At 41.3% G+C, this 144179-nt stretch overlaps 4 protein-coding genes across 11 annotated transcripts in view; all 4 read left to right on the top strand.

Moving 5' to 3' along the window:
* The window catches only part of psmd10 (proteasome 26S subunit, non-ATPase 10), a 2871-nt gene extending 2836 nt beyond the window's left edge, over nt 1-35 (top strand). The window contains exon 5 of the mRNA XM_088293183.1: nt 1-35. This exon is cut by the window's left edge and continues 335 nt beyond it. The gene's annotated coding sequence lies outside the window, so the exon portion shown is untranslated.
* A 566-nt stretch (nt 36-601) lies between these two features.
* xiap (X-linked inhibitor of apoptosis) lies at nt 602-15667 on the top strand. Of its 8 annotated transcripts, XM_088294890.1 has the most exons (10): nt 602-881; nt 1278-1406; nt 9633-9702; nt 9782-9876; nt 10076-10328; nt 10412-10970; nt 12930-13029; nt 13115-13193; nt 14152-14191; nt 14991-15667. In XM_088294890.1, exons 5-10 carry the CDS (start codon nt 10089-10091, stop codon nt 15182-15184), a joined length of 1212 nt encoding a protein of 403 aa, XP_088151016.1. In that variant the 5' UTR covers nt 602-881; nt 1278-1406; nt 9633-9702; nt 9782-9876; nt 10076-10088; the 3' UTR covers nt 15185-15667. The 8 variants fall into 8 exon arrangements, with proteins under 8 accessions (XP_088151016.1, XP_088151019.1, XP_088151017.1 ...); XM_088294893.1 differs by lacking the exon at nt 1278-1406; XM_088294891.1 differs by lacking the exon at nt 9782-9876.
* Nucleotides 15668-15924: 257 nt separating this feature from the next.
* On the top strand, nt 15925-40098 carry LOC148337913 (cohesin subunit SA-2-like). Its single transcript, XM_088293332.1, has 34 exons — nt 15925-16118; nt 17798-17926; nt 18017-18098; nt 19043-19186; nt 19280-19376; nt 21846-21922; nt 22064-22268; nt 23126-23277; nt 24373-24446; nt 24545-24668; nt 25578-25676; nt 25810-25889; nt 26283-26390; nt 26824-26935; nt 27017-27134; nt 27228-27331; nt 27645-27737; nt 27803-27892; nt 28596-28799; nt 29703-29773; nt 29923-30010; nt 30136-30216; nt 30295-30387; nt 30535-30709; nt 32005-32144; nt 32563-32664; nt 32768-32916; nt 33155-33283; nt 33445-33671; nt 34154-34376; nt 35029-35136; nt 35240-35366; nt 36763-36840; nt 38310-40098. Exons 2-34 carry the CDS (start codon nt 17883-17885, stop codon nt 38331-38333), a joined length of 3822 nt encoding a protein of 1273 aa, XP_088149458.1. The 5' UTR covers nt 15925-16118; nt 17798-17882; the 3' UTR covers nt 38334-40098.
* A 16722-nt stretch (nt 40099-56820) lies between these two features.
* Nucleotides 56821-128460, top strand: efnb1 (ephrin-B1). Its single transcript, XM_088294446.1, has 5 exons — nt 56821-57715; nt 88192-88469; nt 114276-114368; nt 120353-120472; nt 124986-128460. Exons 1-5 carry the CDS (start codon nt 57600-57602, stop codon nt 125378-125380), a joined length of 1002 nt encoding a protein of 333 aa, XP_088150572.1. The 5' UTR covers nt 56821-57599; the 3' UTR covers nt 125381-128460.
* The last annotated feature ends 15719 nt before the right edge of the window (nt 128461-144179 follow it).

The following is a 144179-nucleotide window of genomic DNA, read 5'->3' as shown; positions in this document are numbered from 1 at the left end:
TTGTTGAAATTTGCTTATTAAATCACTATAAAGTGTGGGATTTCTTTTGTATAAACTGTTGCACTTAATTGTACTCTTATTGGATCGAGCAATTATTAAGCTAGCAAGCTATAAAGCGATATGCATTGAGTCCTAATGACCATTTGAAATTTTGGGAAAAAAAGAGGCACCACTCCAAATATAAATCACAAACCTCACCCAGTTTTGTACGGAGCCGCAAAGATAACAAGGAAAATGAGAATAATAATATTTTGCGTTTCCTTGCAAAGAATTCGAGATAATGCAGCTTTTTTTCTTTTTAGAAAAGAACCTTTTTATTTTTAAATGCGTGAGTTTGTACTTCCGGGTCATCTTTGAACGCGCAAAAACGGGGCTCTTTCATCCGTAGGTGAGTTTAATTACTTTGAAATTCGGTTGAAATACTAAGAGAGAAAATCGAGAGCTGAACAATAGAGGACATATCTCGATCCTAAGAAGCGTTCCAAGTTCTCCACCATGATTCTTGCCGTCTATAACATACTCTCGTCTCGTAAAGGTTCTGTCATTAGAGGTTAGATAGCCGAACTGACCCGGAAGTACATAAACGCACATTAAAAATATTATCCGTTGTGTCACAACCTTCGCAAATGAACGGAATGTTGTTCTTTTTTAAATCCCATGTCACTTTAGGGGTTCCGTAGCTTGCTTTTAATAGTTTATTTTCATGACAATTAATTCATTGAGGTGTCACGTGGGGTGCGCTTGAACGTTGCGCACGAATCAACCTTCTGAACTTCACTTCCTGAATTTGTCACGTCATACGAAATACTTTTATGCCACTCCTGGGAAAAATTCAGTGAAGTTGTAGGTGGATTAAAGCGTGTGGAACTGGACAAATAAAGGTAAAACTTACATGTTTAACTCTGACAAACAAAACTGAAACTAAACATTTGTAGAATAGGTCAGATAGTGAGGCTAGCTACATGTTTACATTTAGCACAAATGCAAATTGACATTTGTCTGTTCCATGAGTACTCTGGTCATAGTCCAAATAGCAATACAGTACGCTTGCGTTCAAAGTAATTCATTAATTTATAAAAAAAAATAATTAATGTTACGCACAGCCACCGTGCGAATGTTGTGTTTGGATCGTTAGAGAGGAGCCGCAGTTAGTTCCTCAACGCGCTGCACATGGAGAGCGTGACTGCTCGCTCACTAAAATCCGCGTGAGTCCTTTCGGAGGTTGTGGTTTGACATTTTTTGTTGTCGTTTTTTTTTCCCTTATTTTTTTTTTTGAGGGGGTGGGTCTCTCGACGGCCACTGCAGCTAAAGACTGAAATGACGCGATAACACTCGTCGATGGATGGAAATAAAGCAAGCGAATGTCAACGTTTACTCACGTTTGTGTTTTCGCACAGTTGCAGTTGGTAAGTTAGACGTTTAGAATGCTGAGTTCAAAGAGCATGATCTGCCAATGAGTTGTTGACTTTTACAGCTAGATAGACTATTGATCAATCAATCAAATATGCTTACAAGCACTTAAACGTCAAAAGGTTAAATTTTGAGTTGAGTCTAATGTTTGTCACACAGCAACGACGTTGTTTACCTCTTTTGTTTTTGCCATATGATAACATACTATACTGTGCAGGTGTACATCACTCCAAACTGTAGCAACAATCATCCACCGTAGTCAATGCTGTTGTTCATCATGCATATTAACCTGTTTGAAAGTTAAGTTGAAAGTTATTGGTTGTGTTGACACGAGTTGTGTTGCTGGGTGGAACACCCTGTTCTGTTGTGTGTACTGAGCCTGTTGAGTAGACAAACTTGCCTCACCCACCATGCCCATCCCATACACATTGTCATGTCCTAACACCTCTAGGCATAGGCCGGTCAGTGTCAGATTGTGACAATAACCCCAAGCAGGTCTAAAATATATCCATTTGAAATGTTTGGATAAAATAACTTTCTTCTCCCTTTCAGCACAATCTCTCTTTATCCTTTATCTATCTATATCCAAAAGGTAATTTGATACATTAGTTAATTATACAATTAATTAAAATAAATAATAAAACAATAATATATTATTGATATTTTGAGACCAAAATGAACTGTCAAACTGTTAGTATGACCTGCCAGCAGGGCTGCCACAAACAATTATTTTGCTCGTCGACTAATCATGACTACTGTTGGTGAGTAGTCGACCCGAATCGGGTCACATATAAATTATGGCATTTTGCACCAGCTAGCAGTTGCTCTCTTACAATAACCACCATTATGTAAAAGCTTGAATTCTTTCAGGTGTGTACGAATGAGTAATAAAGACAATTAATATAATAGTCTATTCAACTTTGATGAAACTATCTGTGACCATGCGTCATGTTTGGTATTTGTATTGTCTGCCAAATGATTCCTTAATTGCAAGCTGTCCGGGAATTGACTGGGGTTAGTTGTGTTACAACTCTCTTCAAACCAATGCAACAGCTCATTGATGTTTGCAGGTGAACTGCATCCATCTGGCTAGAATTCAATGTAAATTTTGTGCCCCACACGACTATTGTGTCAGGCTTTGGAACTAATTCCATTTATGATTTACTCTTAATTGTACGACTACAGCCGTCGGAAAATAGCTTTGAGTACGCTGTCAGTCTCTGCTTCAACGCTGTTCACACTGACTGACAGGAGAGGGAGCGAAGCAGCGCAACTCAATGAGACAATGTATATAAAAGGCTCGTAAATGACAATTTATCGAGTCTGTCAAAAAATTAGTTTGATTTACTTTTCGAATGATAAGTTGATAGTAATTATCGTGATGTCAATCATTTCTCTCACACCCCCGTGGCACTCTTGTAAATGTGATGTCATATTGGAAGTATTTCCTCTTCTACCCATTCTTCACAACCAAATTTTGATCATGTTCTCCTTTCAAGCCGTGGCCTTCTTGTGTTTTTTTTTCATGCATCCATTCATTATCTGAGCCACTTCTCATCCCGAGGGTCACAGGCGTGCTGGAGCCAATCCCAGCTGTCTTTGGGCTGTACTCCACACAGGAAGACCAGACCTTTAATCAAACCCTGCACCTCTGTACCGTGAGGCCGCCGTGCTAAACAGTCTTCCACCGTGTTGCCTGTTTTTTTTTAATTATTATTTTCAATACCAAAAAAAATCCCCATAAAGCAGATTTTTTTCGTATTTCATATCAGCTGATATAGATGAATATCGTTTTTTTTTTTTTTAATTAATTTAAATGAGAACAATATTGAATGGATTAAAGATAAAATACATTAACTTAAAACCTCGCAGAAGAAAAATACTATTCATATTACAAAATACAGGTGCATACAGTGACCTCTATAATTCTCGGCAACCCTGGTGAAAATGTGTTAAGAGGAGAGGTGTGCAAAAAAACTCATACACTTTGTTCTAGTGAGTCAGTCAGTGAGCTGAAGCATTCAGCAGAGTCACACTACATCATCTGAATGAGCAAGTGCCTGAGCCACGCAGCCGGAGCAAAACAGGCACATGACTGACTGTTGTTGCAGTTTTATTCCTGGCAGGTGATGAATGTGTGACTGTTAGCATTTTGTCTTCTGTATTTTCTGGCATCGGCTTGACCACTGATGGCACTGACCAGGAACATGTTGTAATGTTATACCACTCACATTTGCAAAGTAAATGCCAGAAAGAGCGACTGATTTTCATTTGGCTGCATTAATTGAAGTACATGATTCAACTTACCGTCTTTTCATGACCATATGGCGCACCTTTAAGTCCCAAATTCTCTCCAAATTGGACGGGGCATCTTTTAATAGGGAGCGCTTTATGTGTGGACCGACTTCCAAAAATCTGTCCATGTGTGACTTCCATGAACTCTCCACCTGATTGACTTAACACAGTGTATGTGGGGGTTAGCACCCTCTGTAGGTCTGGTTCGAGACCACAGAGCGTTGTTTGGACTGGGAGCAATGCAAAGTGTGTGAGCACTGAGCACCCTCTGTTGGTGACAGTTTGAGACCACAGTCAGTTGACAACAGACCAGCATGATCCCACTGGAGAAAGCTGGATAAAAGGCCCGCTGTTCACTGTTGTCATAGTTTGTCTTACCATTAATGTTATTGCAAGCAAGAAATAAAATAGACCCTGCCCAAAAGAAAAAAATGAAGGAAAAAAGAATATCACACGCTGCCCAAAGCGCACCACTCACGCCATCTTGCTGACCAGCCAGCTATTTGATTGGCTGAGACTGAAGCGCTCCCAGAATTCCGACCCAACTCAGTTTTGCTGCCTGAGTTCTGCTACGCTGAATTTTTCAAAACATACACTAGCTAACGTATGTTTTAACGTGTATGCTAAGCTATGTTCGACATGCATGCACCCAATAATACGGTGCACCGTATGTATGTGCTAAATACAGAAATGGCATCCGCAACTCAGTCTGCGCTCTTTAAAACATTGCGCTCTATGGTCATGAAAAACATTGTAGAAGATTAGTTGCTCGTTTGTTGGCAAAATGTGGTTGTACAAAGTATCAGCATCGGGGTGCTAATCAATGTGGCAGACATCATCTGATGGAAAGAGGGGATTATGTTGGATTCTACTTTTTTTCTTTTTTAAGTGTTGGTCCTTTATAATTTAGGGGAATTTTGATTTATTAGAAGCCGAAGAACACAACACGTGGTGCCAATAATTATGGAGGGCAGTTGCCTGTACTGCACTCAGCAGGAAAAATAGACCTTATTAATGCACTGAATATCCATCTATCCATTGTTTACGCTGCTTATCCTCATGAGACTCACGGGGGTGCCCGCACGGAGAGAACATGGAAACTCCACACAGGAAGGCCGGACCCGGAATCGATTCCATGACCTCTGCATTCTGAGGCCATCGTGCTAACCAGTCGGCCACCGATAATATTATTCTTTTTTATTCTCCTCAGTTCATGAAAGCAGGCAAATGTGTAGAATAAGTATATGAATTAAATACCATAATGGAGAAAGTCATACAACTCAAATTGAGTGAACAAATAGGACGTAAAATGTTGGGAGCAGCACACTAATAATGCACTCTAAGCATTCTAAGCATAATTATAAACCTTATAATCATATATGATGTGTACTTATACAAATTGAATCTTAAAGGGGCACTTGATCGGGATGAACTTATACATTAGGTATGCATGTAAAAATTCAAAACAATCTAAAAATATTTCTGAGTCATAATTACTACTTACTAATTAACTACTTAATTTTGTGCACGTTGCACTTGGACAGCGTAGCCGGGTTTCCATAGCGACCAGTCTTTGCATTAAGAAGTGCTGCTGGTCATCTTGGTTTATAAAAGAAACCTCATAGATTAGAGTCAGCATTACATCTACCTAACGAGTCTTGAGGATGAATTGCTTGGCTGAGACACAGCAAGTCAGAGTATTAAAGTGCCCCTGTGATGCCTAAGAGGAGATGTATCGCATGTGGTAAAATAGGCTGTTAGATGTGGTGGTCATGAAATTTTAGGCAGTACATGTAAATAATAATATTATTTGGTGCTTGTTGACAATTCCCCCATGGCAATAAAAAGTGTTCCAGCCAAAATTGTTTTGTGTAACATACTTCCAATTTACTTCCTTTTTTTTATAGTGAAGTATAGCTGCTGCCGACAGCCACGCATGGATTAACATTTTCACATAATGATATTCTTGAATAATGAAGTACAAGTTGGAAATCTATCAACATTTTCATGAGAGCATTTTTTGAGGAATTGTCAAAATTGAATGAATGTTGGCCTCACATTCACTGAAAGGCATTGATTCACTTTCACCATCGTCGCTACAGTTTCTTCCATTTTAAATAGAATTGTCCTAAAAGAGAAAAGGCACATGCTATACATCTGATGGCTTTGACGTAACCAGTCAGAGTTGGCTGATCATTGAACCCATTGCATCCACTTGTTATGTAAAGCCAAAGGGTTTGAGAAGTTGAGTTGATGATACCCACTTAAATCCATGGCATAATGCCAAAATGCATTCACATATTCAAATCTGGAAGGAAACTAATAGAAATACCGGCTAAAAATACAGCTGAACATGAGCTAAAATTGAACCACAAACTTACCGAGCTCTCTTGAAACCCATTCATTTTGACATATTTACCCCTTTGTTCGTTGATGACGCTGCAGTAATTTCCATGCCCACTTTTTGTTTGTTTAGTTTTGCTTTGTTTGGATGATCCTTTATTAATTTCGTGTTTGTCAAAATTAATTGCAATGTGGCAATTAACATGAACCTGGAAGTGAATCTTCTCTCAACAAAATAAAATGGCTATCAAGGTAATTGCCGAGGTTACCTGAAGGCCCCTATTGACGCTTCATCTCTCTTCCTTATTCTGTGGGCCGCACTGGATGTGTCACATCCATTATAATAGTAAGAAAATCAATTAGAATGAGCAAAAATGGACCTAATCGGTTGAATGAATAAAAAGAGATATAATAACCAAAACAATTACAATTAGATTTTCAACAAATTGAAATTATTTACAGTCTAATTGTAAAAGGTTACAATTCTGGCAAATCAAAATAAAAAAAGAAAGCTAAAAATGAGAAAAAGATAAATGAATTCAAAGTGTTGGAAAATTTTTAGATTATAGTCTATCCGTCCATCCATTATCTGTTCTGCTTCTCCTCACAACATTCGCGGGGGTGCTGCAGCCTATCCCAGCTATCTTCGGGCAGTAGGCAAGGTATACCCTGAACTGGTCGCAGGGCACACAAAGACAAACAACCATCTGCTCTCATAGTCACACCTAGGGGCAATTTGGAGTGTCCAATCAATCTACCATGCATGTTTTTGGAACGTGGGAGGAAACCGGAGTACCCGGAGGAAACCCTCGCAGGCACGGGGAGAACATGCAAACTCCACACAGGAAGGCCAGAGCCGAAATCGATTCCACGATGTCTGCACTGTGAGGCCATCGTGCGAACTAGTTAGCCACCGTCTATTTTTTAGGTGAAATCAAGAGTGATCAGTTCTTAAATTGAAGCCTAATTATTGCCAAGATAATTTGGAAAGCGAAGATTTACGATGCTTCAATGAGCTCTCTCTTTTATGCCAACACAAGTGTCTCGTCTGAATTTACCTTATTGTCGCCATAATTTGCTTAAGACGAAATGAAGTTTAAATTAATTCCTTTGAGCTGAACGGCTTGTACAAAAATCAAAAAGAAAAATCTACCTGTGGCAAAAGCATCATCACACCTTGTACATTTCCATCAAAACGGGAACTAGAAAGATCCTCAAAGCTTTAAGACGAAGTCTTTTATAATCTTCCAACCCTCTCAAACATCTAATATGAGCTCATGGACTTTCCCGCATGAGGTGCCCATTTGGTGCTCACGTGTCTTTCACATGCTATGATAGATCACGTAATGGAAAATTACAGAGCTTTATGGTTGCTATGCCAATATGTATGTGTGTGCGTGCGTGTGTGTGGGGGTGTGCGTGTGTCTGTGTGTGCGTGCGGGGGTGTGGGGGTGTGTGTGTGGGGGGGGGGGGGGGTGCGTGTGTGTGTGTGTGTGTGTGCGTGCGTGTTTGTGTGTGTCACTCCAATCGCCCAGCTGCAGGCCGCCACGTCCCCATTTTATGCTATAATAACTGTCACTTGTTGCACCTGTTAAACGATTTATATATCTTTAAAGCTTCCACCGTAACCTTTCCTCACAATAAACATCATTTCAAATGCATACATATTGCTACAATTGTCTTCACTTGTTGCAATAGACCGAACACTTTATATCATATTGTAGCTAACCACTACAAATCATAACCTGTCAATCTAAATGCTAGTAAGCCTTAGCAATCCTTATAAAATAAATATAATTCAAACTATACGAGAAAAACAAGTCAAATCATATGAATAGAGTGCAAGCAGTATTACAACAAATTCATATGAATGTGCTTGAGTCGAGAGCCGCCTGACTGGCCATGCAATATCATGTGACGAATAGAACGTCATTCCAATCTGCTTCTGCAGGCAGAGCCGCAAGCACAGCGCTGCATCGAGCAAAAATAAACCAGCTTTTAATTTATCGGTCTTGAAAGTTAAATAAGGCAGATGCCGATAATCGGCAAAATGCCAAATATTGACCCCGATAATTGGTCTATCACTACCAACATTACCTGTTTTGTGAACATTGACCCAGTAGTTGCTGAGATATAAGCATTTAAAGGAAAACGGGCATGCCTCTATTTGCTAAAAATGTCCAAATTCAGCAGGCTGTACTTCCCAAAACTCCGCTCTGGTTGGTCTAAAATTTGAAATTTAGTGTTGTGCCATCACTTTCAACCAGTGGATTTGGCATTGATTGGATGACGCATAGATGAATTGCAGCCACATTTGCATAAAAGCAGCATCACACAATGTATATGGAATGGAGGAATAGAGGCACAATTCATTCATTCCACAGAATAGCTTTGTGGGTGTATGCTTCCAATTTTTGGTGAAGGGATACTAAATTCTTTCACTCAATGGAGTCAATGTAAAAATAATCAGAACAAAATCTGTTAAAATGTTGCAAAATCGCTGGCACCTGGGTTGACCACTGCTAATGGCTGCCTTTTAATTAGTTCAGTGGTGAACCGTCAAGGCCTTCCCTGCTGGCCCAACATAATCAAAAAATCATTATCATATCCTTCACATTGATGGCATTGTATCCTAGTGTTGAATTTTTAGGTTAGAGTTTTTATTAGGGCTGGGCGATAAACCGAAAATTTACCGTTACCGAAATTTATTACAATCACCGAAATCATTTTGCCCATGTCGGTAAATTCGGTGTTTAAAAAAAAAAAGAAAAGCCTTTTCTGTCTGCGGCAATGTTCATGCCCCTTTAAGACCGCTACAGCGCCTCTAGTCACGTGACTCCACCGGTCTGAGAAAGAAAACAGACGTCGCTGTCGTAGCTGGCGATTCAAATCCAGAAGCTTTTTCACCACCCACAACACAACCATGCTGTGCTGAAAGTTCAAAGTGAGAAGCAAGGTTCAACAAGTGACAACAGCCCATAACGGAGGCGACACCACACGAGAGAACGTCTCAGAGGTGGACGCAATAGCCTAGCACATGGCTAAAAATTTAGCTCCTCTAGTAACAGTGGCGTGCACAGGATTTATTTATTAAAAATTTTTTTTTAATATATTTATTTCTCGTGCATTTATCGTTATCGAGGTAAAATTCCTCAATTTCTCGCGATATTGATTTGAGGTCATATCGCCCAGCCCTAGTTTTTATCCAATCAGAATTGAGCTAGCTCATGTTGCCAGGCAGATTTAATGTACTAATATATATCATAATATCAGTGGCACACACTATTCCTCCAAGGCCTTCAGATACAATCGTGCGGGCGTCTGTTCTGTGTCTCAAGGGGACTTTTGCAGTTGATAGACAGATGCGATAGCCAATCAGATCACGAGTTGATGACAGCAAGGCCTTCTCGCTGGCATTACGTTGAAGGCGATGAACGCGTCTTGTGATTGGATACTCACTTGTGAGGAGGCAACGCTATGCTGAATCAACACACCAGAAAGTCGTAACTGGCAACCGTTAGAAAATCTCAAATATAGTCATGCTTCTTAAACCACAATGGCTGAAGGAGGGAATTTAATTGCAGATGCACTTGCGAGGCCATTTTCAAGTCGGACCTTTCAAGAGAAGCTAGGTCATCCAACACTCAGTAGTGTGTAAGTGTCTTTCTGCGTATTATTTCTCCAGCTGTAGTGTCATAAATGTGTTAACTAACCTATGAAAATGTAAATGCAGCCTGGCATGCTGTCTCCGTTCCAAGTAGCATCTGCTTTTGGACTGACTCTTCACACATTTGAACACACATTTGAAAACAGCGGTAGAGGGGAAAGGTAAAAATCATCATTTAAAGCATTTTTCGATCACTCTGCCATGGTCTAATTACAGAAAGATCTCTTTACTTGTGGTACAGTCAGAGCTCTTGCCACTGGAAGTACGGTGGACGTCTTAGTGAGAAGGACTTGAGGTGGCTTTGAGTCATACAGCAGATGTCTGACTGTTTTCTAATCTTTTTTCCCCATCTGCTCTTAGATAGCTTGCTATCATGTCAGACCTCAGAGAAGATGGTGGACTCGACAGTGATTGCATGGTTGACTTCTCCCTAATGAACAGCCGTCTCCACTCGTTCAACGGCTCCAGTCTGGCTGAGCAGGTGCCCGCGGAGCGACTGGCCCGGGCTGGATTCTACTTCACTGGGCACGCCGATCGCGTCCGCTGTTTCAGCTGTAAAGTGACGGTGGAAAACTGGTGCAGGGGAGACACACCTGTTGAGAGACATATGGAGGTACGTCTAGATGGCATGGAAATGGTACACACGCACATCTCTCTTCTTCTTCTCTACCTCAACATATTTGATCTGAATTTTAGGTTTCTCCATTGTGCAAGTTTCTCAGCTGCACCCATCGCACCACTTTGCCGCACAGTTTGCAGTTGACACGCTCCAGATACAATGAAGAAGCTGAAGACATGGAATATCGTTTGAGAACAGGGGAGGTGGTTGACGAGTCCACTTACCCAATGGTCCCTCACATGAGGCGGGAGGAGGCCAGACGTCAGACCTTCTCCTCTTGGCCATCCACTGTTCCTGTGACATCCAAAGATCTGGCACAAGCTGGCCTGTACTGCCTGGGCCAGGGTGACCGGGTTCAGTGTTTTTGTTGTGGTGGCATGCTAAGTGGCTGGGAAGCCGGCGACACGCCCTGGGGTGAACATGCTAAACATTTTCCCTACTGCTTCTTCATCCTTGGCCATGATGTGGGCAACGTCCCATGTGAGGGCGATACGGGAGTGGAGAATTGTAGCAGTCCACCTCAACCAAACACTCACGTCCCTATGGGGAGTTTTGAAGAGAGGCTGCGCAGCTTTGCAGGGATTAAGCACCCAATAGATCACACTCAACTTGCAAGGGCTGGCTTCTACAGCACAGGTATGTATCTGACTTCGATTAGTGATTAAGGATTTTTTAAACACATAAAGACTATTGGGCTGTTCAGGTCTAGATTTTGCCCCTTCCCAACAATCTTATGTCTTCTAAGATTACGCTTAGGTGTGAGGTGTGGTAAGATTGGATTTGTCCTGATGAAAGGGTCAAAAAACTGTTCAGGCCGACAATTTCAATGAACGTTTTCAATATTTACAAGCAAATGCCTTCGTGTAGAAGCTGAGTTCTCCTGAGCTAGTTGACTCTGCAAACTGATGAATGATGGAATGTAGCCAATCACAGAAGCTCCCTGACGAATGAATGAGGATGCGCCGGTGTATAGAAAACCAGTCATTTCCTACTAGATGTTCATCTATCCGTTTTTTTTTAACCACATATCCTCCCTCACTCGGTTTGCAGGAGTGCTATTGGCTATTGAAGCCGTCTGATGGGAGGTACAGAGCCCCCAAGGTGACGTGGAAGGGAAGAAAACAAAAACATTGATTGTGATTATAATGAAGTAAACAAAACCAACAAAGATGGAGTGTTCTCTATTCATGCACATAATGCCCACGTGGGAGTCTGACGTTTCTCAAAAAAGCTGCGCATTAGAGGATGCAGTGGCCAAACTGACCCAGAAGTACATAAACGCTCATTTAAAAAAAAAAAAAAAAGCATTCTTGCGAAAGAAGGCGGCCTACCAGATGTCGCATATCCGTACATATACACATCAAGATCTGCAGTCGGTAACTTTGTGCATGCTAAAATACAGGAAAATTAACATTTTACCTGTTTGTATGATATAACATCTTCAGATGTCAAAAATGAGTAAGTCGTGAATTAAATGAGGAGTAGTTTCATGGCTGCCAGCCAACACATATGACCGGTTAGTTTCAATCTTGAATTAGCTTAAAATACACATTTTGAAATGTGGTAGGAAGCTGGAATGAAAGTGCTAACTGCTGGTCCACCGTGCCGCCCTCCAAGTTGTTCTAATTCCCCCACAAATTCATTTTTCGACAATCCGAAAGCGTTGTGTACTGTAAAGTACAGTGAATCGAATCAATCCAGGCTGCTTCAATTCAATTTTTAGGCAATATTTTAACATTTCCCATTCCTGTTATAGAAGTTTAAAGAACAGTTCGTCACTGTGTATTAAACTAAAATATAAGGGAAAATTCATCACCCTTCTAAGACACCTGACAGACAAGTAATCAAGAGGGAACAGCTGGAAAGAAGAATTGTATAATTAGTGTACTCTACTGTATATTTACACTCGCTGTTTATAGAATTAACTTAAATGTGTTTTATGATTTTATCCAGAGGTGGGCATTCGTCAAGTGCTTTATTCCGCTTGTGAGTTCTCGTCAGTATTTCTGGTCCGCCCAGTCGGTCCACATCAGCCAAACGGCGTCGAGAACGGACCTAGCAGTACTATGTGACACGCAGGTGCAGCACACCTACACAGCCAAATAACGAAAATGTAAAATGGTGTAAACTTTTTGGTTCCGCAGACTGTAATGACATATGTCCCATAGTTTTATTTGACCGATTCCTACCTTGTGTGTGTGTGTGTGTTATGTTTATGTTGTATTTTTATTTTCTTTATTTGGCTGCGTGTTTGCTTGTTGTGATTTCTGTGTGTCGTTGAAATTATGTTCTCGACGCTGATCGGCAGACTGGCCCCACGTGCCCACGTGAAATATTGACGGGAACTTAGTGACAGACTGACCATGCCCACGTCTGGGTATTACGCCCTTCCTCTTTGCTAGCACCGATACCCTTCTGTAGTAGCAAAGTTGGACGACACACTTATTTTTTTTCAATCGAACATTTTGGTTGCGCTCCAAATTGTCCCACTTGGGGGTAATTGTTGCTTTTGGAAGTTACACTGGATTAGCGATGTATGATATTCTGAATTTATTCTTTCTGAATATAATGTGTTCTTGTATTGTGTGTGCGTAGGGACAGGAGACAAGGTGATGTGTTTTCGTTGTGGGGGAGGACTAAAAGACTGGCAGCCTGAAGAAGACCCATGGGAAGAGCACGCCAAAAATTATCCGGGGTAACAACAATAATTTCAACATGCATACATTTCACTTAACGTTGGTGTTCAAACTTGGCTTCTGACATTTGCAATTCTCACCTAGATGCAGCTTCTTGTTAGCGGAAAAAGGACAAGAATATATCAACAGCATCCAGCTACAAGATGCTCAACAAAACAAAGCTGTAAGCCTACAATACATTTTTTGCCACTCAAGTTTTGAAAATCTTGTGTCGATGATGCCAGTGTGGAAACGAATCAAACTTTTTCTTAAAAAATATGCCTCATAGATGACAGAAAATATTCTTTCAACTGATTTTTCCACTTGTATGACTTTAGAATTTTTTTTTTTTATCGAGGGGAAAAAAAAGTACATGTATATTTCAAATACATCATACACAGTATTTGTTTTTCCAAGATCATTAGAATTTTGCTATGAACTTATGATAATTTTTCAATTTTATTTCAACCAAAATTGTGAATCAATATGAGGTCAATCCGGGTCCCTGAATGTAGTTGGTTGTTATTTTATTTTTAATTTTGCTTTTTAAATTCAGTTTGTTGCAATTAGTACTTTTAGTGCAGGTTTGTCAGTTTTTATTTTTTTTCAAAAATACTTGGTTTTAGCTTACTGTTCGGTTTTTGTATTTTTTTTAAATAGATATGTGAGAGTATTTATCGAGTGCATGATTAAAAAAAAAAAGAAAGGTTTCCATTGTGTAATGAAGTACAGTAATACAGAAATATATTTATATCTATCTATCTGTCCATCTATCTATATATATATTGATGCATGATATGAACATAGTTTCGGTTATTTTTTTAATGGAAGTTTGTTTTCATTTTGTTAAAATGTTTTTTTCTTATTTTAGTTTGAGTTTTGGAGTTACTTTACATTAAAAACAATAACCTTGCTCTGAATATATTATATTCTTTCAGCTTCCACCATAAATCATTGTTTCTGAACCATACATTGTACAGGTGCATTATATAATTATATTGAACCTGAAATAGACAGCAATAGTTTTTGTCAAGTAAATCTAGTGGTTGAGTTTTGAAAAATTGTTTCCTGAAGCTATAAAATATCTGTACAGTATATTAGCAGGAGTCCTCGCCTTTCTAACTATACACGTTTATTTTCAGACCTCAAGTCATCAAAATGGATTTACAGCATACAGAAATGGTAAATATATTTGTGGACTTGGATTAATTCATCCATCTATCCATCCATTTCCTATACCACTTATTCACGTCAAGGTCATGAGGAACCGGATTTTATTCCAGCTGATTTTGGGCGAAATGCAGACTACACCCTGGTTGGAGTGATCGCTATTTAATCATGGGTACATATAAAGACAGATAATCATACACAATCACATTTACAATGTCACTGAGTTGGAAATGAACCGTCGCTGCCTGAACAAAAGTCAGGCAGGTGTACCATCTGTGACTTGGAATAGATTTCATTCTTTCCCTTGCATGTTTTATACTGACAGAAAAGGGCAGGGTATATCCTTGATATTGTATCACAATATTATGCCAACATTAACGATGGTGTTGCTGTACTGCACAGTGAACGTGTAATATTCAACATAATGATATATGATACAAAACAGTCTGTGAACTTTTGATACATTTCTATTCGAGTAAGACTAAGTGCAAGTAAACCAAAGATTTTTTTTACCTATTAAAATCAATGTAACCTTAACAAAATGAATCACAATACAAAATGCTTTAAAGAGGGTTGTAAAATGATGTAAAGTTTGCTAAAATTCGTGATCAAATGATGTCAGATTTGTGTTGACACCTGAGAATATTTTTTATTGAAAGACAAACAAATCTCTCCTTTAAACCATTAAGAGAAAATATCATTGTGAAGATATAAGCATATACCAATAACAAATGAAATGTCAGAAGATGGTCAAATATGTATGTTGTTGTTCTGTTGAGTAAATATAGTGTTCTTTTCTTTCGCCTTTCAGATGAGGACCCTTTGGAAACACTACGGAAACTGCAGAGGGAAAAACAGTGCAAAGTGTGTATGGACAGAGATACTTGCGTCGTCTTCATCCCGTGCGGTCATCTGGCCACCTGTGAGGAATGTTCACAGACGCTTATTAAGTGTCCAATTTGTTGTGGCACTATTACGCAGAAGGTCAAGACGTACATTGCATAAGAAAAATCAGCTTTTGCCAATCAAACTTTCTGTGCTGCTATCTCATAATCCCTGACTTTGTATTTTAATATTAAGTGTAGATAGCCTGTAATATTCCAAAAGACTGAATGACAACAGAGTGGCTATTGAAAAGCTGATCAAAAATATATTCTAAAACCGTTTTAATAGGTGAATAGCAAATGCATAAACACAAAAATGTTTCATCCCATTTTTTCACTCCAGAGGTGCCTTAACTGAATTTGCTTTGTATTTAATGTGCTGAATGGGGATATGGGATTTACTCTATTTGATTTCATGCTTGTTTGCGTTTGCTTTTATTTTTGTTAATAAATACCTTGACGTTTTGATGAGTTTACCTATTACCCCATGATGGCGATTCGTGTTTAAGTAGAATTTGAATAATGTAAGTAATCAATCCCTCAAAACTGTACCCAATTATATGTTATGTCAAAACAGTTTCAGCAATAAAATGCTCAAATTGGAAATAAACCATGTTGCAATGCCTATTTATGCACAAACACAGCAAATTGCTACCAAGTTTAAAACGTGCAAACGTTCTAATTACAGAATTTAAAATGATTATTTTGTCTTGGATTAATAAAGGGAGTGGAAAAAACGGTGTCGATCTCGTACAGTACAGTACAGTAAAAACACGATTGTCTGACGTGCAATACTGAGCAATGGCCACTAGGTGTCGAATCCTCGAGTGCCAATGTTGTGGCCGCTAGGTGGTAGCTCTGTACTAGGATTTCCTCCTCCCAGGTCGTCGAAACAACAAATTGAACTACGGAGCAAGCGGGTGAGAGAACGTCCGAAACCGCCTCTGACCGCGACTTTTAAACTCTTTTTGACTGAATTTAGAGTGAGATTCGACCTGAGGCTTGTCGAAGTAGTTCACATTAGGAATCAGCTGGGACTAATATTTCTCGGCAAGGTAAGTTAGCTGTAAAATGGCGGAAAGCTATGTGGAACTTAGTTGATTTGTATTTTGCTAGCCGCTTGCTAGCCAGGCTAGTTGAGCCTAGAGCGCGGATGTCTGCCTCCTCAACCAAGTCGCCTCGTTAGCTCCGCTGCGAGAGGCTAGCTTTTCTGTGGTTGGTGGCGAGCTATCGCACTAGATTCTTACCGCAACGACGCTAAATAGATCGGTCGAAACACAGCGAAAGGTTTTGTTGTTTCGATGGACTTGGTTGTACTTCACAACAATTGTAAACAGTGTTTGTTGCTTATGCAATACGGTACTGAAACTCCCGAGGCAAGATGGAGGACGCAAGGACGTGATGTTTTTTTAGGGAACGTTAGCACGTTCTGTTAGCATAGTTGGCCAATCGGAGTTTGTTACACTCGTGAAGCATTATTTTAATTATTGGTGTTTGTGGTATTAAAGATGATCCTGGGAAAAGTGTAGTTTATTGGTGAAAAAAGGGTCATTGGATGCGCTTGCTTCTCACGCCAGTCTCTCCTCGCTAATATTAGCATGTGATCGCACCGCCGAGCATGCGTTGTTGTGTTTTTATGGTCGTCCTACCATAGACCCAACGCTGAAACAGTTTGCGTGGAAATTCAAATCAGACTTTTACTCATAGATATAGTGCACTCGCTTTAGCATTTCCACTCACGAGATCTCCGAAATTCACGGTTGCTAGCGCCGCTAGCACCACCCGCGCACCGGTGTCAATTTTGACAGGAACCGACGAAGAGCTTGGTCACGTCGGCTCCGTTGGTGGGAACGCGGGCATTTGTGTGCAGCTGCGTTGTCTTTCCAACTCCTCATAATGGAGCTTTTCGCCCCGTTGCTATCCAAGATCCTCGCCCCTGGCTTCACGGTGGCAAGTTTATGAGATTCACTGAGCGATTTGGCGCCACTTTTTCAGTTAACACCCATTGAATCCCGTCATCGTCTAATATTTACACAGTAACTGGCGAAATGGGCACATTCAATGTTTTCAAATCACAAATGCAAAGATTTGAACAAGCAATGCCACGTTACGTTACAAACAAAGCACATGTTTACAGGTGTGATTCATATCGTCGTAGTTTCCGGTAGCTAGTGTACCTGCGTTATCATGGCAAATACTGTCTCTTTGTAAGCAGCCACCGGCCTCCTACTGTATTATGCCTTACTTATTTATTAATTTACTTATGAATTGGCTCTAGTACTGTAATGACGGATCATTACATGTTGTAGGGTGCACAATGCGGTTCATCACCGGTGAATTTGCGTAATTATATCGTTTTAGTGCAATAGGCAAGTAGCTGATTGCCTTTCAAAAGTTATCTATATCCTTGCATGTATGTGACACTTTTCCATACAGTACAGTAAAGCAATAGTTGTGGCCTGCAGTATCTTGTTGATGTTGGTAACGTGTTTTGATTGGTCGAAATATGTGTGGGGCGGACAGAGCACGTCCATATATGGCCAGTGAGGAAGATACTCCAATGATTGTAAAGCAAGGGGGACGAGGAAGAGGGAACCAATGCTTTGAGTGCTGAGTGCCACAAGAGCATCTGTACCGCCCACTGTTACCATGTGAAGCAAGAAAATTTTGTTTTCATCTGTTTTTTTATTTGTTTTTTTTTAACTGTTACTTCTCTAATTTGATCTCAATTTAGGTTTCATGCAAGCTTCAGTGTCTTGTGTTTTCTGAGTGTTACAAGCCAGTCATAAATTGGAAGTTATCCAGAAGATGTTAGAGAAATGATAGCAGCACCAGAAATACCAGCCGACTTCCCTTATGCTCAGTAAGTGGTTCTTGTCATTTTGGTCCTGTTAGTTTGCTCTATTTGGACCCAAATGTTCATTTTGTTCCACATTTATTTTCCCATCACTAGGGATACAGACACACAATTTTCTTCAGACACAGACTTTTCAGAAGATCCAGATGGGAGGAGTTCAAATTCAGCTAAAGGAAAGGTATGTAAAGGCTTCCATCTCTATGGGAAGTAACTCACTATTTTTAATCAGGTATTTAGGCAAAACAGACAATTGATATAATCGTGAATACCAAAATTGTCCCACCATCTTTCTGGAATTTTGTTTAAAGTCTTTTTGTTGTATGCCTCCATATGGGCAGATCAGAAGAGTCAATCAGTCTTTGCTGATAGGACATTCACTAATAAGCCATTAATTGTCATGTGTTTACGCGATAAATTTCGAGTTGCACAATTGAAACTTTTTCCTTCCAACTAGCAGAATTTGGCTCTTGGGTGCTGGAATAGAAGAATGTTTCTTCAGATCGGAATTCAGCCCCTCTCAAATGCCTAGACCTACGTTAAATAAAACAGTATTTGATTATTTCTTTATTGTAGTTATTTACTTCCGTGTCGTCACTTTATAGTTGTTAATGTGCTTTTTAGGTATCTCTGGGTTCCTTCTTGTGTTGCGTAAATGTAAATGCAGTGATATACGTGTCGTGTGTATATACAGTTCATGTGTTACTTGAAGTTTAAATGCAAAAAAAAAAATCCATATTGCCACTAAATTAACATTAGGCAATTGGTAAATTCAGCCATTTGACACAGATACTAGAGGAACAGTATTTGTAAGTGTTTTTTTTGTATCTGTTCAAGGTGACCTTGGCTTTGTCCAATACAAAACAGCAAATTTGTAGCATTAATTTTGATAATACTAAATGTCATTTGATGTGCATGGCCTGAATAGCAAGCAGTCCCAAGGCAGCTGGGGTAAGCTTCGAGCGCTAAAGAAAATGGATAGATGGATAGATGTCAAACATGAACAAAGCTGCAAAACTACATAGCCACGATATCCTTAACTTTTGTAAATACGGTACTGTCTCTGCGCTTGACATAAGGACCACGTTGAAGATTATTTCCCCTAATGTTATTGGTTTTCTTCAGGGTGGAAAGAAGGGGAAGAAACCAGCAGGAGACAAAAGCAAGGGGACAAAGGGGGCAGGTCGGATAAATGGCCACCACCAGGAGAATGGCATGGAAAACATGATGCTGTTTGAGGTGGTGAAGATGGGGCGGAGTGCAATGCAGGTGGGATATGTTCTATCACAAACACTTGTATTGTCCTTTTCAAGAAAATCATGTTTCTCATGTATCTTCAAACATCTTTATTGCCCTCTATAGTCTGTTGTTGATGAGTGGATTGAGTCTTACAAACATGACAGAGACGTTGCACTGCTTGATCTCATCAACTTCTTCATCCAGTGCTCAGGGTGCAAAGGTATGTAATTAGATGTTATTTTAGCACATTGTGGTTCTTAATGAAGCAAATACCAGCAACTGGTTCAAGCGTTATTATTAATTAGTGCCACTTCTCATATCCTACTTGGATTGAAAAGCGTTACAGATTTTGTGTGCAGAATGCAGGTCATAGTTTTTTTCTGCCGAACCAGCAAAAAAGTGTGTAAGTGGCATTCGTATGCTGAATGAAAGTGTGGCTTAACCTTAACTTCATTAAAATGAATGAGCAGTCGCCTCAGTGCAACTCTTGCAATGAGATTATATTGTCAATATGAACATGATCAAAGTGATACCTGATGTTGAAGTAGTTTTGCTAGCTCCGACCCTCTCAGCGTTGCACTGCACAGGCAAGTCAAAAATATCCTATGACATAATGAACCAGCTAAAAAGACGGATGGTCAAACTGTAATACATGCACTTTAAGCGTGTATTAATTTGCTATTCTTACTTTGTGTGAACAACGAACGAACGAATAAAGGTTAATGTAACTGCTTTAACCATACTGCTTTGGAGTAGCATCTTCCACAAATAAGCATAGGTGAGCCTTTTACTACATTTTGCCAGTCCATCATTCGGCATCCGACAGTGGCCTGGGTACCTGTCTGTCATTAGTCAGTGCGTCATTTTTTAAAGCCGAACCGAATTGTAATCATCAGATGGTCAGTCAATTCAACAGGTAGTTAGTCAATTATAAGTCCCTCGGTCCGTCAGTCTGTGTTTCCATATATTGTCAATGGAAACAGGCTGCTTGTATTCAGACACGCACACACACACACGAGACAGTCTTAAATATAAATAATTTCACCAAGCTTTAACTGGTAACCACAATCATAAAGGTTTATATGCAAATAAATACACGTGCGGTATTTTCACAGCCAGACGGCGCACTGTATTAAAAGCTGCTGTCTTAGTTACGGGTGCTATCTCACATACATAAGGCTCACCGCGTTATTGGTCGCAGGCATGGTAAAACGTACGCCATCTTTAAAACATAAGCTACCATTCATGTTAGCTTATATTTTTAAAAAGGCAACAGGACCAAAACTGAGTTCGATTGTACTTTTTTGATCTATTTAAGTTGACAGGTTCCCTCTTGACAGTGTCAGTCAGTCTTGTTGCAGTGCGGTCCCTCGGAAATGATACAGATGTTTGCGAAAGCGCAAACAATGCAAGCAGGCTCATTAGTGGCTAATGTGGCTACCAGTTAGATCAAGCATCCACAATCCATTCACAAATTGTCGCGTAACTCACCAACTGTGCCTCCCAGTCTTAGTATTGCTATGTTCGCCACCTGTCATCTATTGCTTGCTTTCCGCTCGCAACTTAATTTTGCACGCCCTGTTTACACCGATGTCCAACTGTAATGATGGCGAGCTCCGCATTCATTTGCTGCACTACAGTACCTACTGGGCGGTGTCTTTAGCGTCCTCTTTCACATCTGCATGGTGTGCTCAATCGCGTCCGCTTTTCCTTTATATAAGCAGTGTGTCGGCAGATAATGCTCCCAGCAAAGTCACAACTACATTTATAGATTTTGGAACTGGGCGCCGCATTATTAGGGGCCCCGTCCGTCCACTTTAGAGGAAATTTAAGAATTTTAAGTGTGGGCCGTGAAAGTATGGTACAGAAAACAAAGTTGAGCCTCAAACAAATGTAGATTTGTGTTGTCATAGCAGAGTGAAGTGATGTCTTTTGGTTCCGCCCCTTTTAAAAGTTCACGCTGAGATCCTATCAAAAACAGTTGTCAGCCAAACGAACGTCCGTCAGTACTTGTGACGATGAAAATCTACTTCTTATGAGTTTTGTGTAAAAAAAATAAATAAAATAATAATAATTTTTTTTTACGTTTCCTGTGAATCGTCAGCAAAATCAGCATCCCTCAGTGATGGACTGACATATCAGTCAATCAGTCTGACTGAATGCCCACCTCTAAATAAGAATTTATGGTGCATTGTTGGAGGAGCATGCATGTTAACAACATTGTACATTACACTGCATTACTATGTATACAACAACAGCATAAATTCCTTGAAAATTAATTTTGCTACCAGGTATTTTAAATAGTACTTTTATTTTCTCGACAATTGATGTCATCCTTTTTATAGTACAACTTTTTTATTTTCAATAGACTGATATGATTCATGATTCGCCCCGTCCTGCTAAGCACGTTCTGTTCAAAAATACGTTTATTTAATATTTAATTTAATTTGAGTTAATTTGACTTGTATAATATATTTTAAAATAAAATTACTTTACCTAAATTCAGCTTTTTCTTTTGAACATTTAAGTCCTCATTTTGAGGAGTAAAAAAATATTATCTGCAATATATATCAATATCAACTGACGTGAAATACTAATGTCATGATTCACTTTTCAACCATATTGGCCTGTCTTAAACTCATGTGTGAATTTCGCTCTGGATAACACATTTTCTTCCTGATTTGATCAGGTGTTGTTAGTGGAGAAATGTTCCGCAACATGCAGAACTCCGAAATTATCAGACGAATGACAGAGGAATTTGATGAGGTAATAATTTAATTTGTGCATTTGCTGTATATTGTAGATTTTTGTATTTTCTTAGAATCACTGCTTTTTGCACATACAATTTCATGGCTCCTGACACATGGAGGAGCACCTTGGTAATAACTCTTCTCTTTTCCTCTGTAGGACAGTGGAGATTACCCTCTTACTATAGCAGGGCCCCTGTGGAAGAAGTTCAAATCAAGTTTTTGTGAATTCATTTCAGTCCTAGTGCGGCAGTGTCAATACAGTATCATCTATGATGAATATATGATGGACACAGTGATCTCCCTTCTCACCGGACTATCAGACTCTCAAGTCAGAGCCTTCAGACACACATCTACACTGGCAGGTAAGATTGTTACTCTAAAATAGAATAGAAGGGCTGGAGATATCACCATAATAACATTGACTTGAAGGACAACTAAATTTGAAATGTACTGAGCCGGCCTTTGTGGAGTGTTACCATATTTTCCGGACTGTAAACCGCTACTTTTTTCCCACGCTTTGACCCATGCTGTTTAATGTGATGCGGTTTATTTATTAATTTTTTATTTATGACCTTCAAGCCGTCAATAGATTTACCCAAAGTCTCCTACATTGAAATTGATGAAATCGTCACAGTGGTCTAATGAAACTGTCCCCAGTCTGCCCTCTTACTGAATATTCATCTGCCATTTATGGTTGGAGAAAGGTGAAAGTCTGTGTGCGTAGTGGTACGCAGCTGTGTTGGAGCAAATATAGAAGATATAGTAGACAGTCAACAGGCGCTAACAGTTATCCATGGAATATAGCATTTCTGACCATGGAGCGACATCTCGCAAACACCTAACGGCTTTCCAAAGGCTGCACTGCCACAGACATTTGTGGACAGCTGACAAATTGGCCTTGTGTGACAGCAAGAGTGACTGAGAAAGGTTCTGGAAGGCCTGTAACTAGCTGTGTTCAGCATTTTTTGTGAGGGGGGGGGGGGGTAACGTGTCTACATGGTTTAACTTAAATCAAAGTTTTAAAAGAATCCATCTCTGTGACTTCTTTCTTTGCAACTATCCCCTGTTTTAATGTGGAGACCCGCAGCTATTAATACCAAATGCCCAATGTACGGACAAATGTGATTTTATGTTTAAATTCCGCTGCATATTGTAGTCCGTAAATTGCGGTAATTGATTTGTGAAACTCACCCTTCTTGGCACTGTGTCTTTTTAACAGCAATGAAGCTGATGACAGCCCTGGTGAATGTAGCTCTAAACTTGAGCATTAACATGGACAACACCCAGCGACAATACGAGGCAGAGAGGAATAAAATTGTGGCCAAAAGGGCCAATGACAGACTGGAACTCCTCTTGCAGAAACGTAAAGAGGTATGGTTGCTTTTAATTATAGGAATACAATTTTGGAAATCTGGAGTTAAATTTAAATTAAATTTGGGTTCATAGAAAAGGGTAAGACCCTCCACATGTCATATTTTCACCGTGGACCAGGGTTATTATGGTCTTTGAATTTTTTTGTTAGTTTTAATGGGATTTTGAGATTCGTTGCACATTTTCTCTACAATGATAGGTAGTTTTAGTTAGTTTTGTAAATGTAAAATGCCGTTTCACTTTTATTTTATTTAGTTAACGACAACGTTTTTACTATTTTAGTATTTTTTTTGTTTTTGTTTACTGAAATAACCTTGCAGTAGACTCCTGAGCAGTAGTCATGTCATGCGACGCATGCCAACATTTGGACAAATTATTGTTCAGCCTTCTGTTATTGTCATTTGTCTGCAGTGCCCTCATGTGTTGTTTATGGAAACTGCAGCGATCAATGTGTCTTCTGAGTTTAGTCTTTAGGGTGAATAAAGAATTCTGCTGCTACTTTTTTTTTTGCCACATCGTGATATTCTAACAACTTTCACCACGTCCCAAACTCCAGCTGGGTTAGCATTGTATTATTTTCCTTTTTAAATTAATGACAAAGATTTAAATAGGAACCAAGGTTTTGGTAACGATGCGTAATAGGCATTTGTGCTTTGGTAACTATGCATCAGTTAATCAATGTGAATCACTTTCTTTTGCTAAAGAATACATGCCTTCCTCTTTTGGAGTTATGATAATAGCGCTGGTGGTCAAAATGTCTGTATGTTCATACATAGTGTTATTCAACTAGCTTCTGTTAACTGGGGTATATCCCAGCAGGTCCCACCTGCCTTCCATCTGCCTTGACAGTACACTGTTAGACTGCCTCGCCACAGCCTGGTGGCATATTTGGCTGCTACTTGCTCCCATGGGCAATCTTGATAGTACCATTGTGATAAAGGAAGGGAAAATCTGTAATGGTCAATGAAATGACAGACAAGACTCAATCGTCATTCCACAATGTTTCTGAGAGAATGTCCTTGTGCCGCAGAACTCTTCCATGTTGATGTTTTTTTTCACGGCAATGTTGAGTAATTGAGTTTGTTTCCATTTCAGCTCCAAGAAAACCAGGATGAGATTGAAAACATGATGAATGCAATATTTAAAGGAGTCTTTGTACATCGTTATCGGTATGGAACCATCAAATGACTTTTTTTGTTCTTGTTGCTGTGCAAGATATATTTGTTGCATTTTCTGTTAACTAATAATTATGATGTTTCAACAACAGCGATTCAATAGCAGAAATCAGAGCCATCTGTATAGAAGAAATTGGAGTTTGGATGAAGCTCTACAGTGATGCCTTCCTTAACGACAGCTATCTAAAGTATGTGGGATGGACCATGCACGATAAGGTGGGTTAGTTTAGTCAGATTTTTCTTCATCATATTCTTCCTTTTTTTGCATGAAGACAATGTTCCCTTGACATTTTAGTCAAATCAAATATCTCCCTGTTTTGGACAACTTGTCAGGGATACATGAATAAAAATTTATTTTAGCCACCAGAAATAATTTTTTTTCCCCAATGTCCGTTATTCTACCCGATGCAAAAAATCAATACCACATTTAAATTTGAGCTAGAACGATACAGTTAATCCACGGTACATTCCGTACCTTGGAGTTTTGGTCATAGTTTGGTACAATTTTGATACATGTTTGCTTGTTGTGATCTACTGAATAATGACCATTAAACACAACTCTTATGAATTGTAAACTGCCACTTATTCCTTGATGAGTTTTATGTATGTGACAATACATTGGTATAAATCAGAATCATAATGCCCTTTATTGTCAACATGTAAACAAAAATTAAAGCATAAAAATAAAAAACAAGCCATTCTCTGGAGACATAACTCGACACACATTTGTTCTCCTCTTAAATCCTCTGTTTTACTTACAGTACTTTGTTAAAACTGCGAGTGGTGGAACGTGCACGGATTCACTCACTTGCACATTCAACACAAAGTGAATTGCAAAACCGAAAAACGGATCCGTAAAGGACGCATTGTCCCATATGAGTCCATGCCAACCCTAAATCAAACCCGTGGTTGAAAGCTTTATCATTCATTTATGAACCCAAAAATATCAACAGCTGAAATATATTTACAGTTTTTTTTTTAAAACTGTTTAATTTTCATCTAGCTTCCTGCGTTTTCACTTGTTTGATGCAAATGTGTGTGTGTGTGTGTGTGTGTGTTCATGTGTGTATGTGGTGACTGAATACTTGAATTTTAAAACGTTCTTATGTTTTCAAATTCTTTTAGCAAGGTGAAGTGCGGCTTAAGTGTTTGACAGCTCTACAGGGTCTGTACTACAACCGAGAGCTTAATGCAAGGCTGGAACTCTTCACCAGTCGCTTCAAGGTAAGCGCCACCTGCTGGCCATTTTAAGCACAACATTCACTCTACTTGCTACATATTTAACAAAAACTCAATTGTCATTGACATGGCTGACAAAACCTGTTAAAAATTACTTCCCTTTCTTTTTTTCCTCTAGGACCGCATTGTCTCCATGACCCTTGATAAGGAGTATGACGTTGCCGTACAAGCAATTAAGTTGCTCACTTTAGTTTTGAAGTAAGTTCTAAATCATTGACACTCCGGTCCTGGAGTTGCAACACACCTGATTCAAATGATCAGCTCATCACCAAGCTCCGAAGAAGTCTGACACAGCAAGCTCTGAAGGAGTCTGATAAGTATCCTGATCATTTGAATCAGGTGTGTTGCGGTGGGGAGAGATGGAAAACATGCAGAAAAGCGGCCCTCCAGGACCAGAGTTTGACACTTTTGTTCTAAATGGTTGTCTCAGACTTGAAACACTGTTTAGCACTTATCAGTGGAAAAATCATCTTCTCTTCATCGGAAACCCTTTGTACACTCACTGATATTCTCAAAGTATTACATCCTGCACACAGGAGTAACTTGTAACAATTTAGTTTGTGCCTTTTTAACTTGAATTTGTTTCTGCAGTAGTACAGATGAGGTGTTGACCCCTGAGGATTGTGAGAGCGTCTATCATCTGGTCTACTCAGCACACAGGCCTGTTGCTGTTGCAGCAGGAGAATTTCTCTACAAAAAGTATGTCTGATCGGACTTGAACAGAATTGAGCTTTTCACTGACGAGCTGATGTTCTACATTTGGCGTCTGTCCTTACTCCATGCTCAAGTTTTATTGTGTCTTACCTACCAGGATACAAGGAATTTATATTAGTTTGTACGTCGTGTTTACATTAATATTTAGTTTATAACTCTCTATTTATGACCACATTTGGATTATAGTGATGTTTAAAGGGTTTAGTGTTCTCTGAGAATTCCAGTACACGTTACAACTTTGGAAATAAATACAACCAAAAAGTGGAATTTGCACTTGTGGTATATTGATCATTAATTTAATTTGCGTATAAGAAGCTGTGACATTACTGTTAAAAAAAACAAACATAATACACAAATACATCTAATGGATTTTGTGGGAGTAGGTTATTTAAGTTGCCAAATTACTCTGTTTTCAAAGATTGTTTAGCCAGAGAGAACCTGAGGAGGAAGGTGCCCCTAAAAGGAGGGGCAGACAAAGTCCCAACGCCAACCTCATCAAGACCACTGTCTTCTTCTTCCTGGAGAGTGAGGTACACACGTTTTATTAGTCTGTCTCAGTCGGTTGCCTGCAAACTTCCAAGTTCACCTATCCTGTGTGAAAATTGTTTTAGCTCCATGAACATGCAGCCTACTTAGTGGATTCTCTCTGGGATTGTGGTCCAGAGTTACTAAAGGACTGGGACTGTATGAGCAGTTTACTCTTGGATGACCCATTGCCAGGCGAGGAAGGTATGACGAAATCCACATCACGTGGTACTGACAAATAGTTTGAAACAAATATGTTTATTTATTAACCAGGACTTTTGTCTTTGTGACTTGTAGCTCTTACAGACAGACAAGAGACAGCTTTGATTGAAATCATGCTGTGCACTGTACGTCAGGCTGCTGAATGTCACCCCCCTGTGGGAAGAGGCACGGGCAAGCGGGTAAGTTGCTCGGGGGATAAAAATGTATTTAAAGGTTTTGCTACTTATTACATTGTCGTCCTTTTCTGTTTTTGTCTGGAACGTTATCACTTTAGAGCTTAGATTATCAGTCTGAATCTAAGGGTTCAGCCTATGCATAAATTGAATCAACCAACGGCTTTTAAAAGCACCCTTTCATGAGTTATCCTTGTCAGAGTTTACATCATGACAAAACAAATATTAGTTTGTGAATAACTTTTGACTTTAATTTAACTGCTGTTAATCACTTGAGTATTGAATTGCTACAGCACAAAGGTATTTGACTTGTATTCAGGTGATGACAGCGAAAGAAAAGAAGACTCAGCTTGATGACAGAACCAGAATGACAGAACTCTTTGCGGTGGCTTTGCCTCCTCTACTGGCAAAGGTATGTCATTACTTAAATGCTTTCACTTTCAGTAAGCAGCATTTAGTTAAATGTTTGCCCAACAGTATGCTGTGGATGCAGAGAAGGTGACCAACTTATTGCAGCTTCCTCAGTTCTTTGACCTGGAAATTTACACCACAGGACGTCTGGAAAAGGTCAGCCAATTTTTCTTCTTTGTTGGTATACAGTACTATAACATGGTTACTACACCACCCATGCAGTCAATATATGCCAAGCTCATCCGAACACATGGATGGCTGTTTGCCTAAATATATTATATTATATTACACTATACTATACTATACTATACTATATGACTTTGATGGTTTAGTGGTTGAGGACTGATTTAAAAAAAATTACTCGAGTACAACCGAACACTGTCTTTTGCCAAACTGATGCATGCATACTAGCATATGTTTTGGTGTCCATGCATGCTAAGGTAAGGTATGTTTTGGCATGCCTGCACTTAGTAATACGGTGTGTCCTATGTATGTGGTAAATACTGAAATAGCGCCCGCAACTGAGACTGCGCCCTTTATTACTGTGTACCCATTGATTGTAAAAAATACGGCGTATTATAATATTATTATGCAATACAATACATGATTGTAGCTGGTCCAGAGCTTTCGCGCTCTCACTTCCATAGTCACTATGATGACTGTCTCTACCAGTCACTTAAAAATATACATCTTATTTGATCAACATACTCCATTTTTTGTAGTTAATTATTTTTATGGGATTGCTACATAAATAAATTGTGTTGTTGTTGCACTGTATGAATATTGCCAATTAATCAGTACAGATGTCAATCCCACCTGTTGGACTTTGTTGACAATGAAATTTGTTTGTTGACTGCAGCACCTTGAAGCCCTGCTCCGCCAGATCAAGGAAATCGTGGAGAAGCACACAGACACTGAAGTTTTGGAGACATGCTCCAAGACCTACCATGCTCTCTGCAATGAAGAGTTCACAATATTTAACAGGGTCGACATTGCCCGGTCCCAGCTGCTGGATGAGCTGGTGGACAAGTTCAACAGGCTACTGGAGGATTTTCTACAAGAGGTATGAGTCAGTTGCCTTTTTCTAACCCCTCTGCCTGTCAATTATACTTGGTTATATTCTCTCTCTCTTTCTCTTTCTCCTTCTCTCTTTTGTTCTCTCTTTCTTTCTCTTCCTTTTTTTGAAAGAAAGATTATTTCTTGTAGTCTTATCCCTGTGCATGCTTACCTTAAGTAATAATTGAATGGTGATTAATGGTTTAATTGAATCATGTCACCAAAAACAGCTGCAGTTGATGTAGACTTGCTCTCTCATTGTGTGTCTGGTGATTACTTTTTGGGCGTGCAATGTATCTATAGCACTTTTTTCAGACTGAATATGAATAGAAGTTCTCTATTGGCATACTAACCAATACCAAGTATTAATAATGGGTACTGAGCCCCAGTACTAAATGAACTCCAGGGCTGACTTTTTTTTTTCAAATCTACAGTATCGATAAGCTCCACCCTGTTCTGTTTGCGGTCTCGGACATATTACTCAAATTAATATTAGGTTGATTTAGGTAAGGCTACGTGAACGCTATTTTGCACTTCTTCCTCTCTAATGTCTTTTCTAGCGAACAATAAAATTAATGTGTTCGTTTAAGATGCATGTTGACAATCGGAGGCATGGTGTCTCGCCACACTGGCTGCCCTTTGCGGAAGAGCCATTTGTGACTCCTTCCTGTGCCAATGTAGTGCTGTGAGAATATTACGACATGAATATGTATCATTATTTATCCATTCCAGATCCATTCCTATAATTTTTCAAATGTTATTTTGATTTGTGCGATCTGTATTTATTTAACGATGGTAGGGACGCCGCCGTCCCAGCCCCACGTTTTCGAGATTCACCACGTCACCAGCTTTACAGCCACCAAGTCGGTCATCACAAGCATTGTTAATTGAACCACATTTCTCTTTCAAGGGTGAAGATACTGACGAAGATGATGCTTATCAGGTTTTGTCAACTCTAAAGAGGATCACAGCTTTTCACAAGTATGAATTTCATCTTCTATTCCATCATCTGCTTTTTCTGCTGTCTATTAATGATGATGATGATGTGTGTGTGTGTGCGCGTGTGTGTTTGTGTGTCTTTGAGTGAGAAGTGTCATCTTTTGACTTTGTTTTGCTTGTGTGTCCTGCAGTGCACATGATCTCTCTGGATGGGACCTGTTCACCAGCAACTTTAAGTTGCTCAACACAGGCATAGAGAATGGAGATATGCCCGAGCAGGTTATTTAAAAACACTATCAAATAAATTGATTGAAAGCATCGACAAGCATGTCCTCACAATTATATTCACTCTATGAGCATTTACAAGTTATAATGTTAATTTTTTTTTTTAATTTTTTGAGCAGATAGTCATCCATTCGCTGCAATGTACCCACTATGTGATCCTGTGGCAGCTGGCCAAGTTATCTGAAGGCAGCTCCCGAAAGGTGAGGACTGACTCACCCCACTTCAGTGTACTTCTGTGACGCATGGCTGTAACGCTAAACACCTGTCTGACCTTTCAGGAGGACATGGTTACTTTGAGGAAACAGATGAGGGCCTTCAGTATGATGTGTCAACGGTACCTCACAAATGTCAATACAGCTGTTAAAGAACAGGTGACATTTTTACCTAATAAAAAGTACATTTTATTTAAGCCGTGAAAAATCCTTTACAAATTTACTGACGTAGAGTATTTCATTGTTATATTTAACCAGGACTCCTCCTGTATGAGAGGGGTAACTACTTTTCTCTTTTCTTTCCAGGCATTCACCATCCTTTGTGACCTCCTGCTCATCTTCAGCCACCAGATGGTGGCTGGAGGCAGGGAACACCTTGAGCCCTTGGTTTATTCCCCAGAGGACTCGCTTCAGTCCGAACTGCTCTCCTTCATCTTAAATCATGTCTTCATAGACCAGGATGACGACACCAATAGCACAGGTACAAGTGAATGTTCACCCATTGCTCTGATCGGTGTTAAGACTTCTCAGGTTGTATGACTCACAATACCCACAGAAGTGTTCTTTTCAATGCTTAGCTGTCAGTCTACTCCCGGGTGTACAAACCCAATCACAATGGAGTTGGTACGTTGTGTTAGAAATAAAAACGTAATACAATGATTTGCAAGGCATGTACAACCTCTACGCACAATTGAATAAACCACAAAGTCAAGATATTTAATGTTCAAACCGATAAACCTTATTGTTTTTAGCAAGAAAATCATGAACATAGAATTTTATGGCTGTAACGCATTCCAAAAAGGCTGGGACAGGTGGCAAAAAAAGTTTAGGAATGTTCGTCGAGCAACTTTTTGTAGGATCCTTCAGATGAATAGGCTAACTGAGAACAGTGGCGAGCCATTATTGGGTATAGAATAGGGCAACATTAAGAATTCCTCCAAAACGCGCCTCACTTTGTTGATTGCAGCAGTTGTTCAATTGTTCATGTCATCGATTTTTATTAGCAGTGGTTGGACATTAACTTTGTCCTTAACATACTCCTACAAAAAAAAAAGTCACACACAGTGCGGTCCGGGGGTCTGGCAGTTGTTGTTGTTTTTGTCTGTGTCTCTGAATCGTCTGGGTACTCTTGTTCTGGACGCAAGTGACATGGTGTTTTAGATATACAATCCACTCCTGCTTTTAAAATGTTTACAAACCTTTTGTGCTGTTTTTAGGTCAAACCTGTCAACCGGTCATACAGGCCTTAGCAAAAGTTTCAGCCAAGTGACCTGTACTTTTTCCATGCCTTTTCATTAGCTGGCCGGAGGCATTTTGCTTTAACTTCTGTTTACATCCTATTCTTGTGAATACGATATGTACGACTGCCTTCAAGGAATTTCTCAAACGAATCAAGGGAGACTTGATTTGATTCTGAAAAGGCTAAGGTCACGCTGACCTCTCTCGGTTTCATCTCTTTGCCATTAATTTCTGGAACGCCTGAAGCAAAGGTCATGCCATCTGGAACAAGTGTAAACTCAAAGGCAAAATAAATAATTTGGCTATAAAAGAAGAACGAACTGTCCTAACACAAAATAAATCCTCTTATAATTTCCAATTATTTTTTTATTGGTGATTGGCAACATTTTTCATGATTTTACTTGACCTTTTGGCCCATATAGATCATATCTGAAGGGAAAAGGAGATTACTTTACGGTGTGTTAGCTAGTAATTGAGCTTTGCAGAAAAAAAGAGTGTATCATGAAGACGAATGTTTGTGTTGATTTCTATCTTTAGATGGCCAGCAGGATGACGAGGCAGTGAAAATTGAAGCATTACACAAGAGGAGAAATCTCCTTGCCGGCTATTGTAAACTGATCATCTACTGTGTGGTAGAAATGAAAACCGGAGCTGACATTTTCAAGCAGTACATGAGGGTTAGTATTTATTTATTTATTTATTTATTTATTTTTTTTTTTCAAATGATCATTTTTTTCACTATGACTTCATAGTGATGCAGAAGCCGAAAAACAATCTCTTCAACTATTTGGCCTTTTATGCTCCGATCCCATTGAATGGCAAACATTTTCGAGTGTTTGTGAAGGTAGCAAATGTTCTCATCAGGGTTTGTGAAAGGTCTCAAACTTTCACCTGTACTTTTCTCGTTGCAAGGAATTTTGAACTTTGAATTTTGTTCAAAATTTCATCGTGACAAGAAAAAAAAACCCACAAAACTGTTGGCGAACGTTTGCAACCTTGAACTCGCATGAACATGAACACGCCAACAGTTGCAAATATTTGCTCCTCATATTCGCAAGTAAAGTTGCTGTTTTTTCCCCTGATTTGTTTTTACAGTATTACAATGATTATGGCGACATCATCAAGGAAACAATGAGTAAGACCCGGCAAATTGACAAGATTCAGTGTGCCAAAACCCTCATCCTCAGCCTTCAGCAGGTCAGTGTTCAGTTTTGCTCGGTCTCTGGCATTCAAGAGTTTTTTTTTTTTTGAGTCACATTGCAATTGTTAATGCAAATGTTTCCTCTCTGTCTCTAAATAGCTTTTCAATGAAATGCTGTCAGAACTGGGCCATGGGTTTGATCGCTCCTCCTCTGCTTTCTGTGGAATCAAAGAGTTAGCCCGTCGATTTTCTCTAACCTTTGGCCTTGACCAAGTGAAAACCAGAGATGCCATTGCCATGCTACACAAGTATGACTTTTTTCATGTTTGTTCACCTTACACTTTTCAAGTTACAAACACCACATCTATGGAGTGGCAACAGTTTAATTTATGATTTAATGCAATAATATGCTGGTGGTTGTAGTCACGTTCAAACATCCAATTCCTCAATTTGTAGCAACAATCTCGTATTTTAAAGCCAATTTAACAGAATCCGCCCCTCCTCAAATTTTCCTTTTCTTCTTGTCTATCTTTACTTGTTTCCCAGGGATGGAATCGAGTTTTCTTTTAAGGATCCAAGTCCCCAGGGAGAAGGAGGCCCTCCCCTCAACCTGGCTTTCTTAGACATCCTCAGCGAATTCTCCTCTAAGCTAATGAGACAGGACAAGAGGACTGTGTAAGTTTGATTTTTGTTGGGCTGGTCAGGGCAACAGGTGTTTGAGATATCTAAAATAAATAAAATCACCATTCAAAATGTGTTGTCTTTTGACTTGCATTTTTTCTGTGGCAGCATGTATTTGTTTGTCTAATCCCCATCACTTTTCCATTTCTCCACAGCCACATGTACTTAGAGCGTTTCATGACGTTCCAGATGGCACTGCAAAGAGAGGACTGCTGGCTCCCCCTCATTTCATACAGGAATTCCCTACAGGCTGGTGGTGATGACGACACTATGTCAGTGATGAGTGGCTACTCCAGCAGAGGCTCCTCCATTCGTTCGAAAAAGACCAAGGCTCCTGCTGCTGCAACTGGAACCTCTGCAGCAAAGCGGAAGCTGCCAGAAGGTAGCAAGCATTTGGGAATCTGATTTCTCTGCATTGTTCAACACTCAGAACTAGTGTCACTTTTCTGTTACTTTACCATTGATGAGCAATCCAGAACCCAGTCACGAAACATGGCTGCAATAATACAGTAGAAGCCCAGAAAAGCAAAAATGTCTTCCAACTTTTTCAATGTGTTCCAAGCATCTTGGCTGCGGCAGTGGGGTTGATGGGCAAAGAGATAACACAGCAGATGGCGGAAGCATTGTAATTATCACAATTTCCACATAATTTCATCAACAGCAAAAATATGAAATTCATTGCTGGTACAGATTCACCAAAGGTGGTGACTGGCTGTATTGGAGTTCGGATCAAGTTTCTGTCATCACAGGAATTGTGATTGAATTGTTCACAATTACCAAAAGCCATCTGTGCAAAATGAAGTCTGTGTAATTCAGATGGAACGAGTGTTCATGTTTCATGTGCGTATTTTTCTTCCCTTCCAGAGGAAAGCAGTAGCAGTGAGGTTTGGCAGCAGGGCATTCAAACACCAGTCATGTTGCCATCCCCCCACCTCACCTCCACTGCCATGCGAGATCCCAAAAGGGGTCGTGATGACAGCTACATGGGTGTCTACGCCCTCCCTCACGACCAGCCGCAGCCCCATCATCACCCACAACAACATCACCAACAAGCACCTCAGCACCACCAGACCCCCATGGATTACAAGTATGGATATCTTTAGAAAGACTTCAGCATCTTCTTCAAAATTACTCTGTTGTCATTGAAATTGAAATTTGAAAATTCCAAAAAGCATTGACTGATAATGTAGAAAATCAATGACCATTACATTTTGCTTAGATGCAAGTCAATCTGTATTTCTTTTTATTACTTTTTAGTTGTTTATCAGTCTAATGTAAAAGAACAGTCTTCTTTTGACTTGGGGTAGTTAAGCTCTTGTGATGACGTTACAATGGAATTTAAGCTTTGCAACATGCTGAATCTTAGTTTCATGCTGTAATTTACACTTGTCATTTATAACATTTCATTACTACTTAGCAGTTTCAACACTTACATGGTTTCCTTGAATTCTAAAGTTTACGATCTTATTACTCGAACACGTCATCTTGGATCTTCAATTGTATGGAATGTTTGTTGTGAGAGAGTGGGATTACAATTTGTTTGTGTTATTATAAGAATAATAAGAAGAAAAAGAATATATAATTAATAGGAAGGAGTGCAAGGAAGAACTAAAAAAAGCATGTGGGGAAAATGTGAGACCTTGACAAGGGGCTGCAGATGTTGTTATCGCCCTTCCAAGATGACCAGTATTTCTAGCTAGTTGGTGAACAGTAACAGCTAATTATTGTCATTTGTCTAGTTCCCAGGTGACGTGGATGCTGGCCCAGAGACAGCAAGAAGAGGCTCGCCAGCAGCAGGAAAGAGCCATGAACTACGCCAAGCTCAGGACCAATCTGCAGCATGCTATGTAAGATATCCACCCAGTGGGACGTGACGCTGAGGTGATATCACGTCTCGAAAGCAAAACAAACAATTTTTTTTTAATAATGTGTATTGATGTATTTGTGCAGCCGTCGCGGCACCGGCCTCATGGAGGAAGATGAAGAGCCGATTGTGGAAGATGTGATGATGTCGTCTGAGGGCCGTATGGATGACCTCAATGAAGGCATGGACTTTGATACAATGGACATTGACCTGGTAAGAACCATTAATAATTGATTCCAAACCCAAAGACTATACAAGATGATGTAACAAATATATGTAAATTAATGCAAAAGGTGGCAAACCCTAACCTAACCATTTAGAAGTGCCCTTCATTCTTTTATATATTCGCCTTCAGTCTCATGCAGGGCTCTACTAATGGTGTATCTACTGCGGTACATAACATTGCATTATATTCTCTACCATTACCACAACTATCCCCACTACAGGTGTACTGTATCACTTTGTGCATTGATGACTGATGAGCTATGTCCTAATAGGGATGTAACGATAACACAATATCAAAATTGCTACGATATCATTGTCATGTTATAATATTAAAAGCACCACACCTCTGTCAAGAAACATTGTTTTTTGCCCACTTTAGCCAAACACGGCATTGCAAACTGTATGTTATGTACAAAGAAACAGTTTTCCCACAGCATCGCGAAAATTATGGTATTGCGGGGTTCATATCGTGATATCGTATCGTAAAGTTGGATATCGTCACCTCCCTATTTTCTAATGCTAATTTTGAAAGAAGCCATCACTCAAGATACTTATTGTCTTAATTGTTCTTAGATTTATAGTCTGGGTTGATGTGCAGCGCCGTCACAAAGCGGCTGCAAAGGGCCTTCGAGGTAAATGCGGTGGTGGTGATTGGGCAATATAAATACCATTTTTTTCCCCCATCATCTGGTTAAATTTATCGCCATGTGCTCTTAAATTTTAATGTCGCATTTTAACACTCATAAATCTGAGCATCCCAAACAACTTCCTATGGTTGCCCATTTTCCTTTGGCAGCTCTTTCCCCAAACATAACCGTTCAATTTATTTCATCATCACTTGTTCCAACAGACATCTTTCTTTGACCCAGACGACATGAGAGGTTTGCTAAAATCCTCTGAGCTCTTGTTGACTTTGAGGATTCAGTCTGTCAGAGAAGACTCATTTGTTGGGCCTGCAACAATTATTATAGAGCATCTTGTGTTCATTTTTCAATGTCGTTTCCAAATAGAAAAAGAAAAGAACTGTAATCATCAAAAGTTTGGTTTTGGCTGTATGTACAAGGGCCTCTTTGTTTTGTTTAATGAAACATTGTGTTGACAGTGCGTTGCAACATCATGACCAATTTATTTGACAATTTACACCCGCTCCAAAAAAACATGCATGATGAGTGGTAAACCAGAACTAAATGTAATCTGAAACATATGTCTTGACTGCATACCAAACGCCAAGTTGATTTCACAAGTACTTACAGTAAGTTTCAGTCATTCCCCATATTTCTCATGTTAAGATACATTAACCGACCTGAGCGACCTTGCTATGAAATCTTTGTTTTTTGTTTGTTTTTACTGTAAATTTTCAACACACACTCTTCCTCTCTTCTAGCCCCCATCTAAAAATCGCCGTGAGCGGTCTGAGCTCAAGCCAGACTACTTTGACCCTGCCTCTATCATGGATGAGTCGGTAAGACTGAGTTGCTGCTTATGTGTGTGACAATTTGCATGTTGACAAACAAGTCTCCGCCTGCTCCAACACAAAACTTGGCAGTGTCAGCCATGGTTCATTGGAGTTGCTGACACAAAGCTTATGAAACAAACGTCTTTGTACGAGTTCAGCTATCTGAGCTGTGCGCACTGTAGCCAAATTCCTTTCACCTTGGCCTTGAAATCCAGGTCAGACACCAGACGCTGAGCCCTGATCAATGTTCATGAGTGCCTTGTCAACACCAAACAATTCATCACTCACATTTATCATAAATGTTTAATTTGATATTTACTGATCTAAGAAACAGTGTGCCACCACCTTTACCATTTTAGCTATCTTCTCTTGAAATTTTGAAACATTTTACAAAAGGTAAAGTTATAAGATAGGTACTACTGAGTGTATGTATTTATTGCGTATGTGTAAATGTATATGTGTGTATGCTTAGCATGCATACATGCTCGTGTATGTTTTTAAAAAAGGTGGATCAAAGCTGAGTTTGGTTGTACTTAATTGAAGTATTTAACAATGTAGTCATGTTATTTTTGGATCAGCACTCATTCACAAATGCACCAGTCTTCGTCTTCTGTATCCGACGTGAACAGCTGGGCAAGTTATCCATCGAGCATGGCAGGTTCTCTCATCATAGTCGGTCATTCTCCTGCTGCGCGACAGCCTCGAATACAGTACTGGCTTTTGTGAAAACTCGGAACAACAGTACAAGCGGACACATTAAGTTCACATTTGCTTGATCACACAATGCGGATGTAGGCAAGTCACAAATCACCACGCTATGTACAGTCACAGTGTTACATCAAAACCAAAACTATTGCCCAACATCAACTAAATAGCATACTAGCACACAATGCAGCAACCAAAAGAAGCAAGAAAGAAATCCAATTGACAAAAAAGAAGCAACTGCCATTCATGTCACAAGTGATGCAAAGCATTCTGGGAGTGCTTCAGGCTCAGCCAATCAGATGGCTGCTTTCAGAGATGTCGTGAGTGGTGTGTTTTGGGCAGCGTCTGTTTAAAGGTTAATCGAACCTGAGATGTTTCTCGCTTGTAATAACGTCGATGATAATCGTGGACAGCTGCCCCTTTATCTTGCTTTCTACCGCATGTACGCATCCGTCTGTTGTCAATTGACTGTGGTCTGAAACTTTACCGACAGAGGGTGCTAACACCCTGTGCAATGCTCCCAGTCAGTCCAGCTGAGTGGTCATGAAAGTCACACATGTACAGATTTTTGGAACTCGGTCCACTCATAAGACGCCCCATTCATTTAGGAGAGAATTGTTGTATGGTTATCCAAATACTGTATATGTGTCTGCGCGTGTGTCTGTGTTTGTTTATAGATATGTTTTAGTGATGTTTTTTCCTTAATTCTGTCTTTGAACGGTGTCCATTTTGGATATTATCTCAGTGAAGATTTTTTTTTTCTCTTCTAGGTCCTGGGAGTGTCGATGTTTTAAACTAATATCCAAATTATGTTGAAGCTGGGATACGAGAAGAGGAGCTTTGTATTTAAAGAGAATTTTAGATGCGAAAACAAGTGTGTTTTCTGTAAGAAAAAGCAAAAATGAAAAAAAAAAAAAGATTTTGGCTTGTACTCCATGTGGACCAATGACGACCCACACTCAGTGTTGCTTGCTCAGAGAGGACTTCAAATATATACTTTTATAATCTTGGTTAAGATCTTCCTGTTCCAAAATAGTGAAACAGGCCACTTCCAAACCTATTAAAGACGATACGTGTCTGAAGAAAAATCCATAATAGCGTTTTCCCTCTTTTCTCTTTGTCCTTTCCTTTTTGTTTCTTTTCTTTTCATTTCTTTCCCAGCGGGAATGGATTGCTGTGTTTTAACTTAAGAAACATTCAGTTTTTTTTTGTCTAACCCTTTTTACATTTGTAGTAAGTTACCAGGTGTGATGTAGTAATTTATAAACAGACTGTAGTAGCTTGCCTGTACCGTGTTAGCCAAGTGGATGGAGGTCTTTCTGTTCTTGTACTTTCTTTGCCCTCCTCTCTCTTAAGTTCATCTTCCCGCTTTGAGGTCCTGATAACCACTGGTGGTTACGATTGTGAGATGTCATGTAGAATTAGTCTCGATCCTTGTTTATGCTGTGAAGAGTCCCACAGTCCAGTAGTACGTAAGTCTTGGAGCTTACCCCGACCTTTGGACCACTCCTTAAACGCCATCTGTTAAGAGAATTGTTCCCTTGAACAACAAGTAGCTCGGTCCAATGAAATCTTTTCTTGGTTAGGTTGTTTTTTTTTTTTTCTCCCCCGTCTCTCTTTCTCAACCTAGCAGCATCATGTCAAAATGGGTATCTCTACATTTTAAATAAAAATTATATATGAATTGGTGCTGATTTTTATATATGTTCTTTAGTTTTCTTGTTTTCATCCTTCAGTCACAAATGAAAGAAATGTGCAAGAAACTGAAAAATTGAAAGCATGTAAATTCATGCAGTGAGAGAGATTTTTAGATTTGTATTTTTTACGTTTTGATTTTGTTTTCTTCCTTTTGTCTTGATAATGTCTCCGGGTTTTTACCTTCTTTCCTAATGTGTAAATTAGTTTGGATAAAACGAATGAAATTCAGCTTTAAGAGTTTCTCAGCTCGAGTCCTGTCACGAAAATACTAAGACTTCAATTGTTAATAAACACGAGGTCATATTTCAGAAATTATTGAACACAAGTTATTCAGCAGCGATGTGGCAGCTAGACAAAGCTTAGATTTTGACATATATTTGTCACACATGACTTTTAATGAACTGTTTTGTCTACTGAGTTTTTTTTGTAGTCATTCCATGCTAAAGCCTTAAACATGCTTCTTCTCTCACGCTAATCTTCCATGTCAGCAGATTGGTCATGTTTAAAGGATGGATAATTGGCTTCTTAGAACATGAAACATGAGGTGGTCAAATGTAATGTGATCAAGTAGATGAGCAGTCTGTGTCTTTTGCCTAATTATTTTATGTAAGTAAAAAGAAAATTCTTTTAAGGAAAAAGTACTGTTTATTATTTGTTGCTTACCACTACATTGGTATAAATCCTTATTAGATATCGTGTATATATTCAAATTTTAATTTCTTTTTTGGCTATTTTGTGTTCTGCACTCTTGCCTACACCCTGAGTTGTCTATTCTCCCACCCTCTTTCAGTCACTCTGTTTTCTGATTTGTACTTGTCTGCAGACAGTAACTTTTGAATAAAAATCAACACACAATTTCAACTGTGCTAAATATTTACTATCCCGTGCCTTCAGCTCCATACTATTCATAACAGGTTGTACCAATTTTGAGTTCAACTGGATTTGTTTTGGTGGGCATCTTCTAGCTGGGAATGAAAGTAAAAATTGACAATGTATGTATTTTTTGTTATACACAATCATTTAAATTCCCGCCTGGCCATCCTAATCTTGACTATGAGTTTAGAACATTGAATTTATCTCCATTGAGAAATGGCACTCATTCGGCCATGTAACTGGAAAAATTAAAAACATATTGACTGAATCTCTTAGAATACTATCTTGTAGGCCTTTCCAGTTATCTCGTTTAATTTGCAACATAACCATTTGCCAAATTAAAAAAAAAAAAAAAGTAAAGGGGAAAAAAACTGAAAAATGTGACCACATATTTTGGGTTTGGCCAGTTTGCCTTCCTCACCCTGACTCTTGGGTGATGTTCACTTTACAAACACAAGGGGGCAATGTGGACTTAATTGTAGTCTATAATGTTACTGCCGTGCTATTTTTGCAAACGATGTCATTCTATCTTGAATCGTTCTCACTGTTCCATCCCAGAAACAATATTGCTCTGTTATGATAGATTGTGTGGTATTTGTTTGACTCACGTTGTGGTTGTCTTTTGTTGGGTTGTCTACCATACTGAGAAGGGTTATTGTTTGGTTGTCTTTTTTAGCTGAGAATGGGAAAAAACACATGATGCGTTGCCATTATAAACCATGACAAGCTGCAACCACTCACACGCACACAAAGTCAATACTACTAACAAAGTTTGAAGAATATTGTGAATGTACAGTACTACGTACATATTTAGATAACAAAAAAACAGATTTAGAGTAGATAGACCATTGTTGTGCACAATGTGTTGAAGGATCAACTAAATTCACCTAAATAACCTTGACAGAATAAATCTTGCACTGCAACTGCTCCCCTGTTGACAATGAGGATTGCCTGAATATTACAGCATCACTCCTCACATTCTGCATGCAAAGTGTCTCTAGTCGCTATCTGCAATCAGAATCAAGTGTAGAAAAGTCATTTTCTTATCACGCCTTTGTGAAAGGCTTTTTTGTAAAAGTGAAACCAGTTCGGCATGTAGTTGAAACTGTCGAGCCAGTTTTCTGACAGCCAAAGGACTACCTTGGGCCACATTGCTGTTGCGGCAAATCAAGTTTCGCTTTCTCTTATTTGACCCTACGACAGTTTATTTGCATGTGTTGGGTTGAGTTGTAACCTGGCTGCAGACCTAAATCTGAGTCTGTTGAGTGGCTTCTATTTACTCCTGATAACCTCCAACCTTCCACCGGCCTATCAGCACACACCATGTTAAGACCTCAAGAGGGTCAAGGAGGACTGGGATCCATGCTTCACACATATGAAATCACAGCGGAAAGCCATCTTATTGAAACAGTACTTTTATGACAAAATGGAAAATGCGCATGGTGTATGTAAAATTCAACTTCTCCTTTCATGTACTGGAGGGCAAATCTCAAGGGCTTCTGAACACACACGTTCAGACTTCCAAGAGTGTGGAAGAGGATAAACTCAGAAAATGTTGAATTCAGTGAATAAATCATTAATGAGAGCACCGGTTGTAATCTGCTTGTAAAGGCAGAGCAGCTGATCCTGGAAAATCATTCACTAGGAGATTAAGAACAAAAACGAAACTCATTGTACTTTAGAAGTGTGTCACGGTGCAATGAACAGATTTTCATTTTTACGCGTTTACTTGTTGTTTTTAGCATTATTACAACATGTATATTTGCACAGGCAGTTTAGTGCTACAGGCAGACGACGCTAAATTCACGCCCCTGCCCGATTTGAACATGGTTCAAAAATGGGTTGGTTGCATAATTTGTTAAAAAAAAAAGACAACAAAATGTGACAAATCCCTGCTTCAGAACATCAAGTGTAAAAACATGCAAGTGACTCTTTGCAACCTGCGGACAGTCAATTTCTTTATAACATGTTTTTGGGAAGGCTGATAGTAATTTAATCAGATGAAATCTTGATTTGCATAGAAACTAAATATGGAGGTTGATAACACACAGTTCATGGGCGTCACACAGCTCTGTGCAGTTGGCAGATATGCTAACCTCCACTCAACCATGCTACCCAAATATAAAGGTGTTAAAGATTATCCTGAGCAATCGCCCTGTGAAGTGGGATAGTGCTAAGATTTTTTTTTTTTTTAAATTTGTTTTTTTTGCTACCTGATCTGCTCAGAAAACATATGGCAAAATCGTAAATGTGTAAGTTGTTGATTATTTACTAAAGCAAAACCTTGCGTCTGTTCAGTTTGGCCGAGCTGTGAACTCCAAGACTGTGACGTGAAACAGAGCAATAGTCAATGAAGCCGTGTCTTGAAGCTCGACACAAATAAAGGAGCAACCAGTTGAATTGAGTGTTTGTTTAGTGTGTCTCCCACGACAATCACCACAATAAAAATGACAAGGAGAAGAGGATAGTTGCAATGTAGTTACCAATACGCTAACAGTTAGCCTTTCCTCTTGTATTCCCTCTGCTGTAGTTTTCTTCTTCTTTTGGTTTTCTGACTGTTCGGATGTCCTGTGGCAGTCTTGGAATTACAACAGACTTCTGGTTTGGAGGAGGAGGTACCCAATGTTCTGTGGAGAGATCTTTGTCTGTGGTGTGCTGTCTTTGTTGGTTCTCGAGCACACCACAGACTATCAGAGCAGTAAGAACACAACGAGCGATATTGTTCTCGATGTCCCATATTGGGGAAAAACCCCCCGAATAATTCAAACTCAGTATGTGTTTTCCCTGCTTTTAAGGGCACCTCAACAGTGCAATTTCGACAACTTCTGGTACAGCTTCGGCGGGCCCTTGACTGCAACAATGCCGTAAAATATGTGTTGAGCAAATAAAGTGAAGGAATGTGTTTTGGATCAGGGGGAGGAAGCACTGTTAATGTGACTGTAAAGTGAGTAAAGGTTCAATGCCCTTCAATGACGAGGAGCAGCTTTCATGAAACACGCCAGAACAGGTTCGAGATAATGAATAAGAGCGCCGTGGGAACTTCCAAACTGTGTCATTGGTTTGCTGTGCACTAACACACAGGCGTCAACACAGCTAAAGGTGTGCACGAGTGATAGAACTATTGACCTTAGAGGACACAAGCAGTAGGATTAGTGCTGAGGCCCAAGATGGTCCAAGTGTGTGGAGGGAATCTGTCATCAGCAGAGCTGCAGGTGGTCCAAAGGTCCAAGCAGGCCATTCAGCCCCGCCAGGCGAGAAAACACCAGCACTTTTTCAGCAGGGACTAGATGGATATTTACCCTGGAATCGGATTCTCTTCAGCTTCTCGCCTCGCGTCACATTATTGTTGTCGGGCCTCTTTCCCTCGTCCCACTGGGTCTGAGTTTGAGCGCCGTGGATTATAATCGTGTAGAGAGAAGAACCACTATAGTCATTTTACAGTTGAAATCATGCATGCATGGGGTGTGGGGGTGTGTGTGTGCCGTGTGGGGGTGCGTGGGTGTGGGGGTGTGTGTGTGTGTGTGTGTGTATATACACGCGCACCGCATGAGACCTACACTTCTACGCTTTCCTCTTCCCTAATCCCACAAAGCTTATTCAAAGGTGACCCACAGATGACTGAATGCATTGGTGGGCCAAGCAGCTCTGCTAAATCATGAGTCTCACTAAAGTTTGGATGAGTGTCTTATAAGGAGTGATGAGACAGGTCCCATAAAGATGACGAAGAGCTCGCAGTGTCACTAAGCCCCTGCCAGGAAACCCCGGTGATTAACGAGAGCCGGTACACCTCCACTAATAAGACTCGTCTCTTTAATTGGCTCTATGGTGTGTGTGTGTGCGTGCGTGTGTGTGTAATGGCCCAGGGTGCAGATGTGTGTTAATGCAACGTCTGTCTTTGCTGGCCATGCACGTGCCAGTGATTAGCTTTTCGCTTGTGTGTGCCTATGAGCCAGCGATGAGGTAGGCTTGCCTCTTTAGAATGAGAGCACTTCAATGGCTGGCGGAGATTTAACAGCCCTCCCAATACGGATTCATTCAATCTATTCTCAACTATTGCCTGCACTCGTAGACCGAATTGGATGATGCAAGAGTCCTACTGTATCTACTTTGACTGTGATATGATGATGATTATAAATCCAAGGGAGGGGATAGATGGTGAGGGACTTTATAGGTTCAAGCAGGTATAACTACTCTGCAGAGGAGGAGTAAGGGGCGGGGTCATATTAGCCTGAGCCAAAGACAAGACGAGAGAGTGCAGGCACAGTGAAGGGTGAGCTGGTCCTTGTTAGCACGCAATTCATCAGTCTTGTGAGGTCAGGGTTCATGCAGGCCTGAAGGGGCAGTGTGTGACCCCTCCCCTTTCACCCGTGACCCCGATCCCAGCACCTGGAGCTGAGGTATTTCCTCATAACATTTACTTGTAACATTTTGTCTCAAAAAACCCATTTGTGACCCGAGGGAATTTTTGGGTCTCATGTTCGCTTTGAACTGGCAAGTAACATTCTACAGTCTCCTACTACGCCATAATAGTGGGTACTGGTTTTCACTCCGAGACTGGGTGGCATGGAGAGGAGGGAGGTAATGGGAAAGCGGCAGTCAGCGGAGGTCGTGATGAAAAATGTTGCTCAAGAGTGAGTGTGAGCAAAATAAACATCCCCCTAAAATAGTTTGGAGACTCGTTCATCTGTCACCTGTGTCGCTTCTGTCACGTGTGAGCAATGTGGCGTTTGATCACAGAGCAGGAAACAGCAAACGTCGACCATCTCATAAACTGGGTTAACAATATGGAAAATGTGTCCAGGGGCTCAGATGGCAGTTAACTGACAACATCATAAGTATTTTCCGTTTGGGTTATTTGTATAACACAGCATGGGGGAAGAGTGCTTCGCATATCTGCCTTTGAGCTTTTAAGTTTCGGGTTTGAATCTCAACTCCGGCCTTCTCGTGTGGAGTTTGCGTGTTTCTCCTGTTGTCAAAATAATCGCTGTTCACATAAACCTCTGAAAAGTAGTAGAAAATGCTTTAAACATGACATATTATGCTTTATCATTTTGCAAGTTAAAACAGATCCCGGGTGTCTTAACATATCTGTGTCAAAATACCCTGAGGATCAAGAATTATAGAAGTTAACAGAAGTTGTCGGTCTTAAATTAGCTTCTTTTATAGGATGATGTGTCACATGCAGTGAGCCACGCCTCATTCCGCCCCACAAAACTGCTGGGCCGGTGGTGGCTCTTGATTTCATTTCATTAGATCTGCATCTCGCTGGTGCTGGTGTTACATTGGCCGCCTGCTTTCTTCTACTGCATTTGCAGAGGTAGTCACTCTCTGCTTGAAACATTCAATGCGATTTAACTGATGGAGGCTGAAGTTCAAGGACACGTTGCCGAACACAACTTCCGCCTCACTGCACCTCAAATTTCCCCATTGTGGGACTATTAAAGGACATCTTTATCTTTATCGGCCAAAATAGGTGCCGTTTATCAGAAGATAACGCCGTTATCTAATGCTAATCTGATTAGAATTTACAGCTCTGCTTACCTTGCATGCAACTTCCACTCACTAATCATTAATCATATTACTCCGCCCTCATAAAAATATTTCACTGCATTATCACTCATGGCATTTAATCACCATGCTGTTTAATCACACCAACTTGTCGATTAATGTCAAGGGGCGGCACTTCATGACACTGCCAACTACGGCTATGGAGACAACTTAGCTGAACATTATTGGAACATTATAATTAGAGGCTAATACTGGTAACACCATCGAATACCTGAAATCTCTGCCAAACTGCAACCCTGCTTACCTTTTGGAATGACCATGATTACTATTTCCTTGTACTCAATTGGCCGTGATGTCGTTGTGTTTCAATTACAGCTGTTGCTTTAGCACATGCCAGTCATTATTACAGGTGTGTTGTGGTAGTGGCTACGCAGGAATAAAAACAAACCTATAAAGCAGGGGTCCTCAATCCTGTTCCTTGAGGGAGATGTTCTGCCTGTTTTCCATCTCTCCCTGCTGCAACACACCTGATTCGAATGATTAGATAATCAGCAAGGTTTGTAGACGCTAGATAACGATCCTGATCATTTGAGTCAGGAATGTTGCAGCGGGCAGAAAACCCCTGTTGTAAAGAATCCCCGTGCAAATGAGAGGACAGTCAGGCGGGCAACCATAATGATTGTTTAAAAAAAATATATATTTACAATCTTAAGAGATGTGTAAAGCAATTGGAGCGTGACACCACAACAAATGACAAAATTTCATAGCTGTGCGTCTAGGGAGACATGATAGTAAATCAACACCACCACGCATGCACATTAGTAATCAGGCACAGATGCAAAGAGGATGAGCTGACTCAACTGAGCTGTCGGCCATCACACAAGGACCCGGCCGAGAGGACTGGGAAAGAACCGCTCCCGCTCCGGTATACGATGGGTCTACCTCTAAAAACAAAAGAAGGTCCGAATCATGGGAAGTAAGGTCGGGTGAATAAGCGAAAAGAGAGATAAAAGTGGCTCAAGCTTGCGTTCTAAACAAACAGAATTTAGGTTCTGTCATAACACTGTTAACTGCGGACTCTAAGAATTGCAGAAACCTCCAAATCCTCTGCAAGTGTGTCCATGATCAAAAGTTGGCCAATCAACCACCGGCTGGAATTGGATCAAAGTTGTCTCATCCTCCTCGTTTAATAAAAAGACGTTCTTGTTCAGCCCTCGGAACTTGATACAATTTGGCATGAGGTAACGGAGAATTCTGAATCAGGTCAGTGGCACCATCACAAGAATGATGCGGACTCAACCTGATCCTAACTAAAAACCAACTGCAAATTGTCATATTCTGCCAGCACATAAAGTTAATCGACTGGATTTAACTGCTGATTGAAGACAAAGAGCACAGCAAAATAAACTCCGAAACAAAGATTATTTGGTTGGTGTATTTGAACCAATTGAACCCCAAAACATCCAGAGCCGAATCAATGTGGCTACCAGATAGTTTTGATGAAAGGAATTCAGTCTCATTGATTTCGACTTCTAGGAAACACCCATCAAGGTCTGGAGCAACTACCTGAGGCTTTGTGACTCCAATTATCCACAAAACAATCATTGACTCAGACTCAAAATAATTAATCCACCACTTTTCATCCATCTGAAAGTTCGACCATTTTGACATGATATAATCCACTGCTTTCAACTAAAATTGATATAAAAATGGCCTCAGGCTCACATTGCAAAATTCACGGCTCACCTGTTTTTTGGGTTTGGTCACGTGACGTTTGCAATGCAAGCCCGAGGGCACTTTGACGCTGGGTTGTTACAGTTTGGCAATTTTGATTATACTGTTTAGTTAGTTTTCATTTCATTATAAGTTTAGTTTTTTTTAAAGTTAGTTTTAATTTGTCTTCAGAGTGGTTTTGTAAGTTATTATTAGCTTTCATTTTTTTGAAGTTTTTATTTATTTAGTTTTTAAAGTACAGTCGCACTAATAGTGTAGCAAAAACTCAACTAAAACAATTTTTCAAAAACAACACATGAAATACCTGTATTATATAACATTCAGCAAACCTCTGAAGTCCAAGAAGTGAATAATGTTGCTTCTAAATTTAAATGCATCACAGCTCTGTCTCGAATAAAACGATGATGATCTCGCTTTCCATCCCTTGTTTGCCTAGTTAGCTAGCTAGCTAGCTAGATAGATCGATGATTTTAGTTTCTTTTCTGAACCTTTAACCTGTGTGAACTGTGTACTATCTCTTCATATCCATATCCATATCTACCTAGTGTTGCATTTCGGGCTGACTTAAGTGACAACTGGCTGTAGCCGCGGCTACGGGGCTTTTGCCCAGGAGCAACGTAATCTGATCGTGCCATTTTATTGACGGCCACCAGATGATGTAGCTTCTCGGCAACACAATAAAAGAACTTCAACTCCCCAGATGACTGGGCCACCTACCTATTGGCCATTGTTAAGCAGCAATACCGAAATAAGTACATTTAAAATCAACACTAAAAGCTTGTGAATTAAATGAATTGTGTAGTATAATGATATATTTAGTTTTGTAAACTTGAAATATAGTATCACTTTTCTTTTTTTTTTAGGACACTCTTCTTTTCTAACAAATATGTTTTATTGCATTTTAGTTATTAGGTTCGTTTTGCATGTACTGTATTTACATTGCATTGCTTTGACGTCAATATCAGTCAACTATAGGGGGTAGTACAGTACAAAATGTCAGCCCGCTGAAATGGATGAAAGCGGGTGAAATTAGTCGTATTTATTTATTTATTTATTTTTAATATTTATCAGAAAACCATGTTTAGACTTGTGAAGGCACACAACATATTGCAAATAAAAACAAATAACTTGAGTTCCCCTTTCAGGATTTCACATAATATTCTGTGAGTTTCAAAATGTAATTTTAAACTTGCAGTGGCAATGTAGTCGGATAAATGTACACTTTGTTGGGCAAGTCTTATAGCGACAAATGGCATGTCATTTATTTTATTATTTTTTTTACTGATCACTTTTCAACATGTACACACTTATTGTTTGTTTTCACAAATTAGCACATTGGGTGTTTACGTGGAAATAAGAACAGTGTTGTTGTTCAAAACCTTCAACCCAGGGCCCACGTTTAAATGTTTTATTGCTCCAAAACGCCACTGTTGTATAAACAAATTGTCGAAAGCAACTTGTTTTGTTTTTCCATTTTCATTTAACGCATTAAAGGGCGCCTTAGAAAGCAACGTCCCGGTTGCGTTTACAGATGCTCTGACAGACAACTGTTAGCTCAACCCGTCTAATAAATATGCCACAGTGGCCTTCACTCGCATGGCCTTCACCCACTAACTGTTCAACTCTGACCTTTTACCCCAACCAAGGTTGTTGACCTTTTCTTTCATACTCATCCTCATTTCCTGTGAAGATTTTGTTCGACTTTGCTGGCTGAGTCACACATCACATTGAGAAAAACAACTTTTAAAGTATTCTTTCTTGCTGATTGACAGATTGCAGAAGAAATGAGCCAAAATGCTCCAGGCTCATTCGACAAGCAGGGGCACACCCTTACGCGTCCCTCTGCCTATCTCTCTCTCTTTTTTTTTTTTTTGTCTGCTCCTTCCTATGCTGCCTTCTCTTCTTTCCGGTGCCCCTCCCTCCTTTATTTATGCCTGCAGAACCACTTTGTTGTGCTTTTAGAGGCTGGGTTTCTAGTTGGAGCAGATGCTGAGGCTGATATTCCCAGATCCTGCAGCGAGCGGAGATAAGAGCAGATTTATGCCAGAGTGAAGGAGCATGGGAGTAATTGCTAATGCTTTGATGGTGAGACTGAGTGTGTTTGTGTACCCTCAGCCGCTTACTAACAAGGACACCTTTAGATTTACAAGTTGAAATTACCTTATTTTTTGCTCTACCGCTAGATGCCAAATCTGTGTTCATAGCTCAAATCTTCTACTTCCAAACCAACATATTTATACTTTCTCTGTTTAAAATACAATTAAGAGATTAGTAAGGGGAAAAGCAAACATGGGACTGTTAAATCAGTGGACTAGTTAATCAATTCGTTGAGCAAGGGCTTGGCAAGACCCAAGTGCGTTGTGTACAGCAAAACGTGGACGGTGTTGTAGCTGCATTAGAGGCAAAATCCCAATTAAATGACAAATAATTTATAAGCAGGCCGTGAATTGGGAACTGGCTTTCAGTAGAGTCTTAGTGAACCATTTCATGGGATTGATGGGGAAACGGAAGAATATTGTAAAGTTTGATAAATATCTGCTGTTCCCATTTTTGTGTCAAGTCTTGTATTTGCCAACACTATTTTAATGATGGGCACCATGTTAGGAACGGGTGTGACGTCAAAGCATTGATTGGGTCGCACCGGTCTCGTTGACCTCCCGTTAGTATTGACTGAATGCCCGCCTCTGGAAAATGCCAAAAACCAACACAAATTTGACCGAATCTGACCAAAACTTGTCTCGTTGAGTTGTAACCAAAGACTGTCAATGCCGGTACCTCACAGTTCTGCTTCTTCCATGCAAGTATGGCTGTGCGCGTTTGCTGCCATTGCATCTCAACAAATAAATTTAGCAAGCTATTAATAATAATAATGCATCAGGTTTATATTATGCTTTTCTGGGCACTCAAAAATACTTCACAGTAGATTCATTATTAATGCACTCACACATTCACACTCTGGTTGTGGTAAACTACATTCTGTAGCCACAGATACCGTGGAGCAGGATAATGGGAATGTGGCTGCCAGTGTGGGCCTACGGTATGTATTTAGATTGTGTATATATATTAGTTTATCAGAAGGTAACACTGCTGGTTGATTCTACTCTGTGCATTCACCAAAATACAATGCAGCTCTGCTTACCTTGCTTGATGCCACCAAGATTTACCAGTAGTCCCCATGCTCATGAACTGTGAATGGCAGAACGGCTCGCTCACACGAATTTCATACTTGGTGAGTGACCAGGCACTCCAAAGACCCAACAGTTTTCATACAAACAATACAAAGAGCTTACAAAGAGAATAATCGACCAAGTACATGATGAAGCTGTTGTATTACTGTCTTGAATGTGATTATTTTCTCCTGCACTACTCATGTTCTTCTGTCATGCTCCGTGGAATTGAGAAAGTTACAACATAATTTGATATAAGACAATTTAATGATTTTATCTTTTCTTTCCCAGGTACTACTCAAGCATTTTCTGTCTTAACTCACGTCTTGCCATTTGCAGAGTGTGGGCACTGCCTTCAGGAATGTTTATGGCCATTGTATTTATAGCTGCACTGAAAACACATGACATCACCAGAGTGACGGATAACGTATCTTATGATAAGGTTATCTTGGTGGGGATTTTCTATGGCTCAAGTACAAGTGTATTTTCCCAGAAGCAGATGATTGCTACTGGGAAAAAAAATGAAAAAGACCACAATGATAGGATTTCAAATAGGAATATATATTTACACACAGGCTTCCTTTTACAGCTTGTTATATAATGAATACGATCAAAGCTGCCACGGACCTCTACGCTATACCTGCCAGTGTAAAATAGAACTCTGATAAGGCTACTTTATTCAGTCCTCAGATTAGAGGTGGAGTATAATGGCTCTTGAATTCAGTTAGGCAGTGAAGTGAGATGAATCATGTGCTCCTGAGTCCTAAGTGATGATGTCACCCAGGACGTGTCGGTGACACCAGGCAGCAACAATGACATGTTAATCCCATGATCTTTGGAGCCTGACCTGACTCTTGACTAGTGCAAGTGGACTCATACTGGACGCACACACACAGTCCCACATTTGCACAAGCACACACCACACACAAATCTTATCTTCCCACTTTTGCCTTGGCCCTCACCCTCGAGTCTTCCTGTTTATTCCCACAGCCACTGGCGGAGTCGAGCTGTAAGAGGAAACATTTTGAAGAGGAGAAGGTGGAGATAAGTGGATGTTCATCAGAAGCCCACGCTAGATGGAATAATTAGATGACTCACACCACAAGATCTTGTAACACAAGCCAAAATCAGTAAGGAGACTGGGATCAAATTAGATGCTAAATCCCTCTGTGTCATTTAGCAGCAATCATGTCTTCAGCACGTTAGCTCTGTGGGTTCCTTCTTTTTCTTCTGGTCCTGCCAAAGAGAGCCAGCGCTCAGTTCAGAGGGAGGGATGTGAAGAGGGAGGGGGGCCAATGAGTCAGATCCTCCACTCCAATTATTTCTGCATCCTGCAATGCGCCCTTAAAAGCATAACAGCCTCATGAGTAAGGAAAATACACATCCACAAAAGAAGGCACACTTTGAAATGCACGTTTTTTTCCCTCAAGAAATGCATGCAGCAGCTCGAAAATAACATGAGAATCACACGCACACGCACACGCCCACACACACACACACACATCTTGTTGACCATCGCACAGCCGAGGGACCACGATGGGGAGGGGAGGCCTCGGAGTGGTCGCTTTGAAGTTTCTATTCAGGTCTTTGTCCCATTCAGGCTGCCGGCAGTAGACATCTCTACGAGAGGCCGGCCCCTCCCATCGTCACACCGTCCCTCCGCACACACACACCCTCTCACACACTCGAAAAGAATAGCAGACATGTCTGCAGGTCCTGTCCATCACGCAGAGCGTAATTAGGGTGGATTCAAATGCACCCCTTTTGTAGCCTTCTCACTCTCTCCTCTTTCTTTCACCCCCAACCTCCACTCACTTCACTCTCCTTCACCGGCTCCCACCCTCTCGCTTTCTCTCGTTCCAACCTCACCCCCTTTTCTCACTTTTGTTGCCGTCTTTTCTTGGCAGGGAGCGAGGCACCTCTCCAGACGTTTTCTTCTCGCTGTCCTGAGCCCCCTTCTTTCCCTCTCTTCTGCGGGCGCGCTCCCACCCGGTTTGGTGCTGAGTGTGACCTAATGTTTGACAGACAAGTAGCCCTGGAGAAAAGATGCATCTATCAGAAGCTTGTAATTCTATTAGAATGGACAGAACATCCCCCGGGCAAGCATTTGGCATATACTCTACATCAATTTAGCTCTTCCCTAAGCCCTCCAGGCCACAGACCTACAAAATGCTGTTTACGCTAACAAATAATCAGCCAGTTAATAAAATGTGTGCTTGTTCGCCTGTGCGAGCGAGCGCATGCCTTAACTGCCTCTTTTTCTTCATCGGTGTTGTGATATTCAGCTTCAAAGGACTATTTCTCTTCTTGAAATCTCATCAGAGCTCTTTAAGAAGCTCTAACGGCGGGAGCGGTGGTGAGTTAAGATTAAAGGATCACAGCCAACCACTAATTAGGATTGCTATCAAGAGCCCCCGTATGTTTATATGTAGACAAAAATGGTTACACAGAAAACATCTATTGTCTGGGCTCGCTATCAGATCTGATTAGGGATATGACAGAGGAGGGAGAAGAGGAAGCTGGAGTGATGCTTCCATCTCCTGCCGGGATGTTCCAATGAGCATATGTTTATCAGAGATGATTATTTGTCTGTAATCAGCACTTCGCCGTCAGTCATGCGATGATGGATGGGAAAGATGGAGAAGGAAGTGAGCGACGGAGCGAGGAGGAAGATGTCTGGACGGCAATCAAGCGCGGCACAAACAGGAAATGTACGTCTGCGGATGGCCCGGCTGTTTTGTTTGGCCTTGCTGCTGTTCCAGTTGAATCAAAGCGAAATGAAACAACTCGGACGACAGCTCCCAAAATAGCCCGTTTACATGAACAGAGTTTTCCCACTCGCTGTTTGGAGAGAATCCATGTTGTTTACGGCCATGTGTATCCGCCACCATAATAGAGAACACTTAACTCCGCGGGAGACAGATGGCAAATGTGCGCGTGAGTGTAAGTGTGTGTTTTGGAGGATGTGTTGTCTCAGTGGTTAATGGCTGTTCGATATTGATTACAGCTGGAACGTTGGAGTCACATGTTCCTTGTCCTCTCCCAGATAACGAGGGTTAACCACTTGACCCCGTGCATGCCGAGGGGCTCGGCTCATACCTGCATCCACGCAGCCTGATAAAAGGCCTAGGCTCACGGCGAGGCTACGGCCCGGCGCGCTCCGAGCCATGCCCGTAGATCACGGCGGTGTCACGAAGCCGCACCGGGGGAAATGTGCCAGACTTCATTAAGGGCAGATTAAAAGCAAGCGAAGGCTACTTAAACTGTGATTTATTTTCACTTTGAGGTTGCTGGCCTGACTGCCGGCTGCCTTATCCAGGAATGATGTCATGGTTTCTGTGTTTGTTTAGTGCAAATATCAGATTGGACAGGGACTATGTCCTTTGGTAGCAGGGTTCATTTTGTCGAAACAAAAGACTCCAAAGAAATCTGCTCTGCTTTCATTTTGATTTGAGTTATTTTAATAACTATTATTACAGTAATGGAAACACATTTTCAACACATTAACACCCGATTAAAATCAGGACTAGTTGTCGCGGCAGCTTCTAACTTAATTCTAGCTATTAATAGAAGCACTAATCACCGCCAAGTATACACATTAACATGATGACCTCATTACGGGGAAATGCCACCATTTCTTAGACGACTCTCTCTTCTGTGTGTTCGTGTGTGTGTGTGTGTGAGTGTGTGTGGGTGGGCCACGGTGAGGGACCTGAAAGCATCATTCAACACTTCTTTTTCCTTATAAGCACATCATTCTTTGTCAAGCCATCGTGTTTTTCTGTAGATCTTTCACATTCTTTCCATAATCCTCAAGAAATAGATACAACGACTTGTTGTTCTTGTTCCAGTGCCACACGTCATGGTAAACGCTGCTGGTTAAACATTTGATTTTGATTGCTTCCCACAACAAATCTTGGTGTAATATTGTCCTTGGCAAATAAAGGGCTTCTGATCCCCAAGCTATGGTCTGATCATAGTGGTGCAAGATGTCGACTATTAACGCCTTGGAGTCCTATTCCTGTTGGACTCTTAGCCCTGGCTGTGGTAGACCTTGAGCTCTTCTATGCGGGCTGCTTTTTGCAAGATCAGGTGTCAATCTGAGACTCTGTGCAGCAGAGGTATCAGGTTAAGCCCAAATGTCCAAGTCTTTTGAGGCCGATATAATTAGTTCCTGAGTTATTTGGATAATGTCGCTTTTTATTTTTTACATCATTAAAAAACTAACTAAATGGTGTTTTTTTGGCCAATAGAAGGTCTTGAATTGCTGTGGCAGTATGTTTAGTTATTAATCATCTATAAGGTTATGTAGCATTTGGCTGAATGTGAACAGAGTGAGCTCCATACATGAGTTGGCATAAATGCCCTGATGCTACCATGATGTGGTACGCTTTGGATAAAACACTGCTCGACCCTTTCCCATGCTTTTCTGGCATAATGTCGGCAGAGTGTTCTAGTTGACATCTGATTGCTATTAGAACTACGAGTGAAGCAATAGTCAACATAGTTTTGCCTCACTAGCACATGTAGTTTTTCTACTAGTGTGCTCTAGTTGTTTTACAAGTGTGCAGATATCTCATTCAAAACTGGAAGGCAGTAGGAAAACTTCACTAATAGGATATAGTCATTCTACGAGTATGCCTTAGTCATCCTACAAGTGTGCTAAATTACCAGTTGCTCCTCTATTTGTGTCCTGCAACAGGCCAAGCTGCAGGTCATTTCCTAATTGGCTGCCATTTCGTTTCATGTCACAGTCACGGAGTCCTTTGCTCGGCGGAACCTGGTGTAGGCCACACACTGGTTCGACATATTGGACATATTGAACATTTGCAATTACGATATATGTTTTCCTAACAGAAGGAAAAATATGGATAGTAAATGACGATAACCTTTTAGCATCATCTAATGATCAGGTTTTTGCTGACTTTAATCTGAAATAGGGTTTTTTTTCTCATTTTTTTCTAATTACTGCCATGTGTGTACCTTGCTTTTATGAGCCATGCAGAAAGGGGAAATATGTATTTTAAAAATACATAACTTGGATCCTTCTCAAAATGTAATTGGTGGTACCTCAGCCCACGCTTAGGTGTAGAACTGAAAACAGTAGGTACTGAAGTCTTGTTTATCCTGCATTTAAAATAATGAAGATCAAAACACGATCGCTTTGATGGAGGGAGGGGAAAAAAATGCGAAAAGCACAGGTGTGAGCTAAAGGTGCTAAATTTGTATGCACGGCGCCCGGGAAATTACTTCAGTCCGGTTTGAAAATGATTATTCCAAACAAATAGTGTTTGCTCGTTCTATGCCAGCAACGTAAAGCGACAAGCACAACAATTAAGAGCTCTTCCATTAGATGTCAAAAATACTTAATTGACCCGTGCGTCCACTTTTGTAACATTTTATTTTGATGGTGTGCCGTGAGACTTTTCTAAAATAAAATACGTGCATTTGGCAGAATAAAGTTTTGGAAACCTTGCTTAACAGCTGCATGCTCGCTTCATATTCCTCCCCAGCATCACGCCCGTTAGGGGGCAGCATTGCTTGGCCAACCTTGGTCAAAAATGAGCAGAAAGCCTTTCCAAACTAAACACACACACACCACACTCACAAAGGGGGCATAGACATGGACATGATCAATTATGTGTCAAGCATTTCTTCCTCAGTGAATGAATGGCCTGCAGTGACTATAGGCTACCGGCCCGCTATTGTCTTTAAACACTGGAGGATAAGTTCTCATGCAGTTCATTATCCCGAAAGGGGGCAACTCGAAAGAGATCCAAAGAGGCCATTAATCACCATTCCCTTCAAAGAGGAGAAAGACAGGACCAGAATAACTGCCACTGTAATTCTATACAGTCACTTCGAAACATTTGAAACACTCCAAGTGATACAGATTTAGATGTTTTGTTTACACAGAAATGATAGTCAGTCAGTTAGATTTATTTCCGCGTCAACGCCGGAGATATGTTTATGGGTGAGTGTTAAAAGGGTTATTCCGGCAACTTTTAATTTATAGGGGCCAGGGTTTAGAGTCCACCAGGAAGTTCTGTCATCCAATTCGCTGAGGTTTCGCTATGACGAAAAGTCATAGCAAAGTCCATTTGAATTTGGGTCGATGAGCTGGTGACGGTGGCGTGGGTATTGCGGGTGTGGAGCTGAGCCCATTAAACATTGGTTCGCCCCTCCCCACCTCCTGCCCCTCCCACCCCGTAAATGCCATCGCTTCCTGCCCGCGAGTTCGGATGGAGCGATGTGATTGGCTCATGAGTGTGCGATGGGCGGTCCCCAAAGCCCAGCTCGCTTCAGCTCGGGTTACAGTCAGGCTGGAGCCGCCGGAGAGTGCGATTTGTACACGGCGAAAGAAATACACCGGCATGCAAGGAAGCGGCTGGATTGGGATTCACTGAAAGAGCTGACTTCACCTTGCTTTTTAGACTTGTCCATTCACATAGGTACAGAAATAAGGGTTTTTGTTTTTTTTCGAGGGGGGGGGGCAAGGAGCGTGTCCGAGTCGAAGCACATACCCGGCGGGAACGCACGCGGAGCTGCCCCTGGAGACCGGAGGGATATTTACAATAGAAAGTCACTTAATTTCCCCAAAGAATAGCGAGGATTGAAAGAGCACCCTGGAATGTCTTGGAGCTTTTGGACCCCCAACCGGACTTGTGACTGATGGATAGATGCGGAGGCAGCGACAGGTTCCAGTAGACAGACTGAGAGCGAGATTTGACAAAGCTGTCTGACTGTGCGCCTCCATCCTTTAAAAAGCCATTTTTTCTAGTGTGGTTCTCTTGACCAGAAGGTTGTCGCTTGCGCGTCAGCCACAGGCGATCCAAGACACTTGCCATCTAGCAAAAGCGAGGGTTCAGTCAAGGACACTGGGCCCGGTCTAGAGCTCACGAAGTTGGCCACAAGGACATGAATGTGATCGCGAGCTCACATGCTCCCGACTGACCGACGCTCACCTTCCCACCGGCCCACACTCTCGTAAAGGCTGTCCGACTCCGCGCTGCCGTGCAGGGCTTTCTGTCCCAACCTTCTCGGCTCGCACTCTGAGTGTGTGTGTGAACATTTGTCAGCATGGCAGTACTGGCTTGTTGGAAGTATTACCTCTGGATCTTTATCTTGACGTGCAGGACGGTGCTACTTTCAGCCAAATCTCTGGAGACCATCATTTGGAGCTCACAAAATACCAAGTAAGTCTATTGTTTCATGCATTTTTATCACTCGTTGGGTGCGTGCTTATTGGACGAAACATTAGAAAACTTGCCAACTGCAGTCTTGTTTTAAATGTTCTGTGAAATGCAGCAATTATTCACGGCTAAACTAAAATATTTTTTTTATTTTTATTTTTTATTGTTGATTAATTGCAACCACCGGCTACACACTTGCACACTATAAACAATACCCCACTAAATGCACCATGATAAATGGCTCATTATAACAAATTGTAACATGCACCTTTATACGCTACATTAACATTAACATTTTTGCTGTAATCAAAACTGTGTGCGGGATCTCAGAATTTTCCACTCATTTGCTCCCATTTTTCTCAATTGTTGTAATCAAACAGGATCTAGATTATAAGTAATATACCAAATGTACAAGTCGAGAGGTGTGGTCCAACTAAATGAATCGAGTTTGGATCCAGGTGTTCTGAACACTGGCTCCTGAGAATGCAGCTTTGCACCCGTCCAACATTGACCCACAGAAATGTGTGAAGCCGTGGTTTCGGATAGCAGGGAAATAAGTGTTTTAAACACTTGGGATCTGAATTGTACTTGGATCCAGGTTGATGTTCTGTTCATCAAATCAGGGAAATCAGGGGTTAGGTTCTCAGATGCAAGCTGCTGGGAAAATATCCCATTATTCTCATCAAAACTAGCAGTGTGAGCCCAGACTGCTTATAATAAAATACATTCTGGTAGCAATTATCACCCACTCAGTCTCAACTCCCATGTTTGCGTGGTGTTGAATTGCACACACCTTGTGTGGAAATTTAGTAAAAAGAAACAAAAAACAAAAATAGCCTCAGTGTTCTTGGAGCTGGAGAGCTGACCTTCAGCAGCAAGCGAGGCCAGAATTGATGTATCCCCTAAATGTCACATGTCATAGGGGCTTACTGTGTAGCCAGTGGGTAGGAATATTAGTTGTGTTCATTGGTGTATTTATATTTGTACAGAACGTATACAGAATGTCCGTGAGGTCAGAGTCAACCCTAAAGGCCGACGACCCGTCAGCTTTGTATTGCCCATGCCTTCAGAAGCAATTATCGGCGTCAGATACTGAAGTTAAACTTATTAAAACACCCTCAGCGGGTTCTAGACAAATAAAAAAACAATATGACATTTATTACATTTATTGATTTATTGTTGTTGTCACCTGAAGGGAATTTCTTCAAAAGTTGCCACGCTGCTTTAGGGAGTCAAAGATTATTCTTCCATCTGTTTCTCCACTCTGCTCCGCGTCAATTCCCCATGCTGACCGAATATTTCATAAAGTTCACAGTGGAACAATAAGGCGCTCGGCAAAGTGTTCTCCCCCAATCTAATTATCCTGCCGCTGTGTGCTTTGAAAACAATAGACAATTATCTTGCCGTTTGCAGGCTCGGCAATAACAACAGACAAACCTGTTTTTCTCCTGAAACATATCCGTCAGCAGCGCTGTCTGACGGCCAATAAAAAAAAAGGAATACTTGTACAGTAATCAGTATTGTTTGCTTTTTCTAATAAATCCATCTGAGTCAGTGCCTATTTCGCTCCACTGTGATAACAGCAATGTACAGTACAGTACACTATCAGGTGACTTATCTCGATTTATGATGTCTTACTTTGTGTTCTCAGTTTGGGGAGAACTGCTGTCTCGGCTAATAAATTAAAGCAACCCTCTGCTTGCACACTGTACCACATATACACACCAAATATAACAATACCAGCACTTCCCCGTAGGCCATGAGTTATGAGCCTAAGTATAGGAAAGCAGGAGGGCTGGCTCTGTTATTTTTATTTAGGTGTGTGTCTGCGTTTATGTTCACGTCCCTGCTGGTGCGCCATTAGTTATAGATTTTAATGTGCTAGAACTCTGGCGCCTATCTTATCAATAACTGCTAGTCTGCTTAATTGATTTCTTTCCAGAGTGTTTGAATAGCAAAGCTACATCATGACAAAAATGCATTGTGGGAAAAAGTCAAACAAACTTTTACTTAGAGTAGAGACGGTAATCCATTAGCTGGTCATTAAAAATTCAGTTTATTCTGTGGAATTGTTTTTGAATTAATCACACCTTGAAGTAAATGAGGCAAAATGAAGTGGCGTTTTTGCTCCAAACCAGTGGGGGCGCTGTTGCCACAGCGTCAACTAGACTGTAATCAAAAGAAGCCCAACGTGACGTCTGCTATGAAAAATTAAGCTCGACGTATGGCACGACTCCTCTCGGGATCATTCTTTTGCTCAACTCAACACTGGCATTGAAACAAGAATTCACAACATTCAGATCAAATTCTTCCCATCCCATAAAAACAACTGAATAGAAAAAAATAATTTCATAGTTTTTTGACATACTAAATCCTTCATAGTTAATACGCTATATAGATTTTATAAAACAGTCTTCCCTACTTGAGGATGAATAGTTGATATTTAATTTGGGCCAAAATGAAGGAGAGGCTGTGCAGAAGGTGGTTCGATGCTTCAACACCTTGGCAGGTTAAAAAAAAAAAAAAAAAAAAGTAACATTTGATCAGCGCAAATCGGATTAGCTCTCATTTAGCTGAGTGGGATTACTCCAGAAAATGTCACTTTGTTATGACTGATCACGTCCTGTCGGTATGGCAAAAACCCATGCACCAATACACACACACACACACCCCCACACACACACACCCCGGCACATGCACCTATGGATACACGCACACACACACGCACACACACGCACAGAGTAGGCCCAGGAATGCAGCAGTGATGCCAATTTAATGATAATCTGACAAGGTTGCTCCGAGTGGCTCCCGCACGTCCTCTAGTCCAACCCTCCCTAGCTAATATTTACCTCATGACCCGCAGTCATGGCGGCCTGTTTGCCGCAGCTCAGGAGGCAAACAGCACGATGGGAGAGGCTGGGAAACATTTTTGCACACCTCTGAAATAATAAAGCAAGACAACGGCTGTAGGCTGGCCAGCAGTCTGGTGCACTGATGTTGAACTTACATTTTGCTGAGGCTTGGAAACGCATTTTTTTGGCCTCTGACTTGCATTTGAAGGCCACAAAATGAAAAAGCACAAGAGGGTTTTTTTGTGTTTGAGAAAGGTCAACAATAGCCTCTTTTGCTATGTTTCTCTTCTTTTGTGTCGTTGCTGTCTATCGACCTTAGCTGGCAGACTCACTTTAAAACAGTTGACTGCTTTGATTTGGTGCATGCTTAATGCTTCACTAAATTTCATGACGAATATGGATTTGATTAGCACTCGTCTGTAACATCTTATTAAAGGAGAGAAGAGCGTTTTGAAAGCAGTTGTTGCACTTTGAAGGTAAAAAACAGGCTTTCTTTTCAGATAAGAATTCTATTTAAAGTTCAAATTTTTCATCCCCAATTAGCTTGATAGGGTAAAGGAAGATTTTTTTTTTACACTGATCAATTATTCTAAAAAAACAAAAAACATCTGTGGCTTATCTTTTTTTTTTTTTTTTTTTTTTTAATCAACACCTTCGATAAGCAAAACAAAATGTTTCAAGCCACACCAGGAAATTTTTGACTTGAGCTCATCAATATTCAAACGCCGCTGTGTGCTTGCTAAACCCGAAACTGCCTCAACCTGTTGAACAAGAAGCAGAACGAGCGCAAGCCCAGCAACAGGATTTGGTTCGTTGCATGGAGCGCTCCCCTCTGCTGCTGGCTGCCGTGTGGGTCACTGCTGAGAGGGTCAGAGGCCTGCTTGCCCCCTTTATCCCTGCGATATGCACCTTAGTGCCCCTTCACTCTTTACTCTCTGATTGTGTTTCCCTCTGATAGAGATCTTATTACATGCGGAGGGGACTTAGAGCCTGAGCGCCCCATTCCGAGAGCTGGAGAGCGGCTCCAACCAAGAAGAAATACTTTTGCAAAGCAACTGGTGCGCACTGCTGTAAAGACACCCTGTGTCTCAGTACGACGACAGCTGCATTTGCTTTTATGTGCGTGCACTTCTGTGTCGACATGTCTGTTGTTTCAGGGCCGCGTAACGACACACACACCTGGGCCCAGAAAAGGAGTAGCAGCTCCTTGGGATATTTCGGGGAAAAAAATGTTTTCTTTTCCCTCATGGTTTCAATCCAGATGGAGTCACTTTATCCGCTGGCGGTTTGGCTGCTGTATCACTGAAAACTGATCATACTGATTTTCTGTGCTATTGATGAATCATTTCTGTTGATTCAAGCAGTTGCACATTCACTGCCCAGCTCAGCTCTGTTCTGTGAAATGAGTTGCATTTGCAACTCATTTGAGTTTCTTTTTTTCTCTTATCCACTGTGTATGCTCCATGTGTTCCCTCCCGGCCGACGTGACATGAGCTACAGTTGGATTTCTTTGAAGACATATTATAGGATTGATTCACAACTGGAACAACAGCTGAATGTAATAAATGACTCGGAAAGACAGGCCTCTACTGGCATGATTCATCGTATAATAATTACTGGATGGACAGAACATTAATTGAAATGATCAGGAGCCAATACTGAAGTCATTCATGATTTTGCTTTTTTTCTTCAAACAGAAAAAAAAAAATATTACAGTAGGTTAGTCACCAGACTGTGTTGCATTGTTTGTCTTTTAACTTATTCCCTGTTCATATGGCTCTTGCAGCTGCAGCAATCTGATTTTTTTTTTAAACAAATTGGGCCAAAGGAAAGTGTGTTTAAAAAAAGACATATTCACTCACACATCTGAGATTAGTATTAATTCAAAACGGGAAATATTATTAAACTACATACTAAACTACATAAAACTAAAAATAAACTACACATTTTTAATTTAAGATTAAAAATAAAACAAATGAACTAATCGAGCACCAACTTTTAAGGTAATGCCACAAGACCTTTTATGCATTTTTTTGTTCATTGTAAAATAAAATTCTTCTTATTGAGTTTGATGACAGCCGTTATTTTCAGTGTGGTTGATTTTAAATCAACGCATGTCTTAAACATTAGGAATACCGTAATAACACCAAAAACATAACGACAACTTAGAGTCCTCTAAATGACCATTATAGAAACTCCAAGTGCTGATAGAGCACTTTCTCAGTTGACTGTTGAATTTCGCACATAAAACTACACCTCAACTCTTGACAATCCAGCACATTATTGAGAAGCTATAATTACCATAAAAAAAACTGCCAATTTGATTTTACTGCACTATGAGGGCCACTTGGAACGACCAAAGTCAGTACAATTTCTGCTACTGTGCAAGTTCACACTCTTGCTCAAAAACATGAAGGCTGCATGTGAAAGGGTCAAGTGTAAGCTTATGGCAGGCAGCAAACGAGTGCTTGAGAATGTCACCGTGCTATTGTTCTTTGTTCAGCCACAGTGGAACATTAAGGAAGTGTGAGGAGTGTGCCAGTGTGCCCCTGTGAAAGTGTTGAGGAAGAGTGTGGAGTGGCTCAACAGAGGCTGCCTTACAGGCTGTTAGCAAGCGGCCTTCATTAGACAGAAGCCTGGCTCCTGGCTGGCAGCGAGTGGGAGGAAGTTCCCTTCAGCCTCGGCATTGCCAAGCGCCGGCACGGCCCCGGGAAAATCTTCCTTCAACATTTCTGACTCCTCGTCTGCGCTTGGGCTGAATTAATTGAAAATGTTGGTATGCAGAGTTACAGGAAGTAGGGAGAAAGTTGAATGCGCAAAGTCGGCTTTTGTTTGCCATTTTAGTTATTTTACATAAGAGTGGATGAAAATGAAGGGGATTAAGCAGCAGAGGAAAGGAAGCTAATATAGAGCGTCAAAACACAGCGCTGGGATCAACCACACATCCTTTCAGTCCAGCGTACAGCTCCCAGATTACTTCCATGTGTCAGCGCGAGGTGGAAGGCGAGCGAATAAAGAAGCAGGGGGACACGGGGAGAGAAGTTGAGCGATTGAAAAGCGAGCGGCTTTGGATTGCAGGAGATCAGCGCTGGTGTTGGACAGTGGAACGGATCTGTGTGACAGCCATCTCTAAAACCATTACCCTTGCGGCTACCGCTGGAGAACTCGTAACCTCCACGTTCGGACTGACTTCATCGACTCTCTCAGACAGCCCCACTGTGCAGCCGAGGCAGACCTCATCAGAAACGGGCCCAAAGTGCCGGGCAAAGCGACCGGCAACCTTCATAGCCAGCCGCACTGCACATCCTTGAAGATGTCATGACTTGTCATTGGCATGCAGGCGGGGACGGATGTGTTTTCCTCTGGTTTTTGGCACCACAAAAACTTTTGTGGGGACGCTGGCATTCACTGTTCTTGGACGCGGGGGAAGGGGAACTACAGCGACCAGCGAGGAAGCATTGGAAGGACAATTTGTTAACTTGCATGGCTCTTCTCAGAAATGAATCACTGCAATGGGAAAGTGCTTTCTAACCTTTGCAAACATTGTAGCTCTTTTTCAAGTGTAGGCGTCGTATGTTGAAATGGATGCTCTACATGACTGATTTAAAGGATTTCAAGGCAGATTTTTCCCACACATGCTGCAAAATATTAAATAATGAGAAAGTTGTCTTGGTTGCTGGTAAATCACTCAAATGAATTATACGTTTGCAAAAAGTTAGTAAAGTATAATTTACATCAAACTTTCATATAACCACTGTGTGAACTAATGTAGCAGATCAGTACAATCAAAATATTGCTGCAATTAAAATAAACAAAAATCACAGATAAACCACAAATTTTATTGTGAATACTTACTAAAAAATGAGTAATTTCATTTTCTAAGTACACGGAATATCTGATTTACTCATTAAGATTTAATTCATTTGAAACTATAAACTGCACCAACCAAATTAATTTGCATGTATGCGAGAACTCAAAGAAATGTGCTTAAAATGACCACAGGGACATAACAACCTCCGGGCTACAAAACACACCCGAATAAAACCCGAAACAACTACATTGAGCCGTAAAAACACATTTGTGCACACATTGGCTGCTTCATATTCATAGCCGTTGGTCTCCACGCCATAACATGCGACATTTGCAAAGAATGAGTTCAAACAGATGTATTTTTAAAAAAACTTCTACATACATTTATGAAACACGGGTAGACATTTTTTACCCCCGAACAATGAACGCTGCTAGTTCCAGACTGGCTTCCCCGAGTCTTTCTCTGTCACACAAAGCAAATTCGCTTATGAGCTTCATCAGGCAGCAGTGGACGTTAGTCTGTGGCACCTGAGCTTTTTGAAAGCCGTTTGTTGCACGTTCTGGCGACGCAGGGTATGTCACTTCATGGCCAAATATGCCGTCTTTTGTCGCTAGCCATGAGCGCTTGTCGTCAATTGCCAGCGTTGGTGGGAATCGTTCACCAAACAAACATCGCACTGCAGAGATGGCTGTATTTACGGCACTCGTTCCCTGTCCTCTTTAAACTCAAGATGCTTCTTTTTGCTCTTATTATATCCTCTATATTCGTTCTTACACAGCTGCCCATGTTGTCGTTTGCATTTCAGGCAGCTCGCGTGCGCACTCCAACTGCACATGCCTGATTATTATGCTGTAAGCGAACGGACTTGCCGCAGTTTCAAAGGTCCACTGTAACGCGTCAGATGTGATGAGACTATGGGTAAATCTATTGACAGTTTGAATCTCATCAGTAAAAATTCATAAATGAACCATGTCAGATTTAAAGCGGCATGGTTCAAAGCGTGGCAAAAGTAGCGATTTAGACTGCGGAAAATACGGTATTTAACTAAAGCCACTCTATGAACACAATTGTGTGTGTTTTTTTAACCCAATTCCTCCCTTTTTAACCAAGGTCAGCAAAGGCACAATTGCTGGGTGGCAGTAAGTGTGGGTGTGTCGAGCTTTTTCTTCTCTCGCTCTCTCGCTGATCTGTAACGAAAACAAGTGTGACCAACAATGGTAAATGTTCAATTTTTGTGATTTAAAAAAAAAAAAAAATCATGGTATGTGTGTGTGTATGTATTTTATTTGCACCCTCCTTCCCACCAAGTAAAAAAAAAAGATTTTACGGCAGACTGGATTCTCAGGTCATTCCAGCACGACACCCGACTTCTGGTTTTAGGGATAAGACTCTTGATTCGTCAGCGCGTTGTCTTAGTAAGTCTGCCCCACAGTCAGGAGTTCCCTGTTTGAATCACTTTTGGAACATCTCTGTGCAGTGTTAGCATGTTCCTGCCATGCTTGCATGGCTTTTCTCCAAACAAGCTTCTTAGGTTAATCGAAGTGGTTACATTTCCCATATGTTTGAATGTGAATACAAATTAGTGTCTATATTTATATCTATTTTTGCCCTGTGATTGAGTGGCAGCCAGTGCTGAACCCTGCCTCTTTCCTGAAATCAGATGGGTTTGGCTCCAATTACCTGCAATCCAAATGAGGATGAGCAGAACATGGAAAGAAACAGGATAGACGTTTGATTGTCGATGGAGATATTGTGATGTGCTCCTTTGGTCATCCTAATTACACCATACACAATAAGGGTAGAAGGAACACACATTAAATATTTTTTTGCATCACGTGTGGGGTTATTAAAAGTGAAAAAAAAAATGGTCAATGTGCTAAAAATGTTGTCTTAATATACACTTTGCATGTTAATATGTTAAATAAATGGTTTAATTCCTCTAAACTGTAAGAATAAAAAAGAAATCACATGAAGTACAGTAATACTTTTCGGGAGTTATTTCAATTCGTTTCCTTTGCATGATCAGTTTATATACAATTATCTGTTTTTTTTTTCTTTAAATGTGATACATTTTTTTGTCAGCAGGTTTATAAATGACTGAACTGAATACAGATTAAAATGTACATAATTTTATTTAGCTCGTGCGCATGAATATGGTGAGTGTGTAATGTAACCTGCTCTCGCTGAAGAACATAAATGATTCAAGAAACAGACATGATGCTATATTCATGATATTCAATTAAAAATAGCGCAATATACACTAATCACAAAGGTGTCACCAACATTTAGATAAGCAAGGTAAATAAATACATGCAGCCAGTGCATACTGAATATGTACAACCAAACTAATGAATATATAATATATTAAAATTAATTGCACAACATTGAGCATTAGTATCTTTGTAAAGACCAAATATTTAATGCAGCTGTTGTATTGGTTGTCATTAGATGGTGCACATGGTCATTAGGTTTAGGAATACACTGTAAAGAAATTGATGGAACTTTTTTCAGTACTTGCGCACTGTTGAAAAGAAAGAGAAAGTAATTAGCCCCAAAGTACTTCGACTTCAGATATGACTGTAAGTACTGCAAGACTGAATGAATCATGGCCGCACCAAATGAGCGCTGAGCATCTCATCAATGATCATCATGGAGCTCTTTGTTCACTGTTATGAGTACACTAATGGAGTGACAGTGTAATTGAATGGAGTGGTAAGATAATAGAATGATAAAGTAATGGAATAGCATGGTATAGGAGCCCACTTTTCCCTAGGGAGCCCCCCAGTAAAGTGTGTCAGCATGGCAGATGGGTGGTCTCTGATAGTCCTGCTCTATCTCCCCCAACACACACAGTCATGTTAATTATAAAGCATCATAATCCATCTACGGCATACAGAGGCAGAACATGGAGACTATTAGGGAGAGCATGGAAATGGCACAGTGTATAATCCTCGAGACTTAGACACCATTAGGCTCCCTGGGCCCCCAGTAAAAAAAAAAAAAAAATCTCATTCCTCCAGTAATTTCGTTGGTGCCCTCTGTCCTCCCCACACCCCTCCCTCTAAGATCGCTCACTCTAGTGTGTGTCTGTGTGTAGTTAGAAATGCTTCCCAAATTTATAGTTGAGTTCATATTTGTCCTTTTCCTCCACCGTGCTTACTGGCAAAACCCCAAAAGCCTTTGAGTTAGTTGACTTTGTGTGTGTGCGTGTGTGTGTGTGTGTGCGGAGGTGTGTGTGTGTATCTGCATGCGTCCGTTAACCCATTCTGCCAAGTCTTGGCTCAGCCTTTTCTAAGCAAACTCCCAGCATGAAGCCGCTCCCCCTTGTGTTAGTGAGGAGCGGGAAGAAAAGGCCTCTGGGGCTCCTGCCGCTCCCAGGCCCGGGCTCGGACCGGCCCCTCTTCCCGCGTGGGCCGGTCCTGGGATTTGCTGCGTGCCGGGGCCCTGTGTGGCAGCTGTGACTGACGCTTCAATCGGCGCTCCCCAGGACACCACAGCGCAAGGCCGCATTCTCTTTCACACCTCGGAAACGGCGGAGAAAGACAATTACACACATATTCAGCAATCTCCTCTTCGAAGTCTCCCCACGAGCACACATCTGTGATGTACGCCCATTTGGCAGATCTATGAGAAGCATCTCTCCAGTTCCTTATGTTTTGCAAATAAGAACTTGTAAATTAGTTTAGCCGTCCAGGCTGCCTGTCTGCAATTTCATTAAAGTTGTTCTTGTTTACTTTATCCCTTGAATTGTTGCCTCCCTAAGTAAACAGTATAATTCAGCTATTTCCTTTGGATGTCCCGGGATATTTAGAAAATGTAAGTAATGGAAAAACATTTGAGCCTTAAAGTGGAGTTAATGCTATCATGTATGGATTGTCAGTAAATTGAGTTTGTCTCTGGCCTGTTGGAGCAGGGACTCGCAAGCCAGCAGGATTTAAGTCTCTTAATTGAATTATTTTGATTGCTGACTTGATTGATGGAGTCAGATGGAGAACGTTTTTCCGTGAGTTTTGTCCCACTAATTCGTCTTACAATACAACCATACCAGACAGATACAATAGGAACCTGCTATCAATCACAACGACAACCCGTAGCGTTTTGTTTATAGAGAAATGGGCCTGCCATGAGGTCTGAGTTCCACAAGCCTTCCAGACAACGTAAAACCAACAATGACATCAGATAGCTGAGCACTCAAAAGTCTAATCTTCACATAATGCCATGCTAAATCCCACAGAGACCTACGGCGGGGAAAATGTTTTACTTTCTTTCTTTCTTTTTTTTTTTTTTGCGTCCCTGTGCTGTGCTTCCTCTCATGGCCTTTAGCATTTTGTGTGTGGGTATGTGTGTGCGCGTGTGTGTGTGTCCTCGCATGTTTAGAGGCGCGACGAAGAATTCAAGAGTGAATGGAGATGTCACTGTCAGACACTGGCCTCCTCATGAATCCCCTCCAGAATGACCATATTGGCAGCTGTGTGTGTTGAGTGAGAGAGCATGTCGGGGGTCTGATGCCCCCCATACCACCCTCCACCCACACCCTCCCACCTCCCACGCCAAGTTCTTACGGCGGTGATTGCTGCGCAGTGGGCCACATGTCTATATTTCATCCTATTCATATGAAAGAAGGCTGCTTCATCTCTTACACATGTGCTTCCCATTAAATGGGTGTTTATTCTCCCCCATGATGTGCACAGCCATGGAAGCCTCTCATCGCGCCTATATTGGAAATAGCAGAGCAGGCCCGCTAAAGCAAACACAATATCTTCAATCTTCACACCCACGCACAGGATTTACATCCAAAGTTGATGCTCGGACTTGGACTGACTCAACTGTGATAGTAATGCACACTTTGATATCAAATTGGTTTCCTATTATTTGGTGTTCTCCTTGCAGTCTCATCTTCTGCCACACTGAAAACTTTTAACTCTTCTGCTCATCTGTCTCCCACTGTGAAACATGACAGGCCGCATCGTCACATCACTCCTCTGCTCCCCTCCTCTGTCTTGGAGATGAAAGCGTTTCTCTGCAGATGTTCTCTTCATGCACGCTGGGCCTGGCCCATGTTGCTGCTTTTTGTTACTCCCTCTGCTGCATTTTCTCATTTATTTATGTATGCCCGATTGTTGCACCTCAAGCGTGTCAAGACTTTGTGTGCGCATGATCATTTTTGAAATTGTCAAAACTTTGTATGTTTTCATTCTCATATCCTACCGCTGTTCTTCTCTGGAATAGAGTGCTGTGATTCTTGGAGACGGCCCACATGTGGCCACCAAGTGGAGCTGAATGGTGCGCCCTTTGCACAATGAAATGGCAGCAGGAAGGGAAATCATTTCTCTTCTATTGGAGGGACTGCAGCAGTCGCTTCAAAGCAGCATATCTGGCTGAGGCTTTAAGCGGCCTTCCCTCGGCATTAGGCTTGCGTCCCTGTGATGAGCCTTTGAAGGGAGTGAGCATTCCTGGCGGCAAGATTGTGCCGTACGGGTGTCGGGGTTCGACCACTTCAAGATTGTACCCTCCGCTCTACCGAGAGTAAACATGTTTGACCCGAAAGCTGCAATGTGACAACGGAACAGCTGCTGTGTCACATTCGGATGTACACGCGTACTCATAGCACAGCGAAAGGTGGCTTGGATGTGAGCGCTTGCTCCGGAGTCAGCTGTGGTTGGCTCGCAGAGATTAACATTTGAGTGCGCGCTACAGATGGTGGTAATAACGATCAGATAGCCCTTGTAATGGAGACGGCCCAGTTTGTAATGGCTTCCTAAAACAACACATGGAGCGTCTTTACGAGGCCACAATCCGCCCGACTATCGTAGCGCAAACGGATGGTGTGAATGCAAATAGCGTCATGTCAAACAAGCTATTTATTAACACGTACACACATTTCAATTTAATACTGACAGCCTGCATCTTGCCTGCTGAGTCTTATCAGACTACAGCAGTCAGGCCATCCGCCCCCTTTTGCATTCACTGTTAATGAGCCTAATGATGTGCGTCTATGTGATTGCATCAAGTCAATATGGTGTTCAATAAGGCCTCTAGAAACCCACTGACAACTTATGCATGTCTGCTGGGATAAGATCTCCCATCTAAGGGAGGCAAGAAAGATCAACTAGAATTTGTCTGGCATTGGGTCGGACACGTGTAACTGTCTTATACTATCACGAGTTGCGAGTAAACAGAAAATAGACCTGTCACTCAAATTGTCTGATAAGAGGCTTCTTTTAAGACACCCAAGGCAGCTCTGTATTAAAACAGCGTCCTAGTTAGAACACTGTCTGGCTATCTTTCTTATGCAGATTTGTTTCATCTGGTTTGTGGAATTAATTCTTTCTTTTTTAATCATGTCACGATGGCACGTTTATTTCTTTTGTGTGTTTTATTAGCCTCACATTTAAAGATTTTAACATGATGCTTCCTGTATTTGTATAGTTGGCTCTCTCTAGGAAAATAGGTCCCGTCCCACAATAAAAAATAGCGGGCAAATACGCCTGCGAGTGTGATAAAAGCCGCTTCTATTATAAAGCACAGAGCATTTGATTGATCTGTCCCACGGTCTTGATCCCTGGGCTCGGCTGATTAAACCTATCCATCAGCTTCTCTTATCAGTGTACGCTCAGATCGACCGCAGGACACTGAACTAAACCCCTCGTATTGTTGTTACACAGAAAAAGTCAAAGGCTAAGGACGGGGAAGGGGGAGGTTTACCAGAACTCTTCTCTTCAAGGCCAGAACAAAGCAAAAAAAAAAAAATGTCATCACATTGTTTTAAAGCAATGGTCTCTGTTAAAAAGGGTTTTAGATACGTGACTGTCATGGGTGGCGCTCTCACCTGCACACGGACACACTTAGCTGCTGCACATATTGGAATAACCTTTCAGAAGAGGTTGAACAGCAGTACTGCACATTGTGACAAGAGCGTTTCCCCTCTAGAGGGAAATCAGAAAGTAATGTTTCCTGTCCACATGTCAGCTCGCCACGAGTGATGTGACCCTGCACCTGCTCACCACTCACACACACATCACACAGATAATAACGTCTCTTTTACTGACAGGCTGTCATTCACACGGCCATGCACGCACGCACACACTCATGCACGCGCAGGTATTTGCTCGAAAATGAGGGCAGACAGTCAGTGTTATGAATCATCGCAATGATTTGCAAGTCAAATAGCCAGTTTCATAAGACGTGCCAGTTATTTTCTGAAATACATTTGAATTTCCCATCTTCTGAGTGTCTGTTAAAGCAAATACATCCAGGCTACTAAAACTGGGATGATTGCATGTCACTTTGCTCTCATTTACGCGTGAACATCCATTCCCATCATGTTGTCAAGTAAATGAAAACATTCCCGTAAACGCCTGCAGATGGGCTTTTATGACTTTTAAGGGCTGTTTTGCCAAAGATAAAACCACTTGCAATGATTTTGAATCTGAAAATCAAACAATTTCACAAGTCCGCCTTTCATGGCAGATAACGATCATATCGAAGCCTGCATCGTCACATTTAAATCAGATAGTAGTGTCACAAGTCGACAGCTTGCTTCCTCACAATCTAAACACTTAGCTGGAATCTCATGTTGACGGGAAATTGTTTATCGAAATCAAGTTTCTGCACGCCTCGTACGGGCAGGTGGGGACCTGCCAGTGAATTTGTGTGAAGGGGGGGCAGTGTGTGAACTTTCCCCAAATGCTAGCCTAGAGTACTTGCCGGCATGGCACATTCATTAACCTGGGAGCCGAGCTAATCTCTTCGTCTCTCGCATTTAGTCCTCAGAGAAGTCTTGTGTATTAATATCCTCTCTGTGTGGCTGCTCATGGGATGCAAAAGGAGCGTAGCCATGGCGATGATTGTGTCATTATTTTGCAGTCAGATGAGTGATATCCCAGAGGGCTGAAGCTGGGTTGTCCAGGCTGGTTGAGAGGGACTGATTAGAATTGCAAATGTCCGCCAAGTGTTGTGTTTATTGTGTGTCTCAATATTGGAGACAATCAGGCGAATCAAAGCCCTCAGCTGGAGAGATGGGACCGAGGCACGGTGGGCCTCTCTGGTTGGCACCGTGTCCTCACTGCTTCCTCCCGTTCCCTTCCCTCCCTCTTCCCTCCTCCCCAACTCCCCTCACTGCTCCATCAACCGGCTTGTGTGTGACGGATCTGAAGTACGCGGACACAGCTGGAGAAAGACAAGGAGACGCGGAAAGAGACACTAAATCTTGCGTGCTCAATCACTCGTGGCGTGGCCGCCCTCTCACACGGCTAGGAAATATTAAACACGTTTTATGATAATGAAAGAGCCAGCAATAGACATAAATATCCCGAGCGAAGTGCTAAAGGAATTTAATGTCTTGTACATTTGCTCAGAACACAAATTTGTCATTGATTTCATCGCTTTCTGAATCATTACAGGGATAATTATCAGCTTTTCATCAGCGGAATTTCTTTTCCACCCTCATAGGCCTGCTTGCATTAAGGAAAATGGAGTGAGTAATTAAGGGCTTAGGACACCTGCATGCAGTTGTGGAAATGGATCCCACTGGCAGGGTGCCCTTGTTATGCTGGGTGACAGGCGCTGGTGCAAAGTGCCCCAAGCAAATAACTTGTGAATGGTTCTTCCTCAACGATCGGCCATTACCTCATTATTGACTCAGTGTTTGTACAAGATTCGACCAAATCCATCTGAAAGCCATCCAGTGGTGCTGTGTGAGTCAGGAAGCCGCTTTTTTTTCGGTTCCAGCTGTAATTGCCTCTGTCAGTTGCACTTTTAGAGGCCCATCCTCTCTCTTGCGTTGCTACTGTTGCATTGGCAAAGAATGTGTGGGTACTAGGGTTTGGCGATATGACCTAAAATCAATATCGCGAAAAATTGGGCAATTTTACCTCAATATCGATAAATGCACGATAAATTCCCCCTGAGGACCAAAATCAAAATAAATGCAGGAAATGCATATTAACTGCTTTTTTTTATTGACCAACTGCTACACATTACTTTCAATGAAAAATAAAAGTACAAAAATCATTTGAATAAACATTCCAAATAGCTTGCTTTGCATGACTTGAACAATGTCACAAAGAACAGGAGAAAAAGGGTACCTCTCACAAAATCTGTTTCTGCAAATATATTGTGCCGAGATGCAGTAATGCCATTTGCAAAGGCCTAGATTTGTGTAAAGGTATCTTGTAAACAATATAAATAATGCCATGTGCAAAGGAGCTAGTCGCCTGTAAACAAAATGCTAAATAAAATGAAAAAAATGTCAATGGAATGCCAATGCCAAATAAACAAGTGTGCTTCATCAGGAAAATGCCGTCTCGCCACTTGTCGTCTATGTAATGCACATTCAGGCTCAAACAGGGATCCATGTTGCGACTCGACCACAAGTCGGATGTGAATGCAAAATGCTCGACATGTCTCCGCTCCCGTCCCAATGTTGTCCATATCGGGATGTACTGTTTGCGACAAATATTTTCGTACCTCTTGTCGCCTACGTTCATGAGGCGTTTAAATCCTGTGCGCTCCACTGTAACTTCAGGAGCTCTATCTTTAGCTATGTGCTAGGCTATCGCGTCCACCACTGAGACGTTCTCTCGTATGGTGTCGCCTCCGTTAGTGGGCTGTTGTCACTTGTCCAACCTTGCTTCTAACTTTGAACTTTTAGCACAAGCTCCAAGTCAACAGCATGGTTGTGTTGTGGGAGGTGAAAAAGAAAAGTTTGGACGCGCTGTTTCAGGTGCTTACAACGCACTGTGTAGTTCATGTTCTTTTGCTCAAACATCGTCTTTATGGAACCCAAAACATTTCCAAACGACAGATGTCGAATTTCTTTTCGGGACAAGCGCGACAGGAACAATCTCAACTAATGTTATTTCGTCTGCAGCCGTGTCAGCCGCTTCAGGATTTGAATCGCCAGCTACGAACGTGTTTTCCGTTTACATTCTTCGACAGCGCATGAGTCACGTGACTACATGCGCTGTAGCCGTCTTAAAGAGGCATGAACATCGCCGCAGACAGAAAACCTTTCTTTTTCTTTTTTTTTTAGACACCGAATTTACCGACATGGGCAAAATTATGTCGGTCATTGTAATACATTTCGGTAACGGTAAATTTTCGGTTTATCGCCCAGGCCTAGTGGGTACATACTGTCGAGTCAGTGCTCGTGCAAGAACATGTGTGAGTGTATAATGTGTATCTACATGACCCCGGCCGTGCACAGTCCTCCGGTCATACACATGACCAGTCCCAACAGGCACGTAGAGGCCCAGGTACGGGTGTGCATAGTGAGCAGGTTTGACTACAGGGAAGTGACTGTTCAAAAGATGTTTCTTTGCACATGTTCTGCTTAAGGCAACGTGGAAGGTGAGGAAAACATGTTTCCATGGCAAAGAAATTGCTCACATTTGCCGTGACATGAGAGGCCATCATATGGCATTGGTATTTGACGTGATATGATCAAGAGTCAGCAGCCATGAAACACAACAGCAACTGTAGCTTTTGTAGCTTGTGGCCTGTTTTGTGACTTTGAGCTTGACAAGCAGTCAGAGAGGGACTCTTAGAATTTTCTCAGTGTGTGTGTGTGAGTGTGTGCCTGTGTGTGCAAGAAGGAAAAAAAGAGAATGAGAGGGAGAATTGTGTCGGATCGCAGACGTGGCGGGTTTGCAAGTGTGTGAAACCGAGGAGAGAGTTCATGAGGTGACATCTCGTCAGCTGTTTGACTTTTCCCAGTTTCCCATGGAGGCGCTTTTAAGAACAATGCTGACGGGGAAAAACCCAACAGCAAGCGACAATTCAAATGGCATAAAACATCACTGTTTGTCATCCGCCTGAATTATAGGTGCCGCTTAAGATTACAGGCAGGGGAAATGCATGAGCGACTAGCCTATGTAGCAGTTACATATCACCAAACAGACTCATCCAGCTATCCATCTCCGAGAGCTCCTCACAATAGCCGGAATACATTAAAATTGTGTTTGTCTGAAGAAAAGGGCATACAAGATAAATATTGTCTGTTCCTCACTCTTTCTGCTGTCCCTCACACTGACAGGAGAACAATGAAAGTATTTTGAACTTTCCTCTCGGCTATTTTACTTTTATTTTCAACACAATGAAACTGTTTGAGTCTTTGCACTTTGTCTTCCTTTTGTTATTAAAAGTAAACTTGTATTTTTCTTTAGCATTCCAGACTTTTGTTATAATTTATGCACATTGATTATGAACTACAAATTATGTACAGTTCAAAATGTTCAGGCCTCTGCTCGAAAAAATAAATAATTAAAAAAATTAAAAAGGCATGAAAATAATATGTAACAACTGAACTTGTTTGGGGTGAATCTGAGGCACTTCAAAGACCTTGTAACAAGAATGTACAGATTTATTTCTAAATATATTATACATGTTTTAAGTAGTGCAATACCAATAACCTTTAAAACGTTGTGCTTTTCTGAACTGATACGATAACCAATACCATTTTTTTTTGTATACTAAACACTTCACATATGTTTTGTTCATGTATAGTATATTAGGGCTGGAAGAGGTCCTCAAGTAATTTGAGTATCTCGGTTAAAAAAAATGCTAAAGCATTTTTTCCGCCCCAAGTACCCTTGTGAGGAGAAACGGTTTTGATAATGGATGGATGGATGTCAGGAAGAAGTCAAGCTAACAGCAGAAACAATCATTCATAAATATATATATGACAGTAACATGTCTCCAACATGATAAGTAGGATAACTTCAAAATAAACCTTAGTGACCAAATCACCACGGCATGCTTTTATTTAAAATTTGTTCCTGGCAACATGTTGCTGCGTATTGGCTCGTTTTCCAGATTGTTTGCTAATTCAATCGCTAATTAAGGTTGCTAAAATTCCGACTGAATTATGCTGATGCTATTGTACGGCGCTGGCCAGGCTGACAGGCTTGGCTTGGCTGAAGTTGTTGGGCTGAAGTTAATAGACCTAAATGAGTGATGATGCTGACACTGACACAGTTGTCATTCTTACTGATCACTTTTTAAGCCAGGCTTACTCCAATTTCTTGTTTTAGCTGGCAAAATCACTCCCGTGTACCACTATGCACAGTTTAAATTTTACTATATAAATTTTTTTCTAAAACTTACGAGCCCACCTCTAAAAGTGAAAGTGGCCATCGTGGCCGCATAGTCACTTTAAGTCAGCGTACTTCTTCAGCTTGTTGGGGTGGATCCTCCTGTCTTGACAGAAAAAAAATATCAATAATGCTTCAGAGAATTTATTCATCAAAATAGAGTTATCTCCATACCAGGAAAGTGGAATATGCCGTGATCTGGACATTAAAATCAACAATACACGCATAGTGCTAACCCGAAGAAATATTTGCTTTATTCACCTGAGCGAAGAATCTTCCCGTTGACCAAGTTTATTGATAGTCAAGGCTTTTTTTAGTCGGTGTGAGAGCTACAGCAAGGGTCACCAACTTCGTTCCTCGAGGGGCGCCCATCCTGCATGTATTAGATATTTCACCTCCAACACACTCCAAATGTTCAGCTCATATGAACAATTCTGATCATTTGAATCAGGTGTGTTGGAGGAGGGAGACATCTAATTGACATCTATGCAGGATGGGGGGCCTCGAGGAACGAAGTTGGCGAACCCCTGGCCTGGCCTTCTGTTTTGCTTCCGAATGATGTTCACTGTTGTGTTTGTAAATGCTTTCAGGTTCTGTGTCTTTGTTTGTGTGAAGCACAATTATTTGCCTTGTGTATGAAATGTGCTGTATAAAAATACTGCCTTGACTTGCCTTGCCTACACCATGTACTCTGAAAGATGCACATTTGACAGTTTCGCAGATGCCGAGCTTTTGTAAGCAGAAATTTCCATGTTTGGCCAGACACAGATGACAGTTAATTATTATTCAAGCTGTTGTTTTTCGTACACTTAAATCTAACTTAAACATTGGCGTAATGTGAGGCCATTGGTATTCTTCTTGAAACTTTGTCACATGCTGGTGTATCCTCCAATTCTTTGACCATTTTTCCCAGAAAAAAAATCACTTTGTGAAGGCCGCAAACATTCCGTCCGGTTATGTGACTGCTTGTCTCTGTCTGATTAGTGAAATTTCATCTAATGTCACCAATGATTACATTTGATTGGTGAACAGATCCTGAGCAGGAAGTCTCGCAGACCCCTCTAAAAAAGAAACAAAGTTGCAAAAATACCAAACGCAATGAAACCCAATGTAATGGAGTAAAAATACAATTTCTTCTTAACATATGGGGCCTTATTTTCATGCACAACGCAAGTCTAGTGCAAAGCGCAGTCTAACTGTGCACATGGGTAGAGTTTTCTGGCTTTTGGTATCTTCCGAGACTTTGCACACATAGAATTGTGTTCTTACATTGTGCGTATGGGAGTTTGCACCATTTTGCACCATGCTGGGATGGATCGAAGCGGCTGCCCTGTCATGCTTGATATTGTGGGAATTGTGGATAACGTTGGCGCATGCAAAATGCATTTTTACAGGTAAATTGTAAGATCTCCCCGCGAGGTTGATGTCAACCGTGCATGTGACCGTGCATGGAAACCGTCTTTTTTCTCACGACAGTGCCTTCGCGTGGGATCCCCCCCCCACCTCCACCAGCTTTACGCCTGTTTATAAAAATAGGGCCCATTGACTCAATTATAAAAAGTATGTTGCATTAAAAGTAACCCATCAATTAGGTCATCCCCAAAGTTACTTGAGGAAATATAATGGAGTAAATGTAGCGCTTAACTACTCGCTTGCAAATTTCCCCATTGAGGGACTATTAAAGGACATCTTTATCTTTATGTACGTACATACTGTGCATTAACTAATAAGACGTACAATATCACACGGCAATCTATGGCAGAGAAGTGACTCATTCCAGGCAAATTAGGGAACATTAACTTCCAAATGCACTTTTTCTCTCAATCGCCCTTAACGTTGCCTCATTATTCAGTCTAAAACCGTGATCCCATGCGTTTAAATGAGCCATGCTGAGATAGCAGGGCAATAGTCAAAAATTGAATTTAACCGTGACTGGCTCCATTGAAGGCAAAAACAATTAAATTTGCTAGCGCAAAGCTGTGTGTGCGGCAGTGTGCTTCTGTACATGAGCGTGTGTGCTTTTATTAGTACAGTGATATGCTGATTAGGTTGCATCATTAAATGGCTGGTTGCTGAGAGATGGTTTGCTTCTAATGGCGATACGGTGAAGAAAATGGCTGCTGGTTAACAACCTATGCTGTCTGCTTGGCTTTGATAATCGTTATGATTCTTTCCCCCCAGTTTCTTCCCTCAAGTGTAAGTGAAATTCAATCTTTTTGGAGAGTGAAATGCTATTGTTCGTCTGGGAGGTCTTCTTGCTCGCTTCCCTCGTGCTCTGCTTAGTGCTGATTACATCCTCACATGCACGTCCAGCTCTTGACTTGGGCTCTTGCAGCTCTTGGTCCTTGGGGGTCCGTCTCCATGTGACTGTAAAGCAAATCTTCTCCAAAAGACCTCTCTTCCCTTCTCTCTCTCTCTCCCTTGCTCTCTGATTCTTTTTCTCTGTCACACCAGCTCTCCTCATCCCACACGGGTGCTGGGCAGGCTAGCGCGCAGAGCTGCTCAGACATGTTCGGGCACACATATATCTACAAACACAGTCACACATTCAGTGGGTTCTCGCCAGGCGGGTTTTGGCAGCCACTGTAGACTGGGCCTGTGGAGAGATCTTTACGGAGCAAGCAGAGCCCATCTGTGGCTGCTCCTCAGGGATGGAAGGCAGCTGGCTGTATGTGTGTGTGTGAGAGACAGAAAATGTGTGATGACCAAGCTTATGTGTGTGTGTGTGTGTGTGTGGGTCACTGAGGAAGCCTAGAACGAGGCTAAAAGTAAGGAGAGGAAGCTTTTTGCATTGAAAGAAAAGAGTACAGTGCCTTTTATCACGAAGGATGTGTTCCTCATGCACCCGTAAAAAGGTGTAACTCTGCGATTAGGAGAGACCGTATAAGAAAATAGGCCATCAGACTCATTTTATATGAATTTAAACATTAAAACCCACTTAAACTTAATGAAACACTTTAAAAAATACCTTAATACCTGTTCTGCCGCTGTCTGTGTCAATAAATGGGAGGCTATCATAACATATCACTTTGAGGAAATGAAAAGAACACTCTCTGGCTCGCACAGCTCGCCAAATAAGAAACAAAGCGTACTTGCGTCAAGCTATTTTATTTGTTACTTCCATTTGAAATTTGCTGTAAAACTGGCTCATAAAAAAGGAGTGAATTAAACATTGTATAGCGCATTGGTTCTCAGATTGGGGCACGTGAAAGCAATCCAGGGTGGTAAATGACATTTTGAAATATATTGAAAAGGTCGCATCCATGCAAAAATCTTTTCAAGATAATCATTGAATTAAATATTTCAGGAAAATACAAGTTCAAAAACTGAATTTTGTATTCAGCAGGCTATTCAATTTCATTATAGTAAAAACTCACTCATTCAAGACTAGTTCGACACAGCTTGTCATATGTCACTTTTTCAACAACATTGTGAATTTTTACTTTTGAGAACAGATCTCAAAGGAGGGCATTCTATGTTGATAATTTTATGTGCACAAAACTTTATTGATCCATCCAACCATCCATTACCTGAACCGCTTCTCCTCACGTGGGCTTACTGGAGCCTATCCCAGCTATCTTTGGACAGTATGCGGGGTACCAGCCAATCACAAGGCACACATAGACAAACAATTGGAATGTGGCTGATGTTGTAAATAAACCAGATGCTGACTTTTATGAAAGTTTTTTTTTTTAAGTCTTTCAGTCAAAAAGGCTTTGCACTGGTTAGGGGTACTTGGCTGAAAAAAATATTTCATAGGAAGGAAATCATAGGAACAGGGTTGAGAACCGCTGGTATAGAGGGACCAACCAACTTAGGCATGCGACAAAATAAGTCGAAGCATTTGCTTCTGGTTCCGGTGACTGCCGGAGCCCCATAACAGGAGACGGGGACAAGTCACCTACAATACTCTCTTCCATATGAGACTGTGTGTGTATTTGCGAACATCTCATGGCATCAACTCAATCACTGACAGTCTTCCCAGTTTTATGTGATTGTAGCTGCCTGCCAATGGCAGTGAAAGAGTTAAATGAGTTATCATCTGTTGTAAAATCTGTCACTTGATTGACATATAGGGCACTGGCAACCAGTCATACAACTGCTGCATGCGTCACCGCCCAAATAGTTTGTATCGGTTCATGCAGTTTGGCGAGGTACACAAATATAGATTGTACATATAAAGAATTGGAAGTAGATTTTAAATAAATAAATAAGGAGGTAGATCAAAAACAATGTACACCTCAAAGCCGAAACGTTGAGAGAGTTACGTACATTAACTATCATGATCTGTATTTGTGGTTTTTGGTTTAGTATTTAGTCTCATGTTTTTTCCTTGTGATTGGTGTGTCTCGTCATGTTCATTGTTTGTCTACCCAAGCCCCAGTGTTCACCAATCAGGTCCTTCCAACCATTTGTGTCTTGTTCAGGTGCTCTTTATTGTCCCGTCAATTTGTTTGTATTTAGTTTCCTCTGCCCCTGTCATGGTCCGTGTCCGTCTTTTCTTCCTACCTGTCTAGCCAAGAAGTCAAGTTTAGTTAAGTCAAGTCATTGTTTTTTGTTGGTTTTTCTTTCGTATGTATATATATATATATATATATATATATATATATATATATATATATATATTAGATATATTATTTTTTAAGTTCCTTGTTTGCCTTTTGTTTCTTCAATTAAAAGAACCCTCTTATTTAATCTTGCCTCACTTCCCTGCATTCTTGGGTCCTCCTCTTCCTTAACCTCCTCGACAACCTGTTTTAGACCATTAACACTGTTGGCGAACGTCGTCTTAATCTTTTGCTGCCTTGAACAAACTCCGACAACAACCTAACATTCGCTAAGTGGCGCAACCACTCGCCACTCAGGGAGATATGGGCGGTCCAATGAATCATCTGGACGGTGCCAGTGGTTTGTGGTATGTGCATATGACTTTATGACTGCATTAGCATAGGTTAGTGATGGGCTATGGACTACTTCCACAGCCAATAGGAATGAAATTCGGTCGTAAACCCGAGGACCCCCTGTAATGTCCACCCACTCCTTTTCTATACACCTAATCCTCATTAGGGTCGCGGGTTTGCTGGAGCCTATCCAAGCCGACGATAGGCGGTGTGCATCCTGGACCGTCACCGGCCAATCACAGGGCACGCACATCAGAATCAGAAAACTCACACAACTGTGAGGCAGAGGAGTTAATTACTCTTCCAGCATGCCGTCAGATTGTCATTTATGCAATTTAAATATTATACGTTGGCTGTCCCCTCTCAAAATGCGCAATGCTTGTCTTGACAAGAGAAGCCAAAATAAACATCTGGCTTGCAAGAAAGAATTCAACTGATAGCCCATCTATTTATTATATGTGCAGAAATTGCTAACAGCATGTTTGAAAATATACAACGCAAGGCCAAATGTTGAAGCTTTTCTTTCCAATGGAGTTTGATGCTTTGTAACTCTACACTCTAATGTTTTTTATTCTAATGAAGACTGGTTGAAAATGAGCTAGATATTGTATTTGCGTGGCACGGTGGAGGACTGGTCAGCACGATGGCCTCGTGGGATCGATTCCAGCTCCAGCCTTCCTGTGTGGAGTTTACATGTTCTCCCCGTCCCCGCGTGGATTTCCTTTGGGTACACCGGTTTCCTCCCAGATTCCAAAGGCATGCATGGTAGATTTATGGGATACTCTAAATTGCCCCTTGGTAGGACTGTGAGCAAGAGTGGTTGTTCATCTTCGTGTGCCCTGCGATTGGCTAGCGACCAGTTCAGGGTGTACCCTGCCTCCTGCCCGAAGATAGCTGGGATAGGCTCTAGCATGCTTGCGACCCTTGTTAGGAGAAGCGGAACAGATAATGGATGGATGGATGTTGTATTTGCGTGACTACACGATTGTGTTATATTCGGCTTCCTTGGCGTAACGATGCCAGGCCGTTATGTCGCTGTGACTTTTTGTCCTGGCTTGGCATCTTATCTTTGACATCCATGGTGCACACCTAGTTGGCATCTGTTAAGATTGTAGACCCACACATGGTCACTCGGGCTAGGGAGCGTCACCTTCCCTGTGGGTGGGTGGCCAAGGGAGTATAAAGAACAGGGACCATTTTGGACAGAATAGATGTTCTTCCGCAATCCAGCAAAAAGGCCCCACAGCTGTGTACTCGATCTTTCTGGCATATATTAACTAGTTCAACTGAGAATATATACAGTCTTCTGGTAGTTACTATGAGCATTGCGAGCATCAAAGATGAAAGAACCAGGTGGAGAGTTCCCCCCGAACTTTACAAGAGTTTCGACATAAACGGAAGTATTCGAGGTCAAAGGTCTCCTCTGCTCATCGGGCAGATGGATGCTAAGTGGAGACACAGCGAGCGAGCGTCTGGGCCTCTTCTTGCTGTCACCGATACTGACGATGACGTTCAATCATGACCGCACGCAGCCCGTGTTTAACTGGCCTGCTCTTAAAGAGGGATGGGCTCGGCTGCGAGGAAAACCGCAGAGGCAATGAGAAGAAACAGATTATGCTCCTTGGACTCTGTAATGACTCCTGACACTCGTCTCGCTCAGCAGTCCTCCTCAGCCTGTTCGTGTACAACGCGGTCCACTTGTTCCATCCTCGTGGCAAGGCCATCTGGGTGTCATCTTGTTAGCTCATTACGCCGACATGTTAGCCCACCGTGTGACAGTGATCGAGAGCGAGCATGTACTGAGCTTGTTTGGTGAACATGGGAGGTGTGTGTGCGTACGTGTATTTGTGTGCGCACGTTAAAGCTTGTCTGTGTGGAACTGTTATGAGTCACACAGAATGTGATTTGCTTTGCGTGCCAGCCTGTTGACTAACTCCAGAGTGTGCGTGTGCATGTGTGTGTGTATATGTGTGTGAGAGCGTGAAAGCGGGATGGTGTCTGCCTTCACACGTACACAAGCATCTCTCTGCGGGGTGATTCGGCTTCTTCAATTCATTTATGCTCTTCAGCCGTTGTGGTCACATCTCACTCATAAAGCAGGTTTATATAGCTCATAGGTGATCCAATTTTGCTGCTGTGTCACGTCTACGATAGCGAGCGGCCCAATCCTTCCTGCCATCCTAAGAAATTGCAGAGCCAATTGGTGTTTTGTTTTCTTTAATTTGAGGACGCTTGCCTGTGCGCCCTCCTTGTGCACTCGAAAAGCAAATCGAAGCAAATCTCTGTGTGTACGATGCCGGATGCATGTTTATGCATCCGTCTATGTGTGTGTTTGTAGGCTATGACAACATGTGCCCCTGTGCCAGTTTTGTATACAAGCTCTTCGGTGGACTTTTTGGCCACACGCTTGACGAGCAGCACACTTTCTTAAGTATTGTAAATGCTAGAGTGAGACACCTTTGAGACTGGTAGGCAGCTCTCATGACTCTGGAGCATCTACTCAAACCTCCTGACAGTGACAGCTTTACCATGCATGTCTTTCTCCGAAATATGAAATGATCACACAACTCAGCAACTCTTGGTGTATCTTAACCTCACATGACGAGAGGCAATTCACAGACGAGTGCTTGAATGTTTCTATTGTGTGAGCATCTTTCTATCTCTAGTCGATCTCATAACATTTTGGGGCTGAAACATCCCCGACGAGCAGAAAATGATTTCACACTGATTGTGAAGGAGGACAAGCTGAACCATACAAACTTGATGAAGAACGCCCCTGGCTGTTATAGCATCATTTAAGCTGGGGTTCTTCTTATATATATTACACAAGACTGCAATACCCAACAGGGGTCGATATGCTCCAAAGAATAACTGTAACATTTCATGATTTGCCATAATGGAAACCCGTACTCTGAATCCATGGAATATTGATTGAAAAAGACATGGTTGCCCAATGTGAGATGTCTTCAGTGATAATGTGCAGGGCGGGAGTCAGAAGCCACACTGATTTTGTGTATAATGTGAAAGAGAAATGGTAATTGGGTAGGAAAGACTTCCCCCGTTGCGATAATTACGACACTGATAGGGAGGGGATTGGAGTACCTGGTGTGGTGTTGATTGCATTTGTGTACACGGGTTTGCTTTCGCACTCTCGTGTTCATTTTAAAGGTCATGCAGTAATCCTGAAGCCATGTTAGAGAGAGTGAGACTTTTTTTCTTGACTGTTCCTGCATCTGAACTATTGGCTGATAACCCCGTGGATGTGTTGTTGTGGATAAGGGGTTTTGTATCGATATGTGTGACATATTCATGCTGCTGCTCAGCAGGAACAAATCAATTAGATGCTGTTATGTTGATATGGAATGTCTCTGGCTCTTCCTCTCCCAGTTCCTGTGTTTTCGGGTCCATCCATTGAAGCAGTGAAGGCTGCCTGCCAGCGTGGCACTCGGGGCACAGGCCTGAGTTGACTGGACGGGGGTGGGGCGGGGGCGGGGGGATGAGGACCGCTTTGAGGCTCTGTGAGGGATTCTGAGTGGGCCTTCGTGTAGGCGGTGTTTTATATGAAAGTCGGCGAGGGCAGGGCGGAATGAATAGGGGTGACTGGGAAGGTCCAGGATGCACCCCACAGTGCTTTTGTACACTCTCACATCCGTGTGTGTGTATGGGAAAGTGGGTGGGTGAAGCATATGTGAGATCATGTGCTCATATTCACCAGCGGAATGTAAGAAAAATATGTGTTTTTGGGGGGGTTTTGGAGGCAGGGGTCGGCTCTTTTCCTCTGCTTGGTTGTTTTCTGTTCTCTGCTCTGTGCTGTTTGTATAAGCTCTTTACAGGATTCAGCTCACACTGGAGCCATCCAGATGAAACAAAACCAACCTCTTTGGGTTGTTATGAAAATAATTCCTTCTATTTTGTTTGGTTCAGGAAGATCCACCTAAATTGACATTAGGGGATAAGGCCTTTCTCACATTGAGGGATTTGCCGGCCCCCTTGCCATGAACTTCAGTTTACGTTCCTCTCTGCACTAAAACTCCTTTCATCAACATCTCTAACAGAGTCTCTTGACATCATGAATGAAAGATGCAATTCAACCTCCCTTTTCAAACCACTCTCCTTTTTGACCCCCTCAAAAGTACAATAATCTTCAGTCCCACATCCCCTCCTCTCCATTGCGTGGCTGTTTGTAGCGATGGATTGCTGCTGATTAAGCCAGCTGAGAGACAAACGGGAGACAAAGTCGCAGCCCCACCAGTTTAGTTTCACATCCTGGACGCGAGTTGGCATGAAGCTTGCCAAGTGGAGGGCTTTTAAACTGGGCTAAACACTAATTGCTGCCCTATTTCTTTTATGTTGCTTCTTTCCCATCTGCGATGGTGCTTCCAGACCTCCACAGCAGCCAGAGCCTCATTACAGCAGACAGTTGACAAAGGCTGGGAAACAGAAGCAGGATAGCAATCTAACCGCCGACTAGAAGACATGCTCGGAGAATTGAATCAATGACAGGGGCCGGCTTGTGATTAAATCCTTGAGGGATATTAAGACATTGAGGTTTTGGAAATCTTAATTATTCATCTAAATGGTTGAGGCTATCTTTGATACTCAAGCAAATGGATTGTAAAACTGAGAATTGGGCTGCATTTGAGAGCTGCGATTGGTGGCCTTTTGAACAGAACACTTACAAAAGCAATATCTGCACAAAGGATCACAAAGGACCTACTTGTTGAGTGAGACAATTCAAGGTCTAATTGTGATAGTCTTTCTTTTCTCCCCTCTGGTTTCACACTTGTTTTTCTAGTGGTTTTTTTTTTACTGCGTGTCTGTACAGAAAGCGCAAGTGGAGGGGTCATAGCCAGAGAAAATGTGGGAAATGCGAATGGGTGAAAGGATAAAGCAAGAGAGGATGGAATTGTAGACAGAAATAAAGAAGATAGCGCATGAGGGATAGAGGGAAGGCGGGGAGTAGATGGGATGGTCAGCAACAAAGCCCAACGTTGCCATGGAAACATGTTTATGCCTCACTGATGCATCTTGTAGATCCAATTAGAGACTGATTGTGCCCAAGTCTTCATAGACTCACGCACGTGAACCTGGGTATGGTGTGTGCATATACACACACATGCACGCACACCCCCCCCCCCCACACACACACCCACTTGATGGTTGTGTATTGCTGCTGAAATGCAGAAAATTGTTAAAAGACATTGGACAAAGGATTCCCTGCGTTCTCACTCTTATAGGCCCTTGAATTAGCACAACCCCTCCCCTCACGAGCAACAGACAATAGCACCTCAGCCTCTTCAAAGTGTGCGCTCTCATATTATTAACAAAAAAGAACAAAATTGTTAGGTCTGATGCACCTGTGTTGGACCATTTTGTCAATTTCATTTTGCATTCATCCTTTTATTTGATTGAAGGCGTTTATTCAGTAATGTCTCTCTAAGAAGGATGCCCATGAATGTGAAAGGCTCTAATCCGATCATGTTTATTTTCATGGGGAGTTATTCTGCGAAAATGCGACTTTTGAAATGATTGCTTTGTACCATGGCTGACCTTCTGCCAGTTTTAAACACAGGAGGAGGCATATCCTCATCACATAGCACTCACACGCTCGTCTGTCTTACTCATATTAAAAACACTTTCCCCAGCCCATCACAAGTGTCAGTTATTTAGTGGGCCATGATGAAATACGGGATGCAGATAAGAGATTATGCTCTCAGAGAGAGACAGTGATGTCTTGTTAAAATGTGAGGGATCAGAATAAAACAACAAATGTATTGCGCACAGCTAAATCCTGCTTAAATCCGCTGGCATGGGCAGATCCTACAGATAGGCTCGCTTCTGTGCTCACTGTCTGCGACCAGAGCACACGGATACACTGGAACGCGCACGTACACACGCACACAAGCATGCACGCTCACACACACTCACTCATGCACACACGCACGCCCATGGTCAGTCCGGCTGTCTGGGTTAATGCTTGGCTAACTGGGACAGCAGAGCTGAACCATGTTGACATTTTAAGCCTCAAACAAGTCCAGAACAATGATTCAGCCCAGTCTGACCCCCCCGCCCCCTTCAGACCGCAACCTCAGCCCATTTTGCTGAAAAAATATTACACACACACACACACATGCTGACCTGTATAAACACACACACGACTGCCCAAACACACTACAATTCCTCGGTGTCCCCCTGCCCCCACTTGTCACACACACTCACACACATACTCGTCTCCTGCTCACAAGCTTTTGTGAATAAAAGAGAATAGAAGCTGATCTGATTGAGTTGGCAGAAGCGAGCGAGGTGGAGTGGTACAGTAAGGCCAAATGGATTATCTTAATCCCCTAGCAGATGATCAGCCAGTGGGAAGATGAACCAGGAAGCCTGACCCCGCACAGCGTTTGCCTCCTCACACTCGGACCTCTGTTGTCAAATAGATATCGTGCTCAAAGCGGCCTTATATGTAAAGGAATACGTGTTTACAGTATATGCCGTGCCACCCTTCCACTAATCGTTTTTATGGCTGCCATATTCTGTGTGTGGCCAGGTTGTTTCCTTCCTTTGGTGTACTGTATTTCCATCCTGTGTATGAGAAGGAACCTCTGAGGAGTTGAGTGCTTGAACATGGTCAAGCTGTGACTTGTCATGTGTTTGCGGGCCCAAATTAACGGCTCTGCCTAAAAGCCAACGTTTGCGGACTTAAAAAACATTAAAGCCCAAACTATTAGTACTATATAAACTGTTTTGAAATTATGTGGCCACTTTTCCAGACTTCCTTTATGACGTGTTACTTACAGTCTGTCTTTTTTTTTCTGCCTCACAGATTTCTTGCTGGCAAAGGCCTGATTATCTACCCAGACATCGGCGACAAGCTGGATATCATCTGTCCCAGAGCAGACCAAGGCCGAGAATATGAGTACTACAAGCTGTACTTGGTAAAGCGGGAGCAGGCAGAGAGCTGCAGCACAGTCCTTGATCCAAACGTTCTGGTCAATTGCAACAAGCCGGAGAAGGACATCAAGTTTACCATCAAATTCCAGGAGTTCAGCCCCAATTACATGGGCCTGGAATTCAAGAGGAACGTCAACTACTACATCACTTGTAAGTTTCCGATGAAAGATGATGTATTGTTGTCACGGTTGAACATTCATTTAACCAGAGAAGCTTAACGGAAAAAGTAATACACTCCGCTTCACACTCTGTTGAATGCCGACATGTGTGGCCGGGGGGCTCCTTAGTTAAACTGTCCTTTAATGGTGACTGCGGCATCACCGTGGCAACGGCCCAAAGCAATGTACTTGTTTAATGTTGAAGGTCAAAGTGGAAGTGGACTCTCAGTTAGTTTTCCCAACATATTTATATTATGGGAATGGCAAGATTAGTAAAAAAAAATATCTCTTTATAATGCTTATACTGAAATGTGCTGAGGTACTTGTAGCGTTTAGGGCTTTGGAGGAGGAAATATTGCACTGTTTTTACAGCACATAAAGAAAACATGCATTCCTGCACAGCCAGCGCCAGCATTTTATTACTGTTTACATTACAACCCAGCCGAAAGAAAAGCAATGAAATCTTACACAAGGTTTTACTGAAAACGTCATGAAACTCTTTGTTTATCAGCATTTAAGGTTCAAGAAATCTTTAATGACGTCTCATAAGTACCGTGAGGCGACGAGATGCTACTACACCTGACCATTGTTGATATGCCTTTGAGCAAGGCATCGCATACACCTCATATCTTAAGTGCAGCACTTTTTGCCTGCCAGTATACCGTATTTTTACAGCCATAAGATGCGCTGCATCAAAGGGCGCAACACCAGCTGAGGGTGCTATTTCCGTATTTAATGCTTATACTAGGCGCACCGCACTACAAGGCGCGAGCTTGCGCTAGCTCAGCTCACGCTAGCTCACGCTAGCTCAGCTTACCAGAACTCAATCCCTTAAGGGATCGCTGTCAGAGTTTTTACCCAAAGTCAATGACAGCTGTCCTGAAACTATAAGGAATCAGTGCCAATAACACTAACTCTAACCAATAAGAGGTGTCATGGCAATACATCTACTAGACAACGTCAGGGGAGTGACTTCACTGGTCACCACACTCCTTAGAGTCACGGTTTCAAATCAAAACCAAAAAAACTCAGCATACAAGCAAACAATGAAACAAAGAAATAAGATTAACACAAAACATGTATCTCTCATGCCATCTATATACCCAAAAGAAATAAAAATAACACAAAAAGATTATAGCAATGGCTTCTTGGGAGCCATTCAGCCTTAGCCAATTACAGCAATGGCTTCTTGGGAGCCACTCAGACTCAGCCAATCACATGGCTGTTTAGAGAGATGTGCTGTTGTGCTTTGGGCTTTTTGCAGTCTGTTGTCTAAACCTGGGACGTTTCTTGCTTGCAATAACATAAATGATAAGACAGACTACAACATTGTGGACAGCTGCCCTTTTGTCCAGCTTTCTTCTACACCATCACCCAAACACCATAGCCACATAATGTATTAGTCACAGTCGATTCGAAGCATAGATGACTCAGACTTTGACCAGCAGGGTGTGCTAACATGCACTCTGAACAGCCCAATGAGGAAAAGGGTTGATGGTCGAGAGTGATGCTCATTCCATATAATGGGCTCCTCGGCGCCTCGTTTGTTTTGGGGAAGATTTGGGACTTTAAAGCTCGCCCTATAGTCCGGAAAATACGGTACTCTCATAGCTCTTCTTGCTTGCCTGCACGTGTGTTATCTGTATCTCTGCGTTGTGGGCAACACTAATATACACCAGTGTGTAAGGTGAATTTCCCCATGAGGAATTATTATCTGTAAAATTAATTACAAAAATTTTTTTTAATTAAAGTTAACAAGAGATCTAAAGGACAGGCAATTGTTGAATGGTGAAACATTATGTAATTTTAACACACTGAAAGAAACCCACGGGATACTATGATTTATAGTTGCATCTCAAATGAATACCCATCTCACTCTGCCAATCAAAAATGAGCATTAGGTCTTCTTTAGTTTTTGTTGTACACTGCAGACATTTGGCTTTCCAATCAAAAGTTTTGACTTTTAGCTTTCATTTCATGGTAATTACATCTAGATGCGTGAAACAACTCAGGACAGAGCAATTTTAATTTGAAACCATCCACTTTTCAAATGAGTGAAAGTATTGGAACTGACATTATTAAATTAACTTAAACGTGTAGCAGTTAATAGTTGGTGACTTGCAATAACGTTTTAGATCATTACCTTGTAGCATGATGTGGCTTCTCCCGATTAGTTTGGATGCATTCTTCTGTAAATTGTCAGACAAAATAGTTTTGTCGACATTGATTTACTTCTTACTATCAGATATTTTCACTGGTATTTATTTGACCACTGGATATTTGTGTTTATTTTTATTAATATTTTCTTTTCATTTTATTGTATGCACTACAGTATATAAAATACGGATTTAACAAACAGATAAATTATCGCCCCCAAAAAATGTGCGTGAATTTCATGTAATTTTAAGGGAAAATACTCTGTTGGAATATTTATTGTTATATTTTTGTCCATATCGCATACCTATAACCTATAGTACCATAGGGAAATAGAGGTGGAAATCCTCATTGAGGACCTTACTTTTTTTTAGTTTTACCATTTTATTACCTTTCAGATTCTTAAAAACAAACATAATTTAAAATGTTGTTTATATTTAGATTCTCTGTCTGAACTGCAGAAAGCAGGGGAAAAGCATCTAGTACTTAGTAATACTAATTCACAGCATGAAAACTGGGTTCTCCAGCAAAGCGTGTGGTGTAGAGCACGGTTCTATCACACATACGCCATGCATCCATTTTCGACACTGCTTTTCCTCACTTAGGTCGCGGGTGAGCTGGATCCCATCCCAGACGACCTCAACCAAGGGACGGGGAAATCAGACAGACCATATAAAAGCTATTTCTAAGATCTGTCGAGAATATAAAACCATTCTACTATTTTGCTTTAAATAAATAATTCTTCCAATATGTCAGCCCCCTCTGAAGTAAAAATTCACGTCCATGCTAATTTAAATATCAAGCTTCTTTTGTTCTGAGGCAGTTCTATTGATACTTGTATTTGTGAACGCTTTCCATAAAGGCAGAGTTTAAATGAGGCATGATGTTTTTACAGGGCTACATTGGGCAAGTATTACGTGAGCTTGAGGAAAAAAAACATGTTTTTATTTTATTTTTATTGTACCCAAATGTCTTTAGGGAACCCTTTGGGTATTAATGTCTCTGCTCAAACCGTTTGTTGCTGTTTTATGCTACGTTTACTTTATGATCCCATAGGCCACTTTTCAGGTCACCATGGACAAAACAGGATGGGTGTGAGACAATGCTGGGTAACGGGATGGGGAAAGTTGACGGGCCGCATTCCCCGTTGATGCTGAGCCAGTTTTTTGAATCGGTGCAGAAGAGAAACCTAGTCAGCCGTAATAAAATGGGGTGAACATGACAAAACATATTTTCTAATAGGATGTAACAAAACCTTGAGGCTATAGGACGGCGTCTTTCGAGTTTTACGCTAAGTGAACTTCAAATTTTATACTAATTATAGGACGAGACAGACACTTTGGTGTGTTTTCATTTTTTAAAAATAATTTCAACAATTAGTTTTGAACAATTACTATTATCTTACTGTTAATAAATAATAAATAACTGCAATAATAGTTGATGAAAAAGAGAATTTGTAGTATAATATTATTGGACTATAATGTTCCTTATTTACTTTTGTTTAAAGGGACTCTTGATTGAGCTGAAAATTGGCACTTCTGTATGAGGTTTGCATGTAAAAATGACAAAAATGATCAGATGAGTGGCTTCGGCGTAGCTCAGAGTGTCCTTGGTGAAAAAAAGGAAGTCAAACTAACGCTTATGAATTAACACCCAATATATAACACTACTACGAAAAATTAACCATACAAAAAATCTCTTGGAATGCATTGTTTTTGCATATCCTGGTGATTTCTTTTAAGAAAACAGACTCGACATGACAGAAGCCTCACGTAAGCTGCTCATTGCCTCTTTCTATTTTAAGTCTGCCAAGGATAAGTTAATCGTTGTCTGATGTTTTCAGAGGTTGAAGTGGACCTAACTAGGTACGTCCACATACATGCTGCTGTTTGGTCGCGTTATTTTGACACTATTAGTGACGCATTTACAATGTCTTTGAACGGACAAATTGTGATTGGTTCCTCCGAGCAAGACATGGAGGTAGGTGAGGCAGGCATGGCCATATTCCTCTTTTTTGTGGGTGGTTTTAAGGTCATTACTTTAGAATTGTTTTCTCCAAAACAATTTGACAAAATTGAAAATGCAAGCAAATAAAGAAAAAAAGACAAAACAAAACAAAACATAAATTTAGCTTGTTGAAAAATGGGCCATCCCAGCTGGATAAACCCTTTAGGTGAGATTATAGTAAGAGACATTTTACACCACAGGGGAGTAGTAGAGCTTTCAGACAGGTGAAGGATTTGAAGAAACAATTTGTGTTTGTAGACTTGACAAGAACAACTTTATTGGAGATCTCTAATGTCTCTGCTGTGTAAGAGTGTATTGATGGAAGCACTTGCCTGCAGTGTTTCCGCAGACATGGGGGCTCCATCCAAGTGATGGTGCATCATTATTAGTCTCATGTACTGTAAGTCTCCCGTGTCAGCAACAATCAGATGTTGTATTTGTCTTTGTTGTATGTTAATGCTGTTGTCCTTTGCCACAGGACGAGTTCACTTGACGAATTACACTGCAGCCTGTGCATACGCCGCGGCTGACTTCATCTATCATGTATTCTGTACAGTATAATGGCCGTGCCAGCCACATGTACAGTGTGCCTTTAAAGCCCACGAGACAGACAGTGAGTGGTGAGCACATGCTTGTGGCTTTTCCGGTACAGTCAAGCCCACTGTGTGTTTATATATGAAGGCTTGCCTTGTGAATGTTTCCCAATTGCCTTAGGTGGGAATGTGGTCCACTCCTCAGCAATAGGATATAAATCCAAATCTAAAGAGTGAGCTTATCTGTCCTGATTTATTTTTTTTTGTCAACAATTGCACAAAAATGCAATCCGAGAGTTCATTCCGAAAGTCCAGCTGCACTTTGACCCTGTGGCTCTGTATGCATTCTCCTTGATCAACTCCACTACCCTTTATGCGCCATGACAGAGGCTGAACAAGCAACAAAAGGTGTGGGGTAAAGTAAGCAACAAATGTTGCCTGTTGATGTGGCTCTCCGCTGCCCTTGTGTCACTGCAGGGGATGTCCACCACTTGATTCCGCGCATCCCAGGCAAGCTCTGAGAGGCATGTGTTCGTGCGACTGTGTGCGTGTGTGTGTGGGTGTGTGTGTGTGTTGCGCGTGTATGGAGGGAGCAGGGGATGGTGGCAGGGCTAAAAGTCAGAACCCACGGACAAAGGGTCACAGAGGCACAGCAGGGGTCAGTAATGATAACCCTGCTCTGATCTAAACTCCAGACCAGCTCCAGCCTGTGCCATCCATCAATACACACACTCACTCACACTCACAGGCATGCACAAACACGAACGCCACACACATGCGCATAACCAAACAAACTGGCTGCATTTCATTGCGTTGTCTAAACACGGGATTTGCATTGCCGTGAAAATTCAACTCTAACTATAACTTGAAAGGACAGGAAAATACTTGCTAGTAAGAAGGTAAAATAAAATTATACTAAAATAATAGGAATTTAAAAAACCCACCTATAAAAACAAATACGGGCTGTTTCTTTAGGTTTTGTCATCTTAGGGAGAGTGTGGTGTCGTGCATGGATGGAGAACACGGTTACAGTGAGAACAGAAGAAAGGTGCAATTGAACTCTATTAAAAATAACTAATGTTTCACAGAAGAATTTGTGCCTTCCAATGTTTTCTTACCTGTGTATATGTGTTGTACGAATATTTATTTTAAGGAATATCACTTCCAAAGTTGATGTTAATTTCCCGTTATATGTCCCAAAATAATTGACTTTTCGTCGCAGTTTGCGAGTCAAATTTGTCATTTTTTGCTGCATTAATAGACATCGAATCGCAAAAGTGAGAATCAAACGCTAACCGTCAAAAGTAGTGATATGTAGTGGCCGCCGTTCTCATCGTTCACTTGAAAGAGCCCGCTCAAGATTGTCCATTATTATTTGTCAAAGACTAATTGTCAATTAGTCATTGACTGCATGGAGCCAAAGTAGCGGCATTAAGAACACACAGAAGAGAGAGACATCGCTATTAAGGAATCGTGAAGAAAATGAGGAACGGTCGGAAAACGAGCAATATTTGGACACATTTAACTTTTATTGACAGGAGAAAAAACAAGGAACACATATTCTCTGATGTTAACGAAAGTAACCGTGTCTCAAATACACCTATCCCACATAGTGGCAAACAATTGTGCTTGCCAAGGCAGCAAATGATCCGTTTGTGAAGTTAAAACCATGCCAAAATGTCACAAACAGAAATGTACTCACACCCAACAATTCACAAACAAATTCTATGTTTTGTAAATACAACACATCATTCACAAATGAATGCATTTTGTTCTGAGATAAGATCATGCAAATATATTCTGCTTCAGAAACAATTACAACACATTTTACACAAGAAATTCTTCAACTACCAAAACAATATCCTTCAATTCCAATCTAAAATCGTTCAAGTACAAATAAAATATCCTTCAAGTACAAAAACAAACAACCCTCAATTTCCCCCAAAAGTAAATCCCTCAAGTATCAACAAATCTGTCGATGGAAAACTGTCACTTAATGCCATCACATGATTTTTTGGCACTAATTTTCTGCCTTGCAGATCCCCTCACAAATGCCCAATGATCTACACGCAAATCTTAGTAAACTTTATGAGAATTTGAGTGTAACTGAAAGTTTAGGCACAGCTTGGTGCTACTTGCACCTCACCAGCTAGCTAGCAACGAGCTGCGGCTGGCGACAGCTTCGGCTAAACATATTGAGGAGTCTAAGCTTTAACACCATATTTAAATGCTTGGCACTTTTCACAGACGTCTGGCTGGAACTGCGTTAAAGAGCACAAGATTAAACTTTGCACAGGAAAATAGTGGGCAAATGTAATAATTGTCTTGACTCTGGAGAGAGAACTACTAGCCAAACAGAACTGGAATCAGAAATTAATTACAGTAACTATAGGGTTAAAAAAAACATTTATTCATCCATATAATATTGTATAAAATATTTACATCAGTCATGTTATGCTTGTTCAATTGCTCTTTTCTTCAGTTCTCTTGTGGAAATAAAGGTACCTGAGTGCTCTCTGTGACTGTTTGTTCTATCTCAGGCTGAGGCCGTGAGGCAATAAACAGAAGCAGCCAGTCCTCATACACCCTCTCTCGTCCTCTGCCTTGATTCTTTGTGTAGCCGGCAGGTTAAGCCTGATCCTTCCTGACAGCTGTCACTCTCCATCTCAGTGTGCCGTTGAGGACTCCCACATTCATAGACTTCCAAACCAAAAAACTGCCGCAGCAAGGCACATGCCCCCTCACCTTCAGAAGACTCCCGCACTCATAATGACTTGCAGCAAACAGCAGCGATGTTTGTGCTCTTGTCACTCAGTGGGTTTGACGCTAAATCCCGGGAAACTATCTCAACTATAGCAAGAGCCAGATAATGTGTGCCTAAGGATCAACCAGTTATGTAGATATTTAGAATTACCTTTTGTCCTTTCTATTACCTACGCATGGTTTCTCAAATTATCTTTAGACACATAAAGACATTTGACTACTGTATTTGACACTGTGGGATGATCTCAGCAGTGCTCACACCTGACAGGATTAAGGTTAGAAGTCATGTTGCACTTCTCTCATAGTTATTTTATTTAGCGTTTCTTTTTTATGCATTTCCGATTAACAGCCGACACATACATTTGTGCCGTTTTTTCCCTTCCCCTGCCATTTGTGTGTTCACACTATACAATCTTATTTCAACACCCGGCTTGCCTTTGGGCTGAAGTTGAAGGTCGAGTATGAAATCCCTGGCCAAGAATACATCAGATAACTAGATCCCCCCTTACCGGGCATTTGCCAGGATGTAAACACACCAACTCTGCGTACATTTATGCATGCTCCCACACTTAAATGTGACGCTCACTCACATTCGGTTTTATACAAACTGCATCAGGCTTAGACTCAGATTCTGCTATCAAAGTAATCTGTTTCTAAAAAAAAAAAAAGAAAGAAAGAAAGAAAATGTTAGATGTCATCACAGTCGTCTTTTAGAGTTAACATGAAATTACCATAATCAAATCACAGCCCCCCTATTCAAGTGACATGCATTTGTCAGCTGCGCTCTTGAAAAGACAAAGGCATTTTGAATGTCAGATTATAGAGATGCAAATGACTCACACATTTTTCAACTTGCAATTAAATGGGTTTTTAACATCTGGTAACCTCCCTCGGTAAAATCACGCAAAGATTCGAATTACAGGAAAGAGACTCTGCTGCAGAGTCGAAATGACAGAGCCTCGTGCATGCTTTTTATCAATGTAGAACAAAGGACAGGCTCTATTATTGCTCATTTATCAGTCTGTAGACGTTTCAAATCAGTTACAGAACCAGCAAGATGATCAGATGTTCTTACTTTTGACATAAAAGAATAGTAAATGGATGAAAAAGGTTTCACAAGCCCTCCTATAAAAGTATTTAAATGCCGTTTTATAGTCATCATATATCATTTTGTGCTTAAAAAAAATTAGCCTTTGATGCAAACATCACCTGAAGAAAATCCAAGTTGCTAATTGATCTGGTCGAACTGTCATCGATGTTACCGATTAGAGTATTAAGTTGCTAATCAGTAATACTGAACGGATTTCCTTTTCAAAGTAAACGTCGCTAACAGCTCAGGTTAGCCCTGTTGGAGCAGCACGGCCCGGGAGAGAAGATTTAACCCCCCCCTGCCTGAGTGTTTATGGAGCAGCGGTGTAATATGTGACTTTCTGCTTGCTTTGCAAATCTATCCAGGCTGCCTCTGCTACTTCTCCTTTGGATATTTCATTCTGAGGGGGTTAGCAGGCACAGCATTATTGCCTTTCGTTTATTACAGACGAGTTTGTTTAGAGTGGGGTCTGGTGTGGACTAGGCGGGGGGTGGGGGGGGCATTCATGAGGACTTTGTTGCAAAGGCAGGCAGGCCTGCTTACGTGGTCAGACAAGTGAATGGTTGTCATTGGTTACGACTGAAGCCTTCTATGATATATTCATGTATTCATCTCAATTAGTTGGCTTGGTACATCTCCTAACACACACACTCAGCCGAGCTCCACGCTTACCTTATTAGAATACACCCCGCCTCGCTGCTCCCCCTCCTCTAATCATCCCAACCGTCATTATTCAGCCTTTAAGATCTCTAAACGTGTTTGTGCGCCTTGCTAAGATTGTGTTGAAATCACTCTCTTTAACTGATAGCTTGGATCTACTTTCAGCACAAAAGCACCCAGAAAACAACACTCCCATTCATTTTATTTTGTTTTGTCGCTCTTCTCAACCTCATTTGCCAACCTCACACACAATGCTCCTTTTCTACGTGAGCACTTCTCAAAAGTTGAAAGTAAGCTTCCTTGTTTCATTTATTTCCATCTGCAATGTCAAATTCATCTTGGTGCCTTTAAAACCTCAAAATAGCTCCAGGCAAAAGGAAGAGGAGACGTTTTAAGACTGCTGGAAAGATTAACGTTTGGGGAAGTGATTGCAAAGAGCAACTGTAAGAGATGAGCATCATTGGCCTGATGGTGAAACATTGCGGCGTGTTCCTGGATGAGAGCATAGACGCAAGATGAAACAATGGCAGCTTCTACTCTTTTTAACACATGCAAATAGACATTTCCTCTTCCAGTTCAGATGTCTGAGGTTGTTTGCGTTGCGCTTTGCCAGCAGCGCATATTCTTTTTTCGTGGGCCAATGGCAAAGCTGAAATCATAGCCCTCTGTCAGATGGGCCTCGCTTTCCCCCCTCCGAGCAGCCATAGAACAGCGGTTTCTGTTTTCCGAGGCGCGTTCCGAAATGACTTTGTTTTCCAACAGCCGCTCCGTTGCACCCTCAGATGGCTCCTGCCAAATAGTCCTCCTCCTCGAGCTGGAACCTGAGCTTATTTGCTCAATCTCATCGAAGAAATATGGATTTATAATTGTGGAGGTTATTAGTTTTAATGTCTTATCCTTTCTGAGGAAAACCGCTGCGTGCTCGGTGTGGCCGCAAATGAGCGGTGGTGTGAACATTACTCCAGAGAGCCAATTTTGGGGTGGGGCGGGGGATTGCAAGAGAAAAGAGTCTCGGTGATGAAATTGAATCTGCTCTGAGCAAAGCAAACAAACATGAATCACAAGGCGGTGATAGAGATTGCTGTGGTTCTCCAAACGGATAAATAGGGAATATAAATACTGTTCTGCAGGCCAGGACCGAGCCTGTTTCTCTGAATTCAGCTCAGTGGCAAAATGTCCATGTTCCATTCCAGCCTTACCGCAGGCACACAAACGCAGCAACAGGAGCAGACAAACGTGTGCGTGCAAACACAAGAATAAATATCCTCTCAGCCACGTAAGCAAATTCAAATCTATGTCCACTCATATGCTCACACTTTTGCGAATAGAAAAGAAAACAGCAAACGGCATGCACACATGCGCCTGCCTACCTTCACGAGACACTGCTGCGTGCATGTGTTGATGATGCGCGTTCCAACTTAGTGTGGCTAAGACAAGACATTTTCACTCTGATTTTGGGTGTGAATGATTGTGACCACAGTTTGTTCACGTTGATGGATGGATACTGAAAATAATGTGTCATCAAATAAGTATGTGTGGTATAATTCAGCCTCTCACACGATGATTTGATTAAAATCCAAAACCACGAGTCCAGTTTCGTTCCATCATTCTCTTCCTTTTCTTTTTTTTTCTTCTTTCCTGCAACATAATCTTGCTCAATTCTCTCCAGCCGCTCCACTCTTTAGATCCTCCCCACCTCTCCTCTTCTGCTGCACGCTGACAGATCCTTCAGGAAATTGTTTCAAATCTGCCAGACATTTTTGTGTTGTAGCTGTTTATTTGTATTGGGGGCGCTCAGGAGCTCGGGGGGCCCGTAGCCACGGTTGCTCCCTCCTGTACTGGAAGCGAGGTTAAGCTCCCAAACTCTTTAACCGCCCCGCGCCAAAAACGCTGATCCGCGATCAGCATGGCTTTACCGTGTAAGCGATACCGGGGATGAGGAGAGACGAGCACCAGGGAGGACGTAATCAGTGTGTGTTTGTGCACCGGCTACTGGCTTTGTGTGTGTTACGATGTAATCAGCAGCATTTTCTCTTTGGTCCACTGCACCCTCTGATTGGTCTTTTGTCAAATACCAAGCGACGGGAAGAAAAATCGTTTTCTCTCTTTCTGTCCCCGTGTCACCGAATGGCCTTAGAGCCTCACTGAAGTTCATCAGCTGTGGTCACAACTACATCGCAGTCGACATCACAGCATTTCCAGTATTCAAGTAATTGTGTGCGCATGAGAGCCAATTTGATTTTTGTTCAATTTATGGATGTTCGCTGGTACCTGTCCATCAGCATCCCTATGTATTTAGGAAGTACAATTGCATGCATGTGCATGCTCACATATGTGATGCACTCCCCACCCACACAAAACACACCTGTGTTACTCTGCCTTTGTATGGTTGGGCTTATTTTCTCTTTCTCACAATACACAGGATCATTCCCGTGCTATCACTTTGAGTCAATTGGATTTTATTCCTAAAGCACCAAGTCACAATAACAATTATCTCCCTTCAGAACAAGAGTTGATCAGGCAAATATTTACTTATAATTTCAGCCTCCCATATGTTAGCTTTTGATTTTTTTATTTTTTTGGGTAAATGATGTGCCCTAAGTTTGAAAATACATTCAAGATGGCAAACCACAAAGGACTGATATTGATTTTTGAGTCGTTCACTATCTGTGCAATCATACGCACCGGTACTGTGTAGATGCTGTATTAGCTGAGAATACACTCTGTGGGAGACATCTCTTACACACTCAATGAATTCAATCAAGCATTTGACTTTTTTTCTTGATCTCACTTCTCCCTGAATCTGAATTCTTCATTTCACCGAGACATTTTCAGCAATTGTATGCTTACAAAATATTCAGTAGCCCAATATTGGGCCCGTTTTGCGTCCACTTACTTGGGATGGCCCGCAGTGTCTGTTGCTGTTTACTTGTTGGTTCGTGTGCCATCCTTGAGTTCTTGCAGGGAGGATGGCCCGACTCGGTTGTCATAATTCAGCCTGAAAAGGTCAGTGACGATGAAGCACCCTTCTCCTCGGTGCATGAACAGACGCAGTCTTGGAGCAGTGCACACAGATGAGTCATACGCGCACACATACACTGACATCCAAGCACATTTGCATAGATGCTCACACAACTGCAATATTTTTTTTACATGCATAAGCACTTGTGGCGAGTGTGGATATTTTGTCTTTGTCTCTTTGTTAATGTGTTCCAGCTCCTCAGCTTTTTTTTTAACATTCAGGAGGTGGGGGGGTCTTACTGCTGTGGTTTTGCTCACAGATGAGCTCTTTAGCACGATAGATTTTTGGAGCCTTGTGGCCTTTGACATGCCACGACTATCTCCCATCACATTCCAATGCATCCCACTGCTCCTTTTATCAGCACAATTGGTTGATTTGTGACTCGTGGACTGTTAGATTGGAGGAGGGTGACTTCTTTTTGGAGTCCAGAGTCCTAAACCACTGCTTATTTTGATGACAACAAGGACCGGACTCAAGCCGATGAGGATCAGTTTTATCATCTGGTGGGATTTACCGAGTGAACCAGCGTTCACCTCATGTGATTATCAGTGCAAATGAGGCCCAAAGAGCAAAAATTCAGTTAGCCTCCTGCTGGGAACAAGCTCACCGGGAGACCCTTTGTCTGCATGTATCAGGCAATTACATACCCAGATAATAGCACACGACTCAAGAGTTTTGTGTTCTTGGAAAACAACAATTAAGGGTTTTAAAAGGAGGTTAATAAAATGATCTTTGGAAAAATCAAGCATATAGATAGATAGGGACAAGCTGTTTAATTGCATCAACATCTCCACTCCCAATAGTTTTTCATAGCTCACATGCCACAATTCGGCACAGTGGAGGCCAATAAAAAATGGACTTTCCCTTGTGTAGCGCTTTAACACCCGCAAGGCACTCAAAAACCTTGTCAGTTACTTCTTTTACACCGATGTAGCATCAAGAGCAACTGGGGGTTCAGTAGCTTCTTCAAGGACACTCCGGCATGGTCAGAAGGGAACCCAAGCGACTCTGACGCTTGGGGAAGGACCACTCTGCCACCCGAGGTGGCAGCCTGCTGCCACAAGCGCCTGTGATGAAAGGTTGTCATAAGGAAAATAAGGGGTTTCCATTCGACAGGAAGGCATCGTAAAAGTTGAAGGCCTGGATTTATTCATGATGCAATAAGAACCTGTCGCCTGCAGCTTGTCATCTCATCCTCCTCTCACTGATCTGCGCGCTAAAAAAGACGATAAACATCTGTATGGCCATATAAATCAGCGATTCCAGTCTTCAAATAGTTGCTCTGAAGCTTCTCCGATGTCTCAAAGAGATTGTTGAAAATCCATGAAACCCTTTTCTTTCACTTTTACTCTTCTTTGGAGCTGAGCTTGCATACTTTTGTCTCCTTCAAGTGAAATCATCTAAGGAGGGAAGAATCATTCTTCAGTGAAACTGCAAACTCATAATACGCGGCGAAGGGTCACTTTGGATTTATTTTACGAGCTGTGCTAATATCACCATGTAAAAAGGAGCACTTGACTTGACTGTAGCAGCTTCATTATAAAAGGAGTGCATATGCTCACTTGAAAATCAGCACTCGACAACCAAAATGTTCCTTTGACATAAAAAAAAGTGCTCCAGCTAAAGAGTGTGACATGGAAGTGTCAAGAGACCACATTGTCTCAGTCTTCAATAATCCCCTTGCTGATTTTGCGGCATCAAAGCTTTCTGTTTTGATTGTTTGGGACATTTTTACTGCAGCCGCCTACGAGTTAGTTCATTTCATTACTAGAAACTTTCAATTTTCCCTCCGTGATACTTTCCTTTGGCCATCAATTTTCTCCCCACAAGTGTGTTTTTATGCTTAATAGAGAATGAAAATATAATTATATGCTCAATTTAACTATGCTTGCCATTTTGTTTGAAGTAAGAAGGGGGTGCAATTTAGGACCACCAGTAATGGTGCCACTTGGATGGACTTTTGAGAGAATGACATTTCACTTTCTGCTTTCTGTTGTGAAGCAGACATTAAAATAGATTATTGGGAACACTAACGAGCCTCTCCCATCTCAAGCAAGGATAAAATTGCGTGTTCCTACAAACTCTCTTACCCAGGCCCGTGGTATTGAGATCACCAGTAACCAGCAAAACACTTCTGAACTATATTAGCTTTTTGCTCTTGAGTGAATGCGTGTCGGGGTGTGTGTGTGTGTGTGTGTGTGTGTTGCATGCGCCTCAACATGCCGCCAACCAATTGGAAGGTAAAATGGCATTTTTTTTCCCTCTGTGACCCAGTTTCTCCTCTGCTTATTTCTCTGAACACGCAACATTTCTCCTGCCATTAGTTAAACCATGTCACTGCCTGAGTGGGGAGTTGACAGGCAAGTGTGTGTGCACACTGGCTGCATTTTTGTCTTTAAGCGCTTGTGTGTGTTACGTGCTGCACTCAGGCTGCGTTTGTCCCCAAGTTTTGTGTATTCGAGGGTACTAATGGGTTTGTTCCCACCAATGCTAAAGAAAAACAAAATGATGGCCATGTTAATAGCAAGCATAAAAAAAGAATCACGATCAGAGGCCTTTTATTTGGAGGGAGGCGCTCCGATCTTTGGGGGCAACGTGATTCAGAGTCGACGTTAGCAACTATGTTCAAGACAGACATGAACTTTTAATGCAGCTCCTCATTCCTGACATCACTCACAAATGTATCATTCAACAACCTTTGTGGCTGGCAGAGCAGATTATTGTTAGACATTTACGAAACATGACTGCTGGTGCCAGCTGGCATAACCTCTGCATGTTTTTTTTCTGATAGAAAATACTCTTTAGCTGCAAATATATGATGAAATGGTCTCATTTTAGCTGTTCATTTACATGACAATGTCTGCAAAAATATTGTAGCATTTGTGCTTTTTATAACCCTTTCTCCAGTTAAGTGTACATTTGCGACATTGCTGGTGCGACTCGTCGAAATGCATTACTTTACATCCAGCATTCTAAACATTCTTGTCCACTGACAAGGTTTTGTCAAGATGACACTGCTTTTTGCCAGCTGCCTTACTGGCCTGGCATTTAATTTTTCTCAGACATTTTCGCAAGCGCATATGCATCCAAATATTACTGCAAGCCTCAAAGCCCATTTTTTGGCTGCATATGATGTGGATAAAATGCTGAGGTTTTCTGCAGCTGGAGCTCAGTAGTACTAAAAAGTGCCATTAGAGACAATTAGCTACTCTGTCATTAGGGAGGCTTGCGTAGGCTTCTACCAATAAATTCTATTATTGCTGAACTAGCTGGTGATGGTGAATTGTGAAATGTTCTGTGCAACACAGCCACGATGGGCATGCATTTCACATTCAGGATGATTATGATATTTTGAGTGAATATTTTAGCAGCTGTTGCTCTCTTTCATTAATATTATGCACAAGCATTAAAAAACCTACACAGCCTCCTGCAGGGTTTTCTATTTTATTGTGCCAATAGACCATAATCAAAATTCCACTATCTTCACTCCCCATGGTGCATTCCTGTCAGATTATATGGGTATCCGCTCAGAGGCATGCATCCACATTTTGAGCAGGTCTCACTCTGTGTGTGTGGGGGTGTGCGCGCGTGTGTGTGTGTGTTGAGGGGGCAGACGCACAGGGGAAAGCCTGAGGATGCGATGTGCTCGAAGATGAGTGTATCCACATCTGTCATATTGGAGTGGGCTCAGTCTGCTCCTGTTTGAGACAGCTGACTTATTCTGCTCCCTGTGGTCCTCTTGTTATTCTGCATCCTTTATCCCCTACTGATCTGAAAGGCGACCTGCGCGGCGTGCACATTTTTTCCCCCCTCATAGCGGTGCATGTGGAAACTTCAAATGCGATATTTCCTGTGCACCTTGCTCGCATATGCAGGACAATGCTGTCTTCAGGTGTTTGTGCCACGGATGCTTTGTGCGATGAATGGGAGCACGGGGGCTTTGCGGCATGCTGAGTTGGGAAATGGAGAGTGGAGAGTGCAATGGTGTTAAAGCTCTTCCCTGCTGGATTCAGCACAAGGTGACACAAAGACACCAGCAGCTAAATGATGCAGAGTCTCTCTTGTCTGCTGGCTGATTCCTGTATTCACACTTGCATGGATGCACACACACACGCACACACACACCCCCAGGCACGTTGGGAGGTGCTGACAGGTCCTTTGCAGAGGTTAAAAAGCTTTTATAGGCAGACTTGAAGCACCAACCTATTTGGACTGCTCCTGGAAGTCCTCACTGACAAGACCAAACCATTACCAAGAAAAAACATATTTATAGAATATGAGCAAATAGACAGAAAGAGGCCTGTCCACACATGCACACACACCCTAACATACTGACTGATGCATAACGCAATCACTACTGAAAATGGCAACGTGCAAATATGCACACTGCTGCTCACAACCAAGAGTGGAGAGTAAGAAAATTGGTTAGTGTGAGAGAATCAAGTTGGCAGACACTTGTTTTGCACGCGCACACGCACACGCTTACACACCCGCACACGCACGTATGCTCCCTCTGCCGCACAGACCGAGATCACCTCCCACTTGGTTTTCGTTCCAAACCTAGCTCGGCTCATCTCACCTCCTCACTTCATCACCTCCTTTCAAATTTCCCTCACCGCCATATGCATGCATGCACATGGGCAGCCCTCCTCCGCCTTGTGCACACACTCACACAAGCACACTTCAGACAGATCAAGTCTCACTCCTCCCTGACTTGCATGCTCTCCTGTGCTTAAAAAAAAAAAAAAAAGGAATCACCAGCTTCCTCTTCTCTGCTGATGATTCTCACCCAGCTCTCCTCTTTCAATCCATCTCTCCTAACACCCCCATCAGCAGACTCTCACCCCTCCCTCACCCTTCCACAACGCGTCCTCCCACCCCATGCTTGCCCATAGTGCTCTCTGCTGGGAGGATTTAGAGGTACCCTGTAATTTCGGTGCCGGAGGAGCTCTTAAGTCCTTCCTGATCTCCTGGCTACACAAGCAGCCAGCCTGTGGTGTTTGTCCGGGTGTGTGGATTTGTGTGTGTGCATGCCTGTATGGGTACATTATACGCGGTTTGAATGTCTGCTGCACATTTTTGGTTAATGTTTTTCTGTGTGAGACAGTGGAAGTTTCTGCTCTTTAATTGGTGTGTTTATGCATTTGAGCACGGGAATCTATTCAGGAGACGTCCGAAACGGTGTGCCCCCTCTGGCTGTGTATTGAAAGCAACAGTTGCAAACTTGTTGTTGGGAAAGTGCTTTGTATGTCCTCGTATTGAGTAGGATCTTTTTCCCCAAGTGCACTGCCAGGATTCATTATGGAAAAGAAACACTATAATGAACTACAAGTCCGGCTGCGCATTCCTAATTCATCCGAGCTGATATGAAAAGTCGAGTATATTTTCCTTTTCGCTGCATTAAAACCTGTCGAGAAAGCAATAGTAGAAGAGACGGCGAGCAAGAGGCTGTTGAGGATGATTGCATATCTCCATTTCTATTTCCAGCACAAAGAAATGAAGGCCTGATAGGCTGGGACATCTATTTAGATCCATTTCATTCAGGCATAATCAGGCTTTGGCCCTGCCCTAATACTCAGGATTAGAAAAGGTTCAAAGTGCAAACATCCATATCCTCCATAATATTTCAGTCTGCCTCTTTCACTCTTGACATGCCATGTCATGTGTGCGTGTGCGTGTGCGCGTGCGTGCGTGTGTATGTGTATGTGTGTGTGTGTGTGGACATGCTTGTATGCATGTCAGGGCTACAGAGGGGAGGGTTATCTCTGGAATCATGCCCATAAACCTAATCTAACCCTCTCTGTGCTCATTCATGAGTGAAATATTTGTGCAAATAGCCTCTATTTCACTCCTCCCCCTCTCCTCTTATGCTTTGTGAGCATAAATAAAAATGAGATGGAAATATTGCAGGTATGAGAAGTGGCCATTTCTGTTGTGATGCCGTGTTTAATGCACAATCCACACTCCTGAGTGGCGCCTGCTTTGCCTGAAATGGCCAATGTTTTGCTTTTATGCTAAGTGTGGGTGATCACATTGTGTTTTCTCCTATCTCCTTCGCAAATATCGACATTATAACGGCCGGTTGCGGCGACAGTGACGTGTCTGCTCGGCTCGTCTAAGTGTAAGTCTGAGTGCTGTGCAGAGCGCTTGTGGTGGGGATGGCAGCGAAAACGGGAGCACTGTGTGAAAGGTAGCCAATGAATGTCACCTCTCATCCACTTTCTCATTAAACAACCTGTTCTATGTCTGTCACATGGGCTGTCTCTATCCTCTCATTCTGTGCTTTGGGCAGATGTTGCACACGCAGGCTCACAAGAGTAGATGTACACACCATAGACAAGTAACCACACAGACACAGCCTACTGCGCTGTATGGAAGCGAGCCCCTTGGGCTGGACAGGAATAATAAGCAGCGGATGATTCATGATGGAGATAGGGAATGTATTCAGCAGGACCACCTGAGTGACCTCATTTAGCAGACCTGAGAATAAATATAGAGCAGCGCATCGCACTCTGGCCTTAGCTGGTGTCGCTTGGCTCGATCGGCGCAGCATCTCTCACACGTCTCTCACTCTTCTGCTTGGAGCACCCCAGGGAGCGGTCACCACACTTTCCCCACCCGAAATATCTTGCTGGATTCTCTTCCTTTGTGAGGTTATTCATATGCGCTGCCATGCCATAAGTACGGCTGAGAAAAGTGGATTATATCTTTACCTAGTCAAAATAAGAAAAAAAAAAGTATTAAATGAGTAACTGAACAATGAAACCCAACTATCCAGAGGCAGTAAAAGTAATTTTCAAGGAATGGGTAATGTTTTTGTGTAAATTGTAATGCAGTGTAATCTGCAATTTAGTTTCCATCCATACGCTTTGTCCAAGTAATGTCGCAGAAAATGCTTTTTTGGAGGAGTCGCTCTGCCCCATCGTACATATGCTCACATTAACCTTCATTCTTTGTTCATACAAGTAGCAAACCAATACTCTCTTGTAGTGCATGCGTTATAGTTGACCAACTGTCTTGGGTCAACTTTCACTTGTTTGTGGACTTATTGTTGCTATAGGACAATGGTATTGTTTTTCCTCATTATGACTTCATGGCCATTCTGAGCGTCTGAGCCAACTAACATACACACTTGCTTATAAACTCTTTGACTTCTACACCATGTTTCCATCCGGAGTGGGTTAATTGAGTTAGTTTGCACAATATAAACTTATTGCAAGAGCTGCCCCGAGGCGACTCGTCATTTTGGCCCCATTTTCGTTCGATGTGCAGATGCCGTACGCACCTAGTGTGAGCTGGCGCTCTCTTCTTTGTCAGTTCAACCGACTTCTTCTTTGTGTGGGAACTTGACAGACATGCAATCTGCAACTCAGCTGCAGTCAAAACACGCTTTTGTGCTCAAAATGTCCTCTTTCGTGCTCATAATTGTGGCACAAATCTACACCACGCAGAATGTTGGAGTTGAGGTTTTCTTCTGGAATTTTTTCCATCCAACATTATATTGAATGCATTTTGTATTGATATTGATAACGATACTCATTGATATCGAATTATCGTCCAGCCCTGCCCGTAAGGCATCATCGCGTTTGGCAATGGCAAAACAAAAATTACAAATTTGAACACAATTAAACAAGTGATTGTAGGATATATTACAATAAATTCAAATTAATACAATTGCTTCATACTGAATGTATTTTTCCCTGCTGTTTTAATCAAATTTGCACAATAGAGTGGGTCTTTTCAACTTAGAGTTCAGTTTTCAAACTGCTAGCAAGATTTGAATGTAGCCTCACTTCACTCCCTGCCCCCGCCCCCTTACGTCTCTGCTCCCAAAAAATCTCAACCAGCTCACTAAGCGAGGCACGGCAGCTGCATTGCTGGCATGATTTCCTCATGAGAGTATTGCCAAACACGAAATTCTGCAGGTTTGATAATGTTTTTTTGTTTTTTTTTGCAATGTACAATCAATTAAAAATATAACCCGACAACCCTGTGACAAGTAACATCGGCACTGATGGTGGCATCCACTGCAGCCATCCACATCTCGGACCCCAGCCTGCATTTGTGACCCATGAGGCTCTGGGAGTGTCGGTTCGCTTGAGCAAATGATTGGCAACATTCCTCGGTCACGCCTTTGCTTTCTACTGACTTTGATTGACTATTTTTTTTTTTTTTGCGTTAAGACAAGTTTCAAATATTTAAGTTAAATTAGAGGCATAAACTGGCATCAGAGAAGACTCATTATTCAAAGGATCATTTTAATAATATTCTACTGTCTAGTCATACAGTTATATTATACACTTATATGTTAAAAACAGTTCAATTTAAAACTTTTATTTTGATCAATTTTTCCATTTAAAATAAATTGAATAAAAATAATCAGCTCAATGATTAAGTGTAAACCATTGTTCAATAAAATTTACCATAGTCAAATAATTTGTTAAAGAGCCTTAGTTCTTTGAATGATGTTCTGGAATGTTGCATTACCTTATGAGCTATATTCTTTTTGTTCTTCTCAACACTCAATGTGAAAAGGTCTTTTTTTTTCTTTTCTTTTTTACGGAATATGCAAAAGTCACAAAATTAATCAAAAGCAAAATAGGCAGGTAATCCTTTGATACTCGCCGATCTGAGGTCTCGCTCAATATGCTGACACATTCCAAATGGACGACCTCAGGGGTGTTTGACTTTAGAAGTTCCGCTGTACATTATATGCATGTCGACGCAAAGTAATGTGTATGCGTAGCATTGGAACAGAAAGCTTTGTTCAAAGCCAGCTTTTCCCCCCCGTTAGGCTGTCTCTTGGCTCCAACATGTGACTTTAGATATTTCCCATCATCGACATTTGGCACCTGGTTTCTCTTATGACTTCAGCAGCTGTAGATCTTTTGTTCTCCCACCAGTCACTCTGCGGCCAAGCATCCACACCCACAAAGAAAGCCTTAAATCATACTTGCATAAACAGCTTTGGAACTGACTGCTTTATTTTAAAAAGCAACTTTTCTTCATGCGATGACCACGTCTTTCGGTATTCTGGGCCGTTGACGTTAATCTGTCAACCCCCCCCCCGCCATTAAATCATTAGCAGAAGGCTCGCACTTTCTTTGTTCCTCTCTTCATCCCCCGGCGTTTTTATCTTCGTGGAGACTCAGGAAGACCCAATTCCCCACTTTCCTCTTTCCAAAACACGACATGACCGACAAACTGTTAATATCTGGAAATCCTGATTTGGAATTAACTTCAGTGTGCAGGGATGAAATGAAAGCGCGGGAGAGGAAAGAAATGGAGTGAGAGGATAAGGACATGGAGTGACTGAGAGGCTTGCAGATTAAATGAAAATCTGACAGCGTGTCCTTGTTGTGTAGTTGGCTTGTGGTGTTTGAGAGTTGTGGATGGCAATCATCTTTTCCCGGGTGAACTCTTGACATGATCGATGTAAATACTCCGATATCTGACAAGTTATAATGACAAACGCAGTATTTAATAGTGAGAGAGTTGTTTCTTTGTGCGAGCGTGTGTAGCGCGAGCACGTACCTTATGCGCTCAACAGTTGTTTCTGTTACCTAATACTATCTGGAATAATACTCAAAAGGGGGGCTTCACATGGAATAACACATGAGGAAATGTGGTTAAATTTGGCCACAGTTAATCAGATTATTATTTCCGCCGGCACGACTAAAGCCTGGAATTATTTGACGTTTGAAATGGCCCGAACACAAACAACATATAAAGTGATCATCTCTTCATAAATCCGGCCGGCCTCCAGCTGTTAGCCTAAACAGACGCCTCAAAGGGCAAAGCTATCATCATGCCACATCAGTAATGCTGGAACCTGTTCAGCCAGCCTGAAGGAATAGTTAATTTAGATGACAGATGCAAGTTAACACTGGGAAGATTTGCTCTCCCTGAGTGGATATAAAATTCAGAGCATGACGCTCAACTCTTAGTGTGATTATTCAAGTGCCTTTGAGCTCATTCTTCAAAGAGCTATTTTTTTTTTTTTGGTTAACTTGGCTCCAAAAATGTAAAAACTCTAAAGATGCAAAATTGGTTGGAAAATGGATGACTAAGGTGAAGAATGTCCAAGACATTAACACGGTGTCGAGAGTCCACTGTCTTTAACATTTGTCTTGACATGCTCTTGGCATGGCCTTGAAACTAATCATAAAAATTCCATTCCCCCCAAAAACTTTAAAGGCATGACGGGGGGTAGCAACCTTGACTTGACTTTTTTTTTTCTGTTACTGCAAGGAAACATACCTGTGACATTCCTCTTGCTAAAACAGTTACCTTAAATCTTTTTTTTTTTTTTTTTTTAGCAAAAAGTAAATTTGTGGTTTGTTTCAGCTTCGTGCAGTTTGAATTAGTCATAATTGGGTTCATTTTTCAGCGTGCTAGCATCTTATTCATGGTCATATGTTTGGTTGCGGTTCAATTGGCGTTGACACTTTCACTTTTTATCACTGCACCAAATACAGCAGCCAAAGCGTCTGACTCGATTGTGTTTGTGAGAAAACTTGAACTTGTGCTGTTAGATTACAAGTTGACGTGTCAAGAAGCATTTCTAAAGTGTAATCTCACCAACCTGTATGCGGTTGTCTTTATTTGCATGATTGGCCTCCAGCGGGACTCATCTAATACAAAAATAAGAGATCTAGCAAACAAACTGCAATATCAACGTTTGTTTTAACTGAACCAAACTTAACTTCGGTGGGAATGTAGACCAAGAGAATCAACCTGTGTAAATTCCTCTTATCAGCGTAATATTCAGTTGTTTTTTTTTTCGTGCCACTTATTTTCTTCCCAGATTGTTTGACAAGCCAATATTTCTTTGTTGCTGCCCTGCTGTCTACAAGAGATTTGTTTGTGACTTGACGTTATTGCATTCATTTGCACAAATAACCACATACCTTGGCCAGGCTAATAACTTAATGTTGAGGCACTCTTTGTGATTTAGGGCCCGAGTTAAGACCTGATACTGTAACATATTTTTACTGCAATATACTATTTTATTGTTCTCTATTTTGCTGGAGTCCAAAGCTGAAACTCATTGCGGCAACAAAAAGTCTACATATTCATCAACTTTGGCTACGTTTAAACGTCTGGTATGTTCCCAGCAGCCACGGCAGCCCAGTTTGCCTGCAACGTAGTAGATGTTAGGTCATTTTCCTCTCTTTTCAAGTCCTGCTATGTTTTTTCTGGGTCTGTTACACTATGTGTGACATGCCATAGGTTGGACAGGGCTTCCGAGGCCCAGTGGCTGTCCACCACGGATGCCAGTACGGGTCTGATGGGGTCCATCACATTTCTCATGTTCTGTCAAGGCTTTCTACTGATGAATCATTGACGCCAGACAGATTTGCTGCATGTTTGTGGACAGGGCAGAGTTGCATAAAGCTCACCTGTCAGCCCTGGCTCCAGTCGACATCAACCAGACGGGACATATTCTGCCACTCAATGTTTGATCTCACCTCCAAGTTGTGTTGCACTAAAGTACTGTCAGATTTAGTCTGTCCATCACATACCCAAGTGTTATCTCACGAGGATCCCATTTTGCCCAGAATGGCTTGAAAAGGGACCGCCTGATTGCTTTAGCCTCACTTTGCAGCCACGCTGCCCCCCCCCCCAACCCCCCAAAAAAACAAGACGGTAGGGTCCAGCTTTCCATTCCAAACTGCTAAACCCTGATCTGGCTTTTGTTTCTACCACGGGGTGTGGAGGTGCGATGGCGAATGTTATGTAAAAGTGTGTTGTCATACCAGCATGACACAGTGTTTCTGATGCGTTCAATTATTAGAAAATGAACATGGCGAATAAAAGAGAAAGTTCTAACAGTGGAGGAAATCCACCATTTTGTGAATTCATGGGAATTTAGTGCATTTACTGTAAGTCTGTAAATCTTGCAGTTCTTGTTGATTTCCTTTTTGTATTTTATATTTAATACAGATTAGTGATTCATATATGAAATTAATCTGTCCTATATCAATAAACTTGTCTCAAATCCTTTCAGTGTTTTTTTTTTGTAATCTCCTTAGTGTGGGTCTGTTTAATTTCCTGTTCCTGTCTGTCTTCCATCCAGAGGCAGGGCAAAATCATCGCCTAGTTTCAGCCCCATTACCTATGTCAAACAAAAGTTGGCCACACAAACATGTGACGCAACAACAAAAAAATGTTTGAAAATGTATTTTTTTGTGTTTTTTTCAAACAATGTCAGTTTTTGTCATACGATTTTCAAAATGCTGTTGGGTGAGAAATTACTATGTTAATGTAGGAGACCGTACTTGTATATTCTTTGGTGGTGTGTAGTCTTCTAATTGGGCTGTACCCCAATTTTTAGTCATAATAAACAGTGGCTGCTTAATATACAATAAGGTTTAGCTACAGTTTAACAATACTTCACTTTTGAAATCAACAGAAGGGTGTGAACCTTTTCCTTGTCAATGTTTTACAAAATTGTGTTCTGAAGTATACCAAACTGCATTGCACAATTGGAACAGGCTTCATGCCATCATTAAATAAACACCCTCTGCTTGTAATGATGTGTCCATCAGAAGTATGAGGTCCCTCGGGGAGATGTCAGTGAGCGAAGGAAATTAAATAAATAAAAAAATAAATAAAAAGAGTAAATTAAGTTGACAAAAGGGAAGAAGAAAAAGTCTCGAGAGGTTAAGGCCGAAAAGGAAGAGAAACCATTTCAAGGGAAGGGAGTATGTTTGAACAGCAGACCAAACGGAGATGGAGATCACTTGGGAAATTCCAGCCGGAGAGCTTCCATGGCATCTCACACACACACACACACGCACACCTACACACTCACACACACTATGCCTTGCACATAGCCACTCAGTGTTAAGGTCAGCGCTACACTCCGTCTCCCCAGGTCATTATCATGGGCCCTAAAATAGACAGCCAATTGTGTCACGGTGTGTGAAGTGAGCGTGACATTGAATAAACAGCCCTCGACCCTGAGCCCCTCGCTCATGTCAGACCAGAACACATACTTGAAAAACAAACGGAGAAGCTGACGCTCACAATCTGCACAACTGGACACACATGTCCACAGACAAATATTATTGTTGCATTTAGGTCTCTGCGCTACTAACCGGCCGTGACTTAGGTGGCCCCAAACGGGGAAGCTGGAGGTGCCGGAACTCTGGCTGGTGTGTCTCACGTCTACAAATAGACAATTCCCCCCGATCGCCACATGCACACACACACACACACCCACCCCCACACACCCCTACACACGCACGCACACACACAAGTCTGACCACGGCTTCCTCTTCCACCGCCCCATTCCCTGTCTCATGTTTTTCCATTCATTTGACTTCACTTTAGTGTGTTAATGAGAGCTACGGTATAGAGGAGCTGGCACTTGTTTGAGGGTGAAAACGGCTAATCGCTGGACCAGCTAATCAGTGCTGTTCGTAAATATTGATCAGTTCTGTGCGTTCTGGACATGCTCATTAACCATTGTGTCATCTTCTCTCCCATTTCTCTGTCTTCTTGAACCCCTTTTGCCTTCCTCCCTCTCCTTACCCTTCTCTTCATCTTCTTCTCCCCCATCAGCAACCTCCAATGGCACAGTGGAGGGCCTGGAGAACCGCGAGGGAGGCGTTTGCAAGAGCCAAGCCATGAAAGTCATCATGAAAGTCGGACAAGGTAAATGCTGGCGCACCTCCAATGTTGAACACAATGCAGCGCTGATGCCTAACAGCCATGTTTCACTTTGCTCTGACATTTTCATTTATCGCCACGTGCGTGTCGAGCGTGACTCCGCCTGCCGCTGGCCTCCAACAAGGCTTCTCCTGTTTTATTATTTTTATTTATATGTCTGTGTGAATACACAAGTCCTGTTGTGACATACACGCAATGGCTTATCTATCAGGCACATCCAGGTAAGACGAATAAAATAGAATCCAACGACCCTGCAATAAATTCAATCCTCCATGTATGAATAAATATATATAAAATATATACACTATAACAGCATGCAATATTTTATGACACAGTAAATATAATCGTCCATATTTATTGTATATTTTAATTTTATTTGGGTTTTGTTCTTTTTTTAACGTGGACATAGACAACACTCCATTATTTTTAACTCTTTGTGTCTAATTAAACAATTTACATTTAAAATTGCAAGAAGTATTTTTATATGTTCCGAAACAATGACAAATTAATTTCTATGTCTTTATTGTTTAATTATGACGTGAACATAATAAAACTTTACAGTGCCATTTTAAAATATACAAATTGCATGCAGGAGTTTTTTAATGAACACATTTGATATCTTTTAATTTAACATAATTAATTTGATCCAAATTAACACGATAGTGGCACGGTGGCTGACTTTTTAACACATCCTCTTCCTGTGTGGAGTTTCCACATTCTCTCCGTGCCTGCGTTGGTTTTCTCCTGCTACTCGGGTTTTCTCCCACATTCCAAAAACATGCATGGTAGGTTCATTGAAGACTCTAAATTGTCTGTTGGGCGGAATGTGAGAGTCAATAATTGTTTGTTTGTGTCTGCCCTGCGATTGGCTGGTAACCAGTTCTGTTAGTACCCTGCTTCTTCCCTCAAGTCAGCTGGGATAGGTTTTAGCACAACCGTAACTCTAGTGAGAATAAACAGGACAGCGAATGGATGGACGTTAAATGTACACTAAATGCAGCATGTCAAAAACACATTCTGTACTGTGTAGAAATTCAATGTAAAATCACTATTTATTAGTATTTGTAACTGGAACATTTTTCCAATAAATCAACTGTCCTTTAAAGGATATACAAATTGTTTAGCAATGCATCTCTCCACAATTATGTTGTTGGTAATGAAGCATCAGAAACTCATTTGTCAACCATCAATAAATCACAGTATGAACTTTGTTGCCCTCAGATTTAATTACACATAATTTAACAACGCTTTACCCTCACTTGTTACAAATAAGGATTTATGATTACTTGCAAGTCACCAAAAATAACATTTATATGAGTTTCTGCATCAATCCGACACATTACTGTTTGCTAAACTAAGATAGAATTAACTCCGCTAGCGTGGGAATGAATTTATTCCCGGGTTTACGTCAGCCATGAAAGGCCTATTATCTTAAAAGTATATTAAAAACAAAAGAAAGTTTACTGCTATACACAATGTGAATTTAAGGAATAAAAAATGTTGATGAAATTGAAACAAAGAAAAACAATTAATTCATTTTATTGTCATATTTTATTTTTAATAAAACCCTTGCTTCATTTGCCTGGGATTAACCTGCAGAAAAAAGAAGATTATCCACATTTGTTTGTTCCTCAACTTAACTCATTGATTTGCAAAACTACTCCATAAAGTAGAAATATGTATTTCTAGCCTTGTATATACAGTATAGATATATTTAAATTTAATATATCTAAAAAGAATGTCCTTTTATGCAACTGAACTTGATTTTTATAATGTTGCTCTTAAACTAAGTTGTGTTTATGTGTAAGTGGTCAGTGGGAGCCAAGTAAAAATACTAGATGTAAATAATGGAATTTTGTTTGGACATGTTTGGACACAACTTTTGCTTTTCACCATACTTTACTTACTAAGCAGATACAAATATCCTGAATTTGACAGGGTGCTGCACAGATGTGTAAACATGTCCTGTCTTTATAAGACACACACATGCATGCACACTCATGTTTATCTAAGGGCAAGATCTTTCCAGCAATCATGACTCGCCTTAAAAAATTGCGACTTTCATGAAAAAAAAAAACATGACTGTAGAAATGTATGTGTGTTAGTGTGTGATTGCAAATTGATATTTAAATGCCGGCTAGCAGGATGAGAGCAGCATATCTTGGCAGTCGATTAGAAAATGGAATTTAATGAGCTGCTGATGTTAGCAAGGTCGGAGTTGCGGCAAATTGAGCCGATACAGAGAAAAAATGCCCACAATCATTTGACAAACAAGCAGGCGCTGCATTATTCTTCCATGTAGGTCACTTTAAGCATCCTGCAGGCTGAGATCTCACCACCAAAGACAACACAGCTGCATGAGCGCAGGCAAGCCTCCGCTTTAAGGAGAAAACAAATTTGGGAACGTAATGGAAGTTGAAAGAAAAACATCTGACTCAAGCAAAGTTCTAGGAAACTTTGAGCGAGTTCATTTGTGATCGTGTTGCTCTCGGCTCTTCCCATCTTCAGTGGAGTATGCGCTTATTTTACAAAATGGTTTGAAGCCGCCCGTCACTCACAATCACCGTGCCCTGAAAACCTGCTTTGAAAAGTTGCAGTCAGATTTCCTTTTTTAGACAGTAGATAACGTGCCTAGCCAACCCAGAAACAATTTGCCATTGGCCTGTGAGTTATTTTGACCCTTTTACTTGATTTGAATGTAACGTTCTGCAAAACGTGAAAAATAAATAGAAAAATACTGTTCCGTGCATTTATTAATCCCCTATGAATTCCCACCACCTTTAATACACAAAGTCAAAATCATATTTGACAATATAATCAGATATTCAAAAAATAGTCAGATAAAATTATGATGGAAACTAATTACTGTAACTAACTGACTGACTAGTGAATAATTGTTCTCACATTTTTTTATTTTAAACAATTAAAAATTATATTTCCTTTTATGGTAATTAAAAAACAAACAAGTTGTTTGAGGATGCATTAGTTAGTGCTTGGGCTCGATTTCCTTCCATATATTAGCTGATCAATACTAATTTGACATATTTCTGATGTTTCGGAAATCCAATATTAGCTCATTGAATTCATTTAATTTAAATGCATACGTTATTAAGGGTAACATTTCGCCCAAGTTGGAGTTTTGATGCACTGGGCATGACTCTTTTACATAATTAAAAATAAAAATGAATCAGAAACACTCTCGACTGAATCTTTTCATTGTGAAATGACCAAGGCATTTTAGGCAGGCAGCTCCTCCCCATTGCTTCAATAAACTTGGTTGCCCTGCAGCCAATTCCTGCTGTGTGTTCTGACGTGCTCATTAGACACCGAGATAATGTACTTTCAGTCTGGGTCGTCTTCATTGGAGATGTCAGACCGTAAAGTCAAACCCACTTCCTCAACCGTGCATCTCCATGCTGTGACATTGAGCATTCAAAATTACAGATAATTATGCATATAAAACCAAATATGTCATTTAGTCATTCAGTGCATTGAAGAAAAAAAAAGTGTAATCGACATATCTTTGATTTATGTCCAAACCATGATTGAGCAGCATTATTAATTTGTGAGAGGCACCACACAATTCTTTGTTTGCCACAATTAATGAGGAATGTTTTTTTTTTTATCATGGTTTATTAAGAATAATAGAAGAAAATGGTGTCAAAAGACAACAAGACTTTAGTGGTAAATCGTACAAAAATGTCTTTTTTTTCCCGAGCAATGGCATCTTGAAAAAAAAAAGACTTCTACCCTCAAATGACATTAAGAGATTTTTTTTTAAAGTGGTTATGGATATAGCATAAAAGGTTTATTATTTTCTTAACATCCCTTAATAAAAAAAAAAAAAAAAAAGCGGAACCCACATAGTAGGAATAAATAAATAGTAATCACAAAGCGTTATGTTTAGTTCAAAATCCTACTTAATTCTCGTAAGATCAAGCTACGCCAAATCATAACAACAGCTATCTCAGAGCGTGTTTGATTTGGGCCAAGGTTTGAACCACATTTCTATTTTTAAAGAAAACCAACTGAGAGTAAAAAAAAAAAAAAAATTTAAAAAGGGAGGAAGAAGCAGATGGACTCTGGGTGGGGCAGTCATCTGCCTCCACGGGTTTGTGGATAATTTATGAGCTTGGTGTCGTCTTTATTTTGTATTTTGTTATAAAATTGACTACAAGTCAAATTCCAAAATGGTGGGCTGTGCTTGGCTCTGACCCCAGATGTCATTGTGTTTAATCCACATTCCCTCTGTCTGTGCAGCCTGAATGCCAACACCTCATGTCGCCAAATCTCCCATATGTCCACTCCTCTTCCTTTTGCACTTTGCTCTGTGCCTTGCAGTTTGATGACCCATCGCAGTGCGCAATATGTGCATTGTTTCATCGCGGGCCATGTGACGGCGAATCATCCATGATGAAATGATTCACCCTCTCGAGTCATTTTACCTTCAAACGCTTTGTATTCCGTCTGCCGTGTCGTTTTGAAGAGGATGTGTCCAAATTGTACACCTCCCTTGTTGTTCAGCACTCTTTTGTCTGCCACCAACATGCTGCCACACTCGTTGGAAATATGTTGACTCACCTCCTCGCATGCAACTTGCTTCCTCCTTCCTTCCTCGCCTCTGCAGCTTTATCATTGTCTCCCTCAACTCCGCGCTCCCCTCCCCGCTGTCTCCCTCCTTCTGGCATCTTGGCTCTTCTGAGGTAGTTGCTGTCTTAATAGCTAAGGGAAATGTCAGCGGTACACATCGAAAAATGGGTCAGAACATGCACCAAAGCAGGCTGCACATGCTCATTGGGTAACAAACGGTATTGGGGCAAGTGAATCAGATCAGCATGTCCCCTCATGTCGACCATCAAGTGAGAATGTTTCTCTTCCCTCATCAATTATTGACACCCCTCCACGGCTCACGGCACAGCTCACCAGTGCCGTGCTCGCGGTGAAGTGGCGGCCTGAGCATTAGGAAGACAAATGTGTTAATAGTGTATGCAAACAAAATGTATGCAGCTGCAAGCGAACGTTACAAGATTTTCTCCTTTTTTTTTTTGCGTCCCACATCCTATTCATTACATGACGGGCTGGGTGCAGAAAATGCACACATCGTTGCTGCTCACATGCAAAACCTGCCTCGAGGGAGTTGCCTGCTCACAAACACTAGCCCTCACACGTATCCCCCGAGCGGGCCCGAGGCACATGCAGATAAATGAGAAGCATCAGATATTGCAACGTGCAACCCGTGCGACCGGCCTCGCTAATAGTTTCGAAGCGTCTGCCGCCCGTGCCCTCGTAAAAGCCACGCGGCAGACCCGCCAGCGCTCACCACACAAAGACTTCAAAGTGTGCGTGTTGAAATCAGTACAGACAGACTGATAAACTATCTGTTTCCCTCACGTTCCCCTCGGAGCGACCCCTCCTCTTCCTCGTCTCCTTCTCCTCTTCCTGCCCTCCTCCTCCTCAAAAGTGTGCCTCTTTTCAGGCAGAGTTAAAGCCAATGCAATAAATAAGACATATTATGGCCTTTTAACGTGATGAATAATGTAAAGCAATAAAAAGTTAATATATAACTACTTCACCCTCATTCTGCCATGCCTAAGTGTATTGTAAGTAGAGTTGAGCTTTGTGCTTTCGTGTGTTTCCCCGTGTGCGTTTGTGTGTGTGTGTGTCGTGAATGTGTCAGTGTTAGAAATGTCTGCTGATGTAGATGTGAGCTCATTTTTTACGACAGGACAGGGATTCTGCTGTTTCACAGACGCTCGCTAAGTCGTCCTTCCTCTTTTTGTTCTTTCATCGTGACTTCGAAGACGCTCTCAAAATGTGCAAAGATAACCTTGTCTGTACATGAAAGGTCTATCAAAAGATAACACAAATGATTTCTTTCTGGAGCAGAGGAACATGTCATTGTAATGCCGCATATGGGCACTGTCAAAGACTGATTTTTTTTTTGTTGTTGTTTTTCTTATTCCCCACAGTTCCAAATGCAGTCAACCCTGCAATGCCAGAGGATCCGCAAGATAACGCCATACCGGACGGAGCTAGTCCAAATCCACCAGATCAGGATCGATTGGGACCTGAGATGCCTGGAAACCCTGGTAAAAACCCATTAGGTTCTTTCAATAATGCTCCAATGCAAATATTTGATCATAATTAAAGAAAACACATTTTGCTCGAATTAGAAAGTAAATGTAAAAAAAACAACAACTGTGAAGTCCAAAATTTTTATATTCTTTAATCGTCCATGTTATGAACATGCGTACCATCGAATGAGAGCGACAATAGGATTTTTACAAACATTCTCTTTTCATAGAAATAACAAAGCTTATTTGTAAGCACCAGCTTCACACATTTTTTATTGTGTGTTGGAGTTTGGTAGAATTGCGCTGCATTATCCTAGGCAGATAGTGTGGATTAAATATCAGGCACTAAATTGTTTGCGATACCACCATTGCAATCTTTTATAAAGATTCCAAATAAATAGTAAGTACCAAATTTTCATGTTCACCCACTAACAGTGTGTAAAAGTAGTGGAGACCACCACATCAAAGAGGGTTTTGAACTTTGGGTTTTCATCATAGAAATATTTGCAGAGCACTTAAAGTGCAAAATGTAGTTTGAAGTGCTTTGAGGAAAAAGCCTGCTAACATTTTAATGAGTGACACAAAATACTTTGATTGCTCTGATAATTGTGGGAAAGCCGTCAACCTCATGTTTTCATTGATTTCACTCGCCCGAGTGCATCTGCACCTAAAGAAATGACCTTTTTATTATCCAATGAAAGAAATGCATTTTTTTCATGCGTCAATATGTGTGTGTGTATATTTTTGTGTGTGTGTGAGTGTGTATATATATATATATATATATATATATATATATATATATATATATGTATATGTATGTATATGTATATATATATGTATATGTATGTATATGTATATATATATGTATATGTATATATATGTATATGTATGTATATATATGTATATATATATATATATATATATGTATATGTATGTATATATATGTATATATATATATATATATATGTATATGTATATGTATATATATATATATATATGTATATATATATATATATATATATATATATATATGTATATGTATATATATATATGTATATGTATATGTATATATATGTATATATATATGTATATATATATATATATATATATATATGTATACATATATATATATATGTATACATATATATATATATATATGTATACATATATAAATATATATATATATATATATATATATATACATATATATATACATATATATATACATATATATATACATATATATATATATATATATATATATATATATGTATTTGTGTGCGTGTCTGTGTGTGTGTGTGTGTTGTGGGTCTAGGTGTGTAGGTAGGTCAAAGTAAAAGAAAAGCATATAATTAACGCCAAATTGAAAGGTACATTTTATTTCAGTTTGTATTTTTGTTGTTTAAAATGCAAAGTACATTTCATTTTGAATGTTACTGTATTAACGCATGCTGTCGACCGACCTTGATAAATGGCTCTTTAATTTATTGAAAAATGCATTTGCAGCCTCTTGGGACTTGTATTTTTTTGCTGAATGGACACTAATTTCACCATAATTTTTGTTGGCATTTCAAAAATGTTTACACAAGTGGAAAAGTTCCGCCTGCCGCCTCTCATTTTCCCCGTGCTACGTTGCCACTGCTTTGCTCCTGCCTTTTAGAGGCACTATTTTAAGACACCAAATCAGTCAGCACAATTCATCTTTGGTTTGATGAATCACATTTCATGAATGATATTATTCAATTTACATTTACGCCTACCACAATGCACAAAATGACTTAAGTGGCAATTTTGTAGAGGTTGGCAGATGTAATTCTGGTTGAGCCCAGTTAGTAGATCAGCTTCTACATCTTTTTGCACTCGTTTTTGTACATGCATACCTTTAGTAAATATGCCCCTAAAGGTTTGTTCCCAAGTGTTTAATTTATTTAATCTATATGAGTAAGGGAAAAAAACGAGAGAGAAACACCTCATTCCCTTTTATTAGTGTTTGCTTGTCCATTCTGAACTCTCACACACACACGAGAACACCCTTACCTTGCAGAACAGCATTGTGATGTGTTTTTATATACACTATTCAGTACTAAATTCCATTGCACTCTCTTATTTATTTATCTAATTTATATATTTGTCTGTATTATTGTTGTATTGCACTGGAGAGGGGAGCCCTCTAATCTCGTTGCACACTTGAGTACAATGACAATTAAAGGGATTTCTAATTCTAATTCTAATTCTATACAATATTAAATTAATGACCTGCCATTAAGATTTCATATAGGGACGGTTGACAAAGTCGTTGGAGCCCTCTTGGGTGCTCTGAACTATTCATTTTTTGCCTTTATAAATATATATATATGTATTTTCAAACACCCCCCCCCCCACACACACACAGTATAATGCAAGAAAAGACTTTTCAGACTTTCCATTCTGACCCAATGTGACAATCCACGCCCCATTCAATAATTGCTTATTTGACATTAGCTGCTCTATAAAAAGATTTCCCAATATCCCTTTTCCGTATACTCAGGCTTTTACCTGTCTACCTCTGTTAGATCAGTGATTATGTCGAGTGAACAGGTGAAAGGTGGAATGAAGGAAGTGTCACCGCGACTTGAAGACCTGATATTTCTGGAATGAAATTTCTGACAGCCTCACTCCAACATTGCCGTGTGCAGAATGTATGAAATTCCTCATGCCTCTGATTGCACAGATAAGGCGGGGGATCGGTAGCTTTCAGTCATGTCATTTACTTGTCATTAGCTTGAAGGCGCAGCGTTTGGCTTCTCTGCCAACGGTTAAGTGCGCGGTGGTCAGTCGAGTGTGCAGACATAGTCATTATGTAGGATGGCAATCTGCACGGTTATCTCTGGAGAGGCTCCTCAACATGTTGCCGGAGCGGAGGCTCGTGGACAGTAGGGAGGTGGTGTTGCTGGTAATGGGCTCGGGGGGGCTTTGGCAGCAGCTGCTTGCATGCATGGAAAAGAGATTTGGTTCTCAGATTTCAGTTACCGGAGGAGCCAATCATTCTTTCTCATGTCCAGTCACAACCAAAACCCCCGGGTTCACCTCCTATTTGAGCCTTCTTCCGCCCCCTACCACAAACACCTATTTTAAAATAAATACAGGAAGTGAATCGGATGTTATGATATATCCTTGTCAATTTGTCAAATCGTTGCTGACCACTGACAACTATATGGATCTCCAAATTCTTTGGGTTTTATTCAAATGTTCTTTTTTTTAGCAGAGGCAACAATCGTTGGTTTGGTGAGCTCGTTAGCAGACGGTTTCATTGCTTTTTTTTTTTTTTTTTTTTTTAAAAACACTTTTCACTTTTCATTAGATTATTAGTCCCCAAACTTTGCAAAAACAGTTACTGGATTTGTTATGAATTATTTTCCTCCCAGATGCATTTTTTTAGTAGCTGTATAGTTTATTTAATTAATGAATAGTATATTTAATACAGAAAAAATATATCTGAATCCAAATGATTTTATTCCGTGCAACGACTTGACAAAATAAAATTGAGTAAATTCAACACATCATTTTTTTTTATTGTACTTAAAATCCTTATCATAATATAAAATTATATTAGTACGTGACAATAGTTTAATCCTAATTAAAATTTTAATCGAGATCTTTAAAAAGCCTGACCCACCAATCCTGATTTTGGCCATTTTTTTTTTTTTTTTTTTTTTTTAGAACCAAAAGCATACTGCTTCAATGTTCCATTTTTTTATTATTGTAAAACATCGAACAATATAAACATGTTGCTTTAATAGCGCATGAAGTAAATCTCTCAAATAATATGAAAAGTCCATTAGTCATCTCACTCGGAAGAGGACAGTGACTGACTTTTTTTCCAGAGGAAGATGAGATTGTGGACAAGATTGGATTTATTCGGCCGATTACATATCAACCAAATTTAAGGAAATCGACGCTGATCATGATTCTGTCCAATGGATCAGCGCAGCCCTCATTATAATCACCAACATGTAAATATCAATGATACACTAGTATAATATAATTGTTATATTTCTTTGTTATTTTTATCAATTAGTACTATTTTTATCAGTCCCTTTCTTCCCTTACAAGCAAAGCTCTTAAAAAATGTGTATTTATTTAGCTACAGTAGGACCTGCATATATGCCATAATGTCACACCCAGTGATTTATTAATTGATTTTTTTTTTTTCCTTTTCTAGCTCGCAAATGGCGAGCCTTACTGCCAGTAACCAAGGCTGGATTGTCCATCCGGCGTAGAGGGCAGACGCCCGGTGGGCAGGTTTCTTTTGGGACTAATCCTATTTAATTATTATTTTCCACGGTTATGGACTTCTTTGCATTTATTGAAAGTCGTGACTTCTCAGGTGTGCATGCACCCACATGTGCGCACGGGGGTCGGTCTAAGCTAAATTGCCATTAGAGAGTTTTTTTTTTGTTTTTTTGCCAGTGTCATAGCAGTTTGTTTTGTGAATGTTTTTTTTTTTTTTTTGCACTTGTAACCCCTCTGTCTTTCCTTCTCTCCTTAGACACCATTAACCAGGACCAGTCTGGTTCGTCCGCAAACTCGGACGGCATCCTGGGCTCCAAAGTGGCCGTGTTCTCGGCCATCGGTGCGGGTTGTATCATCTTCCTGTTGCTCATCCTCCTCCTGGTCATTCTGCTCATCAAGATGCGCAAGCGGGCCAGGAAAAACACACACTCCCAGCCCCGCCCCTCCGCACTGTCACTCAGCACCTTGTCCAATCCCAAGATGCCCGGGGGCACTGCTGGCACGGAGCCCAGTGACATCATCATTCCGCTGCGGACAGAGAACAACTACTGCCCTCACTATGAGAAGGTGAGCGGCGACTATGGGCATCCAGTCTACATCGTTCAGGAAATGCCACCGCAGAGCCCCGCCAACATCTACTACAAAGTCTGACACTCAGCAGTGCAAGCAGCCCAGAGGAGATTTGGATTTCTGTTGTTGGAAGAACACTGCTTTGTGTTTTGGGGACTTGATTGTTACTTCAAGCCCGTGTTATTTCTACCCCCTGCTGCACAAATCTGGAGAGATGCGCACGGACCAGTATCCGGTGATCAGACTGATGAGAGAGATTTTATTCCGTGGGTTGTTATTCTTTGGCTTGTTTGGAAATCCCCACCCTTCCTTCCTCCTCCTTTCACCTCCCACCTCGTACGTCTCCCCGCTGTGCTCCGTTGAGGGGCGAGGGTGGCTCGAGCGAATCAAAAGATAGACTTTCTGGTTTGCTGTCCCCTTTAATGGACCGGATGTAACCCTAACTGGGCTCCTGATGCTCCAACACACAAACCTTGCACACTAGCCAGGAACAGGCAGTTTGTGTTGCACGTATGCGCGTGTGCGTGTCTGCGCGTGCACCTGTGTGTCAGAGGGCGCTCCATGCCGGGCCGGGAATCTCTCCAGATAGCTCAGGTATCAGACACAGTGTGTGACATATTGTGTTCCTGTCCCTTCGCACCCCGGATATTTGCCTTACTATTTTTGATGGACGACTTCCCTGATTCAGTTCACAAAGCAGTTGTATTTTGTTAGACTTTTCCTACAAGTGCACAATGTATAGAGTTGAATAGATGATCATTATTATTACTCATTGGACCACTCATGTCATCCATTACAGTAGAAACCTGCACTGTTGGTATCAAGGTGTGTGTCTTTTTCCCCATAATACTCCCCTAATACCATCTTTGCCATTACTCTGGTATTTATGACCTACTAGGTGTATTTTAGGGTGTGTGAATGTGTGTGCGTGTGCGCAATAGGGCAAGTCCAGACCTTGCACCGAGAACGACCTATTTGCTTGGGGAGTTAGAACAGCGAGTTTCTGTATTGGAATCTTAAAAAAACAAAACACCAAATTCCTCCAGCATTCCACTTGGATCTATTTGAGGATGTCGTTATTTCAAGTGAGCGGGGAGGATTTTTATTTTTTTTTTAAGGCAACAGACATGTTGCAATGTGTTTGTGGTGCAACAGTGCAAGTAAGCAGTTTGAGCTGAGGGGTGGTTGGCCTACATAGTTAGGTGATCCTATTTACGTTGAATGGCTAACCACAGATGGATCCACTGTCGTCCGATGCCAATTGGCTGCCATCTGTAGATGACTCAGTGGAGTTCACACTAATATGTGCCATCTCCATGCCCACGTTCACCAGCCGGGGAGGAGAAAATGTCCTTGTGAGTTGGCTTTAACGTGCGAGGAAGACGGTAAGCTCAAGTGGTTTTCTTTCTCCAGGCTCACACTGGTTCTGGTGTGAACTGGGAAGAAGAAGTTGTGCATAAAATTCCACAGTTCAGGTGTTGAGCCTGCGAGGAGACCGCAGCTCACTTATCAGCAGCATCGCGAGCTTGCATTTGTGCGCACTGCAGCTGTAGCGCACGTGTCGTGTGAGCGCTAATTGCCTGTATTTGCAGTTTGTGCGTGTGTGAATGCTTTTGTGGTCAAGCGGACCTGTTCTGGGACAGGAAATAGGTGTTCCACTCAGCGTGGGCCGCCAAAGTAAGGAGCAGTGGCACGTAATGTTGTGTGAGCGGAGACGACAGCCATTCCTCAGCCTGCAAGCTGACACACACGTGCGCACACAGACACATTAAGACTGACGGCTCTCGGTTGATCTCCAGGTCAGACTGCCGCTTGGTGTTTACTCACCGTCAGAGGCACCTATCATCTACAGCCGCGTCCGTGGATGTTAGCCGCTGAGTTAAAAGGCAGCCCGGCTCGAGGAGCTCGGGAAAGACTCCTGCGTGTCGTTAACCTCAGAGTTAACAACCTAAACAGCTGCCTGGGCTTTTGTGGTCCTGCGTTTTAACTCAGCATGCAGGCCTCAGCGTTCCTCTGCGAAAAACATCGACATCAAATATTTTGCTTTGGGATCGGCGTGCCCCTACCTTCGCCAGCCAAGGGAGTCATTACCGCATCACCACCAACCATATTTCATTTTCAACCATTCTCGTGACCACTTAATGTTATTCAAATTGGGGGAGAAACGTTAAAAGACAAATGTAAATATATGCATAGAGCCCAATTTAAGATGTAATTTGAACACTGCTTATAAGTAAAAAAAAATACAAATAAAATTAGAATTTTTGTAATGGAGGGTATTTGTAAATAGCTGTCTTTCTAAAATGTGTTTTGTAAGACTCCTTGTCTCAGTTTGCTTTTCATTTCTTTCAAAGTCAAACATATTATTGCAACGGAGCTGTCTTCTTTTGCAGTGTCTCGTATTGTCTTTGTTATCACAAGTGTTGCAAAAACTGGGGTTCCGACTTTTGACGTGGCCATTCAACATGCTTCTTGTTGTCTGCGACCACTGAGCGTCTTTGGAAAGGAGAGTTCATTCCAACATCCTCCCCATGTTGCAAGCAGCACTTAAACCTGCAAATGAATACTTTTATCAAACCCAATGTTAATGCTTTAGCGACACTTGCACCTCCGATACAAAGCATCGAGCAAAACAATGAAAGGTGACACTCTTGTCAGTTTGAAGAAGTGCACACAGACACGCACATGGAGGTGCGAGGAGGAGAGGAAAAAGAAAAGGGGCCATGTATGACAGTGTGGCCGCACTCCAATAAATCATCCGCTTTCCACCACTCATTATCTCCCAGGCTGTTCTTTGTTTTACTTTTTCTTTGCCGCCACCTCCCTCAGCCCCTGTCATCCTTCTAATTTAGCACGTGGATGTTGCTCGCCTATGAGCCTCACTGTATGTCGGGTGATTTCTGCCATTGTTCAAAGCCACAGTATTATTTTTCAGTGTGCATGTATAAGCAAAAGCTGTTAAAATTGTTTCCCTATGTTTGAATCATTACTGTCACATTTTATTATTTGATTTCAGTTTTTTATTTTGCCTCCTCTTTTTATTTTTTTTTTGTCTCGCTTCTCAGCGTAACCTATCGGCACCAGCTACAATGGAACGACAACGTTCTACCAGTTTGGAAAATACTGCATATTGATAAATAAATTTTTCCCATGGAACTTGGCCTTTCTTTGTTCTGTCTTTGTTTTTCCAGCAAGCTTTAAAAAACACAAGATTCTTTTCTCATCTTGCTGACCACTTCATAGTGGAGGCAGGAACTAGCCCGCCCACTCTCGCAGTGCTTCCCGCTCAACCAACAGCCCCCCGCCCCCACCAGCTCACCTCAGGGGTCAGCAAGACACAGATGGGTTTGTTCTGATACATTAGTCAGATTGAAATCACAAACCGGCTTCATAAATTCATATTCGGCGGGTGTGGTCACGCTTTTTAGAAGAGTAACTAATATCCGTATCAAGCCACTCTGCCGTGTTGTCCTCCGAAATTACATTTCTTCATACATGATTACATCTGATTGGCTGCACTTTGCCTTTCCATTGAGTTTGTCTGGAATTACAGTCTGTGTTTATCTGACTGAAGAGCAAATTCTCCGTCCTTGGTGAAAGCAGAGATGGCGTGAAACATTATTAAAGCGATGGGGCATTTTCTCTGACAAACACATTAGTGTCGGCGGGTCTACTACTTTTTTGGGGGTCTGATGATGTGGGCGTAGATGAAGAAATTGATGGCCGCAGAGCAAAAGAGTCCGGGGAGAAGAGATATGACATGCCTGTGGCTCCAGTAGCCCCCCCGACAAACACACACACGCACACACACTTTTTGCTTTCATGGTGCCGCAGGCCAGCTACGTTCATCTGCTTTCCTGGCTCAGTCCTAAGACGCCCCAATAGACCCACATTACTATGTGTTTGTTAAAACCTTCCCCCCACTGAACTACTGTGTTGCATTGTGTGTTTGTGTGTGTGAGTGTGCGCATGCATTTGACAGAGGCCTCTTCTGTTGTTTCACTCATCGTCACAAAAGTAGGAATCTTTACTGCGAAAGAATACACCGGAGTCAATTTTTTTTTCCTTCATTTTTTGGAAGTGGAACACATTAGATCATTTTTGAATTAACTTACTCCACATTGACTTGTCTGGTATGTTTAAACTGTACACAAATTTGACTCTATTTCTATTTATATAGTATTGCATCATTGAAACATTTTAATGGTTAACAAATGTTGTCTCTTCTCAGTTTTTAGCACTTCCATATGCCAAATCATGAACATATATAATAAAAAATTTTTTTACACCCCTTCTGCGTTCTGACTTGATGTGAGTATGTGCAATTCCCCAAGCAATTTTTTGTCTTTGTCATGTAACATGTAGGTTCACACGTCTTTGTAGATGGAACAAGTCACCTGGGAGAGCAACAGCTGCCAGCAGTTTGAAGTGACTTGGGAACAATTTTGCATTATTTTCTCCCGTCCGTGTCTTGCAATACAAATTGTGATAGACACTTATTTTGAATTTGTAATGCGGTGTGGAAAAAAAAATGTACAACACTGAAATAGATTATATTCCAAAAGAAATATGAGCTTTTTATCTTCATATGATCTAAATTAAATTGAATGACACTAAAGCAATCAGTTTGTTATTTTGAAAAGAAATATAAAAAATGTATATAAGACTAAAATTATGCATCACACACAGACACACACACATCACTCTCTCTCTCTCGCTCTCTCTCTCTCTTTCTCTTTCTCTGTAACAAAAAATTATCGATTTTAATTATGTGTTACATTTTACGACTCATTAGAGGATGAATTATTCATAATTTTTAGGGCAGTGTTTAATATATGATGGAAAACCCAAACTGTATTTCAACTGCTTTTTCAAGCTTCTCATACCTTTTAATTATGAATTTCCATTGAACATATTTATTTCAGCTACTGAAGTGTCAAGTTCTTAAGTACATATGCAGTATAAGAGTATATGTTATCCAGCGCACGGGTTTCGGCACTTTATTGAAATTCTATTGTCACCAAAAAGGGACTCAAATAAAGACATTCTCCAAACTATTTCCCTAAAGTTTGAAACTTCCAATTATCTAAAGTTTTCAGAAAGAAGGTTTGGGGCTCAATAAATGGAGCAGCATTTTTGAAGTAGTGCCTCACATTTCTGAGAATGGTGTTTCAAATCTTGGCTGCAGCCTTCCTGTGTGCAGTTGCATGTTCTACTTGTGCTTACGTGGGTTTTCTTCAGGTCCTCCGGGCTCCTCTCACATTCCAAAACATGGATGTTCAGTGAAGACTCTGAATTGAGCCATAGTTTTGAATGTGAGTGTGAACTCTATATTGTCATTATGTGCCCTGCTTTTGGGTGTACCCCACCTCTTGGCCAAAGTCAGGCGGGATTGGTTCCCATTCCCCTATGAGGATAAGCGCTATTGAAAATGGGAAGAAAATAAGGGGCCAATTCCAACTCCTAATTGATTAATTAAGTGATGAAAAAGTTTGTCGGAATCCTTTTCTTGTCTTCATCAGTGCCTGCGGGGCAAGTTGTTTTCACAACTTGTGAGGCGTTGCCAATGAAGCTTGTCGGGAAGCCACAAATGGAAAATAAAGTTGTCAGTTGAGAGTGTAACATAAGAGCAAACCAGAGGAGGGAAAGAATTCAAAAACTGGTAGAATTCCTTTGAGTATGTTCATTGGCTATATCTTTGAGTTTCAACTTTTTTGTCTTTTCTTGATGTTATTTTAAGCAGTCGGGTTCCCGTGCAAAATCAATTTCTTGCGCTCACGCTTCCCTTGATCTGTTACCGCTGGCCAGTTCAAACTGGTCAACTCCTCTGCTGTGGCCGCACACGTGGAGGGAGAGGACATCGATAGCTCTTAAGCCATCTCCAAATGTTCTTTCATATAGATCGTGCGGGAGACCCGAAACTTACCCCGGAATCAATGTGACATGCCATGGGAATTGTTCTTCGCCATGTAATGCGCATATCAATATTTGATGAGTTAATGCATCACTCACCGTTTGTAAATAATGCACACATGCTAATGCCTTTCATCAAATGTTGCTCATCAAATATCAAGCAGATTTTAGGTCAGGTCTTCAGCATGACAGGAAATAGGAGATGACAAACGGAGATGAGGCCACAAAAGGAGAGTTGATTAGTCAAAAGTTAACATTCTCACTCAAGACACAGAAGTCATCATGTGGATGCTGAAAATTTGTCATTTTACTCCTCGTGCTGCACATTTTTTTGCCATTGGACACATTTCACCAGCGATGCAAATTATTCCACCTTCAAAATATTCACCCCAGTGAGGGCATATTGGGATTGGTTTTCCACATGCTTCCCCTTTGAAATGAATGGGGACATTTTCCAAACTTAACGCATGCTTTCATATTACTTATGAAATCATTTTGAATCATTCTGACTTAGAACTGTTCAGCACATTCAGGACCTTTTGAGAAGTGTTTTTCACACTCCCATAATTCCAACATTTTTCATTATTCCACATTTGCCATGTCAACATTCAGAAACCAAGGCTTATGTTTGACGTATTTTACAATTTCCATCAACAATTCTCGACCAATTCAAATTATTGCATACTACTTATTGTTTTCCCCAAATTGTCAAATTTCAAATATCCCAAATTATATGTATAAATGGAAATAACAGAGCAATTCAAGCTATTCCAAATTCCAAGTCTTTGCATCAAGTCTACATTTCAACAATTAAATGAAATTCAATTTCAGCATTCACACAAATTTTCTCCACAAATTACATTCTTTAGTTAGTATGGTCTCAACCAAATGGACCATGGGAACGCCGGTTAAATGGCTCAGCAGTGTTGGGAAGTTGTGATTTCCAAGGAATGTTGTGGAAGGGATGATTTCAAAACCCATGCAGAGATTTGTAGCATATTTGATTTTCCACCTTGTTAAAATCTTTCATATGATCAGTGCCTTACACGAATAGCATCAATTATTAATAAAAACAGATCATTAAAAGTCATTTGAGCAAATTTGTTATTTCAGAGGCTTGTGTCAAACTGGCAGCACTTCACATTCATAAGTACCAAGAAAAGCTCTTTGTTTCAAAAAGTTGGTGACCCCTTCTTCCAGTTACTGTATTGTTATTCAAACGCTAGTAAAATTAAGGGAACTTAATCTGAGCGTGCTAATCTTGGGTTAAACCATAAAAAAGATGGTCTTTTTAGGTTTTATTTCATTTATACACGCACACGCACGCACACACACACACACACCCACACACTGACACACTCATTTAAACGTCAGCCATAAATTGATGTCACTGTTATGACCACAACGTGACGAATTGGCCTTATAATGCACGGGCCCTGTTCTCAGATTCATCAATCATACAAGAAGTGACACAACTTTGAGAGGCCCACATGCACACACACACACACACACACGCACACACACACACCCCCCACACACACAGTTGCATTAGAGGTGTGGAGCCCACGAAAGAAAGTGGGAATAATTCCATCTCTTTCTTCCACTCCACCCGTTTAAAAAGGAACGGCTTGCTTTTACACTTCCTCCGTCTCACTTCCAGTTTCCATCCACTCCCCCCCCCACACACCCCCAGCCTCCTATCTGCACATCTTTCACCCCCACCTCCAACATCACCACCTCTCTCCTTCTCCATCTTCTACTCTCAATTAGGCCTTGCCTGGAATCATAGACATTATCTCTGCTGGCCATTTATATAATACGACTCCAAAACGCATTTGCACAATTTTCCAATTACAGTATTATGCCTTGAAGCTTTACTTCCTTGTGACATTCTCATTTCCCCCTTTCACTCAAACTGTACTTCATGTTTGACACCAACTAAGAGTCACCTTGCCAATGCAGACATACACAGAGGAATGGCAGTTTTCCTTTTTTTATGATTGTTGTTGTTAAGCTAATAAAGAGTTTGTCCTGATAAATGGCTGCTAGGGGAAGGACAGGGAAGATAGGAAGTATATCTGGTCCACACTTGTGATGGAAATGTCGTGTCGCTTATAGTAGCAGTATCCATCAGAAGACTAACTGGAAGACTTAGTAGACTATAGTACAACATGAGTGTGTGATTTTTTTTAATTCCAATTTCTCTTTTCTTTTTTATGAATCGAACAGCCCCCGAAAAAATTCACAATTTGTGGAGCAAGTAAAGTAACATTGTAGCACTTGCTGGCAGCAACATAACGCTATATTAATTCATGAAGATTGCGCAGATTATTTTTAATTTTCTTTTAATTTATTTATTTATTTTACAGGTTTGCCATGCAGTTTCTTCTTGCCACGCGAAGTTAATTGGGCTCAACTACAAGTGTTCCACAAAGTTAAAAAATAACACATGTATGAAATACAGTTGAAAGGAAACTTCTTAAGATTGTGTCAAGCATCCACTGGATGTACGAGTCACAATGGCAATAATCCCCAGTTTTGGTTTCTGTAGCATTGTTTTTTTTTTTTTTTTTTTTTTTTTTTGATTTTTTTTTTTTACTGTGTGGGGACCACAGCTCTTTGACCAAACCTTCCTTCCCCCCCTTTCATAGGGATCCCGGGCTTGGGACCAGCATAGGGAATTTGCACGAGTCATCACTCGTAACATTAATGGGGCACAGCTTTTCCCCTACGGTTGTAACATTCATCACTACATTACATTTTCCCTGCAATCTAAAACTAATGAGCTTTGCATTAATACTGTAAGGTTGACGCCGTCTGTTTGGATTATTGAGAATTGTGCTCGGGGGTGGCCCAAGAGCTGAGTGGGTTATTGTATCAATTCCTGGAAATCCAAGCCAACACAAAAGCATCGCTGACCACCCATCTGCAAAATAACTGACCTAAATACTGGCAAACATCTGTGGGGGCAGAAGTGGCGGATGCTGAGGGACAGCGGATGTGTGAATGTGAGCGTTCATGCTTGTCTGTTTGACCACGACGGCATCAGAATAATTACATATTGTGTATGCTAACAGAGCTTTTAAATGTTTCAGGCTTTCTGTGGAGCTGAAAAAAGTCACAACAAAAGAAGCTGAAGCTGAGAAGCGCAGTCAGCGGCAGCAGTAAGGACACTTGTCAGGTTGCATTAGACAACGCCTGACTTGGGTGGCTGACCTAAACAGGGCTGCCCTAGTTTAAAGGGTGCAACATCAGACGGACTGTGTGTGTGTTACTTTGCCCAGAGTAGCCACTTGTCCTTTGGGAATCAAATATTGCACATTTTTGCAAAAGTAAAAACAGCTTTGGGGGAGCGTTGTTAGCAAGGCGACTACTTTTTCCACAAGCAAGACGCTGACATCAGTCGAACTTGGCGATGGGGGGGGGTGGGTTAAGTGAATATTCATGAAGGGCAGGGACTCATTTCAGACCAATAATCACACACACTTACACGCACGTGCATGCACACACACACACTCACACAAACTCAAAAGAAGCACACAAGAAGTACAAGGACTTTCTCCATTCCAGCAGGCACATATTCATCTCACGCCTCACTGCACTCATTCATATCAAAAGTGTGCGCCCCTAACATACAACAGCTGAACACACACTCAAAGATACACACGCACACAAACACACGCACACGCCATCCAACTTAACTTGCCTCGTAAAGATTCCGTCTGATAATCATGTGAATAACATCACGGTGACAGTTGTTTCTGCATCCGTGAGCTCAATTAGTGCCTCTCTTGTTTCGGTATGAAATAAAAATGTCTCCGAGCTAAATCTGCCATATGCAAAAGAAGCAATGGCAAGAAGCAGCTCTGCTTTGAGCAGATGGTTCCTAGATGCACCGACAGCTGGATACGTGTGCATGCCGACATTGTTATACACTGCAATTATTAAGCAGAACCATTGCAGGAATTTTCCTCCTCTGCATCAGGGTGGTACTGTGGAGGCGGAAGCGGTTGTAAAGTGGGAGGAGTGGACTGCGTGATGAGAAGATGAACTTGAGGGCAGCCAGTCAGTCTGGACGTTTGGCAACGAGACAGCAGATTCCATTTCCATGCCAATCTGCCTTGTCTCTCGCGGAATCGGACTTGACCTTCACAGGCTGACGACTCTAGAGGCCTGAGCTTTTTTACCTCAAAGCAGATCTGTTGCAGAAGCGGCAGCAGCACACAAGCATGCACAATGGGAAAATCATTTGGAGCATTCTGCAAGATAGAATGCACGTACTTTCAAAAAAGTCTCTTATAATTTAGTGTAAACGAGTGATACAAAGGATTGAAGAGACCAGATTGTCTTTAGAGAGCCAACCCTCGGCACAGATGGCTCTGTTTTTCATCTTTGCTCTCATGAGATCTCATTTTCCTTTCCGAGCTCTGTTCTGCAATTTCACTGTTTTTCACCGTTTGAGTTTGTTTCTATAAAACACCAGCGCAATCCAGTTTTACAAAACAAATAACAAACAAAAGTAATTACTCTCCAAGGCAGCTTTTTGGTCTTATTCTCTTGGTTTGTTTGAAAGCTGCCACCGTCTTTAAGCGGAAGAGAACTCTCAGTTTGGGTGTGCGCAGCCCCCGTCCTGTCAATTCCCCCTCAGTGTGTTTAAAGCTAGACTGAAATAGACCTTTACAAGTCGTCTAATGAAAGTGACTCTGGGCCCTCTGGTTAATTGACCACCTTTAATGAGTGTCATACTGTGTCGGTCATTAGATTGGGGGATACTACGGATCACCGCCGGAGTGGGTCAAATAGAAAGAAAGCAAAGACGGAAAAAAAAAAAAAACTAAGGCTGTAAAAATAGCAAAAAGGTTTCGTGTTGTCGTGAGCTCTGCCATGCTGTATATTTGTGTTTGTGTGCCTGCAGTGTGATGGATGGTGTGGCAAGATTTGTTCATGTGCACTGCCTCAGGGCGGCACCTGTCCTGCTAAGTATCCCTGACATAACAGTCGGGGATATTCTTTCATATCTACCACATCCAGATTTGCCCTACTTCATCATTCCACCAGCTTCATTAGTTTTTCTGCCTCTGCAGCAGCTGGCCGCTTCTAGACAAAATAAATCTAATAAACAAGTCCGGGGAAATAGAAAAAGCTCCAGTAGTTTGCAGGACCCTGCTGGGCTTTCTGTCATTTTCCATCTCCCCCTCAGTCCCCTGATTTTAAAACCAGAAACCGTAAATGACCAGCATCATTGAGTCTGTCATCGCTGATGAGATTTGGACTTTCCGATGATCACGGCTCCCTCCTGAGAGGCGTGCATTTACAGCCTCATTTCAAAAGCATATTGCAAACAAACACAACGTCCTTGTCCCCGGATTTGGTGTTCCGTACAAAAGCTCCTCAAGGGTACATGCACACTCGCTCATACGTGTGCGGGCACGTGCACACTCCTAAAGCCGTTGTGTTATTGGATTGAAATGGAGCCCACCATTCATTTCCTTGGAGTATTGATTTAATCAACAGCGTATCATGTTGGGGCCCGTATCATTTGATGAAACACATACTGAAGGCGGCCAAAAGAAGCGATCCATCACCATTTAGTCGGACAGGCCTATGTAGTCTAAACACGGAACCATTACGCATGGTTTAACATGGACACTTTGACCTCTGGAAGGTGACAAGGTCAATGATATCATTAGACAGGAGTCAGTCTGTGTGCTGGAGTGAGACTAATTGCTATCAGGCCTCATTCGCAACTAATAACTTCGTAGATTTGCTTCAATACTCATACTATCCAACTTTGAATATGCAGACAGATTTCTTGTCACTTCTGAGGCAACACATGGGAAGCTGGCATGCATTTTGGTGCTATACGGTGGCTTGGCGGATCTCTTTATCCTAAGGCCCTGTTAATCTATTCAAAGGTGGCTAAGCTTACAAAATAGCTCCAGGGTGATTTCCCACACACAGATAAAGCCCACACTTGAAAATCACTTTCAAAGCAGGCGCTTCTCTCGAGATGCTTTGAAGCCCAGAAGAAGCGCTCGAAAAAAGCGGCACGTGGGATCCAGACATCTCTTGGGTTGGACAGAAATATTAAGACTTAGTTATCACTCTCCGTCTCCTGATTCGGGGCTTCCATCTCTTAACTCAGTCTAGTGACACCAACCTCGGTTCAACCTGGAGGCGCCACTTGCTTGAGCACTCACACACACACACACACACACACACACACACACGGCCCATCATGGCTTTGTCAGCGACCTCACTGGACCATGAACACAGACAGGGCGGTGCGGAATGTCAGCAGGGTCAGTATTGACTTGGTGCTCAAATGGACGTAGATGAGCGAATGCAAGCATACTCACGCACGCACACACACATGAGCAAAGGAAACTTGATCCAATGACACAAGAGCTGCCCCAGTGTGCGGCTAACCGCCTTATCTCTCTCTGGCCGCGCTCGTCTTTCCTCTCAACATTCTTTCAGGTATTTGGCCGAGACCTTTTCTTTTTGTGTGCCCTTTTCAAAGACCTGCTTTATGTGGGGAGTCCTCCAGCCGGCGTCCTCGCTGCCCTTCTCGCCTTCTTTCCCGCCATATCGCTTTCTCTCTGCATCAACATGCTTCCTTGCCATCACATCCGTCTCCCCCCACGCTTGAATTTCCTCCCACTATCCCAGCGCAGGACTGAAGAGCATTGCCACCTGCGTTGCTTGCATTTCCTTGTTTCCAAGAAAGAAGAATAACGGTCCTAGGTTAGAATAATGAGACCTGTGATTGTCTCTTTGTAATGGCGCGAGAACATCTTAGTTTGAAGAGACAGGTGGAGTGTTCCTGGATACATATGTGGGCGGATCGCAATCAGCTTGGATCTGTGGAGGGTTGCCCAGCAGCCTCAAAAGGCGCCCCAGTCATCTGTCATGGGATAACTGTGACTATAGTAATCACACTTCAGAAAGCAATTGCACCCTGCTACCTCCACATATGCTCTTTGCTGAGTTGATCTGTGGATTTTTTTTCCATGCTCTCCTATGTGAAAACAATCATCACAATACCTGAGCAGCTTTTGGAGAGCTTGTGGACTAATCAGCTCTGACAGGTGGAACAAAACCATTTAATACAGGGCTGATTTCACATCTGAGCGGCTCGTCATTTACATAAGCCTTGACAGTCTGCTCACTGAGCTGCGACAGGCATGTGGTGCGCCCAGAGAGACCGGAAGGCTGTTCCAAATATTCTACCCCTGACCTCATCAAGGAGAAGGCTACGCATGCTCCAGTACACGCAGAGACTCATTAGGGTACACGTGTGCATGTCTCAGCACATGCTCTTCCTGCTTACATCAAACGCAGACTGTAGAAGCAGTACTTTGTAGCGGTCTTGAGCCACCAGTTGATTTCTTGTGGCCCTTTTAAGGTAAATAATCATAGAACATGCCACACTAGAATGTAATAGAAGTACATGAATAGCCCTTGAGCAAAGAAAGACGATCACAATAATAATCATAAACTTGGAATAATTGAACAAAGACCATCTTGCTATATTATGATCATAGTATGATGAAACAAACTCTTTTGATCTTTTTCATAGAAGTCCTTCTCATGGCAAAGCAACAATCACAAGGCTTTTCGGCTGCACTGCATCTCTTCATTCCTGTGGAGTTTGACGTTCTTCTACTTTATGGATTTTTTTCTAGGCTTTATTACTTGGCTTTGTCATTACTTGACTGTTGAAATTTTTGGGCCATATTTTCCACAAAGAAAATATAATATCGGAAATTGAAAATTAAAAAAAATAGTTACATATCCATTTGCAATGTCCTTAAGAAGAAAAAACTACTGGTGCACTAACAGATGCAGCTGATGATAAATCATTGTGAGAGCTGTAAAAAAGGCCGAAAAAATTATGCGTTCAAACGCAAATTTGAGTGCCATCCAGAGCTAAACTTTGGCAGACTGCCCATCGCAGTATCATTCAATGTTACATTTCCGAACCCTGCAAAACCAAAGAAATCCTATGAAAAATGTGGTCAATAAAGTTCTTATTTCATGCCATCTGCAAATGAATCACGAGCCACACGCATCAACATCATCGCTAAGTCGTCACTTAGGTCTTCAAGTCTGCGCCAATTTTTCTCATTAACTGGTTGCTAATATGATGGCGATTGTGCTTGAAGCTAGTCTTAAAATATAATTATTGGGGGGAAGAGTCCTAGAAATGATGCTGCGAAAGTCATCAGTGATGTGATCGGTGAGATTCGTGTTAGTAATCAGGTTTGTGAATTCTCAGAGGAAGCGTTCATCGATGTTTGGTGCAATAAAGTACTATCTTGAAGATAACAGACTCTGTGCAATCAATGTTTCCTCCTTTACTGGGTTACCAGTGAGGATTAATTTAAGGTTAAGAGTTAGATAAAGAGAATGGAGTTCTATCTCAATCACCAGTTCTAGATTTTATTCACAAAGTATAATAATTACCCCTTTGTTCTTTTTTAAAGAATATTTGTTACAGGTAAAACTGTAAAAATGGCACCTTGTTGTTAGAGAAATTACATCTCGCTTTCCGTGTCTGCATGTTTTTCTTCTGGTTCTTTCCATGGTGTGCAGCACAAATTATACAGCACAGTGTCAGTTGAATTTCCCTTAAATGATTAGAATGATAATAAAAAACAAATAACAATTCTCCTTTCATTCTCTTTTAAGTTTATCTATTCCAGTACTTTCACTATCAACATTTGAGAGAAAATGAGTTCAATGAATCACTTATCTACTAAATTAAAAAAGTTGAAATGTTGATCTTGTCACATTTACATCTTCAGCAAAAATAAAAATAAATTTGCCTCACTTTCTCATACTTTTGGAGAGAAGTGTATCTAATAAAAGTTTACATCAGGGGAGGTCGCTTTCTGCCAATGTTTTTTTTTTAAATTGGACTCTAATAAAGACATTGAGAAACAATTATATGTGCTCATTATAGCATTGCTAAAACAGCTGATCTAATGATGTCCTTTGCACAGTATCGCACGCGCGCACACACACGCACACGCACACCGACACACTCTCTGAAACGCACACGCATTCTAGTGTCCTGTGGTTAGCAGTGAGAGGAAGCAGCGGTGCGTCTCTCTGCTGACTTAATGTCTTTTAACAGTTTGGCTCCAGGACCAGGGCTTGGCCAGAGTTGAGCTGAAGCCAAAACTGGGCCTGATCATCTGTGACGGCAAAAAAAAAAAAAAAAAAAAAAAAAGCCTGGGGCGGAATCTGCAAGTGAATGTGTGGGGGTGCGTGTGTGTGTGTGTGTGCAGGTTTGTGTGTGTGATGTCCTTTATCTCACTCTACTTCCCTCATTTTCTCTATTTCAGTCTCTCTGTAGCCGCATGTGTGTGCATGAAGTGTGTGCAGATGTGTGTGGGAGCGCCTACTAGCTGGCAGAAGCCAGAGGGGACAGAAACACCAGCGGACTGAATTTTACCAGCCAAAGCCAATGATGGAGGCATTAAAGTGACAATTGAATATTTACGGCACATACTGCTGATCCACTGTAATCTGTAGCACATCAATATCACACAATAACACGCTGCTCGCACACTGCAGTGCGTTGTTGGGGAAATTAGCCAGACGTACAGCCTTGATGCTGACACACATTTGCACGCACGCACACGTAATAGAAAGTCCTAACTGGTAGTGACTTGAAGGCAAACATGGAAGGATTGGGAGCAGAGCAGAGGACAAGCAAGAGTGGGGAAATAACTGCCGCTATGCTCGAGTAAGTTCCTCTCAGTTTGGAGAAGAATAGATTGCTGCTTCCCCTTGGTGGGTCGCCACCTCTCAGGTGGCCTAAGACCAAACTGAGTCACCTTGTCTTTTAATTTCACAAGAGTTATGAGTCCTGGGGATTAGAGGTATGATTTTGTTCTTCAGTGTGTATGTGTGTGTGTGTGTGTGCGCGCTCAAGTATATTTGGAAATCATTTAAAGTTCATAGCCTCAAGACGCAGGGTTACTCGCCCCATCAAAGGGTCACAGAAAAATCTGCATCCGATCACGCAAACACGCCTTTGGGTTGGCTAACTTTCCCTTCCAAACCGCCATCCCCGGCTTTCACAGCCAGTTAGATCATTGCTCACATGCAAGACAGACCTCTTTCGTCCTGTCTCGCTTTCACAGCGCAGAGCTGCCAAAATGGCCAACATATGTTTGGAAAATGAATGTGCTACAAAGAGGTCAAACAGCTATGAAGTACACAACTTTGGGTTCGTTTGGTTAAGTACAGACCACCTCATATTCACCCTGATTATGGGCTTCTCGCTGTAGCTCTGCGCAGCGTTTTAAATATTTCATATCATTCATAATTCACCAGCTCTGGAAAGTTAAGAGCACTTACAAAGGTTGTAATTTGAGAGAAGAAACAAGTGGAAGAGGGGCCCTGCGTGGCGACAGTGACAGATTTAAGCAGTGCTGATTAGAAATCTACAAATGAAAGTTACATGCATTAGAGACGAAATGGAGACAGAGATATTACGTGTAGCTCGACAATCCAGTTCACCAGGGAGTTGGAATACATTGATGTGTAATTCATTAAGGAGTGTGGCCTTTATCAAATGAACCACATTCTTTATATTTGGCACACTATGTTAAGATCTCAGGAAAAAAGCACGCAGTCTTTCTGCAGCTGTGAGTTGAAGTACGTGCTATGGACAGAGCGCTCGACAGACAGACATTATTGACTCCATGTGGGAAATTGTTGAGGTTAGAAATGATGAATGAACCAGAGATTCATCCTTAGAACACAAACAAGCAAAAGACACAAAAATCAGCAAATAACTATGCAACAACTTTACAACATCACTGACAGACAAAAGACACCGTGGGTAAGAGGCAGATTCCTTTTTGGGAATTTGGATTCCCATCTGTGAAAAACAAGCCAACTTTTATTGAACTGTGGTAAATAAAACATGGAAGGAGGCATCAATCCTAGTAAGATGCAACAGAGCAACAAAATGTTTAAAAATAGAATCATAGAATTTCTATCAATATGCATATGTTTTTGTATTTTATGCAAAGAACTATATCTGGCAAACTTCAATCCGCTTTAAACAGCAGTTGCCTGCGATTTTGTCCTCCAAACAACGCAAAGAAAGGGAACGATTATATGAAAATGTTACAGTACAATTTAACTAAAATGTTGCACTGGTATGTCTTTATGAAAAAAAAGAGTTTATTAATAAAATAATACATAAATACAGTAAATTTTCTAAAATTATATGAATGTTAATTTTACGAGATCACTTAAATGAATTGAAAGCAGTCATCGTACTGCTGTTTTCCCCCCACGCTCATATAAGATACAGTAATAATGAAATCATGAGTGTTGGGAACTCAAGATGAGACATGCCCTCAGTTGATTTGTTTCCTTGTAAAATAGCTGGAGCAAGCTAAGGCAAATTTGCACAGAATCCTTCATCTTTAATCAGTGGTGCACAGATGTGAGCATTGGAATTTGTAAATTGATGCCATGTGAGAAAGTTAAATGGTTGTCAAGGGCCACCAAACTTCAATTGTGTTAAATATGAATGTGTCTTTAAATAAAGCACTAAATGTGTAAATATGTGTTTTTATATACCCTATTCAGTATTATTTTCCATTGCACTCTCTTATTTATCTAATTTATATATTTGTCTGTATTATTGTTGTATTGCACTGGAGAGGAGAGCTCTCTAATCTCGTTGCACTCTTGAGTACAATGACAATAAAGGGAATTCTAATTCTAATTCTAATTCTAAAATTGTATTGTTTTAATAAGTTGATACATGTGCTATATATTGGTATAATTAGGAAATGAAAATTAAAATTAAAACTGATAAAGGACACATCTGCACAAATTTCCATTGCAACACTTTTTAATAACATTCACAAAAAAAACATGCTAACAGTGTCTGTAATTTTTTTTACAACAGTTTAAAAGTGCGCTGAGATTATACAGACCACAAACTCACATAATGTAGCTAAGACGCCAAAATCATTACTTTAGCAAATTCCCCTCTTCCCACCATTTTGAAGGAAATAAGAATACTGTTGGCACGAGGACCACAGTTGGTGTTGGTTGCTTAAATGGTCTGAGAAGTCTCTAAATACAGCGAAAAAAGTGAGCAACACAGAAGACAAGTTGTTTCTCTTATTCACATGTAGCTCATACGTTTGATTTTAACTTCAGAAAGGCTGCGAGGGCCGCTCAGAGTCTGTGGAGGGGCCGGATGTGGCCCACGGGCCCTACTTTGCCGAGTTGCGCTGTATGTTTTTACATTCATCCATGAAGTCGGTATGAAGGAGAAAAAAAAAAGAGCCATCAAGGCCACACTATTTTTGTGCACCCACGCCTGTCTGCAACAGTGTTTTACTACTAAACTATATTAAATTTGAAATACGGAAAAAAAAACATCCTAAACAACAACGCCTTTCCTTCAAGTAGAACAGACAGAGAGGGTGGAATTGGTGATGGTAGACATTGATGAGGCCTTACAGCATGGGACTGAAACAAAGTGAGGAATAATCCCGATCCAGCTGTGAAATGTTGGAAACTTAAGTAGAGTGGGCACTGTGGCACAGTGGAGGTGTGGATGTTGACCAACAAGGCATGACACATGAAAGAGTCCAGCCTGCTGTCTGCTGTCCTTCATTAGAACTTGTCCGGGATGCAGATGGCTATACTTACCTTTAATAGAGCTGATAATTAGCTCCGCCAGTCGACATTCTCCTGATGTAAACACACTGCCACTCACGCACACATCTGCACACACACACACACACATCACATTTTTCTTTTTGTACATGGAAGGGAATCATTATCAGGGATAATTTGAACACAATTTTGAGGCTCACCTATTACCTCTGTTTTGGTTCCTCCTGGTCATTAGCAGAGCTGTCAGGAAGATTGAATATTACACATTTAGAGGGGGGTCCCTGACTCCAGGTGTCAG

The sequence above is a fragment of the Idiotropiscis lumnitzeri genome, chromosome 4 (assembly GCF_059441095.1).
Source record: "Idiotropiscis lumnitzeri isolate Australia: NSW breed Sydney's pygmy pipehorse chromosome 4, RoL_Ilum_1.0, whole genome shotgun sequence".
NCBI lineage: Eukaryota > Metazoa > Chordata > Actinopteri > Syngnathiformes > Syngnathidae > Idiotropiscis > Idiotropiscis lumnitzeri.
Note: the sequence above shows the minus strand (reverse complement) of the source record. Positions and strands in the feature narration are given on the sequence as shown.

What these genes read in the sequence shown, in the direction of transcription:
- efnb1 (XM_088294446.1), top strand. Translation starts at nt 57,600, where the DNA reads ATGGCAGTACTGGCTTGTTGGAAGTATTACCTCTGGATCTTTATCTTG. An exon ending in CGTCAACTACTACATCACTT is followed by an intron (nt 88,470 to 114,275) that starts GTAAGTTTCCGA and finishes CTCCCCCATCAG; the next exon opens with CAACCTCCAATGGCACAGTG. An exon ending in TGAGATGCCTGGAAACCCTG is followed by an intron (nt 120,473 to 124,985) that starts GTAAAAACCCAT and finishes TTCTCTCCTTAG; the next exon opens with ACACCATTAACCAGGACCAG.
- LOC148337913 (XM_088293332.1), top strand. Translation starts at nt 17,883, where the DNA reads ATGATAGCAGCACCAGAAATACCAGCCGACTTCCCTTATGCTCA. An exon ending in TGGAGGATTTTCTACAAGAG is followed by an intron (nt 28,800 to 29,702) that starts GTATGAGTCAGT and finishes TTCTCTTTCAAG; the next exon opens with GGTGAAGATACTGACGAAGA. An exon ending in ATACAATGGACATTGACCTG is followed by an intron (nt 35,367 to 36,762) that starts GTAAGAACCATT and finishes CCTCTCTTCTAG; the next exon opens with CCCCCATCTAAAAATCGCCG.
- xiap (XM_088294894.1), top strand. Translation starts at nt 10,089, where the DNA reads ATGTCAGACCTCAGAGAAGATGGTGGACTCGACAGTGATTGCATGGTT. An exon ending in CTGTTGAGAGACATATGGAG is followed by an intron (nt 10,329 to 10,411) that starts GTACGTCTAGAT and finishes TCTGAATTTTAG; the next exon opens with GTTTCTCCATTGTGCAAGTT. An exon ending in CACGCCAAAAATTATCCGGG is followed by an intron (nt 13,030 to 13,114) that starts GTAACAACAATA and finishes ATTCTCACCTAG; the next exon opens with ATGCAGCTTCTTGTTAGCGG.